Raw genomic sequence first — 104,738 nt, 5'->3', positions numbered from 1 at the left:
TACCATAGATTACTACATAGATTGTACGTCTGGAGTTAACGATTCAATTTTTAAGCAATCGTTGGAACAAAATAAAGACTTCTTAGGAGGGGAGCTTCACCACCTGCCCTTCACAGATCTCGATGCCCTTTGGATATGTGGTAGGGTCCCATGAGTGTACTAAAACCCTGAAGTGGTTTGACTCCATGGCCACATTTGCGCCCGCCACACCCACTCAAAGGTGCCAAAAACACGAAAAAAAAACCTGTTTTCATGTACTTTAAATGTCACCAAAAATCCAATTTTGCTCGGATTTTGATAAAAATTTACATTTTTGTGATCCCAGATACTTGTGTGATCATATCTAGTAGATATCCCAAATTTTTTGAATTTTTGAATTTTTTCGAATAGTTCATCAGCTCGAAAATTTCGAAAATTTCAAAAAAGTTGAGATTGCTATTGAATATTATAAGGCAAGTATCTGGGATCACAAAAATGCAAATTTTATCAAAATCCACGTAAAATTGGATTTTTGGTGGATTTTTGAAGTTGGTAACTTTTGTGGTTTTCATCCCTTTGAGTGGGTGTGGCGGGCGCAAATGTGGCCATGGAGTCAAACCACTTCAGGGTTTTAGTACACTCATAGGACCCTACCACATATCCAAAGGGCATCGAGATCTGTGAAGGGCAGGTGGTGACGCTCTCCTTAGTTACACTTTTAAAAATACATATTTTTTTATATTTTTGCATTTTTTGCAAGTTTCAAAAAATTTATGCATTATTACCTATTTTCATTATTTTCATTATTTTATTATCACTTTACACGATTCTCTCATGCATGTACGTACACATGTGTGTTTTACATATACAAAATTTATGTCATGCAACATTTCATTATAACCTTTATAATGTTATTTAACATACATATATAATGACCGCACACAATTTCTTAAATGACATATTTTATCTAAATAGATCTGCATATTTGTGTACATACGTACGTATATAAATTACATAATGTAATGATAAAAAATTATATACCAATTAAGGTATAATAAGATAATTAAATAAATTACTCTGCATAACAATTATTTACGATTAATAAATATAATTGACAGATACTTTTGCAAATAGACCCAGTTTAATTGTGTTCATTAAATCATAAAAATATATACATATCTGGTAGAAGTATGTAGTTGAAGGAGAATGAAACAAAGACATTTCAGATGTATCTATGTCTTTGATATGCATCTACATATGTATACACTCAAAATAAGGTGGTAATGAATCATTACAATGCGGAATGACTATGTGTCTCTACCACGTCAGTAACGATTTGTCGCAGGAACGGTAATAATAAGTTCAGGGAAATTCAAATTAATTACCAAATATTAAAGAAGTGAATACCATTAAGTATTAAATTTTAATTTCCCTGAATTTATTATTACCGTTCCTGCGATAAATCATAACCGACGTTGTAGAGATACATAGTCATTCCGCCTTGTAATGATTCATTACCACCTTATTTTGAGTGTAGATAACGGATATGCAAAAGAAGTACGGCAGGGACTTCTGAAGGCGAATGCGATTCAAATTTTTTCCGAATCTAACAATGTTGAATATAAGTTAACCTGACCTCAAATCTCACCTTGGACGTTTGTCACACCTCATCCCCACTGACTCAGATCGCCCCAAACCGTCCAGCATCACAACAAGTCGTCTCATATTTTACAATTTTTTATTTTATTTATGACTATTTCGTCACAAACCTACACATTTCTTCCTCACTACTACATAAGTAAGTTCATTCTGCCGCTTCTTCTTTAACGTTCCTTGTCTTACAAGGGAACATACCGAGGTGTCCAACGAGTTAAGGGTCGACACCTATACCAAAATGACCACAACACATGACTTATTAAACAAACTGAAGGAATTTCCGTGTAAAATTCACTTTTCGTCAAGTTGTGACGATATTTGTGACGAGCGCATGACCATCGGGTTGTCAGCGGGAGAGGTCGGCCGCTGAACGATCAGGTCGACCACAGAGAAGTGTCGTCGTCTTCACGTCGTCTTCAGAGATTTCAAGTTCTTTCAAATTTTGAAAACATCTTGAAATTTTGAAAAATATCAAAAATTTCTTCAAAATTTCAAAATTTTCTCAAAATTTTTTCAAACTTTAAAGATGTTTTCAAAATTTGAAAGAATTTGAAATCTCTGAAGACGACGTGAAGACGACGACACTTCTCTGTGGTCGACCTGATCGTTCAGCGGCAGACCTGTCCCGCTGACAACCCGATGGTCATGCGCTCGTCACAAATATCGTCACAACTTGACGAAAAGTGAATTTTACACGGAAATTCCTTCAGTTTGTTTAATAGGTCATGTATTGTGGTCATTTTGGTATAGGTGTCGACCCTTAACTCGTTGGACACCTCGGTATGTTCCCTTGTTAGCGCAAAATTTGTTAGAGGAAATAGTTGCCGTAACCAATTCCTTTGAATTAATTATCACGAATTATCACAAATCTGGTTTCATTGAGTCAATGTTTTGCCATTCAAATTTTATTTTTTGTCAAATAATTTACCGCATGCACATATCGGCTCATCTTTCACACTTCGATCAAATTGCCATGATGGAAATGTAAAATTTAAAAATTTAAATGCGACAATTAAAAGGGAAGGAAAAGACCAAGACCTAAAAAAGGTAAAAAGAGACTTCTCCAGAAGTGAACTTTGGCGGCGAGCTCCCCTTGTTATAGTAAAAAAAAAAGAATTCCCATCTGAATTATTAATTTACAGTAAAATTTACATGGCTGCGAACGAACTTAAGGATGAACTGAGCGAACGAATGTAAATATGTACGAACTTATGAACCAACTACATATGTCATACAATAAATATGTAGTACGGGTAGTGGAATATTCTCCGTTTTTGTAAGCAAATATGGGGAAACAGCACTATAAACTGGGAGAGGAAATTGAGGCCCTCGAAGAAGCACCAAGTGCTCCTCGGGCACTAAATTGTTGAAATAACTATGTAATGCTACACATTGCCCATAGTAATTTCTAATGCTCAAAAATGCTGAATCTGCAAGGTACAAGCAAGCTACAACCTTTATGCTATATCATACACCCAGCATGAAATTACGAATTTTATGCATTGATGTATTAGTATATTTAATGTACATATTTTAATGTGTATCAGATCGCAAAATATGATGAGTTTTGTTGTAAGGACGCCAGTGAAGCAGTAAAATGTACAAATTTACTACTGCGTAATTGTACAAGAGTAGTGTTTCTCACGGGTTCGGGTTCTTACTTCGGGTTTCGGGTTCGGATTCGGGTTCGGGTCCTGCTTCGGATACGAAATTTCAGAACCCGAAATTTTCGGGTTCGTGTTCGGGTCCGAAAAATCTGATCCCAAAATTTCGGGTTCGGGTCGGGTTCGGGTTCCGACTAACAACCCGAAACCCGAATCAACATGAATTTTTTGCCACAACGAACGCGAAAAAGTTAAAAAAGAAATTTAAAGTGTTAACCACTTGCCAAGACGGTTATGCTGCCATGATTCAGTAAACAATTAAAATTTTTAATTGTCGTAACTTCTTTCACAAGTTACTGTCTTCAATTAGTGTTAAGATTTGAATATTAAAATACAATATATTTTTTTTATCAAAAATTTGCTAACTAGTTAGCTTGAGCATACTTTAATATTGGAAACTTGAAACTGAAAATCATTTTCTGTTTTCAACTAATTTACAAATTTCTGAATGTCACGGAAAGCCATTATTAAAAGTCGATTTTTTGAGATTGCCTTATTGTGGTCGAGGAATTAAAATTCAGCACATTTTAAAATGCATTATGTACTTATGCAGAAATGTGCTTAATTATAATTCCTTGGCCATATTTACAGATACATAGTATTGTTGGTTTGAAAGCTTCCAAAGAATTTTTAGCTAAAAATTCAGCCCACCCATTAAAATTAAAATATATTCGGGTTTTCGGGTTCGGGTTTCGGATTTGCTCTGCTAGTTCGGGTTCGGGTTCGGGTCCTTGCAAACGGGTTTCGGGTTTTTCGGGTTCGGGTTGCCCTCGGGTTTCGGATCAGTGGTATCGGGTTCGGGTTCGTGTTTCGGATTTGCAAGAACCCGACACGTGACAAACACTATACAAGAGGTAAAAAACTCCGTCTCACGCCGACTGATCTTATCGCCATACGAAAAATAACATGGGATTCTCATTTTCATTGCCCGTGCCATGAGCTCAGTCAACTACCATTTTCGCCTAACCCAAGGATGACCAAATCGATGCAACCACAACCTAAAAACTCCCCCTCCCTCTATTTGGTCCCATCCACCACTCCGACGCGGCCTAATCGCCAACTCCTTGCAACGACTCTAGTTGTCCTTAAACGACACCATAATTTTGACCATCTTCCCTATAATTTTAGATGCCTAAGCATTGTCGTTCGACGTAGATTATTTAATTAAGTCAAACCTCTAATAATTCTAATGCTGACACGTTCTTTAATTAGTGTCGATACTGCCACACTTATCATAACTTCATTAAATCTGGCAAAATTAGTTTTATGGAGAACGAAACAAAAACATTGGTACACATGTATTTAAGCAAGAGATATGCAAAAGACAGGACATTAGGGACTTGGGGAATGGGTTTTTCCAATTTTTTATAATCTATGTAATAATATCAAATTTGTATTAATTAAACTGCTACTGTGCTGAACCAATCCTAGATACTTCTGAAACAGAAGCAGGAAATTCGTGTACCCCTGTTATATATGGGTATCATGGTTCTAAAATCATGCATATATGTACATATGTATTTACATGAATATATGCCATCTTATACAAATGTACGAAGTTAAACTGGTCGAGGATATCATCCGATTATTGGTAAGCTATTATGTTAGTTAACAGTTGCTTATTGTTGTTGAATCATAAAACTGAGATTTAACATATTTAATTACTTCATAAGATAAAAGTGTGCTATGCTAGGAGAACCATCTTTATAAAATTGTAATGCACGACGAATAACGTAGGTAATTCTACGATGCGACAAGGATAGTGTGCCGATTAGTTAGTCCCTTTAGTCCAATTAGAGACTAACTTCTTACTTAATAACGCTCCCACTTTTAGAACTCGTTAATTAGCCTGACGGGCATATTATTTCAAGCTTGTCTCATTTCGAGTTTGTACGGAATACTTTATTCCCAGCAAATATAACGTATTTTCGATTGGAAAGTGGTTGAACATAGATTTCATTATGCGAGCCACTTCGGCCGTTAAAGTGATTTTGGCGGTATTCATTTGCCTACCGGAGCGGGGCCATTCATTTAGATTTGTTCTTTTGACCATTTAAGTTACATGTTTCATGTTGCTTCTAATTCGTATGTTGTTTCAAGAATTAGCTCACTACTGAATAATTTTAAAAATGATTAATTTAATTTTCCGTTATCCTTAAAACAAACATTTGAAACGGTAGGATTTATCACTGAAGCCAATGTCGTGTTCTAGAATCAATGATGTTTAGCTCAACGTGTTTACCCTGTCATAGAACGTTACCATATACATCGGCTCATATTTCACCATCAGATTTAATATTGCCATACTGGTAATAAGCTGGAGTTTCAATTATGCATATTTGAGTCTAATCAATGAGAAACACCATCGGATAAGGTAAACATATTTCATAAGTAAAATTCAATAAACATTATTCGTTTTTGTAGTGAAAGATGCAAGACGTTTGTTGGAAAGGTAAGTCGAGCAACATTTATATATAGATTTGATTTGGACGAATTACACTTCTTCAAAAACAATCGGAACTACATTGTCCGAACGTTAGTAACAAAATGGTACACAGGCATTTAATGATATTATTTAGAAAAATTCCAAAGGGTCTATGGTGCATCTTAAAAGTATTGAGCATCGGCCAATGTTAATAAATCCAAAAGGCTAAATGGCCGACCTCTCCATAAGCTACAACATGTAAAGTTTCGAAATTAATTGCACGGTCATTTCTTGATGGATTTTCAAAATGGCGCCCGTTTTGGAAACCCTGGACCTTGGGGAGAAATATATATTTTCAGATTTCTCAAATTCGGCCCCACCCCCTCAAAATCCAGGTCACAAGGTCAAAAAACAAGTAACACTTCTTTATCGCATTTTAAAATTTTACGACTGGATTCGACGGACCTGGGGGAAAATTCTTGGCGGAAATAGTCAGGTCATCATATTCAGCGACTAGTAGGCCGCACCCCCTGCTTTGGAGTGATTGTGGGGCTGGTGAAATGTCAAATCAACACACTTAATTTAGTAAAAAAATTTCCCCCACCGTAGTTTCCGAAATTCAACGTCGCCAATACATGTAATCTTACCAAGGCCCCCTATGTGAACGACATTCCATTGTCGTAGACCCCATGGCGACAGGGGGTGTGGTTATCGGGGCTTCTGCCAATACCTTACCAATGCACGCCATGCGACATATCATTTTTCTCAGGCGGGTAAGGAGATTTCAGTGGCGTATTTCAAATTTAAATATGCCACACCCCTGTGGGTGTGGCTATCGGTATCCAAGGGATAAATTTAAACCTGGTCATGTGACATATCAATTTTCTCAGCTCGCCAAGGGGATTTCAGCAATGTAGTTAAAATTTAGTAAACCACACCCCCTGAGGGTGTGGCCGTTGGTATGCAGTGAAGCAACTTAAACCTGGTCGTGCAACATATCAAACTTCTTAGGACGTTAAGCAGACTTCATTGACGTAGTTTATACTTAAAAAGACACACCCCCTGTGGGTGTGGTTATAAGTATCTTGTGAATCTACTTAAACCGGGTCATGGGTCATCTCAGGGCTGTAGCCTAAGCTCGCCAAGGCGACCACGACGGAAAGCTTAATATATGCTAAATCACGCCCCCTGTGGGTGTGGTTGTTGGCTTCCGGCGGATTTTGCGAAACAATGTCATGTGATCTGCAAATTTTCTCACCTCCTCAGGTCGATCAAAGTTACGTAATTCAAACTTAAAAAACCATGCCCAAAATGGGTGTGGTTTGAACACATGTGCAAATCTTGGAAACCAGATAATTCGAATTGTGAAATAATCAGTAGCATCGAATTCATCCCCAAGGTAACCACCCAAGTGCAGAGACGATGACCACAACCCCTACCCTGGTGGTGTGGTTTCCATTTTAAGTTTTCTTGAAAGTGATGACCATGGAGTTATAAAAATGAAGCTTTATTGTGAGTCATCCGAAATGGTTTCGTCAATCTCGAAAAGTCGTTGTCATCAACACACGGGGACGCGGTTCGCGAATTTTAATTATTCCGCAGAATGACGGAGATGCTGCATTAAACATAAAAAAATGGCTTTTCACATCGGTTGATTTTGTAAAACTCGAGCAATCCAGCCCAATTGTAGGTGTGACTTTGAATTACATACTTTGATCCCCGTAACGAGCTTGGAAACTTTACACGCCACGCGTAAAACCACACCCCTACAGGGGGAGTAGTTTCACATGTTTTAATCATTTCGTCGTGGTCACCTTGGCGATATTGATATGCCGCATGGCCCAGTTGAAGCAGATTCCCTGGCTACTGATGGCCACACCCGCAGGGGGTGTGGCTTTTTAAATTTTAAGTATACCACTGAAATCTAGATAACGTCCTAAGAAGATTGATATGTCGCATGACCAGGTTTAGTTAGATTCACTGCATACCAACGACCACACCCATAGGGGGTGAGGTTTACTAAATTTTCACAGTGTCAGTGAAATCCCCCCGGCGAGCTGAGAAAATTGATATGTCACATGACCAGGTTTAGTTAGATTCGCCGAATACTTATAACCACACCCACAGGGGGTGTGTCTTTAAATTTTAACTATACCACCGAAATCTAGCTAACGTCCTAAGAAGATTGATATGTCGCATGACCAGGTTTACGTTGATTCACTGCATACCAACGGACACACCTACAGGGGGTGTGGTTTACTAAATTTTCACTACGTCAGTGATATTCCACCCGGCGAGCTGAGAAAATTGATATGTCACATGACCAGGTTTAGTTAGATTCGCCGAATACTTATAACCACACCCACAGGGGGTGTAGCTTTTTAAATTTTAACTATACCACCGAAATCTAGCTAACGTCCTAAGAAGATTGATATGTCGCATGACCAGGTTTAAGTTGCTTCACTGCATACCAACGGCCACACCCTCAGGGGGTGTGGTTTACTAAATTTTAACTACATTGCTGAAATCCCCTTGGCGAGCTGAGAAAATTGATATGTCACATGACCAGGTTTAAATTTATCCCTTGGATACCGATAGCCACACCCACAGGGGTGTGGCATATTTAAATTTGAAATACGCCACTGAAATCTCCTTACCCGCCTGAGAAAAATGATATGTCGCATGGCGTGCATTGGTAAGGTATTGGCAGAAGCCCCGATAACCACACCCCCTGTCGCCATGGGGTCTACGACAATGGAATGTCGTTCACATAGGGGGCCTTGGTAAGATTACATGTATTGGCGACGTTGAATTTCGGAAACTACGGTGGGGGAAATTTTTTTACTAAATTAAGTGTGTTGATTTGACATTTCACCAGCCCCACAATCACTCCAAAGCAGGGGGTGCGGCCTACTAGTCGCTGAATATGATGACCTGACTATTTCCGCCAAGAATTTTCCCCCAGGTCCGTCGAATCCAGTCGTAAAATTTTAAAATGCGATAAAGAAGTGTTACTTGTTTTTTGACCTTGTGACCTGGATTTTGAGGGGGTGGGGCCGAATTTGAGAAATCTGAAAATATATATTTCTCCCCAAGGTCCAGGGTTTCCAAAACGGGCGCCATTTTGAAAATCCATCAAGAAATGACCGTGCAATTAATTTCGAAACTTTACATGTTGTAGCTTATGGAGAGGTCGGCCATTTCACCTCCCGTTGCTCAGTACTTTCTGGATGAACGATAAAAGGCGAAAGATGCCTGAAGTCATTATGGTTTGATTTTTAAATAGGATACATTTTAACAGTGTGTGGCAGCCAGTCTCATACTTAAAAAACATACAGCAAGAATAAAATTAAAAGGTCCCTCGACAATGTAAGAACACAAAATAATATGTAGAGAAACGATCTATGAAATATAAAGTTGACAAAATACTTTTACTACTAAATACTAAATACTTTTGACACACACACGTGAACACCTTGCAGAGTCAATAATTAAACATCAGAAGATCGCATGCAAATGAGAGCCACCTTGCGCATTTTAATGATAATGCGTCATTTGGTTACCATTTTGACGCAAAATTATACACTTTACAAGATTCATGGGCTTATCAACGCATACATACTTTACTCAAACACGGAACAAAGTTAAATAAACCAGTATTGCTTGCTAGGACAAAACTCAAATATTTTTATTAGTTGTATTTGTATACACCTTTCACTACAACTATATGGGAGGCAATTTAAACCTACCAAATATCGATGCGGATAGGATTATTTACGAGATGTTTACAAAACGTTCATATCCATATACTTCAGGATATATGTATGTATAACAATTCGACACAAAAAGTAGTAATTTTATATACATTTGGTTGACATATAGTGCAAGTTGCACGTATAATTAAGACGCGTTACACCGTTTGCCACACATTTCAGAATATCAAGAACCAGAGGAAAACATCTGTGAATTTTTGAACTCTTGTTTTACGCACTGTAGCTATTACTAACGTAATGGTCCGGAAAAAAATCCGCAAATTTTGAACCCGCTAATTGTCGGGAGACAAGCGCTATAGTTTTTAAATGAATGTGTAAATTAATTAATCAAGCTATTTATGGGGAAAAAGATTGTTTCCGAGTCCACATACACTTTGGACTTGGCAATATTAAACTCTAGTTCACAATTGGTGATGTGATACTACCATGCTACTTCATGTGGCGGTAATATCACCAGGTGTGAAACGGAGTTTAGTAGCACTTCAAACATATAGTCGAATTTTTGAATTTATTATGTAACTGTGGCAACTCATGAGTGATAACATATTAAAATTATTTAAACGGTGTACTATACAACGTATTAACGTATGCATGTATAGGTCGATGTATTAATTTAATATTATATATTTAGAGATATAATAATATCTAATAATAGAATGCATTATATGATAGGAGGCATTTGAATGTACCTCGCATACTCCTGAGAAATTCAGCTTTCCAGCAACAAGAGAATCGTTGAAGTCCGAAACTATTTAATATTGCTTAGATAGGCAACCTTTATGTAGTAGGAAGAAATCTAGTCCCTTAATTGATTAGACTATAGTAAGTAACTTAACCGAAATCCATGGAGGTTTTAAGATAACTAAGATCAGGGGTTTGGACAACTCATAAGCGATAAGGGCTATAAAATTTGGCACGCTCCCGTTGGTAATAGCCATAGATACACAATCAATAAAGAGTTGCAAGTGCATTGCAATATTTTTAATGACCAGACTTTTCATCATGCTATACATCAGAGAAGAAGCTGATATGGATTGAAATGGAACGGATCGTTGCATGCAAACTCATCATGTATAGAAAACATGGGATATGCATAAACACCCAGGCATCATTACCATTTCAACTTGATAACACGATGGGTATTCCTTTCAAGTTTCTTCAATTTGAGCTAGGTTCTCATGTCATTCGGCATAACGACAATAAAATCCTAGAAATTATGGGATTAGAATTAATTAGACGAAAATGCTGATACAAATGTACCCGCAATAGATTTACTTTTTATGTGCCCGAAGCCAAACTAAGTAGAAGTGACATCCAGAGGCTGCAACAATATCCGCTTTTCATGCGAGTCGGCGAACATGAAACCTCTGACTAAAGTAAGTCGATACAAGGATAAACAAAGATTTGTATATAAAGTAATTAAATCTAATTGTTCCAACTTGTCTTTCTCACAGATCGTCTCTCTAGTTCCTTCCCGTTCTCTTCTCCGGCTTCGTCACGTAAGCCAGATCCGCCATGAAAATATTTCTGCTCTTTTCCTTTCTGGGTGTGGCAACCTATTGCTCATACCTAACATGTGAGCAGTGCATCGCAACGAAGGGGTGCATATACGCAAAGACAAGAGACAATGCGACGACCTGCCTGGCTCGGGAGGATATCAGAAAAATCCGGATTTCGAGGAACTACGCAGAATGCGGTAAGTATTCGCCCTTAAGTAAATGATGGGTTCACATTTTACGTACCAGAAGAAAAACCTATTGGCATAGACATAGATAGGCTCTAGCAGCATCCGGTTTTCATGCGAGTGGACCAAGATGAAATACATGACTTGTAAGTCGATACAAAGATAAATACTTGGATTCATATATGAAATAAATAAATTCAATTGCTGCTCTCTCATTAGCTCGCCTTTCTCACAGATCATCTCCTTGCCTTTTTCTCATTCTCGTCTTCAGCTTCATCCGATCCTTTCTCCATCATGCCTCCTGGGTTGCACTTTGCTTCTCCTAAGCATTGACACCAACTCTTAGAAACTGCGGAATGAAATTATGCTTGAAAGGATACCGGATTTATGTCAACTACATGGACATAAATCTTGATTTGCTATAAGTGACTTTGAAGTTAACTATGGAAAAAATTTCCAGAGGTAGAATTACATACGTTCGCTTGAAACCCTTCTCTCCCAAAACGTAACATATATTTATGTCTATGTCGATTGATATATTTGAAGTTTTATGTATTTATATGGATCATGGTAAGTAATGAAATAGATCTTTAGAATAATGAATGACAAGCGTGTCTGTATATGACGGTGTCCGTACCAAATAGGTAAGCTTCGGCAGCCGGATTTTTGATTTTCGAATTTCCATCAAAAATAGTTCATATGGCATGAAATTAGTGTAATAGAGTAAAATGTTTTAAAATTCGCGCCGCGCGCTCAAATTAGTGCATTAGGGAAAATGAAAAAATATGGGTATGCTTATTTTTTGTGGTGAACAAAATAAAATTGGTCCCATTGAGATCTGAGTTGTACACGTAAAAGACTTGCATTGTTAATGTTGAACTGAACGAAAATATGTTCGAGCGCATGAACCAACTCGATTGACGCTAGTTTGGTCCAAATCTGTGAGCATACGTTGGGAGACCTCCATTGTGGGTAAATATTTATTACGTATGTACGTACTCAAAGATCTGGATACGGCCTGATTTGCGGGGGCGATAGGGACCGAGCAGGATTAAGGGGACCACTGGCTGCAGGTAGTGCCTAGAGCGCATCAAACATTTTCCGTGTTAAACAATTTTATGTCTACTTATTATGCGATAAACGTACATATTGAAGAGTATTCGCCATTTTGCGACATAATTTTACTGAGGTATTGCATACTGCCTCTATCTACAGGACGATGACTTAATTTCTTTTAGAGCAATTTTTATTTCAAAAACCATACATATTTCAATGAATAATAGCAGAATCGTAAAAACACGAGCCTTTTGTCAATAAGGGTTTTACATGCTTCAAAAGTCGCACTGATTACAGGTTTCTGCTTTGGTTGGCACTGAATTTGCACGTTGAAGAACAACTTAACTACGCTAATTACTTGCGATCATATTGGCAACAAAGCTTAAAATCAAATTTCCAAAAAGGGTGAAAATAGAATTGTGAAAAAACCAAATTTCAAAATAGTATAAAATAAAATTGCAAAAGGCGCAAAACAAAATTCCAAATATAGTATGAAATAAAACTGCAAAAACCTGAAAATTATATTGCAAACAAGCTGAACCTAAAATTGCTGAAAAGCTAAAATTAAAACTGGTTCAAAAGCCTAAAATCAAATTTGTTAAACAGTTTCAAATAAAGTAGCAAATAAGCTTTAAATAAAATTTGCAAATAAACCTAATATAAAATTAGCCAATAAGTTTAAAATGAAATTTGTCAATAAGCTTAAATCAAAATTTCATACATGTGTTTTGTATGTCGTCGTACTAATTCATAAAAGACCTAAGTGCAGTCGATGCTTAATTCAGAAAAGACCTAAGTGCAGTCGGTGCTGAATTCAGAAACGACCTAAGTGCAGTCGATGTTTTATTCAGAAAAGACCTAAGTGTACAGAAAAAAAGGACGAAAAGACATATGTGCAAGTATGTATTTACGTATGGCGAAATCGCGCGATATCTTAAGAGAATCACTTTGGCAATATATAGCCATAAGTAAATACATGCTTGCACATAGGTCTTTTCGTCCTTTTTTCTGCTCACTTCGGTCTTTTCTGAATAAAACATCGACTGCACTTAGGTCGTTTCTGAATTCAGCACCGACTGCACTTAGGTCTTTTCTGAATTAAGCATCGACTGCACTTAGGTCTTTTATGAATTAGTACGACGATATGTATAAATAAAGGTATAATCAATGAAATAAATTAATCTACTTCATAATTATGTTTTGACTAAAAATATGTAGCGACACATACTTTTGCAAATAGACAGTGTTTAACTCTTGTAGAGTCTAAATTTATAATGCAACCAAAATATCCATCTGTTCCGTGTGATAAAAGTAGTCAAATGAGAAGGAGACCGAAATCTTAATAGCCATGGGTATGCAAAAGATAGTAAACGACGAACTAGCAAATGCGAATGTATGTACATCCAGATTTTTAAGAATCTTTGTGATAATGTTAAATACAAATGAGTCTCAACTGCACCAAATATAAATACCTGTGAAAGAATATCAGGAAACACGTTATAAACTTGCATGGCTATGTAGAACCCATGCATGTACGTAATTTTTATAAAATCCGTTGGATAGTTTGGGTCGGTTCTTGAAAACCGGAAATTGAGTGAAGAATAAACAATTACTATTCGTGTTATAAGCATATGTAATGTCGTGCCTCGGTTATTTAAATATTTATACATAGTGGGGTAGTAAGTTCCCGTACAAGCCTTTCTGGTGATAAATCACAAAGTACCAGAGCTACAGTGTCGGACAGATGTCTACGTCCACATAGTCGCGTCAATTTCATTTTCAAATTGTCACTGAACTACTGAACCAATTTTCATCATTGATATATCAAATTCTCACAAATTTAACGTAATTTCATAAAACATATGAGTTATTTCTGAAAATTCTGGGAAAACTGAGAATCATAGTGCAGAGCGAGAGAGGATGAAATTTGAGCGGACAAAAGTCTACGTCCACTTCACTTTAATTGTCAACAACAAAAATCTCTCCAATTTATAAAATCAGGTAACTTAATAAACCTATCAATAACATATGCCGCATTAATTTTTAAATAATTTTCTTCCAGAAAAATATGATGGCGTCGACACGCAAGGAAATTCCTATCGCTATTCGAGATCTTGTCATTCAGGACTGGAAGGGTGGACAAAAAGGGGGGCTGTCGCAGAGACAAATAGGGACCAAGTATAAATTAGCAAGGACAACCATCCAGACAATCATTAAGAACTTTAGAGCTAATGGTTCAGTCCAAAACAAGGTCAGAAGTGGTCGAAAACCGATTTTGGCTCACCGAGTAGTACGCCACGTGCTCAACAAAGTCAACGTTACACCCTCACTTAGTGCTCCAAAGCTATCTACCGAGATCAAGGAGATGTTCGGCAAACAGGTTAGTCCTATGACCATCCAAAGAACACTGAATAAGGGAAATTTGAAATCCCACAGAGCAGTCCGGAAGCCTCTTATTGTACCGAGGAATGCAACCAAACGAGTTAAGTTTGCCAGAGACCACATTTCCAAGCCACAAACATTCTGGGACATATTTTATGGACTGACGAGTCAAAGTGGGGCAGGGAAAATGGAATTTGTTGACGGAATTATGGACCAATACAAGTACCAGGGAATACTTGACCGTAATATCCAGGAATCTGTTCGAAAACTTGGACTTGGACGACGATTTGCCTTCCAACAAGACAACGATCCGAAACACTCTGCCACGTCCACCATGGAATACTTCAAGAAAAAAAAATTCCGAAGCTAGAATGGCCTCCCCAATCTCCAGACTTGAATCCCATTGAGCATCTGTGGGACCACATTGAAAGAGAAATAAGAAAAAAATCTTTTTCAGGAATTCCGGGCCTAAAATCCAGAATTCGTGAAGTTTGGGAAACCATTTCTGAAGATGTGACCAAGAATTTGGTAAACTCTATGACTCGACGCCTTGAAGCCGTCCTTAAAGCGAACGGAGGCCCAACCAAATATTAAAAATTAATTGTTATAACATTCCTTATAAATTACAGTTTTTTTTGTATGTTTTCTCTGACTGGACGTTGATTTTTGTCCATCCAATTGTTTTCATTTTGAATTAAAATACATCTCTGGCCTAAAATAAATTTTTTAGCGGAAAACTAATAATGTGCTATGAAATTACGTTAAATTTGTGAGAATTTGATATATCAATGATGAAAATTGGTTCAGTAGTTCAGTGACAATTTGAAAATGAAATTGACGCGACTATGTGGACGTAGACATCTGTCCGACACTGTATATGTTAGAAATTTTTGTGGATGAACAATGTATTAATATTGACTAGAAATCATACTTTCATTTACAAGATTTCATCCACGGGCTTGCACGCAAGACATAAGTCGTGAAGGAAACTGCTTGATCGCAGCACGCGCAGTTTTCATGAGCAAAGTATGCAGAATATATTTTTTGCCTTAGGTCACAAAATATTAGCGGGGTAGTTTCGTCCGGATAAACGAAAAGGGCTTGTTACACGGACACGTACAAACGATAATTGCATATAATATATGTATGATTGAGATCTGTTATTCATTTCGTAATCTCTTTACCTTGAGATTGGAATGAAACGTATGTACGTATTTAGATTTGAAAATACGGGACAAATTCCAACCTACTAAATATGGGTTTATTTATGATGTGTTGACAGAAAACTATTATATGGAAATATATATAGAAATATTGAATACTACAAATTATCCTTGGAATAATTCGTTTATTTTCATCTACTGATAGGAAATTATGTACGCATATGTTAAATGCATTATGAGAACAAGGGTGCTTAATAAAATTTTAACCGAAACTGTTTTCCCTCTTGAGGTACTGTATAATAAGGAAATAGAAAATGATAATAGACAAAAATGTATCAAGAAGGAAATATGTTCCTAACTTAGAAACTATTTCGACACTTTTAAGCAGGTAAGGTTTTAAAGTACTAACCAGTCATACAAGAAATCATAAAGTGCAAAAATCATGAGGTTGGCTCATGTTCATTTAAAATATGGGAGTTCATAGTTTTAATGGCAAGAGATATTTATTAAAAAATGTCAATGGGAATTGTTACATTTCCTTTACACACACCAGTTATTTCGTAGCAGTTGTTTGTAACGAGCTGTGTGTGGGAAGAAAACGTGTTTACTCTTGGTATTTTTTGCCATGAAACATGAAATAGTTTATTTTATAGTATTTATAGAAGTTGCATTCAGACCTATGATAGCCTGATATGAATTTTACGACTCCAGCGTATTCCCTAATTGAAGGAGAGAAACAGTTTACAAGTTGGACCAGCGTCACAGCTATCTAATAAGTTCATTCATTCTGGAAGATCATAAATCGGCAAACCACGAGTCGAACAAGCTCCTCGCACTAAATAAGGTTTTTCAAACATCACGGCGAACTTCTCGACATTGCAGACGAGTCGGCGTTCGTGTATCCACTAGGGGCGACTGTTTCAAAACGTTCAACAACTGGGTGAAATCCACCGTAGCCCCGAACGACGGGAAATTCAAATACTTTTCGCCAGACAGAATGCCGGCTGCCAAGCTCAAGGATACTCCGCATTGAGATATTTCTTCGTTAGACTGGTGCACAGTTCGAACAAAAATTGGTTATCATAGATGACTATAATGACGTTATGAAGTACGATCAATTCGACGACGAAATAAAATTTTTCGCACGCATTATTTATGCAATAACTACAGATTACCGATGCTTCCAACTTCTTCCTTTCGATAGTATTTAATTTATACGAATTTTTGGGTAACCCACTTTTCCTACAGCCAAGTCGTGGGGAATACTGCGCTGCGCACTAGTTCCGTGGAGGCCTGTGATACTTGATTTGTAAATAAAAGAATATGATCGAGAGATGTCTTAATTTCACCCACCGCAAATACATACTTGCCCGAATGTTACTTATCTATTCGACAAACATTCATACATTGATATACTAAATTTTACTTAAACATTACTGATTTGATGTACTTCTTATGTTTACATCTGATTTTCCAAACGAAACTACATTTTTCGTCTTGGGAAATATCTGAATTTCTCCGGAAAGTTATATTCCTAAAATAACATCGTACATAACTGTATTGGCTAACTCTCCATTTACCGTGTGAGCCGGATTTTTGGAGAGATGACATGTAGCCATAACGGAGGTCGGTAACAGTTATTAAATATGTATGTTGCCGCGGATTGTACATATCAAGTATTTAAAGGGGTGAAAAAGTCACCTAGCTCACCGACGAAAAACATAATGTACTCTTGTTGGATAACCCGCCAGATACCTAACATGCCGCTTTAAAAATAAATGGAAAAATCTCCTCTTACATAGCTACATATTTGGCCGAAGAAAGCGAAATTTCGTAAATTTCCGTATATGTTATTTGTAAGTAAATATTTGTTTAAAATAATAAAAAAAATGTTTGATAGACATGCTTTTATTACACAAGTGATGAAGGAAATCAATGTCCGAAATGAAATCCATTGATTTTTTAAATACTTTTATCCATGCACCCGTATCCATACCATAAATACGGGTGAACACTAATTGTATCAAGATTAATTGTAAATATACTAATTCAATCAAGTTCCGGTAGACTCTTATTTATCACCTGTAAGAAGTATATTTTTGTACAAATCTCCAACCCTAATTCCAGGACAAAAACATTATTGTTCCTGTCTTTTAGCACTGTTAGTTTACATACCGCAACACTCTTAAAAGTCATGTTACCTTTTCGAAAAGCTAATTTCTTCATAATTCTAAATTTAGTAAACTATACAAAATCCAGGGTAACGTTAACTTGATAAAGAGTACATACAGTTTACTATGCATTTAGTATAGTTTATTAAGTAGCTTCAGGCTACTTTATGCGAAGACTTTGTCCGTCTGTCTGTCTGTCTGTCCGTCCGTCCGTCCGTCCGTCAGCAGGATTACGGGAGAACGGATCGAGATAATCGAAATCGGTTTTCGACATTATACATAGGGGGAGGATCCTATCAACTTTCGGGGTCAACCGGACCACCCCCTTGGAGTCAGGGGGTGTGGTCGGGGCAAAATGAGATTTTTAGTGCAATTTGATCTATAGATGAAATAGAGTGAAATTAAGTGATATCAAGTTGTGCCACACCCCCTCGTCGCCAGGGGGTGTGGTCGGGGCAAAATGAGATTTTTATAAAAATTGAATCTATAGACGAGATACAGTAAAATTAAGTGCTCCCGACTTGTGCCACACCCTTTCGTCGCCAGGGGATGTGTTCGGGGCAAAATGAGATTTTTACAAAAATTGAATTTATTGATGAAATACAGCGAAATCTAGTGTTCCTGAGATGTCGTGGGAGTGGTTGGGGTGAAGTAGTCTGAAGCTACTTCCGTACGCGCGTTTACGACGGTTTATTTAATTTAGAATTTAGAGTGCATTTGCTTTAACATTAAATATTTTGAAGAGTGGAGAAACATACGTGATAACTAATAGATTTCAGAAACCTTCAGATTCTCAATGCTGAGGCCGCCTTTTAAATTTCTTTTCAAAATCAACAATCCACCAATGCCAATCATTTTTAAAAATACGCAAATCATGCTAAAATATGCAATCATTTGTTTTCTTATTAATATGCTTATAGAAGTAATTGAGTAGAAAAAATTCCTCCATACATACCTACAAATACATGACATACATATAAGCGTATATGCAAACATGTACATCAGAGGTCAACGCCGCCGATCATACGCCGCCGCGCCGCCAGACGCCGTATCGCTTTGACGCTCCGCCGCCGCCGCGAAAATCTGGTCGGCGCGCCGGCAGCAATATTCGGCCGCCGATTAACATTTAAATCTGATAAACTTTTTAACTTAGTGTATTTTTTAAGATGTTTTTAAAACTCTTTTAAAAATGGAACAGTTTTTTTAAATATTATTTTTGTTTATCTAATTTTGAAAATTGATATTTTAAAAATTTTCGTATTGAAATTTACCAGATCACATTTACGATACCATCAAATTCAAGTTGACTACTTGACATTCCAGGCAAGAAATAGGGACAAAGACTTACTACCTAGTTTAAACACCTAAAATATGGATGCATCATAAAATTATGTAAGAAATGTTACAACCACTGCGTGAAATGGAAAATCCGTGATCTGTGACACAGGTCAAAATTTGACCGTCAAATATAACATCTTCAATTTTTCTCTAAAACTTGTCTAAAGTGCATGAAGAAACAGTTAATGAAAAGATACATTCTCCAAGAAATATTGCAAATTTTAGATTATTAGCAATGCTAATTTAGCGTGTTTCAGATCCTTCCTATTTAGCGTATATTCGTTTAGTAATTTGTGTAGGCGCCGCTGAAGACATTTGATCACCGCGCCGCGGCGCACCGCCGCCGCCGACCAATATACATTTTCACGCCGCCGCCGCGTAAACCGTCGGCGTTGACCTCTGATGCAAAATCGTTATTTTAGCTGAACCTTCATGTTTTTTGGCAACTTGAAATGTGATTTGCTAGGGGGCAAATTTACCTTAACCTAGGGACAAACTTTGGTATAAACTTAGGATCCTTAACCTACAATGTGATGACGCCAGAGGTCTCGCTCCGATTTTGACGAAACCACGATAATTATGATAATTATTACGTGATAATTATTACCTTAGACAAATAATTGAACACGTGTTTCAGGATTTTTCATAATGCTCAGCTTAAATGAAATTATGACGGACTCCGTGAGCGACAAATTCCATTTTTACCGTGACGTTTTTTTCGCGAGGGAGAAAAATACAGATTCTCGCATACGAATTCCATGATAATTTCGTTTAAGGTTAAAATGCGTTGGCATGAAGTGGTTTCCTCAAATTTTACCCGACCACTTTTAAATTGCTCACGCACCCAAATAGCTCTAACGGTAATTTTCGTGTTCCTGAATGTTCGTGTTTTCGGTTGTGGAAGAATTTTTTAATACATTTTCACCCATAGCAGGATTTTTTTTAAACTGTCAATTTTGAAATTTTAACGCTATTTCAAAAATCAAGGAACATGTTCACTCTAAATAAAGTTGAGTAAAGCTAGTTGAGTAAAATGAAGTTGTTCAAATTTTGTACAAAATTTAAACTTCATAAGTGCAAAATTTGCACAACAAAGTTGTGTAAAGCAGTTTTTAGCCAACCTTGAGCAAAATTTGACTTTTTTGTTGATTAAATATGAAATTAATCAATGTTGGGTAAGAAATGATCACAAAGTTGATTATTTATTACTTAAGCGGTTGAGTAAAATCTACTCTCCCCACTTGGCGTTTTTATCAGCCACGTCATGCTGCCAGTTGGTTACTCGAGTCACAAAAGAAACATCAGTAAATTTATTCCTCTCTTAAAATTTACTAAAAATGGCCCAGCGATTGGAATTATTCAAATAAAAGTTCAATATACTAAGGGCTAAGTTCAATATACAGCTATGAAAGTTCAAAGGTAAGGTGTTTTGATTTAGTTTTTGCACATTTGCTAATATTCTAATAGTTTTAAATTTATTTATTTATTTGTACTTATTTTTATTACAGACAACGATGTAAAAAATAGTGTTTTTAAAGTTGCTGGACAAGTTCGCTGGATCAACGTTTGCTGAAATAATTTCATCAATTGGTCACATTTAAATTAAGGACCGTAGCTACCGAGGTTAGTAAATTAGTAGTAAGAATTTTGACAGATTATGTCTCAAAATTATAATTTTATGTATTTAGTACTTGCGTAAGTAATATATCCAAATATCTTTAAAATTAATGGTTTTACTAATGCAGGATTTATAAAATGTATAATGAGTAAACTTCTAATAAATAAAGAGTACGTTTTAACCAGCTAAAGATTGTATTTTAATCAGCATAAAAAGTAAACTTTGATCAACCAAAGGAGTAAATTTTAATCATTCATTGATCAATTTTCAACTGCTAGTTGAGTAAAAATTCCACAACTGGTTGAGTAAAAATTCCACAACTTGCTGAGCAAAAATTACTCAACCAGGTTGAGTAAATTTTAACCACCGGTTCTGTCATCCCCTTTTTTACCCAAGGTTGGGTAAAATTTTACACAACCTTGTAGAAATTTTCTACAACTTTGTTTAGGTCATCCCGTTTGTACCGCAATCTGGCCCTTCTCACCAGTTTCCGATTGCGAGAAACCTCCTACGAGATAAGTAAGACATTTTCACTAATCACATGGGGAGCGAACAGCAACTGGTGGGCGAACAACATTTCGATGAATTGGAGGACGACGACGATGTTTACGATTTGGTGCAGGGGCCTGCAGAAATCACTAGGTGTGCAACCCAAAAATCCCAACTTCTGGACTCTATGGTAGGTCTCAAGGTTAAGGAGTTTGGGCTGAAGGTCGCAAGATTAAATCGCAGCAACGTTCAGAGTTCTTGCTCTGCTTGCTTGTTCAGAGTTATGCGGCAGAAATTTGCTAATGTAATCCGTCAACTACATAAACATAGATCGTAATATTCGATAACAATATTTGCAGTGTAGTGCTGGAAACAATATTCCAGAAACGTAGAATTTCACATAACGATATATATATTATACGTAGAAAATGATGTAAATTAAATATGTATATTAAAGCTGTATATGACATGCATACCCAACTATACAACCCCCATGGTATAAAAGTTAGCTTACAAGTTACCGCTTGCTACTTAATTATTCGTGCTGCAACATCAATATATTTTGTTTTATGCGGGTTTTTTATAGGGTAACATACATACGTAAGTCAACAGTCGTAAAAATATGACAAGATGTTAACTGGGACATTAAAAAATGTCCAACCCACCTTCAACAACTTGTTCGAGTTGAAAATCAATTCACAGGCGAAAGTTGAACTTTGACCTACTCTTCTTGTTCTGGGTAGTACAATATTTGCAGTAGTAGATAGGCACAAAAAATAGTAAAGAAAAGGAGACGATAAGATCTTCAGAAGTGGGATCCAGCGGATAACGTTCCTCCATGTCAAGACAATGAATCCTCTTTTGAATTATTATTATACATTAAAATTTGCTTCTGCAGATTCGTACACTATGACATTCCAAGTTCGTTCATACATTTCGAAATGGAGCAAGGCACCAGAAAAATATTAATCTGCTTGTTTATTTTAACCTCGAATCAACGTAAGTAATGGTTACCCAGAAAACATATCTATTCTTCGCACTTAACGTATTTGAGTTCGACAGATTGGTCCTGTTCATCAGAGAAATAATTATTAAGTATAACTTGTGTATCTCTCACCTTCACTGACTTTGTTTCTATTACTACATTTTATAGAAACAGAAATCAAGCAAAGTTTAATCAATTTAAGTATCTAATCTCTATGAATTTAAATCGATAAATTCTCGATACTCGTAATTGGCCAAGGTCAAAATTAGGGAACATTATGCATCCCCTCGTTATTCTATTTTAGGGATGATGCGTAAGGATGGTGCGGCATTTATAATTCCACCGCACCCCCACCCCCATCCACACCCAGAAAAAGAAACTACCCTTGTAACAAATGTACTGAACCTGAGTTTAAACACATGGACTTAACAACACAAAGAAAACACTTCGAGTCTGTTCATCAACGACTAGTATTGTTAGATGTGGCGGTGGCGGATGATAATATGCAGAGATGCAAATACTGAATCATTGGCAGCGATGTGTGGTGTTCGAGTCTCAAGCAACGACTACTTTATTAATGGTTCGGGTTTCGTACAACACCCGACACTACATATCCCAGGAAAAAAAGTGATTTGTTTACAAACAGTTTTTGGTTTAATTGCTACTAACTATTATAACTAACAAGCTATTATACTCTTTTTTAAAGAGTTTGATATTTACCATTAATTTACAACTTACACAAATGATTAAAACTAATAACACTACACATTAACAAATACAACCCTGGTTAGTTTGGGTTCATGAAACAAATAACTGACTCTTCTTGGATTTACTTCAACTCGGAGAAAGTTTCTTTACCCAACTTATCTGGTGCATGGACATAATGTAATCACAATTACTACCCTGTTTATAACTTGGCATACATTTTGGTTGGTACTACTCTCCTCCTCTTATTTACTACATATGTAAATACATATCATGGCCAACCCGTGCTTACGCTAAACTACTGCAGTTTCAGTAAAACTACTGTCAGTAAAACTACTGCACACAACTGGTGCATAATAATATTCCGTTGCTGTTAGGAAGTTATTGACTACGTAAAGTTTAATTAAAAATGGGCAGCGTGCACATAGATTTTGAATTATTGCAACAAGTACTGCATTTATTGCAACATAACGTGCACGTAACGTAACGTTTTTCAACCCACTGTTGCACCAACTGTTACTAATGTGCATCAAATTATAAGTAATTTACAATTACAGAGGGTGTTTACAGATTTTGTGGAAAGAGAATTTTATGGGTAAACTGCGAACCCTTTATCCGTTTTGGCGCCAAATTTCGAACACGCAATCCCCAAGATCACGGTCACACATGTACCAAGTTTCAAATTTCTATCTTCAAAAATGAGCGCAAAAAGTGACCTCAAAGTGGAGGAATCGGTGAAAGGGGTTTCCAAACAACAGACAATTTTTATCTCTTCCATTGAAAAAGCGTTGTTCTAAGCATCCAAACCCAAAAAATTCAATCGGACTGGTGTCAGGTTACTTAATGTGTACCGGAGAAAGATACCGAGGTCATTCCGGGGTTTGCCTTTAAATCTTGGGCGTCCGGTTGGGTAAATACGGTCGTATATGAAAATGTCGCATCGTGATGGATGCAAACCTTGTCAGGCTCCCCAAATTGCTTCTTTGCAATTTTGACCTCCAACAACTTATGTAAAACACTGTCCATAAAGTACTTCAAGTTTATTTTTGCATTAGACCCCTCAGGTATCAATGTTCGCACTCCACAGTCCGTCATTGCACCTGCCACCAGGAATCAGTCAGACAACTTTTCCTTCTTTTCAGACCCATGCTTTGAAATCTGCTTTCGGTCGGTTTTGCAGCAAATTGTTTTTGTCCTGTTGAAGTTTTGAAAGCAGCAGAGTGTCCCGTCCAATGTGACGACAAATTCGGAATTTTTATTCCCAACATGACCTTCAAACAGCCTCCGGCTGTTAGTTTTTTTGTTTACCATATGGGTAAATTTAAGTGCGCGGACTTTCGCATTCCTCTGCAAGGCTTTTTTTAAAATTGTGCTATAAAATACGATTAACATGTCCAGGAGACACCTGGGATTGCATTGTGACCTGTCTTTTGGTTGCAGGATTCTGATTGCCATCATGGCGATCATAGTTCTTCAGGGTGGCAAAATTCATCGTTTTGAGGGGTATGCATTTCGTCGCATACGTTGGTCGGATGAAACTAGTTACTGGCGTTTTCTTACAAAATTGATACAATTATATGTGGGGGACACGATAAGATGGGTTCTAAATGTTTGGATTATCGTTTGGGCACTTCTCGCGGCCAAATTAGCTTCGGAAACCGCTTTTACGGTACGTCCACTTTGAGGTAACTTTTGGGGGCCATCTTTGAAGATGGAAATTTGAAACTTTGGGCAGGTTTGGTCGTGACCTTCGAGTTTGTGTGTGCCAAATTTGGTGCAAATTGGATTACGCGTTCAAAAGTAATACATGTAATTGTTTTTCCACAAAATCTGTAAACATCCTGTAACGCTTAATAACGGCAACTGCGATCACCTCGCTACCAACAATTCAAGTGAAATTCTGGCAGGTACAGAACGCTGTATGCCTTGCAATTTAAATTTTGCTGGGCAAAGAATCGCACAACAAAAACACTTTGAAGAAGTGCATACCAAATACAGACCAAATAGTTGTCACTGGTTTCCAAATTAGTGCTGATTGCGAGGATCAAGTTGTGAACTTAATAAAACAGGAAATCCGAAGTCAACAGTAATTAATACATACTCTAAATGAACTTTTTACATTCAGCTTCAAAGTGAACATCGCAATTTTGTTTAAAGGAACTGGATAAGATAAATACAATTTTGCAAATCAGCTTGCTCATTCATACACACATTTAATTGAAAATGTTTTGGACACAAAATTTCAAAGGTAAGCATTTTCTCTTACTTATCGCTAAATTCAATAAGTACAAAGTACAAGAACTGTAGATGTTGTAAATCTACATAAATGGTCGTGGCAACTGCTTATTGGCATTATTCTTAAATAGTTTTCAACACCACACTCAGTCCAAGCTTCAAAATTTACCAGAAACTTAACAGCTTGCAGACCACTACTTTCCTGGTGTTGCTGCTCCTCGGGGGGTCAGTTCCTGCGTCTTATTGCTACAATATTAATTTCATAATTTACATTCGGTACTAAATTTTTTTAAAAATATTATTACGCAGCTCCGCTTCTTTACGTAACTACAAACGTTACACTACTCTCGGCCTGGGAGAAATCGTGAAATGTGGCGACTGCATGAATAGAAGTAAGCTTAACTTACCACTAATATTTTAACATAATTAACTATGGTCTACATGTTTTACTACATGAAATAATTCCCTATTGATTGATTGATTGATTTATTAATTTAATAAAACCCTTTCGGGCAAAACCTGCCCATAGAGTACATAGATTTCATAATTATAAAGAATGTAATTAAGTTATAGAGCGGGTTTCGTTAGTGCCATAATTAGTTAGTGAAAGCAATATAATATATATTTAATATTAAAAATCTTGTGAAATTATTTAAAATTTCATTAAATTATTTAATTAACAATCCATCTTCAGGCATATTCTTCTTAGCCCCTTTCGGTCAGCATCAGTCCGATTAATGTATTATATAGCTTGTTTTATTTTATTTTACGGTATTGTATATTTTGTGCTTATGCCCTAGCTATGTTCACGTTCTGCTCGTTGGATCTACGTGCTGCTTGAGCCTGCATATTTATCATGAAACACATGGCCAAGTTCAGCGACATTACGGCTAATATCCCTGCCAGCAAATAATAATTATTACTATCAGATTTGTTCTCCTCCTTCGCTGCTTCTAACATGATGGAATTGTTTTTGTCAATTTCCTCCACCATTGCCGTAAGCCCCTTGACCATTTCCTCCAGTTAGTATGCACTAACAACAATATACTGAAGGATACCTTTCTGTGTATCGTCGAAACCCTGCTTATCACTGACTTCTTTTGACTTCCCAAAAGCAGCTCTCACACCAGAGATGAACTCCATGACCCCTGTCCAGGTACTTTTTGCCGTTGCAAACCTCACCAGGGCCCCATTTCCCTCCGTGGTTGTAGTAAAGACGATAGCCAATAGAGCTACGACAAGATATTTACCTACGTTAAGTTCATTTTTGACTCGTATCCTATTTCTGACAGTAACGCTAATTTAAATCCTTACTAAAAACAATTCCCTATTGTAATTTTCTATTTATAGATAACGCGTACGTGGTCTGGGATTCTGATGAACAAAACCTTCCCCGTGCTAGCTGCATAAACACCGACACGATTTTTAGAGTAGGTACAATATTATTTCATATTATTACGCTGCTATGCTGCTTGTTATTTTAATCTCAGTTTACTTTTTCTAATAATTTGTTCTAATTAAATTCCAGAATCCGTGCAGACTTGCCCAAGCCGTCATTGTTCAAGAATGGGACTGCGTTTACCTCCTCCTTGCTAAGAAACAGACGCTGCTGTCGCTCCTTCTTGGCCCAGAACAGGCCTCCCTGGTGCAGTGGCTTATCTGTCCATCTGGGGCAGGTCAGCAGTAATAATTTAATTACATTCGTTTAAACACTTACTCTCTTGGGCATAAACACCACAGCAATTCATACCTATGTATGCACACTAAAATTACAATGATATGATTAGCAATTCCAAATTTCTTCATAAATGTATGTATACTGTTACCTGCTCATCAATAAATTATTTGGCCTTAACTTATCATCATGATATGTCTAAGAAACACATTTACTTGACTATTTTTATTTGCATTACATACCTTGAGACTTCATACTATCTAATACTGAGCTATAAATATTCTGTATTGTAATTGTATTTGCATCATCTTCAAAATTTCATATTATTTATACTATTTAAATACATACATTTACCAAGTTAATTTGCATTAATTACATAACTCATATCTTATTTCCATACTGGTTTACTCCACACTGGCACCAATTTCATTTGAATCGTGACATTGTTTTTTATACAATTCTTCATTAATAATTACAATAACTACTAAATAGAGCAAAAATTTTCTTTTTTTCTTTTTTTTAAACAATACCACTGAATTAAACTATGCATTACTAATGTATTCATGTCGAATTATCATGCAAAACGACACATTTAGCAGCCTCCTCTGCAGACCAGAGTAACTAGAGAGGCAAACTTCTCAACTAAGCCACCGATTCAGCACGACTTAATTTGCCTGCTTAAGTATATTGGATAATATAATATCGTGTGTAAACACTTCCATTATGTATTTAAGAAATATGTCGTGTACCGTTACCATAATATATGCACAATATTAAACAAAGCTTTCTCGAAACTGGCATATGATTCTTCGGTAATAATATTATTTACTCGTAGGGACGGACCAATGCTTTGTGCAATTGTTGCTAATATTTTAGTGGGAGTGGGCATGCAACACAGATAACAACCAATTAGTATTGTTATTATTACGAGTACCACCACTACAATAGTTGTTACTGCCGTTGTCCAAGTTGTTATTGCCGTTGTCCAAGTTGTTATTGGGAGGGCATCAATATGCCACGTCGGGAAAAACGGTGGTGGTGGTGGCTGAAATGACTCCACTGGGATAGATAGGTCCAAATGACTGACTGAATTCTTCCATTTGTTATTCACATCATTGGTTGACACGTTTACTGATTCATTATTTGACATTACCAAATCCTCCAATTTGGTAATTATGCCTGGAATTATGTTGGTTGAACCTGCTGTGCCAATGTTACTTCCGATGCAAAGTAACGATGGAGGCGTCCCTCCACGCAGGCCTGTATTGCTTCATTAAATAAGGATTGTAGCGTTTGCTGGACCACTGAGCTTATTAAAAATGCCAATTCGTCGTGAATTACAAGGGTTTGATTAGCTATTTTCCTCACCGAATTCCGAGTTTAAACACATGGACTTAACAACTCAAAGAAAACACTTCGAGTCTGGTCATCAACGACTAGTAGTGACTATAAAGCAACCACTATTGTGTACTAACTGTGACAAATTCTTTTGTGACGGTAGAAACTTCAATAGACATCAATGTATCCTTCCAAAAAATGAACTCGTGAATCCCCAAGACGCGATACTCATTTTTGTCGATCCCAAACTCTTCATACCAAACTCAGCCGATGAAATTGACATTATTCGCGTATTTGAACGTCATAACTTAACTAAGTGACCAATATAAAATGCAACTACGACAACTTCTGCACACATTTATACTGTTTAATCCTTACTAATACGTCTCAATATTTACAACCCTAAGTGCAATGAACCACAACTATATTAATTCTCAATGAATTAATGTCACTACACTCACGTGCTTCTTACTTCATTTTATCCCTGCAAACTGCAACCTCAGCTCTGATGTTGCAAAATTTGCGACCAACTGCCAACGTCTCTCCTTCGCCTATAAATGCAAGGTACACATTTTCATGAATTTCGTATTGACTGCTACCTCGCCAATGTTTATCACTTCCTCTCATGAATCCCTGAAAATGCGAGGCAGCATTTTTACTCTAATTTTTAGGGAAAAAGTACAACACTCGATATTCCCTTTTTACGTCGCGCTTGCATATAAATACAGCTTGGTACAGCTAGTTCAACATCATTACTTTTACATTCTATCCCCCAACTTCACCAAATCCCACAGTACTCTTAGCTTGACAAATTTTGAAAACCGTGCAACTCTTCACCACCGTGGCCGTACTACTCCTGAGGTGATCTTTCGAAATTAGTCGAAATACGTATTAATAACAACAATAACTTAACATTTTAACTACGGCTCAACTACCACACACTTTTAAATCATTAACATTTTGTTCTGCAGCAGCGATTGCTGCCAGTCGTCCCAAGTGCCATATCCGCACAACTCCCTTGGAATAGAGGGAGTGGGGCTCCAGCATCAAGTGCTTGGAACGCAGTAAATAATTAACAATTATGATCTATTTAAAAAAACTATTACGAAGATTCCGTATACGCTTCCAAGTCTTTTCATATTGCAGATGGTTCCTTTGTGGTGTGGGAAGCCGCGTAGCATTGTCACCCCCGCGCCGCCTGCATGGACGCCGACCTCATCCTCACCGTAAGTCACTACTCAACACCGTACAATTACACTTAAAAATTACCATAATGTTGTCTCTTAGCACGAATACATTACTAATACCTAACAACTTGCCTGCTTTATTCAACAGAATTATTGCAGACTTGCGGAGACAATTATGACCCAGAAATGGGATTGTTTAGACATCTTTTCATCTCAAAACAAACCCTGCTGTAACTGATGATTGGACGAGCGTCACTTATTGAGTGGCTCTTATGCCCACTCGGAGGCGGCTATTAGGTACCACAAACAATTTTTAATCTTACGTAGTCACCAATTCGTAGCTTCACAATATATACTACTTATATTTAATTTTACTTATTGCTGACTCAAAACATTTATTTCTTATCATGATTTAAGCACCACCGCCTACCAATACAACTTACTACCTTATTCCTCATTACATATTATTAATAAAATCCTTCTCTTCCACTGAATTCAAACACCCATCTCTTGCTTCATCATATTATTGCACATACGAATTTCCAGTACTTCAAATTCAGGGCCGCACAATTTCCTTCCATCACTACCACCACTGCTAAATGTTACTGCATACACTTATTGCATAAAATTTACTGCATCAAATTACTTCATAAAAATCTCGGTATAAAGTTATTTCATACATTTACTGAATAACATTACAGGTTATAATTGTATACACACATTCATAATCCTCCTAGGTAACTATTAACTAGGTAAAGATAAACCGTGTGATTCGCGTGAACCTGTAAATTTACAAAATGACGCCTCACATCCTCTCTACTTATTTGGCACTCACTTAACAGCTCAAGCTGGCTAAATTATCACAACTGCACACTACATTTCTCTGATTTAATTATTAATCGCTGTTAACTATTCCTCTATAAATAAAATAAGTGGAACAGCTTCTGCATTGCTCCTTCTTGACTTAATTAATGCCCGGTTATTAATTTAATAGTCATTTGTAAGTATCCATTTGTATCCACAACTAATCTACGTAGAAAATACGCCGTATTAATTATGTTTGATTTCTCTTTCAAAGGTCACCTCCTAATAACTCCTATTACGTAATTCCCATTAGCTACAAAAGTTTAATTACTGCGGCTAAAATTATGTATAAAAATAAGGATAATTACACAATAATTAATTCTCACGATCTCAACATTACTGCATACTTTCAGGATAATTACTCCTCCATCGTGCACAACACCTCACTGAGTAAAAATGCGTAAACAGCATAAATTGTGTAAATTCACAAAAATTACAGTTGACGTGCTCTCTGAATATTAGATCAACTATTAATTAAATTATTCTGCCACAATGACAACTTTCACAACAAGGGGCCAGTAAATAGCTCCTCCTAGCTTAACTAATGCCAGATCCTGGTAATATTCTGCCAAGTTTTTACACCAGACTATTATAAATTAAACACGACTTAACATCAACTGGTGAAGGTAAATATATTGAGGATACGAAGACACACACTACTACAAGCTGCACTTTTGCCGGAACTTCATGAACTCATTCTCACTAATCCGAGTCATCAGACCATAATGAACAGGTAGGAATATATCGAGCAGCCTGTGGGTCCGTACGCCACCGACATAGCTCCTCACGTTCCGATGGCTTCACTCGGATCATCTTGCAAAGATCTGAAACCTTGCTTGCACTCTTACCTACACTCTAAATAAAAATGAGTAAAATTTACCCAAGGTTGGGTAAAAAAGAGGATGACACAACTAGAAGGTAAAATTTGTCCAACGTTGTGCAAAATTTATCCAAAGTTGTGCAAAATTTGTCCAATGTTGGGTAAATTTTACCTTTTAGTTGTGTCATCCTCTTTTTTACCCAACCTTGAGTAAATTTTACTCATTTTTATTTAGAGTGTAATTTTTGCATATGTAGTTTACGCACTATTCGTGCATCCAAAATTACTAAGTGTGGCACTATTGGGCGCTTATCTATGCGAAGCAGGAATGTGGCTAAAGTAGACAAGTCATGAGGTCGTTCTTTTCCATCCGTGAAGACATCCGCTATATCTTCATATTCCTATGAGCAAATCAAAAGGCTTTTCATGTCGCCAGTTACATTGTGCCCAACGACTTTATTGTTAGTAATGCACTTGACCACTAGTTTTTGCACCTACAGTGTTTTTGCACATTTGAAAACTATATCCTTCAACAAGCTCAGACTCTGTCACACCACTCATTTGAGTAGCATAGGAACAAATTAAATTATGGTCCCAGCGAATTAGTGCAAATCAAAATTATTTCATTGTCTTCGTCCACAACTGCCACTACTGTGGCAGAAGCAAAATGTTTATCCTCGTCCTGGAATTCTTGATCCCAATAGCTCTTAACAATATCACTGGCCTCCTCATGTACGCTTAATAATGGCGCTTCCTCCAATGGATTGGACCCCCGATATAAATTTACTTTCTTTACACTTAAGTATACATATTGATTCTTAGGAATATTGTCCTCTCTAAAAACTAAGTAACTCCCTCAAATGCCTCGAATGGCGTGACGAGCTGACCCTTAGGTGCATCTTTCAACAGTTCAATTTGCTCTTCCCACTGCTTCATAATCTTTGTGATAAAGTTCTCTGGCATCTAATGCACCAAGTGGAGAAGAAACGTTTCACGATCCTCCATGCTTGACAACTGCCACTGCTCTTCGAGCGCAGTAATAGTTCCCATGATGTTTAAGTTATTATAAATTCTTAATAATTGTAAGGAGAGGTATTTCTTTCAATGCGATAAGTACTCCAAAGCTTGCTTCATGCAGTGCCTACTGACGTCACTCCGTTTCCATGGCTCATAGCACAACAAAGAGAAAAGCTGTCGTGACTCAGACACTATTAACTCCCACTTAACAACTTTCTCCCAGCGTCACTATTCCGAAATGCATGTGGCAAGAGGACTGGTGCAGACCTACATTTGTGTACCTTGCTAATTCGGCAAATGTCAGAAGTGTTGAAAATTTATATATTTTCCTCACAAAAGGAAAAATATATGTTTAGTGCTTCTTTGCAGTTTTACCTCTCATCCATACGACTTATGCTAAAGAAAATAATTATATGTGCACACTTAAAGTAAATGCTGCCATATTTAACAGACAAATATTTCTTGTTTGTATGGAATCAAAAAATAGTTAAACATTGACATGGGTTGTTAGTTAGTTTCATGGTTGTTAAATATGGCAAAATTGCAATCTTCTTAACATTGACACAGATGGATTCATATATGAGACTCGTATAGACAATCGCATGTGAGGACAACATTATGGAAATCCTTTTGAGCGTTCCATAAAAGACTTTCCCTTTCAGTATTAATTATTGTGAGGTGATCTGTTGTGATATGAGGTGATATAATAAAATATCTGCATAAATTGCAGATCCTGATGGATCCTGCCGGATTGCATCATTCGATTGGATTGGGATACAATACAATTACCTTTGATAAGTTTATTACATTGCATTATGAGTGAATTTGAACAAGTTTGCATATCGTCGTACTAATTCATAAAAGACCTAAGTGCAGTCGGTGGTTAATTCAGAAAAGACCTAAGTGCAGTCGGTGTTTAATTCAGAAACGACCGAAGTGCAGTCGATGCTCAATTCAGAAAAGACCTAAGTGCACAGAAAAAAAGTAAAAAAAGACGTATGTGCAAGTATGTGTTTACTTATGGCTAAATCGCGCGATATATATGAAAAATCATTTTGGCAAGATTTAGCCATAACTAAATAAATACTTGCACATAAGTCTTTTTTACTTTTTTTCTGTGCACTTAGGTCTTTTCTGAATTGAGCATCGACTGCACTTAGGTCTTTTATGAATTAGTACGACGATATGTTCATATCTTAACTAACTACATATATATTTTGCAGTTCGATCGCAGTGGGAAGGAACAAAAACCCGGAGCAGAATAAGCGGAATCCGAAAAATCAGGGGCCCAGTAAGTTTGATGATTTTTGAAGTGATTTTTATATGAATGAATATATGATCCCTATGAATTTAAATCATTATCGGTACTAGTAATTGGCTAAGCTCCTATTATAAACCACCATTATTCCCAAGTACATATGTAGAAGTACAATTTATGCCTCTTACTGCTACATTATCTAAGTTGTGAAAAAATTTATCATGTTTTGTTATGACAGGTTCTTAAGTTATATACTCTAATACACAGAATTGCATATGACAATTTTATACAAGTTACATATGAAATCCGGCACGGATTAAAATTATTGTCGCAAGGGAGCAAAAACTATTAATACATGTGTGATTAAACGATTGTATTATTGTGTAAATACATTTTCGTATACAAATCTACATTCAATCAGTCTCGGGCATTACCACATCCTAACGTTTAACATTTATGACCTTTAGTATTCAGTTTTTAGTATCAACATTATAAAGAAACGTGTCTGGAAAAGGTAGGAAGCCAACCCATTCAATTGGTAAGAAAATATTACATACCAAGCCATTGAATAAATAGATTCATTCAATATTATTAAGAATTTAGGAATTTTTAGTTATTGTTAGAATTCTTCCAGCTACCGGATTCCCCAAACGCGACGTCAACAATCGAGAGATCCAGAAATCCGTCGACCACGGATTTTTTGCATAAACTAAAGGACTTCTGTAGCAACTGTCAAGCCTCCTAAAGTAATAATGGCAAAGGTGAACTATAGCAACTGAAATACGACAAAGAAAGATGCTATACTAGAAGAGACCTACAGATGGAGGGACGAAGCGAATGCTGTAAGTGAAATAAACTTTTAAATATTGGAACATTTAAAAACTTACGAAAATCGAGGTACAATTGTATTTTCGTAGTACATCGAAATGGATGAGTTTAAACAAAATTAGATGAACTATTAAATCATAACAATCAGGAGAAGCTTCTTAAGAATATAGTAGCTAGCCCTTAATCCTGCGGCGGAGAGCTCCAACCCCAATGCCAAAACACCAATCAATCTAATCTTTGAATTGACCTCACGAGTGCCGGTAATACGATGGAAATATCGGAACAAGATATGTACATGCTAAGCATTTAAAACCTAGGTTTATTTCGTGGATCGAGAAGTGTAAATTAAGTCACCATAGGAATCTACTCGAATCAGAAATTATTGCAGTTTTGCAATTAAAATCCTTACGCCCAAAACAAAAATTTGTTAAATCAACACCGCCGCTGTAAATATATGACTTAGCCGCATTGGTTAAAATATTGGATCCGAGTTATGAAATGCTATGACCGAGCGGAAAAATTTCATTACCACTCGGAGTCACAATTGTAACCAAGGTGGTTAAGTCATATATTGACACCGTGTAGCCGTAAAATGCGTTTTATTTCACGACTCGTAAATAATTATATGTAAATAGTTATATGTAAGAAATGCATATGTGTGTAATAGGAAAAATGCATATGCGTCTCTGGAGAAAACAGCTTCTCGGGGTGAAGAAGGTGTTTTGCCCAGAGGCGAATTCCAGGTTCTGGAATTATGCATCCACATCTTCTTCGTAGATAGTCTTTGTTCAGCCCTTACATTGATTGCATCCTAAATAAAGCTAGTTTCCTTTTTCTCGTCTTTCACACAAAACTATAACACCGACGTCAATTTATTCAGCATAAATCAATACGCATCGTGACAATACTGCAACATACTGGTGTTGACTTGACTTTTAATTATAGAGCTTTTTTGCACGCTATGACGCAAATGTACCTTGGATACTCGACAGAAATATTATATCGATGAGGTGGATAAGGTCGAATGATTTGCAAAGGAGAATTCATTTACAGGTTGATGAATCAGTAGGTAGATTCATAAAGAGATACACATAAAGAAAACATTTTAAGAGTTCAAATTTTACATATTGACTATGGTAATTTTAAGATTCAATTCTTCCCACATAATTAAATTACAGATTTGTATTCTATTTTTAAATGCAACATTCAGCAATACTCCAGAATTTCAAACAACGATGTAATAAGTAATTTAAAATTCTTTAATTTTCGCGATGTACATGATTTCAAGAGTAATTCGGTAAATGAAATCCCCCGAACACCCTTGCCTAAACGTAATAATCTTATAGCTCATTTATAGAAAATGGCTTTCTGCATGCACTTCAAAATTCAGCTTAATGGCGGGCATACGGAAGCTGAACTACGTGGCCAGGTTTCAAAAACTTTCAACACAGATAACTGTTGAATCTATCAATATGTAATCCTTTGAATTTGGATGGATTTAATAAATTGTTACTCAAGTTAAAACTGCTTAAGGTAAAATATGTTCGAAATTTTTATATATGTACCAATACATACACACATTATAATATTTACACTATAATTATAAACATTTTCCCCAAATATTTTCGTCATATTGGAGTCTGCCGGCCTGCGGCTGGTTAAGTATCTCACATTTTTTGCATACAACTTTATATTGTTTTCCTTCGCAAAATATTAACGGGGTAGATTAATCCAAGGAAACGAAAATACCTTCAGACAATCATATATATGAATGTACAAATGATAAAAATGGCATATATGTACGAGATCAACTATTCATTTTATAATCTCTTTACCTCGAGATTGGAATGAAACGTACCTACTTAAATAGATTTTAAAATACGGGACAAATTGTAACCTACTAAACATGGATACAGATGGGTTTATTTACGAGGTGTTCACCGAAAACTTGTATATGGAAATACGTTAAGGTATAGAAATATTGGACACTACAAATTATCCTTGGCATAATTTGATTATTTCAACAATCGATGCGAAAGGACCGTGTGTAAATCAGTATGTATGAGAACGTTTGTTAGAATGCTCATATTAATGTATAACTGATGCAGGAAATTAATTAAAAAATGAAATCCATTGTTTCTTTTAAATTTATGTGTATCCATGCACCCATATCCATACCATAAATCTGCGTGAACATAAACTAATTGTACCAACTTCCGGCAGAATTTTACCAGATATATCTAAAAAATCATATTTTTCTACAAACCTGTCCCAGGACAAAAAATGATTGGCCCTGACTTTTAGTACGATTGATATATGTAGCTCTACATTTAAAAAATGAAAATGATGTTAATATCTACGTATGCATTGCGTGCTAAGCGGTTTAAACCTGCCCCGCCAGCATGCACAAATTGACTCAAGAAGTTATTCGTGTATGAATTAACTTCTGTAATTTTGGTCCATAAGTAAATAAATGAGCATAATATTCTATCCTTGCCGAAATTAAGTTAAACTTGATCGGTTCCGAATATGTACGTGTGTGTGCACAGTACCAAGAAAACCTTGTCTATTTGCAAAAGTATGTATCAGTCACGACATAATTTAGGGACCTATTAAAATATTATGCTTAACTTACTATACATATGCTCTAATCATATTAAATTAAAATAGTACTCCAGTAAACTAAATCACTAATGAATTGCTAAAGTTTATGCGAACAAAGACGAAATTTTTTTTCTCACAGTTGTAGCGCTGAATTTCGGCATTATTGGACCTTGAGGTGAAGTTGAAGTCTTCAGGTATCGTCGACGTTGGGTGTGTCCTATTTCGTATTCCAGCGACGTAATTGGTGACCATGAACTGTAAAAAATGGTACCAACGTTGTAAATACAAATGCTAAAAATTATGAGTTCACTTACACAAATGCAAGTTTAATTAAATTAAGTGTCTGAAATATTTTTTACCAATACCATAAATGATCTCCGGTCGATACGGAAATTTTTTCTTCAAGAGATGCATACTAACACTTGTATTTGTAGATACCCAGCAATTATAAAAATGCAGCACTGTAATTGTGATAAACTTGAGTAAATTTAATTAAATCTGGCGAAAGTTGGTTGAAATATACACATGTGCTTTCACCTTCTGCGATCCAATTTAATTCTTCTGTCCGAATTTAAATTAACACAAATTTACAAAATATGTGTCCGAATTTACGAAAAGCAAGACACAGTTCACTTTGTTTAATTTACTCTTCCGGGAGAAATTTGGATTAGAACTTAACGAACCAAATTATTTCTAGAAATTTAAAATATGATAGAAAAAATTACAGATTGAAGATTTTCACATAAGACGTTAGAAAATTTTGAGGAATAATACCTTAAAAATAATGGGTCGAAACCCGGCGTAAATATTTCTACATTTTCTTCAGATAAATCAGTTTGTCCAGATGGCTGACGTCGACGTGGTTGTTGCTATGGCAACGAATATTTAATGACGTCTTGTGCCTTGCTAAATTTGCGATAAATTGATGCAAATGTGTATATGTGAATTTCAATTTATTCCACACCAAAGTGAGCATACATATGGATGTATGTATGGCAGTTATGTGTATTCAGTCAACTTGAGTGTAGACATATGTATGTAAATAGGAGCCGTTCAAATATAATGTATATATTATTATGTTGTGGTGCGTATGTGTAGTTTTTTAATGGAGCATAGAAATTTGTTAACAGCGAAATAATGCATTTTTTTATGATTTTACAGAAAACCTTGTTTAATCATACATTTAACTACATCACATTTGGACGGTCCATCAACCGTTCGACTCATCTTAAATGTCAAGGGTTACCAAGACAAAGTCGTGAAGATCCACATTAAGGAGAAGTTTTGTATGTTGGGTGGATGATTGAAATGGTGGGAATAAGCTATACCGGCGGATTTGTGTATCGACCAAATTTTATGGATAAGCAGTAATTGTACATATGTACATACATACGTGTAAATTGTAATGATGGATATTCAGATTATGAATGATTTTATGCATACCTAATACAATTTACTCATTGGAATCATCATTCATTACTTTAATATCATTACATTGAGACGTGTGCGAGACATGGTGGTGTGAGGTTGCTCTCTCTCCGACTCTCTTACTTGACTACAGAAGTGGGCGTATTTAGTTAATTAATTAATTAATTACGAAAAGAATTACTATTTTGGAATTTTGGAAATGTTATCTTGTCGATCATATACTACTAAATTGTGACATTTGAAATTGTTAAACAACTTTGTTACAAAATATTGGACACGAAACTTTGGTGAGAAATTTATCCCATGAAAAGCTACGTTGAATATTTTTACATGAACCTTTGTAATTGTAATAGAACGTTATTGTTATAATTGTTGCACTGTGACGAAGTATTATTGTACGTTGTATTATGTCAATCTCCCCTGGCCGCCGTTCAACCAAACTGCAGTGAATTTTGGGTGTGGCGGGGATAGGGACGCCTTGCCTTCCGCACCTCGACCTAGAGGGGACGCCCAAAGGGTCATCCGTTGGGAACCATCGGGTTTCTGGGGACGCCCGGTCGCACCCATGGAACCTGACATCCATCATTTTTTTTCGATTGCTGGGGGTGGACCATTATCATGATTACTACATTGGGATTCTGACCTCACCGTGCTTGGAATGTGAAACTTGACACCGTCTGCTCATTGTGCTCGTACGACGAATTACTAACGACCGAACTGCTCTCGTATTGTGTATTAAGCACTGTATGTATTTAGCCTGTATTGGGATGCCAAGTGCTACTTGTGGATAATGCCCACAACTGGATACTTACTTTACTTGGTTATGTATTTTTGCTAAATTTGACTTTTACTGAAATTAAGAAGTATTAAGCATTGTATGTATTTAGCCTGTATTGGGATATGCCGAGTGCGACTTGTGGATAATGCCCACAACTGGATACTTACTTTACTTGATTATGTATTTTTGCAAAACGTGATTTGTACTGATATTATGAGCAACTTCACACCACCACAAAACTTTGCTGAGAATATTAATTGCACTTTTGGTATTTTAATGCACACGTCTCCGGTTACGATGTTAGATATTACGTTGTAATGTTATAGCATATTAAGATCTGTAACTGTATGGAACTTGTCATGTAAACTGTAATGGTAATCTTGCTATGTAACTTGAATAGAATGTTAAAACCTGTGAAATTGGTTAGTTATTTTCCTGAATCGAAATTCGTAATATCTGTTGTTTTTGAAAAATTGGAGTTTGATTTGTAACCCGTTTAACTGTTAAATGATGTAAAATTTTTGGTCGTGCTCTATGGGCCGGTTGGCTTGAAAGAGTGGTGAAATAAAGCAATACAATACAAATACAAATACAATATCATTACACTGTACGTTTATGCATTAGGCACACACATATTTATCTATGTCAATATGTATCACACATGATGTATATATGTACAATGTATACTGCCGGTGTGCACATGCAATACATACGTATGTACACTAAAAGCTATAAAGCGTTGTATGTATGTATGTATGCATGTACGTATGTACATATGCAGAAAATGCAACGTTAAGTTAATTTGTTCAATGGGTTAGTGTATCAAATGTGTATACAAATTGTGAATATATGTATCAAAGGTAACTGTAATATTTAATATATGTATAGCCTGTAGAACTTAGGATTAGTAAAGTATATGGCAATGTTGCGAAAACGTTGCAAATTCTGCAAAGTCGCAAAATTTCAAATCATTCTGACATCATCCAGAGATAATGCTGAATTGATTAAACTTAATTGTCTTCCACTCACCTCAACTGCATGCTTTCATTTGTTAAAAACGTTTAAAGCCTGATGCACAAAATTCTGCATTATTTGAACGAGATAAACACCGTTAATATTTTAGACACCCGACCAACTCATCAGAGGTAAATGGTCACAAATTACATACTGGTCATATGTATGGTGCAATTTTAAGTAATTTCAAATTTTATTGCATGACTATACATTTTTATATACTTTGACACGGTATATTGTTATTAATTTGTAGGTTACACAATTAGTAATTACGAATATGTAATTCGAACCAACAAAAATTCACTGATCCTTACTTCTAAAAATTAAAACTATGTATTGTAAGAATTTTTATATTAAATTGGGAACGTTAGCCACTGCTGAATAATTAATTTGGCAAGATAAACTTACAAAATTTTAAATTATTTCTTTAAACAAATGCAGTGTTACCAAGACGAATCGCGTGGAGATCTTCTCATTGTCGTCTCCCCCAGGGGCTGATGGTATGCCCCCTCCTCACCCTCCTACTTATGCAATCAGACTTAAAACCTGGGAAATTGGTTTATTGTAGTTACGCACGTAATGCAGAGTTCTCCAAAGCCTTTGGAAAGGTCAAAGGTCGTCTCGTGTGTTTTTATACCACCCCCATCAAATTGTTGCGCACCATCCGGCTGTGTAGTTCTGCCGATGAGCCCCACAGTGCAAATAGTGACCATTAACATGAACACAATTAGCATCGCCACGAAACAAGCGCCGATTACGAAATTTATGGGCCGTGCCCAGTTATATGTGAAACCGGGTTTGATATCTACTTCCATTGGCTCCTCTTCCTTAATCGGCGTTGGGTCCCACTTAACCAGGAAGTACAATCTACCTGACAAATTGCAAAACAAGACATCGAAGACATTGTCCCTCTGGTAGTCGTACTTCCTCAGTCGAAATCCATCCTCCCGTCGAAGAACCTCAATCAAAAAAATATGTGCTATACCCTCCGCGCCTTTAGGCATATATCCGTGCAGAAAGAATCGTGAATTATTTAATGGGATGTTGTCCTCAAAAAACTTCTCCAACTCGTCCTCGTCCTTATGATAAAACGATTCCATGACGGGGTTGTTGTAGCCAATTTTCTTCAACTTGTCCACGACTTCTATGTCTTTAATGGGTAGCAACCCTGCGGTGCTTCCAAATCCTGCCTCAACTTGCGACGCTGTCTTGCCTGCGGCTCCGGCGGCGGTAGTGTAAAAGCAGTTTACAATTCCCTGGGTGTCGTTAACCGAAGCGGCCCAGTCGCGAGGGTCCCAAGTGCATGAGAGATTGGGGTCCCTGTATCTCAGGGGGCGTTCTAAGGGGGTCGCGAATCTTTCAAAGATCATGATGCTGTTGATATCTGAAAATTTAAAGATATATGTTTTTCATAAATTTGACAAGTTATGTATTGCCGTTTATAAGATAACAAGTATTGTTAAAGGATAAAATGTGATAATTATGTAAAGACAAAGCTTTTTAAATTTTATATCTAAATTTTTCCTGACGAAGGTCACTGTAAACTGAACATTTGTACAATTGTATCTGTATGTATGTGATAGAAAGCTCGCATTAAACTAATTTCAAGAAAATATCCTCCGATTTCGCCAATACTAAAGATATATATTTTTTTAAATATTATATAACTTATTTGATTTTACTACATACATGAAATATGGTAGTAGTCGAGATTGAAAGAAGAGAAACGTATTGGTTATATAATGACTCATGCAGACCGACTTACTTGCTGGATTTGTGTCGTATGTGTGTAAGAGCTGTGAAGCGAATGTGCCAGAATAATCGGGTAAAAGGTAATATATGCAAATATGTGCCGGTATTTGTGCATAAATACGTATGTATATACATACGTAACATATCCAATTATTATAACGAGATAAACCCTTCCGATAACAATTTCTGGAGAGCTATGCTTATCTGCTGCTGGTCAACGTAGCTTATCAGTTGTGTGTCTCATCCCCCAAACCTGAAATGTTCTCCAGCAGCTTACATTCTGCGTAATTATGATATCATACATACGTTTCCGAAAACAATGTAAGGAACGTTCTAAATAAAAAATGTTAACCCACTAATCAGTAGGTACATGGAACCTTTTTTCAAGCTACACCTTTATTGCCTAACGAGCTATATCAAAAAATTAAGACAAAAATAAGGAGTCACATGACATTTATCTTTCCGTTGAATGGCCCCTTTGAAGAAAAATATACGCGGTTAAGTTCAATTTTTGAGCAAATTTTTTCCTGCTTCTTCCTCCACGGGGCGAAAACCAGGGAGGAGTTCGAACTTTGACCCCCAATATTTTCTTCAAAGTGGCCATTCAACGGACTGATACGTGCCATGTGATTCCTAATTTTTGGCTTGATTTTTTGATATAGCTCGTTAGGCAATCCCGGTGTAGCTTGAAAAAAGGTTCCATTGTAAGTTAAGAGTACGACTTATCAAATGTAGAACCCGACACAGGGTGTGTCACGCGATAGTATATTACATATGTAGAACCAAAGTGTTCTGAAATTTTTTTTAGTTCTGATGTCAGATAATTTGTATAATTTCAAATTGAAAATTTAACAAATCTATTGAGTTGCGTACAAGACTCCCTACTTGGTTGGCACTGCCAACCGGGGGGCCATAGTTAAAATCATGTTTCCAAAAATCAGCCAAAAAATGTCACCTGCTTTTTATGATGAAAATACTACTTTAGAATAACATCTAGCATTTTGATTTGATTTTAAGTAAACACACGAAATTTTTCCATTACTTTTCTATTTGACAAGTTGCTTGCTTGCTCCAAATTCAATCTTAAATGAATGGAGCCCCCACACATGGTTAGTCAAACGGATTTCGCTCTTGCTTTGTAAAATCGAAAAATTTCACGTTTTTACTTTATGAAAATAGTAAACATTATTTTAAATTAATATTTTCGTCATAAAAAGCAGTTGTCATTTTTTGGCCGATTTTTGGAAATATGATTTATCTGCCCCCCTCTTCGCCGTTCTGTTCCAGCCAAGTAGGGAAGCCTGGTTGCGTATTTTACCAATTTTTAACATAGCAGTGAATTGATTCCCAATTTGCTTGCCTAGCAAATAAGTTACCTCTCAATGCTAAAATTATCACTCATCAAAAGTATTATATATGCTCCGCATAAAATGATAAGTATTTATGTATAATGATAAGATAAATAAATCCAACTCAAACCGAGCAGTGCAAATCCAACATAAGGTACATATCTGTACCACCAAGTAAAAATAATTGGCAGTAATTAATTAAATATTTGCAACATGAAATTAATCTTCCTTCTACCCACTCTAATCGTGGGGTGTGTCGCGGTACAAAATTCTATCACGATTTACAACTCGACCGATCAGCAAGGTGAGAGTATCACGTTTACCGAAAAATTGGCGGATTTGTCGCCATGGCGTAGCTTTCTGGATTCGGCACAATCATTCTGTGCGACAGGAGTGTGAGTCAAAGAATGACAAATTTTTTCAACCATATTCGTGCATTTGTCAGTTAAAATTTTATTTCGAAGATCATTACAAGTTTGAATTATTAGCAAAAAAACAATTTTCGCAAGTTGTTAAAAACAATTTGACTCGAAATATCATTTGCAAATTTAAGCCAATATTTAGTCCGTAACTGTTTTTCAAATTATGCGGCGATACCAACATGGAAATTTGAAGTGGCAGTTTAAATTCTCCCAAAGCTTCGTATTTGTATTAAAATATTTTAACAATTATTTTTAAAAAATCGGGCAAATGTGATTTTTTGGAAATATTTGACCAAAAATTTACTGTCGGCAAAAAATTAGATACTAAAAATGATTAAATTTATAAGTAGTTCTTCCTTTGCGTAATTTTTTCATTTTTTTAAAATTTGACATATTTTTAAAAATAATTATTAGTTGGATGCTCTACAACCAGCGGAATTTCGAAGTCAGTCAATTCTGGTTTGAAAACAAGTGTGGAAACTATCTCCGTTTCCATCTCGGAAATTCGATCCGATTTCCCGGCTTATCGGACACCGACGCCGCGTCGACCCTTTCATTCTTCAATGGGACGTTTCTATCGCCATGGAGTGGGCTGGAAAAATTGGTCGTGGCGGATTCCGACTCCGCCGTGGGATTCGCGGCGACCTGGATCATGGTGATGGGATCGTCCAACTGGACGCTGTACTCGGCCGAAAATTTCCAGGGGGAGGAGACCTGCATTTTTGAAAAGGATGGTGGAGCTCGTGGGTGGTACGAGTTGGACACGCGGGGCCGACAAGTTAATTCGGTGCGGCGTGGGTGCAACTAAATTTTTAAGAAGGCATGATTTTTGCAAATAAATTGTTTTATTTTGCAATTTTTGCGAAAATAATAGAGAAATTTGCTATTTTTCTCAAATATTTGTCCCCCCTTGGTTATGCTGCATACTTGATTAATTTTTAAATGCACGTATGTAAATGTCATGTCCTAAATTGTTCACTAATTACTTAAATATGTGATTTTATTACTCAATGCTTAAAATGTAAATATTTTCAAATATTGCAGAAATTTCCATATCATTTATGTATATATAGCAAATTTTCATAAATATTCTAATTTTGACATGAATTTGTTATTAAGCTCAACCATGTTATGCAGACATATTTTAGTAACTTTAAATTTCAAAATTAAGATGATCACAAAAAATTAAACTATGTATGTTGTCAAAATTTTTATGTTTATTTCTTGTATTAAAATAAATAAAAGCTTCAAAAGGCATACAATTTTGTTCAGTTTATTTCTACTTAATTACTCTAAATCAATAATTATATTTACGCCTTGTCATAAAATTCCTTGGCATCTTTGCCCGCTTGTACGGTGTCCTTTGCCATTTTCTTGTAGTCCGCATTTTTGGCCTGGTCAGAGATGAAAAAAGCATTAAAAATTAAACGTGGTATGGAAACTTCTTCCCCAAAAGGCAACGGGACAATCTCCATGATGCATAATTATTTTGCATTTTGAACCCAACTTGTGATTTTAAAAAATGTGAACATTTTTTATTTTTAGCGGTATAAGAATTGCATGGTTATCTATAAGTAGTATTAAGCAAAGAACGAGGTACATGAAAAATACGATGCGTGCATAAAAACAGGGCCAAAATATTGAGACAATTAACGCCATCAATAGTAACTTTTGTAAAATCCATGCATTTTGTAAAATCATTTTGCAAACTTGAACCAAATATTTGGAAATACGCATTTGATCGGAGTAGGTTTACACACGTGCATAAATGCATAAATAAATTTTCCTCAGAAATATTTGCAAAATTTGATAAAAGTTGGAAATTTACAAAATCAACGGATTTTACAATGTTTCTAAAGCCTACAGGAATAACTTCATTCATTCGTATTAGGTTAATTCATGCTTTGTTCAGTGTTTACCTCGTGTACAGCTTTCTTCCCAACATCTTTTACAACGTCCCAGAAACCACGCCCAACTTGATGATGCTCCTCCTCGTCGTCGTCACTTTCGTCGCTTTCGGACACCCCGTTATACTCCGGACCTTCAAACGATGAGTCTTTCGACTCTGCGTAACCTTCGTAATCTGCGATACAACGATGTTAACGTTAATTGAAGCAACTCACGGTAAACAGTGTACTTGGTAAATAGACATTCTAAAATTCGAAAATTCTGTAAACTTACATACAAACTGTTAGAAAATTGTGTAAATATTTCTATGAAAAATTGGGTTACTATATAATTTTTGTAAACTTTCTCAAATCAAGAGCGTGAATTGTCTCATGTTGACAAATATACACATGCGATGCTCACGGGGATATTTGTCATAAAAATAAGCAGACCCATGTTTTTGCTCTGTTTCGAAACTGACCCACTCGCTTGGTGTGGTACGTAAATACACGCTAAGAAACCGGGTAACTAAGTTATTACCAGGCTGAGTATCTATGTGAGTATACTGCATGGTGATTAATTTATTATTGAGTGGTAGAAAATTAGTTACCAGCAGGTAATATTTTCAAATTTCGCGAACGGGGTTAGTACCGGTCTGGTAACAAAATGTCTACCCCTCAATAATAAGTTAATTACCATGCGGTAGAGTCACATAGATACTCCGCCTGGTAATAACTTGTTACCGGGTTTCTTAGAGTGTAAATTACTCCCTTCGTAACCTTCCATGTAAGAGTTTGTAATCTCACAAATCTTTCACACGGGTCAAATTTTAAAACTACAAAACTCTGATTTTTGCCTTATTTTTGCAAACACCCAAAAATCTTCCTAATTTTACAAACTATTGCGTTACTCGTATTTACAACATACTCTTACCATCTTCTAATTCTTCCGTGCTGGCGTCCACTTTTGTTTCAATGAAGCACACGAGTAGGAAAATTATCAAGATTCGCATGCGATTCATATCGTTATCTGAATTTCGATAAGTACTTGACTAATTAGTTTGATTAATGGAATCAGAACACACACCTTCAATGAATGAACACAGGCACATCTGCCCATGCACAATTTCACGTACGTGACCGGTACACGTTTTAATTCACAAAATTGTGACACACTTTCATACCTTAATTGTTAATGGGGGAAAACAATTTATGAAACGGATGTACATACATAAACCACGTGATAAATTTTGGTGATGCAATCTTGGTCGAGTTGAATAGATGTTTTATGTAGCATGATTTATGTACGACAAATCAATCCAAATTAATTATTTGTATAGGCATTGTTCCATACACTGTCATTGTTGTCCTTCCGGGTCACAAATGTGTGTACATTGCACGTCTCGCCAGACAAGTCGCTAAATCGGTTAACTTTGTAATGCGTATACATTCTGTAAGGCTTACGAAAGTTTACGAAAAATTGGAAAGGATATGGGAAATATGAACTTCCAAATTATTTAAATACTTATAAGATAAAAAGATTGTATTGTTCGGGTTTCATGGAAAAATTATTATGAATTATGAATAGGAGCAACTCTTAATTTTCAGTAGAAATCAAAATTAAGCACTGAATTTTCAGGTTTTTGAAATGTTAAAGTTTCTCAGGTTGAATTTTACTTGAATTTCGTCTTTATTCACGGCATAAAATCTCATTCTGTAATAAACACAAGGGGATCAAAATTTTAAATATTTTTCGTAAAATGCTTCCTAATAGCCGGTCATTTCTGAGTAGGTGGCGTCCAACTCGCCAATGATTCCTTTGTATTTTTCTTGTTCATTGGTCAACTCTCCTGCAAATTTATGGTCGTAATTAAATATTTTAACATTTCAAAAATTTTATGAATATCAATTAATTTAAATATTTAATTGAGTTAATAAATCAAAATTTCCAACTCACCTTCCACACGATCCACCTCCTTTTGTAGTCTCTGCACCGTATTTTCCGCAAATTGGGCACGAGCCTCAGACTATTAAAAAATATTAATTAATTTTCTAACAAAAAAACTCTGAATTTTGGAAGCGGCGAATTTATTGAAAACTTGTAATGCTGTTTTAGCATGCAAAATCTTAAACGTATTTTAAACCTTCATGAAATTAGGAGACGCCGTTTAAATTCGAGATGTACAAAATTTTCAACAATATGAAAAGTTAAACCATTTGCCTAACAGACATGTATGTAAAGATTTTAAATTTGTGTACATCGCTTACGAAGTTTAAAGAAGTACAAAAATCCCGATAAATTTTTATTAAGTCGGGAAAAATCTAGTAAATGTGTGTTAATTGACGAATGTATTTAAAGTAACGATTAATTGCTAAATTAATTAGGTCAATTAATTAATGATTAATTAATTAAGTGTATGTCCATACCTCCTTCAACTTGGTGGACAAAACTTTAATCTGTTTCTTATAATCAACTTCTCGCTGGTTGGCCTACAAAATTTATTTTTTTAATTAAAATTTTCTAGCAAAAAGTTATTGGAATAAATTATCCTCAGAAATCGTCGTTAACTTGTGTCTCACCTTTTCTTCAGAAACTTCGAGAGATTTCAAGTTGTTTCCGACAACCTTTAATTCCTCCTCTAACTCGAGGATTTTGCTGGAAAAGTAAGAAGAAATACGTCAATTTAAAAAAAATAAGAAATGTGTACCCCTTTAAGTTTGAAAATATGAAGTCATTTTATAAATTTGCAAATTTGGTATTTTCCCATTGACGACATTCCAGCTTTAATTAAAATATTTGCATCATGAATGGATTTCAATATGCATTTCGCAAATTCGTGCAAAAGATCTTTAATTGTTATCCCACTTATTTTAATTTGGTTGCTTAAAAGCAAAAGTTTTCCAAAAATCCCACAAATTTAGCAAAATCTCAAAAGCAAAATTTGTGAGATTTGCGAAAGTTGATGTGAATACGTCCAATATTTTCATACGTTTCTCCGGATGAGACGCGATCCTCAGCCATTTCGACGTCCTGCTCTACCATGACGAGCTTTTTGGCAACTTCATCGTATTTTCGATCCGCCTCTTCTGCCAGACCGGTCGCCTCCTTCACCTTCGCTTCCAAATCCTTCATCCTCTCGTCATCCGTCACTGCACGATTTTCCAACACTTTTCGCATACTGGCATAAAAAAATTAGAAAAAATGATTAATTTACGGATCCATTGTTCTCTGATTTTTTGTAGTTTAAAATTTTGCAGGTGCAAATTCTTTCAAAATATATGGGTACATTCCAGGTTTTGTTTTTTTTGCATGAAATTTACCCCCTTCAATGTTTAAACTTGTTTTTTAATTGTTCTTGCTTGTAAGATAAATTATATAAAATGTGGTGTTGCAATGTTGACACTTTTTCATTTTGTTAATTATTACAGGAGAATTTTAGAAATTAAAAATTGGACGTGTTCCAGCTCAATTTTTTTGCACTGAGCAAAATCTCATTTTTAATATCGACACGTGCATGCATACTTTTACATGCAAAAATTATCAGGGTTTTATCACGTAATTTGAACCGTTCGAATTATTTATCGAATTATTAAGGCTATTAACGAAGCCATCTGTAACTTTGTATAAATTACACAATATAATCCATGCGGTTAGAAAAAATAATTTACAAACTTTTAAAAAATGAAGGGACACCTTTCATCTGAGAGAGTTTACAAAAATTTGCGAGTTAATTGTCCTCAGAAATAGTTGTCAAATTTTATAAAAGCTTGTAAGTTTACGGTTTTAGAAAGTTACCAAGGACTGCGTGAACTAATTCATTGCTATTTAATAATTGTAAAGTTTTAAAATTTCAGTTCGTCCTTTATCAGAATTTTTGCCTAAAACTTTCTCCTCGATTTTTTAATAACCTCGACCATTCTCACTCACCGTTCGGAATCGTCATGCAACTGGGCCGTGGTTTCCAACGAGAGTTCCGTCTTTTTCAAATTTTCCTCCGTTTTTTCGAAAGTTTCCTCAATTCCTTGCACCTTCCTGCCGAGCGAGGCCATCTCCGTTTCCGCGGCTTGCAACGTCTTCTCCTTGGTTTCCAACGTGGTCGTGACCGTTTCCAGGGTTTGTTTCGCTTGGGAAAATTCCTGCTCGACTTGCAGAATTCGCTTCTTCAGAGAATCGACTTCATCCTGCGCGCGGTCCGCGCGCACGTTGGCGTCCCGCGCGGTCTGCTCCATCGCGTCGGCGCGATCCATGGCGTGATCCTTCTCCTGCTTAATAGCCTGCATTTTCTTCTTGATGGCGTCCATTTTTGCGGTTTGGGTTGTTTTTTAGAAGACTGAATATGGAGAGATTTTGAAATTTAGGAAAATTTGAGAAATTTTGAAAACTTATTTTGAAAACTTACCAGGGAAAAATACGGGAGAAAAGAAGCAAGGGTTTTGGAGTGGACGGGACGAGATGACTGCGAGATGATGAAGTCGAATTCTAATAATATTGTTCTGCTCGGAATACTTTCCTTTGGCCGGGTGTGCAACCAGGGTGGTGGAAATTAGGGCAGGTTTACTGAATATGATAATATGTGGGTGGGCTTGTCACAACGTGTGAGATGATTGTGCGAAGTTTTGGATTTTACAGAGTGGTAAAAATGGGAGAAAGTGGGATAAATGGGACAAATTTGACAATATTTTTTTCGTTCGGTTTAGTAGAGGCTCATATTTAAAATGTTATTATCTCGGGAGTAGTTCATTTTTGGGCAATATTAATTTAACCATTGTACCAATTACCAATTGTTGATAAAAGTTATTTATTCTATCACTTTTTATTTTTTGGTCAATCTTATTCTTACCAATCATTTACCGGAATTTATATTTATGTATAATAGGTGTCTATTTATTTTTATGCTTTACAAAATTACACAAATTCATAAAGTACCGTGCAAACTCAAATTGTGCATATTTTCAATATCCCAACATATTTGGAACCCTGTTTAAAAATTTTGCATGGTTTGACGCATCGCAGTCACACAAAGTTATTTATGTAATGGCTCCTCCGCTTTAAGTAACAAAAGCATGGAAAAGACAATTCTCATCTTTTTATGTCTCAAACCCACTTTTACACCTTGTCCCTCACCAACGGAATAATCAATCTTGTCCTCATTTCCGACCGAGAACGAAAATTAGGGGCTGCACCTACATTACGTATTCTAATTTTCTAATAATTATGTACTTACACTTTTAGAAATCCAGTATTAAATTAATACCAAACGTCAAATTTTCTGAAGCGCAAAAATTTGGAGTTTTTGTGTAAAATTTTGAAACAGCTAAATCAATAACATCATCTTAACTTACACTCTTAGAAATCCAGTATTAAAGTAATACAAAGCGGTTGGTCTTGACAAGTAATACGGTGTAGTAATAGCTCGGAATTAAAGTTTCACCATATCCGTACCAAATTTTTACAGATCCGCATAATTGTTTATACCAATCGGTAGCAAATGTACTACCGAGAAATTGGTACCTGGCTGATTACATATGTCAGATTTATATGTAACACTATTTATAGACATAAAACCTGTTCCTAAAAAGTTGAGATAAAAAATTAATCATTAGTTAAGAAACCGTCTGGAACAAAAAACTACACATTTTTCATGCACGACCCCCTTCCCAAAAACAGGCAAAAGCTATTAGCTCCCGTCTCCCCATCAATCATCCTTTTTGTCCCGAACAGAAGTGAGCCAACGACAAGAATTTGGCAGTCGATCGGATACCTCATTACTCACACACTTGTCCATACTGTGCAACTCTGTTGTTTTATTTTTATGTTCCACTTAAACTACTCCACTTGCAAATTGTGTCCGTATTTTTGCACGGAATGAGTATTTATTTAAGAATGCATGTACATAAATATGTAGCGAAATGAATCTTCTCTCCAAAATATTCATTTACTTTTATGTGTACATATTTATGTTCACACTCTTAAAAATAGTGTTACCATTGGCAAAAGTAAATGCATTCTCGATTTAATATTAAGGGTCCGGTCCATTGCATATTGCATACGGGTTCTGAATTTAAATTTGTGTGTCTCATTCTTACATTAAACCTGTTCATCGCTGTGGACCTTTTAAAAAATGACGATTTTATTGCATAAGAAAATCGATAATTTTAAGTAAGTTTGAAAAGATAGAAGCCAGGAGGTCATAATTTTTTTTATGAGAAAATATTTAATTAAGATAGATATATACAATGAAATAGTGTTTTTTTCGCGCTCTAACGATTTTCAAGTTAGATACCTTAAAAGTTGCGTAAAATTGAGTAGATCAAAAATCCGTAATAAAATTGGGGGGGCCCATTGGTGGATTTTGAGATCTGAGATAATATGTGCGAATTTTTTGCAAATTTTGAGTTTTATGTCAAAATCGTTCAAACGTGGTCAAATATCACCGGAAATAATTTTAAAAATTATTTTGCACTAGAATTTGGCCGCTGCCTCGATTTCGGACCCCAAGTCTCTTATATGTTGAACTTTGCAAAATAATTGCATTTTCCGTATTATTAAGATAGTTAAGATAGATATATACAATGAGATCGTGTTTTTTCGCACTCGAACGATTTTCAAGTTTAATAGCTTAAAATTTTCGTAATTTTGTGTACATGAAGAATCTGTAATAATATTGGGGGCGTAGATTGGTGGTTTTCGAGATCTGAGCCAAAATGTGTGAATTATTTGCTAATTTTGGATTTTGACTCAAACTCGTCCAACTTTTGGTCAAAAATGACGGGAAATAATTTTAAAAATTATTTTATACTAGAATTTGGCCGCTGCCTTGATTTTGGACCCCAATTTTCCAATATGTTGAACTTTGCAAAATAATTGCATTTTACATATTAGTATGACACGATCGAATTATGGAATTTTGGTTAGCATTTTAAGCTACACTAAAATGGGGCAAGATATGTACTGCGCAGGTGGAGCTTAGAGTGAAAAAGCAGTGGTGCGCCCCAGTTCTCCCTGTTTTGCGAGTCCCAACATTGCTTTTTCACGAGCTAATCTTCACCCGTACAGTACATATCTTGCTAAATTTTAGTATAATCCATAGGTCCATAGACCTATGGACAATGACAGAGCGGAATCGCTAGATAGATTCCGAATTTTTAACCAATTGGGAATGTTGTTGGTAATTCGAAGTTATGTAAATATGAAACTCTTCGACTGTAATTCGTTTGTAATTATATTGCCTTAAATTTGGGGACCGCATTTGCGACACATTTTGCAACAAAGCTTGAACGATATCGAAATTAGAATATGAGTAAGGAGTTTATGTTCAATATTACAACGGATTTCTGATATGACCTGTTGCCAATTCGGAATTTTGGAATTAATGCAAGGTTTTGTTAGCTACTCGGAATTTTGTTAATGCTGCGGCGACTTGTTTAATTAACAAGCGACAATAACCTGCTGTACAATTCAACCTTAAGTTTTCCCAAATTACATATAATTTCATGAAACTAAAACTTTAATTTAGAACATGTGGTGCAAATTGAGGTTCGAGCGAAATAAATAGTTTGCAAATCGTGGGAGACATATTTTACTATGTAAAAAAATTTACTAGAAAAATTCGGTGCTTCCCTTCCAAACTAAAAAAACATCATTATCTGAAAAATGTACATAATTTTAAATTTTATGTGCATACATATTTACACAAAAATCCATGATTAAAAAAATTAGTACAAATTAAACCAAATGCACAATTTCAAAAATTTGTATAAATTAATACCATTTTCATATTTTCAAAAATTAATACACAGTAAAATAATTTGCATGGTTATAAAAATTAAAAACTTCGAATAATTTCAAAACATTTTACAAATCAAAACAAGTTGGGGGAATGTGTGGCTATTATAAGAATTTAAATTGAGTGGAAAATCGAAAGTTGTTTCGTGACCTTTTAATGAATTTTGAAAAAAATAAGCAGTTACAAACGTATATAACCAGGGGGTGAATCCTCCGTATCGTGGAGTTTCACGCTTTCAAAGGTATCAGTGTCGAAACGGGTTTGTAGACAAATCAATGAATTTGACAGCATCTACATCAATTGTTCTATGGTCTTTCCTATTAATCTCAATAGAATTTATGCACTTAATGTTCTTCAAAACATGTCCTCTTCCCTTAATTAAGGCATTTCGTACAATACCATTTTCAAGTGTACATGATTCGCTGAAATCTGTCACATAAATGCATATGTGGATATATGATTGCAAAAAAGCCACATTGTTATCATGCGTTGAATAAGTGCAAAATACACGATCTTCAGTACTTTTAAGAGGGATAGGGCAACATTTGAACGATTGTAAAACATTATTTTTACCAAATAAAGCAATTCCGAATTTACCCTCATAGATGTGTAAGGTACGAACGTTACTCAATTGATTCCCTTCTCCCACAATATTCACATGGTTACAAATTACGTTACTGATACTGTTATTACTACCATATATGTGTAAAGACTCCAAGCTCAAATCTTTAATTGTACAGAAGTTTCCTGTAATGTTCATTATAATCTGTTGATGGATGGAAGGATTAGCCCCATTAAAAGTAATATTATCCGCTTTAAACTCGTAAGATTTGTTTGTGGCATCTTTAATATTAATATTCACAGTATCGCCTGGTTCAAGGGTGAAAGAACGCTATTGCGCATGTGATTATATAGAATCCTTTTAAATCTGAGTTTACTGTATACAGTAAACTCAGATTTAAAAGGGTCGATCAGCAATATTTCGTGATGTCCCGTCAATCTATATTCGACGTGTCTTTGCGTAAGACACAAAATCAAGACTCCCCAGTACCGAAGCCACCAGTCCTTCTGTTCAACCAGGCTTATTTCATCATCATTAACTAACTTGTCGAACATTGAAATCGTATCTTTCTGCTTAATTATCTGGAAAACTTCCCATGACACCAATCCAAAGGAATACAAATCCGCGGGAATTCCATATTTCGATGATTTCGTTTCTGGGGCCTGATACGTGGCATTCCCTACACCAGCGGTCAGGGTTTTAGTTTTAGTGTGCCCCCCATGGATCTGCCGACACAATCCAAAATCACCCACTTTTACTGGAAATGCGAACTCTTCCCCCGATGTTGAGAATGAAAACATAATATTTTCTGGGCGAAAGTCCCGATGCATGATGTTATTGCTGTGAAGATACTTTAGCCCTTCGTACATGTCTTTAACTATACGCCGGCGAACTGGGTGTAAGTCAGGGTTGTCCATCTCATTATTTCTGTTCAACCAGGCACGCAACGTGTTACCGCATAACTCCATTTGGAGACAGATGGTGGGAATTCGTGTTCTTTTTTGTGCTCGAAAAGATAAAGCATAAAGTTGTTCCAGTACGTCATCATTGTTCTGAAGACATTGAATATTTTGAAGGACCTTGACGTCTTCTTTAGTAAATGGTGTGTCGGTTGCTTTTAGTATTGCGACCAAATTGTCGTGTTTCTTTCCCCTCATTAGTTTGTATTCTCGGGAGACGCGATGTTTCTCGTCTTGGTCGTCCGGCTGGTTTCTAAGCTCGTCGATAAATATGACTTTCACTGCGGAAAGATTGACCTGTCCGCTGACCTAAAATATTATGCGATTAAATTATTTTTTAAGTACGAATTTTCAACTTCATAATTGTAATTATCCAATAATCGTGCCAAATGCTGGGTTGGGAGATCGAGAGAGAAGTCACGTGTAAAATACGTTTCTGGCTTAGGATTTACAAAAAATTAGGCAAAACTTACCGCCTTGAAGACATAACCGAACGATCCAGATCCAAGAAAAGATTCCAACGCGAGATAGTCAAACCAGGATGTAAGCGATTCTGTAGAAACACATTCTTCACCAACTTCCATAGCCTCCATTTTGTTTTATAGAAATATTAGTTCAATACTCTTTTACGTGCAATATGCGTAAACGAGAGTAGTTGAAGAATGAATAAAATTATTACAGGGTGTTAATAAAGTCCGATCCCATTTTTCCTGTAAAAAAGTGAAGGCTAGTATAAAAAAAACTACCCGTGATACTTACAAAAAATGTTCGACATATTTACCTTAGTATTTGGTCTTGTTACCATTTACTTTAACCATGCCCTCAACTCTTTGTTTAAGGCTCTGTGCTAATTTTTCCAATGTGCCTCTGGAAATCGAATTCCATACATCTTGAACTTTTTTTTACTAGCTCTTCCCTCGTCCGGGGTTGTGGCTCTTTGTATACATTTTCCTTAAGTATGGACCACTGGTTCTTCAGGGGATTCAAATCTGGGCCGTTAGCGGCCCACACCCCCTTGCTCCAGACCGTTGAAACTTGCGTCTTGATGAGACTCAAACTCGCTTTTGCTGTATGGGCTATAGCACCATCCTGCATGAAAACTATTTTTCTTTCATTCGGAAATATTTCCTTGTTCCCCATGCTATCGAAATAGATAGGTAATATTTTTTCCATATAATGCTTTGCATTAACTGATTGGCCTTTTGGTATGATATGTAGAGGGGTCACGCAACGTGCACAAAATCCACCCGCTACCATAACTTTAAGCCCGAATTTTGGGATCGCTCTTGATGGTACATCCGATTTGTTTTCTGTCCTGTAACGAACATTTTGTTGGTTCAATTTTGGATATAGTTCAATAATAGATTCGTCAGTCCAAAGGATGTGACTGCGCAATTCTTCACCAAGTCTTTTTTCACTCAAATGGGCACTTTTCTGAAGGAGTTCTTCAAATTTCAGACGGTCATCGATATATTTTTGTGACATGAGAGGTTTTTTTGGTTAGTTTGTAAGCTGTGTGACCCCACTTCGTAGTTTTCACAAATTTTTGCACGGTCACACAGTTAATTTGCTTCTTCTTCTCTTTATAGCGTTTTGAGTCATTTAACTCCCTTGCTCAATTACGTAATGAACTACCGGTTTTCTTGCAAAGTCTGTTTTTAATCATTCTTTTTGTGGTAGGTGACACCTTTCTGGGTCGCCCTGGTCGCTTTTTGTCGTGGACAAAATTTTTATTCTTCCATTTCCAAACAGTTCTGCGGCTGCAGCCCAATTTTTGCACAATTTCTGTAGGTTTAAGCCCCTGCTGATGCAATGTTTGTATCTCAACTCTAAGATGCTCATGACTTACACGTTTAGTTGTTCCTCCCATGGTAAAAATTTGAAATAAATAACTTCACTGGTTCAAAAGTTCCAGCTGAATTTGTAACAACCACGCTCCAAAAAATGCATGGGATCGGACTTTATTAACACCCTTTATAAACTGCGCATTAGATCGCTAACATTTAGCGATGTGGAAGATAACACAACCACGCAGACATGAAAAAGTTGCCTGATACGCTCCGGTATGCCAGATAAGCGTGAAAACCTATTTACTTTGGCACTGGAGCCAACTTAACAATATATTATACATACTATGTGAACTACCAGGAAGCCTGCATATGCCTCAACGTTAGTGGAAATTGTCGGTTTATCAATGCAAATAATGTTAGGCTGTGCTAATAAAGCTTATTTAACACCTCAACTTTGCCCAGTCACAAAATCGCAGATGATGATTTGCATTATCAAACGATATGACTGTGTGCGGTATTGTTTACTAACTCGTTGGAATTGTTTTGATAACGAGCAAAAATAAATCAATGAATGTACATATGTAAGCACCATACCTGCATTTAATTACTAGTGTTCCCGAACATGGGTTTAAGTTTATAACTTAAAAAAATCCTATTTGAAATTTTTGAAAAATTTTTGGTAGAAAAGAGTTTATTATTCTCAATAGAAACATTTCCACTCTTCTTGTAATGGATGTTTAATGTTAAATATCCACCTGCATAGGGGGCTTCAATATGTTGAACAATTATTTATTTTGGCAGAAATGTTTGTTTTACATTTTGTCGTGAAAAAATAAATTGAAAGGCTTTATTTACTTGTTTTTTGCCCAGTTAATAATTTCATCCGTACATATTTATTTTACACCCCACAATAAGTTTCTTTTGATAGTGGTATCGCATTCTTTAGTGCCTCCAGCTCCTCCATAAAATTTAGAATTATCTCTTTTGCCTGATCCTTCCCATAGAGGACGTTTTCATCACCGAGCACCCCAATTCTCAAGTTACCTCCAGCAGTGATAAAAGTAATTGCGAGACCTGGAGATCATTTTTAGAAAACGTATTGCAATTTAAGATGAAACAAATTGTTTAAAAGATTACGGTTCTCTTGAATCCCCGGTTTTAAATGTAAATTTGTATGTCTCAACTTTCTCTTCTTAATTTTGCCACCTGTTAATCCTACTGGATTTGTTTTACAAAATGAAGATTTTGGTTAATCCAAGTTACTATAATTTTCAGGGTGCAAAGTTTGGATGTTAGAATTTTAATTTTTTTTCTTCCATAAGAAAATTTTTAATTTTTACTGATTATTTCTCTCTATTTTCCCATGTAACAAAAAAATAAAATTCTAACCCCATAATTTGGTAAATCTAAAATTATCGTTTTTTTAGATACAATAAGATTGTCATATTCTTCAAAATGCATAAATGAACATGGGAAAACTTGAGACACAAAAATCCAAGTTCAAAACCCTCACACAAGGGAACCTTAATATGTATATACATATTTGGTTAACCTGCATTCCCCGCATACGATCCCACCGTCATCTCGATATGCTTGATATTATACCCGCAAAAATTATCAACTTCTCCCGGCGCGGGTATATTGTAGACGAAAATTTTTTCATCTTGGTGTCTCCCCTGGAAAAACTTCCTTATCCCGGGGCGCGGCAGGCTACCCAGGGCGCGCACGAACACAGCCAACGCTACCGGGCAGGCCGATCTTTTCATGGCGAGGAGACCTTCGTGCGTCTCAAGGAGACGTTTTACTACATTAAGTTCCCCCATGTGGGCCGAGTACCATCCAAACGTGCTGAAATTAATTAACGTAAAGTTTTTGTAGCAAACAAACCCTACTTTAAACGCAGATTGTGTTTACATAGCTTAAACTTCCCGTTGGACATGTTTCCAAATGGGGACAAGGTAACTTTTTGGCGACGTCGGGATGGGTCGTACTGACATACAATGAAACCTTTTTTCAAGCTACACGGGGATTGTGTACCGAGCTATGTCAAAAAAAATCAAGCCAAAAATTCGGAATCACGTGGCGCTCAGCATTCCATTGAATGGCCCTTTTGAAGAAAAATATTTCGGGGCAAAGTCACGTGCCCACCTTGTATTTCGTTCCGTGGAGGAAAAAGGGAGAGAAAAATAACTCAAAAATTGAACTTTGCCTATAATATTTTTCTTCATACGGAAAGATAAGCCCCACGAAATTCCTAATTTTTGGCTCTATTTTTTGATTCAACTCGGTATTTAATCCGTGTATAGTTTGAAAACAGGTTCCATTTTATAATCATCAGCCCTCCATAAAGTTCGAGTTACCTACACATTATTTCCAAGGAGACGTCGTCCCTTCCCCAACACGGAGAGCTGTGGGGTCTGCACCGTTACGCGGGAAATGGATTTTGCCTCATTAGGAAAATACGACTTTCTCACAGCCCCCAACATGGCCGAGTGCAACACCGCAGTTCCCGACATCCCGTGGGCCCCTCCCACCTGACGAATTATGCTGAATGGGATCGATTCACTGGAATGGAAACGGAGTCGGGCAGCTACGGTAGAATAGTGTGCGTTGAAGTCGCACTGGGTCCAACCCTGGTAAAAAAATTACTAACCTTTTGATTAATTGAAGTCTTAAACAATTCGTAGTGAATCATTAGTGGCCGACAGGGTATGCTACCCCGGGTTTTTGGGGTATTGGGGCATTGCGAGTTTTGGTGGGTTTTGGGGTAGCAAATTTGAGCAATACCCACGAGTAGTCGGGGTAGTCGGGGTTTTCGAATTTTACAAAATATGATAACAGGGCATTACTAGCAATTCTATTAATCAATTACTTATTCAAATATAATTAATAAGCAGTTTTGTTGTTAAATTACTGAAAAACTGATTTTTTTCATTAATTTTTGAACTTAATACATGAGACACTGAGTCAGTTTGCCCCCAAAACCCCGACTACCCCGACTACCCCGACTACCCAGGTAAAACCCTTGGATATGGGTTTTCAATATCAAAACCCCGGGGTTTTACTTACCCTGGTGGCCGAAGTAATTACACAAATCAATATTCTTTTAAATATCTAGTTTCACCCTGAAAAAATTGGACTCACCTGCTTATCTTTGATTAGCCAATCATTTTTGCCCAATACTTTCTCCTGGTTGATAATATCGTACGGTGCTCCTAAGATCCTGAGCGCCTCATAACCCGTACCCTTTGTTGGTGCGGGAACAACTTGCTTACAAATTTTGGGAGTTTGCAGACTTGTCATTTTGCGGAGAAGTGAAAGCATGGCGGGCCCGTCGGCAAGGGCGTGGTGAAACCGGAACAAAACGGCAGAAGTGTTTGGTCCATCCATAATCCTCTTAATCACAACGAGCTCCCATAACGGCGCATTTTTCCGGTAGGGTAGAAATGTTAGTTGGGCCTGGAATTTGTGCAGTTCTTCGAGGCTTAATTCTGTTAATTAAATAGTTAAAAATTAGTCCACATTGTTTTTATATGATTGCCCCAGAATTGTGGAAACTCCCGGGAATTTTGACAGAAATGTTTGCCGGGTATCCTACAACCTGGCCGGGTATTGACGCATCCACTAAGATAATAACGGAAATTTGTCGGATTTTTGTTTAATTTTAAAAAAGTTTCAAAATTGAAAACAGTTAAAAAAGGTGTAGGATATTTTCCACATAAAATTGTACAAATCCATCTTAATATGTTCTTTGTAAAAAAATTAAACTAGCGGGATGGGAAAATTACTTTCTGAGAGGTTCTGAATTTCAAGTAAATACATTGAACCTTTGAATTACTCGACGGAGTAAAACGTATACTTGAAAATAGCCGGGTCCGGGCCGGGTACATATCTCCAAAAAGTCCGCGTAGATAATACGGGTAACAACCTGGCGCATCATTAATTTGTTATCATACATCAGCTCAACGTACCCTTTTCGTGGGTACGGATTCCACCATAGGGTAATTCACTCTCAGTCCAGAAAGGATATCCCAACCAGTGCGTTATAGTTCTCCGCAATTCGGGATACATCAACTGTCCCGGATCTTTTTCACATCGGGCTTCCAAAATATTTTTCCGCAACATTTCCCAGATAAGGTCCGAATTTGTAATCCCTTCGAGCACCATGCAACCCACGACCGTGTTCCTTGGACAGATGTACATCTCATCCGCCGCGAACATTCCGTCCAGCGGGGCAAGCATGGAAATCAAGTCGGGTCTAAACTGAAATTGTTTTCACAATTTAAAAAAAGTTCTAATTTTTTAACAAAGTTCTAATTTTTTATGCAAATTTCTCTTACCATGAATGCCAACAATTTTACCGCACTTCTGACCAGGTAAATCGGAACAAATGCCAAAAGCTGGAAGGGAGCGAAAAGCCATAACGGCAGATGGAGAACTACCATGAAGAAATGTAGTATTTTACTCATTGTTGAGGATCCTGAGCGGGTGTGATGTTTTGAAGGTGTTAGTCGTTGCTTAAAGATGTTGCCAATTGACCGTGGATTTTAATACGTATTTCACAAGAACTGTGTTGTGTCCAGATAGCGAGAAACTGACCACTGTAAGTAACTTGGAAACAAATCGTAACCGCTGAAGTCCTCAATTTTTTGGTAAATAAATACGGAGATATTTTATCACCACCGGGAAATAAGTAATGTGCCAAACGACATCGTTACTTTAAGAAAATCAATGCTTAAATAACCCCTCATATTTATATTTGTTGTGATAAATTTGTTCAATCTTTTAAAATAACGACGTCACGTGTGTTTGGTAAATACACAAGGTTTTGACTTTTCTTTTTGTCTCGGTACTCATAACAAAAAAAATGGAGCACTGTAATATATTACCTCCGGGGGTTACGATTTGTCTCAACATTATCTATTTAGAGTGAACGTCCTTCACTGAAAGACCTACATATGTAGAAAAGCCTGTGGGGAACTCGAGACTGGGTTATGACTGAATTATGTGGATGTAAAGAAATCATGAAACTTCGGTATACATATGTCACCTAATAATCGAAATGTATTGTATTGTCAGTTAAGGATACAAGCTACTTTTACAGAATGATATAAAAGTTCTAATGAGGCAAGTTGAGAATATGTGTGGGACTGAGAAACGGAGTGGTCGGAAGAAAGTTCAAACCCGATTGGCAACAAGGCATGGAAGGGACCCATATTTATAAAATTTGCAGAGCAAGGTGACCCAGCAGAATGAAATTTATAAATAGTTTATGTATGTACGAAATTCGACGAAAAATACAAACTGTTCACGATATCAAGTGTGGGATGAGAATACCTAAAATTGAGTTTAACAAAAATTTAGGGATACACTCTTAAAAATGATCAAACCATTTTGAAAAGTAGATGCACTCCAAATCCAATACGATCGAAACTATTTATACAGGGTGTTTAAAATGCCAATGTGGCTACAATGTAAAATTTTTCGATGAGAAAAATTCGTAACTTTCCATTAGTTCCCGAAATTTTGTCTGTAAAATTCAACATTTTAAGAATTTCGTCATCAATGTCCCATCAGGTAATAATTGTAAAAATCTCAACAAAAGATTTTGTAATTAATGGAGATTTAGGGATTTTTCCTATTGACAAATTTTCCATTGTAGCGTGACATTTTAGCCACCCTGTACATAATCCAGAGCAAACTTTATGTACTCTTTATCAAGTTAACGTTACCCAGGATTTTGTATAGTTTACTAAAGATCGAATCCAGAGTGTATTAACTGTTCAAAATGGTAACATTATTTTTAAGAGTGTACCTATCACTAGTGAAATGTACCCCAACGGAGTACCTTGTCTTAGTCTCGAGACGACTTTTTATACATTCAAAACAGAACAATAACAGTAAATTATGTATGAAACTAAACTTATGTACACGATTTGGTCCAGGTACTTATTTGAATAATGATTCGTAAGTCGTATCGACAAAATTGAATGCCAGGGATGGGCAAACCTAAGAGTTTGGACGGATTATAGAAAAATTGTTTAAAAGTATTCTTTGGATTGCTAAGGTGGAGTATATTACATTTGAGATTAATTTGATAGCCTGGTTTGTTAGATTACAGCTTAAAAGGTTTCGGCTTACTAAAAATTGTGGTTTTTAGCAACTCGGCAGACATACATTTGACTAAAAATATGTCTACCGTTTGGCTAAAAAATTTAAATAGTCAGGCGCAAACTTATAAAAAATATAGTTTGACTACTTGTTTGTGGATTACTTAAAATTTGCATTTTCTGCTGGGATTACTGGATTTCGGATTACGAGTTATCCTAGTATTGCCCAACCCTGCTCGAAGCCCTAACCAAACCTGCCCAGCAAGATTAGCTCAGTCGCTCAATTTTTAGTAAGTGTACCTTTGTATAAAGCACTATTTACTTCATAACTGTCAATAAAGGATGTACCTGTACATCTTTATGTTGGAGATGATCTAGATTAAAACTGGATAATTAAATAATGCTTAAGTGATTTTTAAGCCAAATTATCTTTAAGCCATAGGGAAGCAATTGTGTATAATAATATATGTATGTATATACCAAATGAACGTGTTTGTAAAAACGCATAAATTGACGCAAAGGGAGCGTCCATAAATCACGTGATCGATTTTTGGACAATTTTGACCCCCTCCCCCCCCTTGGTGACCGTTGGTGATAATTTCGCTACCCCTCCCCCCCCACCGGTCACGTGACAGGAGTTGATGGTGCTCAAATTAAATTATGTTGTCCGGAATAACAATATTATTCCAGTGTTGTTTAACTCATTAATCAAATTTGAGCTACACAAATGTATAAATAACCATTTAATACGCCATTCCGACATAAGAATTTTAAGTCGAAGCAAGTTTTTAAATATGCAAAATGAAAATCAAATTTATATAACGTGTGTGAGGTATGCCAAGAGAATTTATATATAACTCTCATGACATTTATTGGCATATACAAAACTTTACTCATGTCACGTGACATCTGACCACTTACCCCCCCCCCCCCTCGTGATAATTGGTGACAAATTTCAGACCCCCTCCCCCCCTCTAATCGATCACGTGATTTATGGACGCTCCCTTAAAGTAGACACATAAAATTAAGGTAGTTCATCATCGAAACCAGTTTTGACTAATAGATTACAAACATGTCGTTCTAGGGTGGTTTTATGTATTGACAGTTTGACCATGCTTACAACGCACATGGCCGAGACACATATTTCTCACCGATTTTCTTCAAACCAGGAATAAGGGTGAATCAATATCTAATAGTTAGTGAGCCACTGGAGAACTTTTCAGAATGGCGATGGTTTTACATAAGCCGGCACAACTGGGAATTTTCACCATGGGAAATTATGTAAATATGTATGTACAGCTTTAATACTTTTGCATAGTGAAAGTTCGCGTTTTTGCCAAGTTAAGCCCATTAAATTCTGCACAAGTGCTTGTGTTAAGTTACTTAATTTTTTACTGGTGGTTTTAAGAAGATTGATGACAAACTTGTCTGACCTGTGCATTTATGAAGAGTTTTTACATCAAATTATTCAGCTTTAGGTACTTATAATGTACCAAGTGAACCTCGCGTGCATAATTTAGTCTGCTCGAAGTATGTATGGATTTAGATGAGTAAGATTAAAGGTAGTCGATTGAAACCAGTTTTTAGTAGCAGTGATACAACCACCTCGTTGTAGATCAGTTTTTCTCTACCTTACTCACAATGCGACGGTGTGAGGTGGTTATCGCCGATATCCACCGGACTAATTTTAAATTGTTCACATTCAAAAATAAGTGGACCCGTATTTTTTAGTTTTCCTGAATGGACATGTTTACGCCCTTGGCGGAATTTTCAAAACAAATTTCAGCCAAAATTTGGATTTTTAAAAACGCTGTAACTTTTCGAATTTTAATCCGATTTCAAAAAATAAACCCAATTTGTGTTCATAATTACATCCCTGAAAATATAAAAAGTCATTTAAAAAAATTTCTGAATTTTTATAAACCCAAAAAACGATAATTTTTTGAAAATTAAAAGTTTTTTAAAAATAAATTTTTATATTTTCAGGGATGTAATTCTGAACAAAAAATGGGTTTATTTTTTGAAATCGGGTTGAAATTCGAAAAGTTACAGCGTTTTTAGAAATCCGAATTTTGGCGGAATTTTTTTTTGAAAATTCCGCCAAGGGCGTTAACATGCCCATTCAGGAAAACGAAAAAACACGGGTCCGATTATTTCTGGCCCGGAACAATTTAAAATTAGTCCGGTGGATATCGGCGATAACCACCTCGCACCTCCTCATTGTCAGTCATCCTATTGAATGGAAGCGCTAATAGGTATCGAAATGGGTGGTCACTTAATTTTTGGAAATTAAGGCGTCTTTTCACACACATTGTGCCGCATGATGACCTGGATAAGCAAAAATGTCTGACCACACCCCTTGACTTCAGGGGACATTGTTTTCTTCAAAACACTTAAAACAGCATAACTATTGAGCTAGTATAAATTTTTCAATTTTTTCCCCCATATTTATTAAGTAATAATTTTTTACTAGATTAACTGAGCAAAAGGCTGAGCTGAATCCGGATCTTTCAATTTGCCCAGTGTTGCACGTTCCCTACTTCCTTGGGGGACGTGCAACAGCAATAACGTCATCAGAAAACGCGGACCATTACACCACCCACCCACCCACCCCTCCCTTATCCTTTTAATATTACGTTTAACACGGGTAAAGTTGGGATCCAGAACCATTTACAAATATTTTTACATAATGACGTAACATATGGACGTTCACATGCAGATTTATATATATATCTCTACGTACCAATACATACCTGCCTATGTAGAAAATCAAAAGGCGCAGTGCGACTCGATAGGGGGGCTCTAAGACTATCGACCGTATATTTAAACATTTATCTCATAAGAACTTTGTTCTGTCCAGAAAACGGGTTGATACAAAGTGGTACACTCTAAATCCTTTGGAGACGAGTTTTTGACTTATTTCCCGTTGGTGACAAAACGTCTCCGTAATCGTTACCCAAAAATAGAGCAGTATAGTACCTCCGTGGGAGACGAGTTGTCTCAAAATTATTTACAGTGTTGCACATAGGTCTTTTTTTACTTTTTTTCTGCACACTTAGGTCTTTTCTGAATTAAACATCGACTGCACTTCGGTCTTTTATGAATCAGTACGAAGATAAGTAGTCCTTTATTTTGGGTTACGATTATGGAGGCGTTTTGTCGCCAATGGCAAATACAGTGTCGGACAGATCTCTACGTCCACATAGTCGCATCAATTTCATTTTCAAATTGTCACTGAACTACTGAACCAATTTTCATCATTGATATATCTAATTCTCACAAATTTAACGTAATTTCATAAAACATATGAGTTATTTCTGAAAATTCTGGGAAAACTGAGAATCATAGTGCAGAGCGAGAGAGGATGAAATTTGAGCGGACAAAAGTCTACGTCCACTTCACTTTAATTGTCAACAACAAAAATCTCTCCAATTTATAAAATCAGGTAACTTAATAAATCTATCAATAACATATGCCGCATTAATTTTTAAATAATTTTCTTCCAGAAAAATATGATGGCGTCGACACGCAAGGAAATTCCTATCGCTATTCGAGATCTTGTCATTCAGGACTGGAAGGGTGGACAAAAAGGGGGGCTGTCGCAGAGACAAATAGGGACCAAGTATAAATTAGCAAGGACAACCATCCAGACAATCATTAAGAACTTTAGAGCTAATGGTTCAGTCCAAAACAAGGTCAGAAGTGGTCGAAAACCGATTTTGGCTCACCGAGAAGTACGCCACGTGCTCAACAAAGTCAACGTTACACCCTCACTTAGTGCTCCAAAGCTATCTACCGAGATCAAGGAGATGTTCGACAAACAAGTTAGTCCTAGGGCCATCCAAAGAACACTGAACAAGGGAAATTTGAAATCCCACAGAGCAGTCCGGAAGCCTCTTATTGTACCGAGGAATGCAACCAAACGAGTGAAGTTTGCCAGAGACCACATTTCCAAGCCACAAACATTCTGGGACAGTATTTTATGGACTGACGAGTCAAAGTTCAATGTCTTTGGGTCAGATGGGCGTCGTAGAGTGTGGAGATATCCAAAAGAAGCATTGAATCCAAAAAATCTCAACCCCACAGTTAAGCACGGCGGCGGGTCGGTAATGGTGTGGGGATGCATGGCTTCAAGTGGGGCAGGAAAAATGGAATTTGTTGACGGAATTATGGACCAATACAAGTACCAGGGAATACTTGACCGTAATATCCAGGAATCTGTTCGAAAACTTGGACTTGGACGACGATTTGTCTTCCAACAAGACAACGATCCGAAACACTCTGCCAAGTCCACCATGGAATACTTCAAGAAAAAAAATTTCGAAGCTAGAATGGCCTCCCCAATCTCCAGACTTGAATCCCATTGAGCATCTGTGGGACACATTGAAAGAGAAATAAGAAAAAAATCTTTTTCAGGAATTCCGGGCCTAAAATCCAGAATTCGTGAAGTTTGGGAAACCATTTCTGAAGATGTGACCAAGAATTTGGTAAACTCTATGACTCGACGCCTTGAAGCCGTCCTTAAAGCGAACGGAGGCCCAACCAAATATTAAAAATTAATTGTTATAACATTCCTTATAAATTACAGTTTTTTTTGTATGTTTTCTCTGACTGGACGTTGATTTTTGTCCATCCAATTGTTTTCATTTTGAATTAAAATACATCTCTGGCCTAAAATAAATTTTTTAGCGGAAAACTAATAATGTGCTATGAAATTACGTTAAATTTGTGAGAATTTGATATATCAATGATGAAAATTGGTTCAGTAGTTCAGTGACAATTTGAAAATGAAATTGACGCGACTATGTGGACGTAGACATCTGTCCGACACTGTAAGCATTAAGAAGAACTCGTGTACCAAACACACGTGGCGTCGCTATAAAAATAATTAACAAAAATCGTATATTGATAAAAATGTGAATTCTTTTAAATAAGTTTTTGACTTATTTTTCTAATCTGTAATCATTACCCAAAAACAGAGCACTATAAATATTTAGTACCTCCGCGGGTGACGGGTTGCCTCAAAATTATTCAGAATAAACGAACTAATAAAAGCGACCCTATGGTTGTACATTGATCGCTTAATAATTTATCGTGTTGTATTTATCATCCGTTAAGGGTGCAAGTTATTTATATGAGTGCAAATGAGGCAAATTGAGAATATTAATGGGACTGACGAAGGGAGTGGTCACAAGAAAGTACAAACCCGATTGGCAACAAGGCATGGAAGGGACTCATATTTATAAACTTTTCCCAGCAAGGTGATCCAGCCGGATGAAAAGTATTAATAGTTTACTCGTGAAAAACACAAAAACATGTTGACGAGAACAATTGTGGGACGAGATTACTTAGAATATAGTTTAACAAAAATTTGGCGGCGCACTCTTAAAAATAATGTTACATTTCAAAAAGTAAATGCAGTCTGAATTTTATATCTGTGTACCCCACCATGGAAATGTACCCAGACGGAGTACCTTGTCTTAGCGTCGAGACGACTTTTTCATTCAAAACATGACAATAACAATAAATTATGTATGAATGTAGCCTAACTTTTTTATACACGATTTGGTCCAGGTACTTATTTGCATAATGCACATGTCGTATCGACAAAGTTGAATGGGAATTGTAGTCTTTTGCTCAAGTAATTTTTACAAATGTCAAAAATTGTAATCGCAGACATACTTGACAAGCGTGTATCTGTGGAATGATGTAAATGCGAACTTTGCAGGATGACGAAACTACTTATAGCCAGGGATGGGCAATCCCAAGAGTTTCCAAAAAACAAATTTTCTGTAATCCATCCATGGATTACATAAATTATTAATTATTATTTAGTAGTTTTCATTAGGTTACATACGTTGATCACTTAACCTGCAGCAGATTACATTTCGGATTAATTTGATTTGTATCATATTGGTTTGTTGGATTACAGGCTAAAAGGTTTAGAATTACAAAAATAGCGGCAAAATTTCCTTAAGGTATGGCTAAAAATATTTAAAAAGTAACGCCCACACTTATACAAAATATTGTTTGAATTCGGTTAAACAATATTCAGCGGTTACATCTCAAATTTCAACGTAGAACTCGATAAAGGGCCGTTCATAAAGCATGTGATCGAAAACTCCAAACCCCCCGGGTGTGACCTATTCGTACCATGTTATAAATAACATGGGAAGGATAGGATCGAATCAATCACATGCTTTCTGCACAGCCCCTTCCTCATCAGAACAACCTGCACGTTTTAATCAGTTCCTTACTCTAGTAACTTTTATCACTTTCGCTTATTTTATTTATTTTGACTTAACTAGCTAAAAAATCCCAGCGTAGCTTGAAAAAAGATTTCGTGGTGAGTTCAAACGAGACAATATATTGGATTCCTCAGCAGAAGAAATGAACAGTAATTACGTACTGGCAACGAGGGATTGGAAGGGGGTCATATTTATAACATTTAGAGGACAAGGTAACCCAGCAAGGTGAACAATTAGTATTTTATTTATGTATGCATGTATGCCTCTCAACCCAAAAAAACATTAATGTTGTTGGGCACACTCTAAATAAAAATAAGTAAACTTTCCTCATTCTTATGCATATATGTAAAGTGTAGAACAAGTACTGCTAACAATTTGTCGGCATTGAGCTCAAGGAAAATTTATCTCAATCTCGCCAACGATGCGGAACGAGACATATTTCTAGGAAAAACACGACGGTAAAAAAATAAACTTGTTGGCTTTACATAAATCACAAAAGTTGTATCCATAAATTAGTCATGTTACTCTCGTGTTGCATAAGGAAATTTTTTTTGGAATCAAATTGATCTTTAAATCAACTTTTTATTTATTTGTGCATCAATAATGCAGTCTCAATAATAAGGTAAAGGCGACAAAAGTTACAGATGTATGTACCTCAGACCATACTTTTGTAGGGAAAAACCGATTTCGATCTCGGGAAAACCGACAGCATGGTTCAAAAGTTGGGTATTTCCATTTGGAAATACAGAAATACATTAGGCTGAAAAAATGATGTATTGAATTCCAGCATTTTAATTTCAATCAGGTTCAATTTTTCCCTATAGGGAAAAATTTCGCTATAAATAAAAAAATTTATAAAAATTTATAAAAATTTCGGGGGTGTGGGTCTATAGACACACACCCCCTGCGGGTGAAGTTCGCTAATTTCGAATAATCCGTTGGGCTTGCCTCATTGGGCTGAGAAAAATGATATATTGCACGCCATGATTTAATTAAGTTAATTTTGGTGTGTAGAACCACACCCCCTGGGGGTGTGGTTACAAAATTTCAAACAGTATATCACGCCTAACCTTATTTGACTAAAATATTCATGTTGACCATATCAGCACGGGTTTTGGATAAATAATTAACTGTTGAAAATTTTTGGAGTGCAGTTATGCCCTTTTCTTCTTTTTGTTCTGCATTTAGGCGTTTTAAAAATTAACTATTGCCTGCACTTCGGATTAGGCCTATACAAAATTGAAGGACTATTGCACTTTGGCCTTTTTAAAATTAAACGTTGACTGCACTTGAGCCTTTTTAAAATTGTTACGACGATATGTACGTATATACGTACGAAATTACAATTCACCAAGTGAACTATGTTTGCATAATTAGACTCGAAGTAGACACATTTAATGTGTCTACTCGGAATCAAAATTTATGTAAGTGCATAGCACATGTTTACATAAATTTAGGCATTCCATCAGACCCAGTTTTGAGAAGAAAGGATACACAGACAAATGTAAATAAAGGGTGTTAATAAAGTCCGATCCCATGCATTTTTTGGAGCGTGGTTGTTACAAATTCAGCTGGAACTTTTGAACCAGTGAAGTTATTTATTTCAAATTTTTACCATGGGAGGAACAACTAAACGTGTAAGTCATGAGCATCTTAGAGTTGAGATACAAACATTGCATCAGCAGGGGCTTAAACCTACAGAAATTGTGCAAAAATTGGGCTGCAGCCGCAGAACTGTTTGGAAATGGAAGAATAAAAATTTTGTCCACGACAAAAAGCGACCAGGGCGACCCAGAAAGGTGTCACCTACCACAAAAAGAATGATTAAAAACAGACTTTGCAAGAAAACCGGTAGTTCATTACGTAATTGAGCAAGGGAGTTAAATGACTCAAAACGCTATAAAGAGAAGAAGAAGCAAATTAACTGTGTGACCGTGCAAAAATTTGTGAAAACTACGAAGTGGGGTCACACAGCTTACAAACTAACCAAAAAAACCTCTCATGTCACAAAAATATATCGATGACCGTCTGAAATTTGAAGAACTCCTTCAGAAAAGTGCCCATTTGAGTGAAAAAAGACTTGGTGAAGAATTGCGCAGTCACATCCTTTGGACTGACGAATCTATTATTGAACTATATCCAAAATTGAACCAACAAAATGTTCGTTACAGGACAGAAAACAAATCGGATGTACCATCAAGAGCGATCCCAAAATTCGGGCTTAAAGTTATGGTAGCGGGTGGATTTTGTGCACGTTGCGTGACCCCTCTACATATCATACCAAAAGGCCAATCAGTTAATGCAAAGCATTATATGGAAAAAATATTACCTATCTATTTCGATAGCATGGGGAACAAGGAAATATTTCCGAATGAAAGAAAAATAGTTTTCATGCAGGATGGTGCTATAGCCCATACAGCAAAAGCGAGTTTGAGTCTCATCAAGACGCAAGTTTCAACGGTCTGGAGCAAGGGGGTGTGGGCCGCTAACGGCCCAGATTTGAATCCCCTGAAGAACCAGTGGTCCATACTTAAGGAAAATGTATACAAAGAGCCACAACCCCGGACGAGGGAAGAGCTAGTAAAAAAAAGTTCAAGATGTATGGAATTCGATTTCCAGAGGCACATTGGAAAAATTAGCACAGAGCCTTAAACAAAGAGTTGAGGGCATGGTTAAAGTAAATGGTAACAAGACCAAATACTAAGGTAAATATGTCGAACATTTTTTGTAAGTATCACGGGTAGTTTTTTTTATACTAGCCTTCACTTTTTTACAGGAAAAATGGGATCGGACTTTATTAACACCCTGTAGTTGTTGAGATCAGTTTAGTCAATGGTTTGCCGTGCTCGAGCATGGCAAACCATCTCAGAGCATGAAATGATTTATGTCATTTATGATGCAAATGATTTATGCAAATGAGTTAAATATGAATGCCTGATTTTTATGTACCGTGGTATATATATAAATATGTAGAATGCAATTTTCTTATTTTCGTACTGGAAATAAACTTTGCTTTTGATTAAAAATTACAAAATCAGAGGTGTATGTACATATTTAAATATTTTTTCCTACGAATTGTGGAAGAGGGGGGATAAATGTGTGGGGAATGAAGGGTGTCTGAATCGCGATTAAAATTTACAAGCTGCAAATTTTTTCAATAAAAACTATTTGTTTATTAATTATATAAATAACAGGGTTCTGTAAGTATGTAAATACAAACATTTCGAAATTTTCAAACATATGTAATTTAGAAAAATATATTCATGTGCATATTTATGCAGAATAACTCGTGATAAAACTCGTTTAGTTAAATTAAGGTTAGCTATTACACCCAGGGTTAGGAAAAACCCGGGGTTTTACCTCGAAAACAACTACCCCGGGGTTTTACTGGGTTTTACTGGGTTTTGGGGTTTTACTGGGTTTTACTGGGTTTTACTCAATGTTTGGGGTGAACTGTACAAAATTGCAATGTTACACTAATTTATTAAATTAATGTATTTTTTCAAGATTTACCATAAAACTTTAATGAAAAATGCCAGGAACACCCCAAAACCACTAATATGATCAAACTCCAAGTGAAGCTGTAAATTGGGATTTCTGATCATAAATGCAAACTTGAAAAAAATATAGAAATTCACAGAATTAATCAGAGTGCATAATTCGAGTTAAATAAGTACATGCAAATTGATTCTATTCATTTATCTATTTGAATTTTAGATAACACCTAGTAAAACCCGAGTCAAACCCAGTAAAACCCCAGTAAAACCCCTTTAACATAGTAAAACCCGCTGGGTTTTACTGATTTGCGACCCAGTAAAACCCAGTAAAACCCCAAAACCCCAACCCAGTAAAACCCGGGGTCGGAATACCCTGATTACACCATAAGGTAAATATAATAACGAGAGAAGCAATATTCCTCATACTCTTGTAATACATGTGTGCGTACGTATGTATGCATATTTATTACTCCCGCATGAAAATTTTCCGACATTTTCTTCATAAATTATATGGCGAATCCTGTACAAATTGTGTGCCTAAAATTGGCCGATTTTCAGGAAGAATTGTTTCTGCATAAAACGGGATAAAGAAATATTTGTGAAACATCTTCTCCAGCTAAGAGACAAACTTAAACAGGGGTCTAAAATTGCGTCTTATTTTAGAATCAAATTAGCATCTCCTCTTGTTAATCTACAAAATTTTGATATTGTAGGAGGGTTCGTTTTTGACTATATGCAAACCGTTTTGCTTGGAGTTGTTCGCACTTTCGCTTTTGCATGGACAGAGTCAAAAAACCACTCTGAACCATTTTATATTGGCACAAAAGCGCACGAAATTAATCAACGAATTGCTAAATGTAAAATTCCACATGAGTGTAGACGAAATATGAGAGAAATTAAGGAAATGACGTATTGGAAAGCCAGTGAGTGGAAAACTTGGATGATAATTGCAATTCCATTATTGCGAGGCATTTTGCCAAATTGTTACTTGAAACACTTCGGCAAGTTAATTGTTTCTATTTCAACCCTATCCAGGATAATGTAACATTAGAGAAAATTAACGAAGCTGAGAAATTAGTTAAATAATTTTGTTTATTGACTCCTAGTTTATATGACAAGAGCTACTGTAGTTTTAACATCCACTTACTAACTCACGCTGCTGATTGCGTGCGACGCTGGGGACCCTTGTGGAGCTACTCATTGTTTCAGTTCGAAAACTATAATGGGGTGCTGACAAATAGCTATTGCGGTACCAGAGAAGTAGGGTCACAAATAATTAGTAGAATTATATGTGCACAAAAAGTTTGCTCTCTTGGGGAAGTCAATTTCCAAAATAGCATAGCTAAAGATTTTCATTTTTCAATGATGGAAAATAAGAAATACTCCAGGAAGTCCTGTCCCCTTGATAATTGCACTCTTTTGGGAGCAAAAAAAATATACAATTTTAGTACAACTGAGAGAAAGAAACTAGAGAAATTAGGGTACATGCACAGTGAAGGTTTTAGTTACAAATCATGTATAATATATGGTAAATTTTTAAATTCCAGTAATAGTGATACAATCAAACGGGTGAACTCTATTGTTAAAATTAACGGTAAATTGTATGTGATTTTTAAACTACTTAATTTGTTTGGTGTTCCAAACGCGATTTTGCTCGTGAAAAAGTGTGTTGTAGCCGAGTGTAAAGATTCACCAAAGTCGAATAAAATTATATCAGTTAGCAATAATGTTAGGTTCGAATTGTCAACTGATGTAGAGCGTATGAAATTTGTATGTCAATATGATGAAAATGGGAATTTATATATAGTTACCGAACTTATGAATACAATTGAACTGGAATAAATAAATATGCCAATGTACCTTGTTACGCACAATAAGCACATAATTCAGTCATAATTTGCCAAATAATTTTATGCATATAAGATATGACACGAAAATTATGCATGATTAGGTCGGATTTTTCATGCAGAAAATGTTCGGCATAAATATTATAGGGATTGTGCATAATTATCCTTGGTTTTTTATGCAGAACATGTTCGACATAAATCTCATGCCAGTTATTCATAATTCGGCATATAGTTTCCTGCACAATCAACTGTGCAGGGAAGTTGTGCCGGTTTATGCAGGATTCGCCATACCATTTTCATACGGGCTGTATCTTTCCCAATTCATTGCATTTATCTTACAAGTACAATACGTAACAGACTGATAAATACACCATATTATTATATTTACTGACTAGTAAATTAAACAAGATACAATCGTTAGCACGTGCTCCTAAGCATAAAACAAAATGCTAAACCAAGTCAATAATTAGACCACAATTATTGGATGAAATTAATTTATAAATAAGATAATGCCGAAAACCCCTCCCCAAATTGGATAAATGAATGAATGAATGAATGAATCAATCAATCAATCGATCAGAAAAAAAATCTGTTTGCTGTGTTTCCCGAGGCCGATATCCCAGTTCCGAAATGCTGGACAGATACGCTTATAACCGCGGGAACTAACGTCTAACGATCAGCCATATAAGTCTAGCGGTTTTTACCACATTGTGGAAAGTGGAGAAGGCAGCCTTAGATATGTCGTTTACTCCACACGGCACACCCAGTTTTACTTATGCAGCATGATTTATGTACACACCATAATTTACACACCTAATGATGCACGCACACCTCCACATATAACTTGTCCAGGAATAAATGGTTCCGCGTAAAGTGTACGTACACTGCGCAATTTGTGTAGATTCCCATTTTTCATTTTTATTTTTTGAAACGTAATTACATGGGCTTTCAGGGGATACAAAGCATTTTTGGTTAAAATAGTGAAATTTGGTAGCAATCGCCATGAAAGTGAAAACCTTGCGAATCGAGTTTTTCACAAGTGCAAAATCGTCGCGTTTCGTTATACGAACAATTCGTGGCAGTACTTCAAAACGGAAGCATGTCACGAAACGATAAACAATCTTTATATTTCGATGTATGAGGATCGCAAAAAGTGAAATTAAAAAAACATTTCAGATCCACTCTCGCCATAGCCACCCATCAAATCTTGAAAGACATTAAACAACTCTTCAGCAATAACTCTTCCACGTCAAATCGTGACCCTGCTCGGCTACTGCAAATTTCAAAAAGTTTGTTCCACAACATTAAAGTTCATGAACCGGGGATTACAGAAAAAAATAAACAAAGTCTCATAAAGTACGTTAAAGACCAAAAAATCACAATTCAAAAATGTTACAAAAAATTATATCAACAAATGTCATTAGAAATTGTCATAAGTTATGATGAAACCCACGTCGTCCCTGATCCCTCAAAGACTTCGGAAAGCACATTTTTTCACACAGGCAGCCTTGCCAGTGTAGATTATCAACAAAACTTGCACTTAAAAACTAAATTCCCCGTAAAATTCCAAGTTAATCTAGCGACGGATAACATTGAGAAAGATACCCTTGAAACCGCTGACCCTACAAATCTGCTTATTTGTGAGAAATCTAAAAGTTTTGGGTCTTGTGCAAAAGAAGATACTCTAACCTTCACTCCAAGGCGAAAAAGCTGAAAGAACACCAAAAAATCAGGCAGGGCATTTCGCAATCGGGTTGAAAATTGGTAATTTGAGGGTTTGTGCGGAAAGTCGGATTGGTGGTAAACAATGAAGTAAGAAAAATTCTTCGAAGCAAAAACTAACATGTCTGGTTCCTACCTACAATTTACGAAAATCTTTATAAATATCATTAATCAGGTCGTAATGTACAGGTCATTATGCGCGGAACCATTTATTCCTGGACACACCTTATTTCTCAAAAAAAGTCCCCCTTCAAGAAACTACTGCCCACCCTTTTTAAATCTGGGGCAGACTTGACCCTTTTGAAATCTTCGTCGTATGACTTTTTCTTCTCAGCCGAAATCGAGACTGTGGTACAATTTCTCAAGAAATTAACCAAGTTTGCCTCTCATGTTACTTTTCTGGAGACAAAAACAGGAATTGTACATCGAAACGCTTCCAGAAATCCTGGAAAAGTTCAAAATAAGGGTTACAAACTGAGGAAAAGTTAAGCAGGAGATAAATACGAGCAGATGCGCGTTATTGATCAATTCTTTCGAATTGATCAATGCGGAGTTAACAAAAGGTAATCCGAAAATTGTTGGCGAATGCTAGAACCGAAAATGGCGAATAAATAGAAAATTATGTGCAGCATTTATTTACATATGCGCAAGTTATCATTTATGTATTTTCAATGTTTTCTTATTTTTGTATGGGAAATAAAAAGGGAAATTTCCGTTCGTTTGAAAATTGCAAATTTATTATTGTATTTAAATATTTTTTATTATTCACAAACTTAATGACACATTAATGCGTCCAAAATTTAATTTAACATGTCCCTGATAATGGGACGTCCATTTATGTCGGGCACAAAATACCGACTTTTACCTAATACCCTATCCCCCCGTTGTCACGCTTCACAGCTCATTTTGAAATATGGTGTGTCCCATATTAAGTTGGAAGATGACATATGACGTGTGGAATTCGACCTGGTTAAAAGATTTTTATAAAACCTTCGGGGGAGTGTAGGTGGGAATTATACCAACCAGTTTTTGTCCCGGGAGATTTTTTTTACTCCATTCTTGGCCACCAATCCGACTCTCCGCAACAACCCTCGAATTTGCGATTTTCACTCGCTTTCCAAATGTTTTTGCTGAGTTTTCGCCGTTAACATTCGAATGTTTCCTGCTTTTTCGCCTTGAGGCGAAGGTTAGAGTGTCTTCTTTTGCACAAGGCCCAAATCTTTTCGAATTCTCACAAATAGGGATATTTGGAGGGTTTTCTGTTTTAAGGGTATCTTTCCCAATGTAAACCCTGCCATGATTAACTAGGAATTTTAAAAGAATTAAGTTGTCATGAACAACTTCCGTCGATAATCCACATTGGCTGGTCTGCCTGCCTGAAATGATGTGTTTTCCGAAGTCTCTAAGGGACCGGGGTCGACGTAGGTCTCGTGTTTGTTAACCATAATTTTAATGACATTCATCGACACATTTTTTGGCAAAATCTTTGGACAGTAATTTTTTGGTCTTTATCGTACTTCTGGAAACTTTGTATATTTTTTTCTGTACTCCTCAATTTATGAACTTTCAGGCTGCGCAACAAACTTTTTAAAATTTTCAGCTTCCAAGTGGCGGGGAAAATTTACAGGGAAGAGTTGTTGGTGATGAGTATTTTGATGGGTTTCACATTTTGATGAGTGGCTGTGACGAGAGGTGGGCCAGAATGTTTTCCGAATTTCACCTTTTGTCATCCTTATACTTCGAAATATATAGGGTGATTGTCGTTTTGAGACATCTTTCGGTTTTGAAGTACTGCGACGTCTTTTTCGGGTCACGTCAGGTGACAATTTAAAGCCAGTGAAAATCACTAATTCGGGGGTTGCTGGAAATTCGGAAATTCTGATTGGTGGCCAAGAATGGAGTAAAAAAAATCTCCCGGGACAAAAACTGGTTGGTATGATTCGAACCTACACTATCCCGAAGGCTTTATACAAATCTTTTAACCATGTCGAATTCCACAGGTCATATGTCATCTTCCAACTTAATATGGGACATATGACGCAAATGGGGCTATCACGCAGAAGTTATACCTTCAACAAATACAACTTCATATATATAAAGGGTGTTGATTTATTCCGGTAACCTTTTTACTGCAAAAAGAAAATGCATGTTTTGCAAAAGTACTTGTGCGACCAAAGCCAATCTTTTTTCAGAGATACCTTAGTATGTGGTCTTTCACCATGCACTTCAATTATGCCCTTAACCCATTGTTTTTCACACCATGTTCATTTTTCCAAGGTTGATTTTGGAATGAAGTTCCAAAACTCGGTTTTTGTCCAACCATCAATAAGATTAAGAGCTTCTACGTCCTCTACAGTGTGGTCTTTCCCACAAATTTGAATAGCATTACTGCACTTAATAACCCTCAAAATATGCTTTGTTCCTTCGATCAACCCATTGCAAAAAGTAGCACCATTAATTGTACATGATTGACTAAAGTGTGACACATAAAGGCATAGTGAGCCATATTGTTGGACAAATGCATACAAATTATCAGCCCCTGGTTCAATGTTATACACATGATTTTTCGCCTCCTCGCAAACAGAGACATTATAACAATTGAACGATGTTAAAACATTATTATTCCCACGAATAATGATTCCAAACCTGACGCAGCGTCCGGGGCCTTCGGGGTGACAAATTTCAATATTACTCAATTGATTTTCATCTCCTATAACATCCACAAAGTCACAAATTACGTTACTGACAACATTATTATTACCTTTTATACCTAAAAATTCCAATGTCAAATTATTAATTGTACAATGATTTCCACCAATAACAATCCTCACATTTTGATGACTCAAAGCATTAACCCCATTAAAGGTTAAATTATCCTCTACAAAATGGTAAGACTTGACAATATCCTCCATAATATTAATATTTATGATATCACCTGCCACTAATTGCCCTTGGATGAAGGAAAATTCCTCATGTGATTCAACAGTAACTTGACGAGAGTCGATCAAAAATATATCACCATGTCCTTTAATTCTATCTTGAACGCGTCTCTTGGTAAGATTAATGATAATATTAGTCCAATTTCGGAACCACCAATCTGTTCCCTTAATTAGACTAGTTTCTGCATCATGCACCAGCCTGTGGAACATTGATCTCGTATCTTTCTGCTTAATTTGCTGGAGAATTTCCCACGACACTAAACCAAACGAGTACAAGTCTGCGGGGATACTGTAATCAGAAAAATTAGTTTCTGGAGCTCGATACGTGACACTTCCTACGAAACAGGTTAGTGTTTTGGTGACAGTGTGTTCCCCATGGACGTTTCGGCATAGCCCGAAATCTCCCACTTTAACGGGAAATGCGAATTCTTCTCCAGTTTGTGAGAAGGAAAACATAATATTTTCTGGGCGAAAGTCGCGATGCATGATTTTATTGTTGTGCAGGTATTTTAGCCCTTCATACATATCCATAACTATTTTCTTTCGAATTGGGTGCAATTCTGGGTTGTCAATCTCATTATTTCTGGTCAACCAGTGACGCAACGTCTTACCGCATAACTCCATTTGAATGCAGAGGGTAGGAATTTGTTTCTTTCGTTGTGCTCGAAACGATAGCGAGTGCAGTTGGTCAAGGACGTCGTCATTGTTCTGAAGACATCTAATATTTCGCAGGACGTTGACATCTTCTTCGGTGAAAGGTGTGTCGGTTGCTTTTAATATTTCGACCAAATTGTCGTGTTTCTTTCCTCTCATTAGTTTGTACTCCCGGGAGAGGCGAAGGTTATCTTCTCCGTAGTCTAACTGGTTGCCGATGGCGTCGATAAATATGACTTTCACGGCGGAAAGGTTGGTCTGCCCACTTATCTGAAATATAATGCAAAAAGGTTGAAGGTATATTTAAATAATAGCAACAAGTGGAAGTTACATACTACTCTTGTTTTATTTACCACACGATCTTCAACGTCATCACTTTCATTACTAATAGCATTGCAGTGGTGACGTCGAGGGTCGTATCGTAAATAAACGGACTGTAACTATCCTATCTTACTATCCTTAAATGGTTTCTCCATCGCCATATCTTATCAATACATATGGGGATTATACCCGAGCAACTGGATAGCCACTGTCATACGGTATAAAGTAAGAGGATATGCAATAGATCTGGTGGATGATCTGAGCAGTGGGCTCCTCCATTAGGAGGAGCCAATACTCCAGGGATGCAGGATTTAGTGTACTCTCTTATATATCGCGCCGCAATTATATTACGTAGCCGAATAATTGTATTATTTAACACTAGTTTATTCTTATTTTGAACTTCAAATTATTCAATTCGTGTCGAGAATTTAGGTAACGTAAATACTCTATTTATCGCTGGGGCTAAAATCCGAAACGGAGGGTCCCGGCTACAATTGGAGTCCGGCTATATAGATAATTAGAGACCCGGCTAAATTTTGTTCCGCTTTAATTTGAGACATTACGAAGATTTACCATCGGTAAAGCATTCACTCTAAATATAAATTCAAGTTATCGTCCTTAAAAGAGGTTTAGCCGTTTTTACATTTTTTGTCGTGCTTATACATATGAATTCTCTTTAAAATGAAATTTATATTTTTGTAAATTTTGACCCTATTCTTTAATTAACCAAATTAGAATAATGTAGAATTTTTGTTAGACAGATTATCAACAGGGCCACGGTGGACAATAAAAGCTATATTTGGAGACCGGCTATAATTAGAATAGGGATATAAATAGAGTATTTATGGTAATTGATTACTTAAAGCCAAAATAAAAATGAACAATTTTTAAATAATATAATAATTCGGCTAATATAGTCGAGGAGCGATGAATACGAAGACCTGCATCTCTGGCCACATTTTTCTTCACATTTACATATTTACATAATCCCCCCCCCCCTATCCGGGGAGGATACAGGGCAAACATGTTAAACTTCACTATTCAATAATTGTCCTCACAAATTCCGAGTCACAATGATCCGTAATTCCGCGTCTAAAATTTTGCTTGGCTCAATATGTATAAAAATCAAAAAATTCAATATTACCCCCTTAAAAACGTAACCGAACGACCCACATCCAAGAAAAGATTCCAATGAGAGATAATCAAACCAGGATGTAAGTGATTCAACACAAGAGTCGTGATCCATTGGGTCAGTATCGCCCATTTTCTAGGAAGGAATATTATTTCAAAAATGAGTGAACGTTAAACAAACTTGAACACGAGTAATTGTCGAATAGACGAAATTGTTATAAACTGCGCAGTAAATTTGCATCTTTACATATGATACTTTACGTTAGCAACACGAGCGAGTTCTTCACTTTATACATAGTGTGTTCACATAAATGTCCAGTTTGTCCACGTTTTAGTCGCGAACCTATTTGCCACTAGAAAATAACAACAAAGAACAGCGCCCTATTCTCCAACACGACATATGTCTTCCGTATAAGCCCGTGGAGGAAATTTTGAAAAAAAGGTATGATTTCCAAACAATATTAATACTTTGTTCATTCATTAAAAATTCGAAGAAATAGCTTCAATATTTTGTGATATACATATCACCTCAAATTCTTGCACTAGCAATCCTGGTCCGACTATGTATTATTTGCAATGTGACTTCATCTTCACGTCTCGGCATGCTATTTATTATTCATGTGCTGTCTACAGAATTCCTTCTTGCTTGGGGTCGTTCATAAATTTTGTAAGGCCAGCGGGGATAGATCTAATGATCCATGTGACTACCTGACACATGTTATAACGGGAAGAGGGGTCTAGAAAATCGCGATTTCTGCGTCACATTCTTTATGAACGTCCCCTTATTTCGTGGGTCTATATCCGATGAATATTAGTGCGATAATTATACGACACATATCCTGGCGTGTTCACAAATGCATGTATTAAACAAGCAAATGCGAGAATTTTTGCAAGTATGTAAGGGTGTGTAAATGCAGGGTAAAAAATAAAAATCAGTCATGTATGTATCACGTGTATATATATGTTTACACGATGTGTAGTACACATATCCATGGGCTATACTTTAATTACTATACATAAGAAGTGCAAGAAGTCCAAGATTTTTAATGACGTACAAGTTTAATCGATTCAATTTTTTTTGTATTCACGAACAACATTTCGGAAGTATTGAAAACATTGTTAGATGTGAAATCGATAGCATCCATAAATTGTACACAAGTTTCATATTAAATATATATTAATTACATAAAATGTAAAGGGTGTTAATAAAGTCCGATCCCATGCATTTTTTGGAGCGTGGTTGTTACAAATTCAGCTGGAACTTTTGAACCAGTGAAGTTATTTATTTCAAATTTTTACCATGGGAGGAACAACTAAACGTGTAAGTCATGAGCATCTTAGAGTTGAGATACAAACATTGCATCAGCAGGGGCTTAAACCTACAGAAATTGTGCAAAAATTGGGCTGCAGCCGCAGAACTGTTTGGAAATGGAAGAATAAAAATTTTGTCCACGACAAAAAGCGACCAGGGCGACCCAGAAAGGTGTCACCTACCACAAAAAGAATGATTAAAAACAGACTTTGCAAGAAAACCGGTAGTTCATTACGTAATTGAGCAAGGGAGTTAAATGACTCAAAACGCTATAAAGAGAAGAAGAAGCAAATTAACTGTGTGACCGTGCAAAAATTTGTGAAAACTACGAAGTGGGGTCACACAGCTTACAAACTAACCAAAAAAACCTCTCATGTCACAAAAATATATCGATGACCGTCTGAAATTTGAAGAACTCCTTCAGAAAAGTGCCCATTTGAGTGAAAAAAGACTTGGTGAAGAATTGCGCAGTCACATCCTTTGGACTGACGAATCTATTATTGAACTATATCCAAAATTGAACCAACAAAATGTTCGTTACAGGACAGAAAACAAATCGGATGTACCATCAAGAGCGATCCCAAAATTCGGGCTTAAAGTTATGGTAGCGGGTGGATTTTGTGCACGTTGCGTGACCCCTCTACATATCATACCAAAAGGCCAATCAGTTAATGCAAAGCATTATATGGAAAAAATATTACCTATCTATTTCGATAGCATGGGGAACAAGGAAATATTTCCGAATGAAAGAAAAATAGTTTTCATGCAGGATGGTGCTATAGCCCATACAGCAAAAGCGAGTTTGAGTCTCATCAAGACGCAAGTTTCAACGGTCTGGAGCAAGGGGGTGTGGGCCGCTAACGGCCCAGATTTGAATCCCCTGAAGAACCAGTGGTCCATACTTAAGGAAAATGTATACAAAGAGCCACAACCCCGGACGAGGGAAGAGCTAGTAAAAAAAAGTTCAAGATGTATGGAATTCGATTTCCAGAGGCACATTGGAAAAATTAGCACAGAGCCTTAAACAAAGAGTTGAGGGCATGGTTAAAGTAAATGGTAACAAGACCAAATACTAAGGTAAATATGTCGAACATTTTTTGTAAGTATCACGGGTAGTTTTTTTTATACTAGCCTTCACTTTTTTACAGGAAAAATGGGATCGGACTTTATTAACACCCTGTAGGTGTATGTATATATTTTTACAACCTTATTACAAAAATTACAAGACTAATTATCCAAATTAAGCTACAGAGTTATATCAAAAACCAAAAATTAGGAATCACATGAAACTTATCTTTCCGTTGAATGGCCCGTCTCAAGGAAAATATTGGCTGTAAAGTTTACGCGCCTGCCCTGTTTTTCGTCTCGTGGAAGAAAGAGCCGGAGAAAATTAACTCGAAAATTGAACTTTGCCGTCAATATTTTTCTAGAAAGGGGCCATTCAACGGAATGGTAAGCGTCACGTGGTTCCTAATTTTTGGCTTTATTTTTCCGATATAACTCGCTACAGAAACGCAGTTTAGCTTGACAAAATGCTATACTGTTAAAGTATTTCAAACCATAATTGGTTCCATGGACTAACGATTTCCTAAGTCAGCTTTTTTAATTGTAAATGGATTGTTAAATTTTATCATTTGCAAATTAAACGGCTAAATCGTTGGACAAAATCTCCCATACTTTGCAGGACCATGCTACATATGTAAATGATCTTGAGCAGCATTGTTGTTGGGAAGGATTTTAAACCATTATTGCTCGGCTTATAACAAATAATATACCTACACACTTTTCTATGAAAGATTAAACCTTATTACGAAGATTATTAATTCCAAGAAAATTTGTTTTAAATTTTATGATATCATTGTGAAACAAACTACTTATACGTCAAATATAAGTTCTACTCGGAAATATGAATACCTTGAACACGACGAGCGATCGGTAACACTCCCAAGAAAAAAAAATCTGCCAGAAAATACTACACATATACAAGCATATTTTTTCCCAGGAATACTCTCTTGTACCAGGAATAAGTGACATCTAGAGGAAAATCCAAATAATTAACTGTTCTGAAAATGTAAGGGGCCGGCCATACATAAATTACGTAACGCAAGAGGGGGATGGGGATCTAAGGTTCCAATGATATGGTGTACATGTTACCCATGTTAACGGGGGGGCCTAAAAAACCTAGATTCTTGCGTTACGTAATTTACGGACGGCCCCTAAGCTGCTGGATGATACTATTCTTTTAGCTTGAATTTGTAGCAGTTCCAGTTTAAGTGCTAGGAAATACAGAACACAGTTTTGCTATGCTCATTTAGGTTTTTCTCCAATTACCAATGAGGTTAACAACAGCTAAGTTCTCTGTTTTATGGTATTTTCCATTAATCTGAATGACATTATTGCACCTAATGTCTTTCAAAGCATGACTGTTTCCATCTACGAAAGAATTCCGTAAGTTCGCGTTCTTAATTGCACATGATTCGCTAAATTTTGACAAGTAAATACATATTGGGCCGTATCGTTGGACAAAAGCTTTCATGTCACAAATCTCTGGGTCAATGTTTTGCATATGTTTTTCCATCAGTTTAGCATGGATATTGCCACAATGGACATTTTGTAAAATATGATTTCCTCCGTTTATATAAACGCCGTAACTATCACCGTAAAATATTTGGTCATTATCTGGGTGTAAATACTTTACATTGGTCAATTGATTTCCATTTCCCATAATATTCACATTGTCACAAATTACGTTACTGACAACATTATTATTACCTTTTATACCTAAAAATTCCAACGTCAAATTATTAATTGTACAATGATTTCCACCAATAACAATCCTCACATTTTGATGACTCAAAGCATTAACCCCATTAAAGGTTAAATTATCCTCTACAAAATGGTAAGACTTGACAATATCCTCCATAATATTAATATTTATGATATCACCTGCCACTAATTGCCCTTTGATGAAGGAAAATTCCTCATGTGATTCAACAGTAACTTCAGATTGACGAGAGTCGATCAAAAATATATCACCATGTCCCTGAATTCTATCTTGCACTCGTCTTTTGGTAAGGTTTATAATATTATAGGCCCAATTTCGAAACCACCAATCTGAACTCTGAATTAGGTCGGTTTCTGCATCATGCACCAGCCTGTGGAACATGGACCTCATATCTTTCTGCCTAATTTGTTGCAGAACTTCCCACGATACTAAACCAAACGAGTATAAATCTGCGGGAATGCTGTAATCCGTATAACTAGTTTCCGGAGCACTGTATGTGACACTTCCCACCAAGGCGGTTAATGTGTTAGTGATAGTGTCTTCACTATGGACCTTTCTGCATAGCCCGAAATCTCCCACTTTAACAGGAAATGCGAACTCCTGTCCTATTGATGAGAATGAAAACATAATATTTTCTGGGCGAAAGTCCCGATGCATGATTTTATTGTTGTGAATGTATTTTAGCCCATCGCACATGTCGATAACAATACGCTTTCGAATTAGGTGCAGTTCTGGGCTGTCAACGTCATTATTAATATTTAACCAGTGACGCAACGTCTTACCGCATAACTCCATTTGGATGCAGAGGGTAGGAATTTGTTTTTTTCGTTGTGCTCGAAAAGATAAGGTATGTAGTTGTTCCAAAACGTCTTCATTGTCCTGGAGGCATTGAATATTTTGCAGGATATTAACATCTTGTTTAGTGAATGATTTGTCCGTTGCCTTTAATATTTCGACCAAATTGTTGTTTCTTTCCAGCCATGAGTTCATATTCGCGGTAGAGTCGACTTTTATTGGCTTCGTCGTCAGGCTGATTTCCGCGTGTGTCGATAAATATGACCTTCACGGCGGAAAGGTTGACTCGTCCACTGACCTAAAACGAAATGCTTTATGTGAATGGATAACAGCTAAATTATTTAATTGTCGTTGATGCGGCGAGGCATAATAATAATAGTGATTTGTATACGGAAAAACAGTATATGATTGGGACAATGCAATCGGGGCAAAATAAATTCCTAGATAATCTATAACTATTCTAGTTTACTGTAAAAATTACCAGAACGTTCAATTGTTAGTCAGAGTTTTATAATATGCATGAAAAGTTATGAAAAGTTATGAATGTGATGGTACAATTGCCCCATAATGTCCAGTTTAAGTCCAATAAGGCCAAGTTTTAAGTCCAAGTCAAGTCTACGCATATGTTCACTACGGCAGGAGATCACCAGAAAATCAGTTATCACGAGAAGATATTTCTGACGTTGATAAGCGCCCGCCGTAACAGTCGTGGTAAAGTCTCAATTAATATTAATACACTTAGGATACAAATAATTTTCTAGCTCAATATGTTGAAAAACGTAGCCTTACCGCCTTGAAAACATAGCCAAAGGTCCCAGATCCGAGAAAAGATTCCAAAGTGAGATAATCAAACCAGGATGTAAACGATTGCGCAGAAACTTCGTGATCCATTGGGGACAAATTGTTTTTGTTGAATTTTAGTGCGAGTAAGTAGCGAATGAGTGGAATTATTATGAGTGGAGTGGAGTTATTACTATAAGTCTAACAAGGTAGGCACCAAGTGTGTAGTTTGATAGTAACTTCAGATAAGCGAAACAACCTGGCAGGGCAGTAGTGAAGGCCGTGATCCAATGTCACACTTATGTATTTATATAATCGTCCAGTATTTCAGCATATGTTGAAACAATTATTGGAAATGATTAATTGTGCTCCCATCATGCAAATAATATTTCCCTGTGATACATTTCTCCATGGTTTATTGTATCACTAAACTTTGCGCAGTGAGGCACTGTCAGTCTCAGTGACAAATAGATATCGTTGTACTTATTCATAAATAACCTAAGTGCAGTCGATGCTTAATTCAGAAAAGACCTAAGCGTACAGAAAAAAAGTTAAAAAAAAGACCATTGTATGTGCAAGTACCCCGGGTGGAAATCGTATGTCGAATTTGACATAATTCGACACAACTACCCGGACCAATGGTTTATGCAGAAATCGTATGAACGATTCTGCATAAAACTTCTGACAAGTATATTCTGCAGAAAGGTTTTGCACAATTATGCATAATTTTTTCTGCATAAAATCTAGCCAATTCTCTGCATAAAAGCCAGCCAAATTTATGCATAAAATCCCTTTAATTTTTCACCTGGGATGTATTTACTTATGGATAAATCGCGCGATATATGAAGACTCGTTTTGGCGAGATATAGGCATAAGTAAATATATACTTGCAAATAGGTCTTTTTTTTACGTTTTTTCTGTACACTTAGGTCTTTTCTGAATTAAGCATCGACTGCACTTAGGTCATTTCTCAATTAAGCATCGACTGCACCTAGGTCTTTTATGAATTAGTACGACGATATCACGAAATGATGGTTTGTCTTATTAAATGATATCATTGTGTACGAGCCTGTTTAATCGTTATGCAGTTGGAATTGATTTTATTAAACAAGCGAAACAAATTATGTTTGGTTAACCGTACATTACATATATATTTTAAGTACCATACAGTAGACTAGATAAACGGACAAACTAATTGTTTTTGTATTGACACCGTGTGAGTAATGACTATGTATGTACAGGGTAAATAGTTTAAATGTCACGCTACGACGGAAAATATTTCAATTGGAAAAGTCCCTAAATCTCCTTTAGTTACAAGATTTACGATTGAGATTTTTATCAAGTATCAACAAAAGTGGTGGAACTTTGATGCCAAAATTCTTAAAATGTTTAATTTCTGAGACAGAATTTACATAACTAATGGGAATTTACGAATGTTTCCCACTGAAAAATTTTCCATTCTAGCGTGACAATTAAACCACCCTGTACTCGGCTGCCACTGCCTGCCTAACCACGCCACTAGGTATCGGTCTCAAATTGTCGTACGAGAGGCAAGGCGACTTGCATTAACGTAGTTCCTCAGAATTTTTAAATTTCTGTAAAATTTCAACGGTACGCAAAAAAACAATGCATTTCTACATATATACTTGCACTCTTAGAAATCTAGTATTAAAATAATACCGAGCGGTATTCATATATGACTCTACCAAAGTGGTATTGATAAGTAATACGGTGTAGTAATAACTCGGTATTAACGTTCTACCAGATCGGTATGAAATTTTTACGGACCGGTATAATTCTAATACGAAGTGGTAGCAATTTTAATACCTAGAAATCAACACCCCTAATCACTATACCAGATTTCTAACAGTGCGAAACTCTTCATTTTTAACTTACATACAATGAATAAAAATGATGATCTCCAAATGTAGGGTCACAGAGTTTGACCAAACTCAAACAAAGCGGTCGCAAAGTTAATTAGTATGAAATTTGCAAATGGCACTTTCTGCCAATATGCGCAGGTTTAGAGGAAGTATGTATTTAGATCTTAAGAGTAAAGTCACATTGCATTTTTTAAGCTTGTTTGACAATGCGGTTCGAATCTTGTACTATAATTTACATAATTGTCACTAAGCACCGTGTTTGACTATGATTCAATGACATTTCAACATCCCCCTCCCCTCAAAATTATTCATAGAGGAGAAAAATCTACGTATTTATGTACACTATGTTTTGCAATTTTCAAACAAACGGAAATTACCAAACTTTATTTACCGTATACATAAAAATGAGAAAACATGTGAAAATGATGTTCTTGATTTTTTGTTCATTTAGCATTTTCTCTCTTCACACTCGCCAGCAATTTTCGGATTACTTTCAGTAATTCCATCGGCTCGTATGGAAGATCAGAATTATTATCATTTCGAGTGATTTTGTCCGACTCGGGAGGAAGAAGAGCTTCAATCCTTGCCTGCAACAGGGTCACAAAGGGAACCCAAAATTTTGGCAGGGCTCCGACTTCTTCTTGCACATCTTCTCCATCATCAGAGTCCGACTCGTCTTCGTGAAAATTTGCATAGCGTGAGAGGGCCTTCACCAAATCGCCGTATTTCTTGGCATCCCCTACAATTAGACAAAAACACTAATTTCTCTTGCTGTTTTTTTAAATTAGCCCGATCGAAATCCGTACCACTGAGGGAACGTTCATAGATTACGTCATCAAGACATTTCCGGGCTTTTAAACAACCACTCAATCCTTCAATGTCCTAAATACTCATGTTAAGGTTAACACGAGCAAGATAAGCGACCAAAAACCACCCACCCACCTTTCTGACGATGTATTATAAGGACGTCCCCTTGTACAAATACCGAGGTTAAGGGGCCGTTCATAAATTATGTCACGCCAAAATCGCGATTTTCTCGTTTCCCGCCCTCTTTAAAATGTCGCATATTTAGAAATGATACCACTTGAGCCGTTGACGCCATAGGGAACGTCCACATATTTGGTCACCAAAAAAGTGGGTGAGCGGTTTTGGATCGTCTATCTTACTCGTGTCAGGTTTAACCTGTGTATGATGGTTATGAAAGTGTGGTTTAGAAACCCGATATTTTCTGATTAAGTACATAATATATGAATGTCCCCTCTCTCATTACGTAATTTATGCACATCCCCACGTGACTTTTTATGCAATGAAAAGTACAAACATGCAGAACGCATCCTTACCTAAAATCCCCTTGATGTCTGCCCCCACTCGCTCCACAACTTCGAAATACCTGACAAAAAAGGCACACTCGTCGAGATCCTCGTACTCCTCCGCATCTTCTTCCCAGTTTTCCAATAAATTTGTGCAGCTGTAGAGATCCGTCACGAGTCGGACCCAAACCACACCCACCTTGTTTGGATGCATGTTACTCGAACAGAAAACTTGCTTGATGAAAATACCCGATAATGATTTATTAAATTTAAACAGATTGTACCCCAGAACCTCCGCAATTATAAAGATATTCCCCAACACACTCATTTCCTCATAGATGTCGGAAAATGTCTCCCCGTCTTGTAACACTTTGAACTTTTCAACCATTCCGGTAAACGTGGCAACGTTTAATTCTTGTCGATCTTGGTCTCGCGAACAGTCAACATCTAGAATATAAAAGGAAAAGTTGTGAACTTTCTGCAGGAATTCGGTCCCATTTTCGATTCCTGCCATGTTGAAGTAGTCTTGCCAAGCGGGCTTCAAAATTGTCCAGGAAACCCCGGATTTCACCAGAACGGGGAACAGTGCCGTAAAATCGGACTTTTCTTTACAAACTTTGAGCAGTTTTTCCAAAAGGAGAGTGTCTTCGAGTTGGAGAAATTTGTGCAGGAGATTTTCGAAGTGGTCCATCTTACGAAATAAATCTACTTCATATTCCTCCACTACTAGGATTTCCTGGGATACGAGAGCGTTAGCAGCGTGCAAAAGTTGGGCGTCATTTTTTCCCACATTTTTTGTACTTGGTGAGAAACAGGTAACTCCTAAATCTCCAAAATGCTTTGGACTTGGACCAGCCCGGATGCTCGAAAATGTCCTCACCCACGAAGGAAAGGAACGTGTCCCCCTGATAACCCAAAGGTTTGTGAAGGTTATCTCGTGTCAGGTCGAATTCAAGCCCAGCATTGCTCTCTATTACGTGGTTTTGTTCATTTTGCAAAAAATTGGCAAACCCTTCCTCCACTGGGGGATCCACGCTTGCGAATAATCTTAATTTAATCAATTTGCTCGAATCATCGCTCCTTGAATTTCTGGGGGACGATTTGTTCCTCCCGTGAAACAAGGTAACCCCATTGTCCCGAAGGGTGGGGCCGAGAAATCTGGACATGATGTCAAGGTCGACCGCCTTATTGGTGTGGGGCACTGGTAAAACTTTGGCCGATTTGTCGCTGCCCTTCCATTCTTGAATTATTTGGGAAAAACTAGGAACTATATTTTTGACCGTGGGGGCCGTTGGGATTTGAGAGTAAGAGTCGTCCAATTCTGTGAGGAATAATAAGTAGATGGTTTAAACCGGAAGTACGCATACATGATAAATTTAGATTTGTTAAGATTTTCACAGTTTGTGGAGATGATTTTTTGAAGTTCAATGATGGAAACAAATTATTAGAGCCCTAGCCGACCCGGAGGGACTGAAAACGGGAAAATGCCAGATTTCTAAATGATGGGAAAATATCGAAGTGCGACTACCTTAATTCTTTTATTTACAACCCGAATCAAGCGTTTTAACAAAGACTACTAAAACATCCCATGTTTAAAGTAATTTTATATTTAAACTAATTGAGCGGAACCGCTCGATTCGTGTTGTTGACAAAAAATTACAAATATTTTGGTGGCGATATTTACCATCATTCGGAAACTCGCCACCCTTTTGGCGAGTTTCCCCCCCCCCCCTCCCTCGGGCAAGGCGTTGGGTACTTATAAACCTGAATATTTGTACTCTGGCACATATAATAATAAGCTACAGAAACTGCAAATTTTAAGTTTTTTGCGTTCCCCTAAAGAGATATCAATTTGTCTGATTTCGTATTCGCAGAAAATTGAGCCACCGTACTACATGCGAAATTGGAAATTGAAAACATCACGAAAAAATTTGTCGGCGTTAACCTCTGCCTTGAAGCTCCCGTGTTAATTATGTTATTCTTACCCATTTCCAAATTGTAGATTAAACAGGATCTCGCACCCCGACAAGATTTCGTCATGATTCTGGTCAAGGTGCGGATAGTAGGCGAGGTATGTCGGCGTCCATCCGGCTTGTGTCGTCATGTCGGCCGACATGTCGAATTCTTCCTCCCTTCCCTCATGCCGGAAGCGGAGGTTGCCTCCGGTGTAGTGAGATGGGAGTTGGACGATGAGATGACCAAAGGGGACTCGCTTTTTGGGCGGTAAAGATTCGTCACCAACTTCGTGAGGGCGTGTAACAAGCAAATCGTGCAGGTTGGTGGGAAATTTGGTGCCGGCTTTCTGGAAAATGGCTTTTTGTAAAGAAATCGATATCCTGCCTCGGCGGTTCGCAAAACCAAATTCCCGAGGGATCGGGGATACCAGCGATGCCTCGAATCTAGACCATTCCTTAGTGTTCATTATCTGCGAAAAAATAGGCACAATAAATAAAACATAATTACCATGTTCATGTAGATCTTTACATGTCTCGCAAATTTAGCGTCGTAACGTATATATGTATTAATCTGCGAGACTCTTATTGGGCAAAAAATATGATTTTTCTCGCAAATTTAGCCATAGCGTAAATAATTACGGAATTGTTTTTTATTCGCCACCTCATCTGCAGCGAGGGATATTACAGAAACCCAGGAACAAAATCTATATTATAAGCTGGAAATGTTTGTCTGCAACGGAAGTTAAAGTAATTTTCCGTGACGGAAGTAAAAGGGGATAAAGTTTCACTTCCCTCACAACAGGCATTTCCAGCGAATTATATAGAGGTAATAAAGAAACAATTCGGTGGAATTATGAACAATCCGACTTAATTTTCGCGAAAATCAAATAAAGTCTCGCCCGGCGGGAGACGGGCTGATATGCTAGTATATTAAATTCGGAATTTGCTCACAACAAATTTTCTAAAAATTAGCTACACGAGCTGAATCTTATTTGCCAAATAAGACGTTGTCGCAAATACACTAAATACTTAAATTACATTCACCTTGTGTTAAAGCTCTACTTCATTTTCATAGAGTGTTTTGTCTCACTTAACCCGTGCTCAATGTATTTAAATGTAATTACTAAAATGGCATCAACTTCATGAGTATTGAGATAAATGGGACTTTTGATATTTTAATGTAAAGCTAATTTTTGGTACTACAAAAGCTTGGTGTTTTGAAAAATTAGAAAATTCATTTGCTATTTTTGCACACTAAATTTCTTCAAAGATGAATTTTCTAATTTTTCAAAACACCAAGGTTTTGTAGTACCAAAAATTAGCTTTACATTAAAATATCAAAAGTCCCATTTATCTCAATACTCATGAAGTTGATGCCATTTTAGAAATTAAATTTAATAACATTAAACACGGGTTGAGTGAGATTGCGCGCGAACGCGTCATCCACAACAGTCTTAAGCATTATACATTATTGAAAATATAATTAATTAATTACCTCAAATTGCGCGGCTGCTAATTCCTCCACCATCACTTCATCCTCTTGTAGCGGAAATTTGATCAGTTTTCCAGTCTGTATATGAATAAATCATTAAAACTAAAATTTTGCCATCTCAAATATCTATGTGTATATCAACATAGGTAAATAAGTTAGGACTTTAAGAGTGAAATGAAATGAAACATGAATTAAATTAATCACAATTACCTCGATAACTCTGAGTCCAGTCGCCGGTTCATGACATGGTTCAGTTTGCATGACAAATTCCCCGGATCTCCCGGCACCCGACACTTGGTCGAGATAGTGCGATAATTTTATTTGAATTGGGTCAACCAATTCCACTTTTATAATTTTAGAAGGTGGTTGATCAATTTCGCAGGACGCCGACGAGGCTGCAGACGACGACGACTCCGACAACCAAACCCGCCTTCTAATTCTACTGACATTATTATATTCCATCTAAATAATAAAATAATACGTGAATAAGAGTATTTATTTAAAGAGGAATTTTCTGATGACATGGTTAAAGGAAGAAATTGAATTTATTTCCCAAACTTTCGACACTATTTATTTAATTCATTGTAAGTATGTATGAATGCTAATTATTTACTTCTGTAACAAATTAACTTGATCGCAATGCAATTGTAATTTGCAATTAACTATTTGGCTTCCATTGAGTCTGAGCTCAGCAATGAATTACTGTTTGCTGAAAATTTGAATGCCAATAATAATTAAAATCTGGATTTGTTTTTAACAATCGAGAAATTCAATTTGTTTTTTGATTATTTAATTTGCAGATGCCAATTGCTTATGTTTTGTTAATGTGTTAATCAACGCCCTAATCTGTAATTACAGTTGTTTAATGCATAAATTTACCTTCATGATCAATGATTAGGTAAAGAAACGGAATTAGTTTGTAATTATGTAATTAATTACTGATTACGCAAATAATTTGAAATGTCATTAATTACCTAACTGATTGAGTATTTGATTATAGATTATTTGTTCTCGTCGACTCATAATAAGTAATTAGTAATTAATTACATGCTCAAGTACTGACGCAACACTTATGCTAATACAACAGTTAGGAAGATAGTTCATGGTACCAAACGTAAACAAATAAATAATTACCTTAAATTTCTGGTATAAAGTGTATGGAAATTGCCCAGCTGGAGAAGAAAACAGTGTAAAAAATAAACCAACCAAGTAAACATCAGCTGCGAAAACATACGGCCGGCTCATACTCGAATTTTAGCTTCCCGTCTGCATGCTCCTCGTGTTCAGGGTACACAATAAATATGTTTTTTTTAATCTAGTGGTTATATGACATCAGATGAAAGATTCATTCATAAATATGTACATATGTATATCCGTCAAGCTAGACAACAGACCCCTTGCATATTGGATTATTCCCATTTCCTTTGTATTTATGTATCAGGCATAAGCTATTTTTTCGCCAACATCCTGTCATCGCGTATGTGTACATATGCAAATATTTACAAATATGTACCTACCTATGTACAGGGTGGTTAAAGTGTCACGCTACAATGGAAAATTTGTCGATGGGAAAAATCCATAAATTTCCATTAGTTACCGAAATTTTGTATCTAAAATGCAACATTTTAAGAATTTTGTCATCAGTTTTGATAATAATTTATAAAAATATCAATCCCAAATCTTGTAACTAATGGAGATTTAGGGATTTTTCCCATCGAAAAATTTTCCATTGTAGCGTGACATTTTAACCACCCTGTATGTGCACTCCATATGTACGCATATATCCATTAGCTTTTAATATGCAGTTTTGTTAAACTGCATATTATTCCCATGCTAAAGTTTAAAATAATGCAACCTAAATAATTTCCAAAATCTATGAATTTATTAAATTTGCAACAAATTATTATTTCACAAATTAAAGCACTGAGTGATGTATATACTTGAATATTTGCATATTTTACATAGGTCGATAAATTTGTATTAATACAACTTTTAATATTATTCCATTCGTTTTTAAATAAATTGCTCTTTACTGAATTTTTCAACATTCAGATAAAAACGCTCCGTTTTTTGCAACTTTGAAAACCGTCAATTCCGCGGTTCAGATTAGCTGGATAGAATGCTAAATGTTCCAAATTTACTACAAGCAACAAGGCCTGTGTATCCCTTTTTAGAGAGCCATATGTTTGACAAATTTACATAATTTCCACAGTAGACATTTAATTACTTATTTCAAAGGAGTAGTAACAGATCTACAATATAATATCATGGATAGCGATATTGGGTGAATAGTTCAGACGAGGCTTTGCAAATGTAACCTGGGTATTAACGAGTCAACGTTTAATTGTGTCCATCAGTGCAGGCTAACTCATTACAGTGTTGTTAAAATTGCATTATTCAATGCAAAAAGTCATAGCTGACAAGGAATAAAAATGTTATTAATGGATATTATTAATTCAACGTCAAACTCTTGTTGCTTGTTTTTAATATTAAGATTAGCTTTTTGTACATAATGAACTGCAAAATAGTTAATACTAACTATCATTTGTTGAAAGTGTAAGGGAGCGTCCATAAATCACGTGATCGATTTTTGGACAATTTTGACCCCCTCCCCCCCCTTGGTGACCGTTGGTGATAATTTCGCTACCCCTCCCCCCCCCACCGGTCACGTGACAGGAGTTGATGGTGCTCAAATTAAATTATGTTGTCCGGAATAACAATATTATTCCAGTGTTGTTTAACTCATTAATCAAATTTGAGCTACACAAATGTATAAATAACCATTTAATACGCCATTCCGACATAAGAATTTTAAGTCGAAGCAAGTTTTTAAATATGCAAAATGAAAATCAAATTTATATAACGTGTGTGAGGTATGCCAAGAGAATTTATATATAACTCTCATGACATTTATTGGCATATACAAAACTTTACTCATGTCACGTGACATCTGACCACTTACCCCCCCCCCCCTCGTGATAATTGGTGACAAATTTCAGACCCCCTCCCCCCCTCTAATCGATCACGTGATTTATGGACGCTCCCTAATAACTTTATGATAGCTTCCCAAAAACACATGCCACCCAATTTGATGAAGCCTAACCTCTTGAAACACAAATCCTAATGATCCCAATCCCAAAAGAATTGTCCACGTTAAGAATATCATTTGTAGAGTGTCCATCCCAATCAATAGTTTTCTAAGAGCCTCGCCTTCCAACACTTTATGCACCTTCGATTTTCGACCGCCTAGATTGCCAGTTTTTGTCTTTAAAAATCTCCAACTCCTAAACATGCCCTCCCAGTATTCAGTCAATCCACAGGCCATCAGTCTCCTATGAATTTTAACCATTTCCCCCATTAACCTCGTATCATACTGGAAACTCGCGTGCTTTATATCCCCTAACGTTACAAAGTCGCAATACAACCGATCACCCCTTTGAAATTCGTGGTCACTGGAGTTGGTCGCTAGCATTTTTATAATCTTCGACATCTCGACATTTCCAGCAGGTGATTCCATGAAGTGCATTCCCGCACGTGTTTCCCCTACATTCAGCCATGAAGAATTGACAAGTGCAACGTCAAAAAACGTTGAATTGAGCTTGCTTAGTATTCCATACTTTATAAATGCTTCCCTGACATCGGGTAATGTTTCAATTGGAAGAAATCCAGAATATTGTAATCTATCAATAAGAAATATAAACCCTGCGTTCACAAGATCTCCGATATGTCGAAATTTTACTGGAGGTTGCGGGGAAATGAGACTTCCAGTTATAAATGTTTCGTACAAGGCTAAAAGAACTAAACTGATTAATCCCACCGTTATGTTTATCCTGTTAAAATTTCTGATTGGTTGTCGCACAAACATGGAGAGTTGAAGGAACACCTGCAACACGAGACTTCTCCAGGTCTTTATTCCACAAGCAATCCAGGAAGTTAGCGCTATTAGGGATAAACAAAAGGCAACCGACATCCAAACGAATTTTCCATATGGGGTGAACCACACGGTCCAGTTGGTGGTTGGGACGTGCCTTTTGCAGTAGGATAAACTATTTTGAGCATCCATATATTCCACGAGGTGTATCACACTCCGCAGATCACCAGGTATGTGAAGAACTGCATATATTATTTCATTAGCCCGATGATGCTCGCTGGAATGAATTATTGTCAAGTTCAAAACATTGGCTTGATTGTCGATAATTGAATCGGCCGCGACACAAGGTGGTTTGTCGAAACTCCAAAATTTTAAATCTGGCCAAAAACTTTTACGAGCGTTTACAACGTACACAATTTTTTGATAGAACGGAGCCGGAAATTTGTTCAGGCGTAGGGGCAAAGTGATAAGTTGGAGGGCAGAAGGCAATCCTACAATAACGTAGGATTCACCTAGGACTATAAATTGCAGTATATTTGGTCGTCCTCGTATGACAAGGTATACCTCACATCTGACCTCGTATAATACAGGGTGAGGATTGAAACGAGGATAAGCCAGGTGCAAAATTAACATGGAGTAGGGAGAGAACATTTGGACCTTATAAAGGATGGTTGAGTAAGAGTTTCTGGGGCAGGCATTAGCCTTATTCCAAAACTTAATCTCATCACACCCCCTCAAATTCTTCATATCGACACAAACCTAGCCACTAATGACTCACTCAGACAAGTTACATACCTACATAGATGATCGGCCAAAATGTTGAGTTGAACCTCAAATTCAATTGATGCTGAGCTAAATTTGGGGAATAATTCGAAACTTTATGTAACCCATTTAATCTTACATACGTGGTCATTCTACAACCCAAAAATTTTAAATGTTATGATCCTAGATGTTGTGAACATTCCAACGACATATCAAAATTTAGGAAATATTCACATAACGCCTTTCCAGGTCATGTATACACTTATTTATGGTGCGAACATTAAAGGTAGAGTACAATTTTTGAGTACTTGTCAACCATCATCGCTCATCCGTGACTTCGCAGGGTGATGGTTTGACATAAGTTTTGCGATTAATTGACCCTAACATTTAAGGTGAGAAATTTATCTTAAGTTTCCCATCACCTTAACCCCAACGAGAACGGGTGAAGGTTACCAAGTGCTCAAAGATTGTACTCTTCTTTTAATTCTGTAGAAATTGGCAAATCGTGTATCTACCTTTTCTGAACGACCCATACCCTAGTTTAACTCAACAAATCCCTGCAATTCTATGTATGTATGTATACACTCAAAATAAAAATTTGTCAAATCAACACCGCCGGTGTCAATATATGAGTTAACCGTCTTGGTTACAATTGTGATTCCGAGTGGTAATGAAATTTTTCCGTCTGGTCATAACATTGTAACTACGGGTATCAAAATCATCATAACTGGGAATCAACATTTTAACCATGGCGGTTAAGTCATATATTGGCACCGACGGTGTTGATTTGACAAATTTTTGTTTTGAGTATATGTTTGTAAACTTGAGCTACATATATACAAATATATGATAAAAACAATTTTTATCAGAGGACTTTGTGACCAACTAGATAAATGTGAACTTAGCAAAATGTCAACTGCCCCAGAAGCCGTCATCTAACATCGAAAGGTTTATAAAATATCGAATAAAATGCTCCCGTAGAAGAATTGTAGTCTTCGGCGAAAATGTTTATTGCATAAAAATACGAGGAGAATCGGTTTTGCTTAGGATTAACCGGGTGCGTCGAGTTTGAATAGATTTCCCAAGAAACCATAATCCTACTGAGGAATTTTGGAGCGTTGTAGAACTGCACGAAATCAGAAACCATTGAATTTGGGGAGTATTGTTTTGTGTAAAAATGAACGTCCCTAGCGCGCACTTGTGAAAGGAGGGATAAGACGTATGCACAACGGTAAAAATTCCGGACCATTTTGGATTTTGGGGAAAAGTTGAAATATATTTATCTTGCAGAGGATAAGGGATTTGCCAGAATGGGATTAGTTATTTGGGTAGACTACGTCGAAATTGGATATGGCCGATTTACATAAGTAAATATATGTATAACTGGTCGAGGACAAGGTCAGAAGAGAAACTTTCTATGTGAGAATCTCGGATTATCAAGCTTCGAAAATCCCAAAAAGTGTCACTCTCCAAAGACTGTTCTCTTTGCTTGATACATATCTTGCAGCTTTTTCCCCTCAAGACTTGCCAGGACACACAGTAAAATGTAATATTGAATTCTGAATCTTTTAGTTTTTTCAAGTTACGTCAAAAACACATAATTCTACCTCCCGCACGATGACCACATGCTTGTAATATACGAGAATTAATTCATTTTCCTATAGTTTATCATGCTCGCTAGGTGGTCGCTAGGTAAAAACAAAATTTAGCTTTAGCGGTTTCATACATATATATAATATTCTCCTCATACGTGGTTATGAGGACATGTCTTCATACATATGTATGTATGTGTTCATTAATTTATACACGATTTACTTGGAAATCTCATTATGATATCGTTCTCAGAAAAATTGCGGAAACTAAGCAACTTCAAGTTTAATATAATTCGATGCATACCTATGTATGAATACTTGATATATGTACCTGGGTATATCAGGCTGAGGAACATAATTATACGCACGGAAACTTTTGCACCCAGGATACGTATGAATAGAACGGTCGTCTTTCACTAAAGCATGAATAAAATGAATCCTGTACCACAAATAATGCAAAAACTTGAGAACTATATTTCTCATTAATTAATTGAACTTCATTTTTGTACATATATAATAGCTTACAGTTTGGCATAGATGTGCAAAGTATAGATGTCGATCTCCAGGGATTGGTTACGTATTTAAGTAATGCATGCATGAATTTCTAGAATTTTTTTCCTACGTCGGTTTACATAGGTAACAAACCTAAGTAATACAGAGGGTGTCCGCAGTTTATATGAACAGTATGAATTATCTTATAACTTCTGAACACGATGACTGTGAATTACTTTAGCGATCTCAATGTGTTCTCCATTCTTCCTAGCAACAAGTCTGAGTCTTGGTTTCCAACTTCCAAACACATTTTGACACGTTTCAGGGGAGACAAGATCCCATTCTTGATTTAGAACTTTCCAAAGCCCAACCAAAGTTCATGACTTCCTCTTGAAAATGCTTTGTTTCAGGCATCCAAACCCGAAAAAATCCATCTGACCCGTGTCAGATTACTGAATATGGACCTCGGAATAAGATGTCAAGGTCATTCCGGTTCTTTCTTATAAATCTTGGGCGTAATGCTGAGTTAACCAAGCAGTATGTGAAGATGCCGCATCGTTATGGATGCAAACTTTGTAAAGCTCCTCAAATTGCTTCGTTCGAATTTTGACCTCCAAAAACGTCTGCAAAGCACTCTCCATAAAGTGCTTCGAGTTAATTTTTGCATTAAACCCAACAGGTATCAATTCTAGCACTCCATGGTCCGTCATTGCACCAACCACCAGAAATCAGTCAGACAGCTTTTCCTTCTTTTCAGACCCATAGTTTGAAACCTGCTTCTGGTCGTTTCTGAAGCGAATTATTTTTATCCTGTTATAGTTTTGAAGGTAGCAGAGTGCCCCGGTCAATGTGACGACAAATCCGGAGTTTGTACTTCCAACATGACCTTCAAACAGCCTTCAACTGCTGGTTTTTTGTTTACAACATTGGATAGTTTTAGTGTTCCGAATTTCGCCTTCCTAAGGACTCCTTTTTCAAAGTTGTGATTTATAACACGATTAACGTGTTCAAGAGGCATCTGGGATTGTGTTGTGACCTTTGCTTGGTCGGAGGATTCTCATTGAGAGGGAGGCAGTCATTTTGCTTGAGGGTGAGAGAATTCGTCGTTTTGAGGGGTATGCATTTTTAAATGTACATTGGTCGGATTTAACTAATTACCATCGTTTTCTTGCAAAATTGATAAAGGGATATATGGGGGACACGATAAGATGGGTTTCAGATTTTTGGATAATCGTTTGGGCACTTTCCGCGGCCAAATTAGCTTCGGAAACCGGTTTTACGCCTCCCCCTACTTCGGGGTCACTTTTTGGGGCCAGCTTTGCAGATAGAAATTTGAAACTTTGCACAGCTGTAGTCATGACCTTCGAGTCAGTGTTTGCCAAATTTGGCGCCAATTGGATCATCCGTTCGCATGTTACCCGTGTAAATCTAGTGTTCATATAATCTACGGACATCCTGTATAATTTGGTAACATTTTCCAGTACATACATACATATGTATTCACAATTCCAAGATAAAAGCTTGCGTTATAAAATATTGCGTTAGTAAACACTGAAATTCTGCTTTTTATTGATTACAAAGCATTGCACTCTAAAAAATAATGTTACTTTGTTAAAAGGAAATGCACACTGAATTCCACATACACGAAATCAGCAGTATGTACTAGTTACATCTCCTTGATTAGGTATAGTTCACTTAAAATTTGTATTGAATTATAACTGCATTTATGTACGTTTCAAGAAGGTAACATTATTTTAAGTGTTGCAGTGAATTTGTTTGGATTTTATTAGACATCATTCATATTTCCAATTTCATTTTGTGCCCTTATTTTCGGATTATTGTAAGGTCTAACCGATATTCGCTTCCAATAATATGTGATCAACTCTTGGATAAAAACTCCCGTTGAGATAAGGAGACAGCCTGCGAGGGCGTAGAACGCGCCGGAAATATGTTTCAAAGTGAGGTCGTCACTCTCGCCAGCGTAGGAATGTTCTAATTTGTCGGTTTGATTCGTTTCCCGCCACCAGGCGAGCTTCGGGAGACGAACGTTGTAGTACATGTCTTGCGCCTCCCATAAATCGGCGAGGTGAAAAGGGCGCGTCCAGCGCATCCGGCGATCAAAACCTTCCTTGTAGATGGAGCCCCCTTGGAAAACGATGGGTACGAAGATCTAGGGGAATATGAATGGAGTGATCAGAGAGCGGATATGTATTTATATTTTTTTAAATCTTTGAAATATAGGGTGGTTTAAATGTCACGGTACAACGGAAAATTTTTCAATGGGAAAAGTTTCTAAATTTCCAAGATTTGAGATTGAGATTTTTATAAAAACTGATGGAAGCCTTATGCCAAAATTCTTAAAATGTTGAATTTCAGAGACAAAATTTCAGTAACTAATGGAAATCTACGACTTTTTCCCATCGAAAAATTTTCCATCGTAGCGTGAGATTTTAACCACCCTGTACATATTTTCGAAAAGACTGCTAAAAAATTACGATATATGTAAATAGGTATCCATGTAATCATGAAGAACACTGTGTAACTAAAATTTTCATTAACTACAAAAGCGGGTTTTAAAAAAATCCAGCTGATTCAAGCCCAACCCACAGTGAGACTATATTCAGCCCCAGCAAAGGTGTTGATCATACATAATTGATGGGGTGTCACAACAAAAACATTATTCTTCGGATTTTGCTTAATTTCATTAATTTTAGATATTTAGAACTTAGCTTACACTCGGACAAAAATTATTTTCTAACGCAGTGAAAATGATAGAGAGGTTACAAAATATTACATTGTACGTCGTTTCCGGTGCGAAAATGAGTTTCCTTACGTCCGAGTCCGACAAATTTCTCGCTTTCAGATAAATTGTGGAGAACGCGAAGGCAATGCAGGCATATTTTTTCGCCACGGCTCGTTCCAAACATTCCAATCCATTCCCATTGATGATTTCCATTCTCTCCAAGAGCTTGACGTAGACCTTGTCCGTCGAGGCTTTCAGCGTGTTGTAAGCAGAGTCGCCATGCTTAATGAAACCGACTTCGTAGTCGGAAGCCACCAATTGTTCGAAAGTTTGAGGAACTTCTTCCAAAATGGGGAAGGCAAGGAGGCTGACCATTTTTGATCTGAAAAACATGAACAAATTGAAGTGATTCCAATTAGTAATTTTACTTGTGTTCGTTTGGAACAACAGAGACGAAAAAATCTGAGAGGTTATCTGACGGATACTAGTCTCTAAAAATTTAAGGACTTTTATCTCTATTTTTCAACCATCAGAAGTGTTATCAGGCTTAGATTTCAAGCATTTTTCCGCATTTTTTGCACTTCATTGACAGCAATTGCAAAAAAACAAGAAAAATGTAGACGCCGCCTAGCGGCTCACCTTTCTTCGCACACTTAATTATAGGAAATATACGCTAGGTGGCGCCTATTTACATAGTATGTATGTCCTGCATTTCTTACACGAAATTATGCCAGCATGAAAAGAATTTCGTGTGTTAAATTCTTGCAGTTTCTTGCATTTTAAAAATTACTAACTGAAAATTTAACCTTCCCGCTGAACCTCTTACCGATAAACCGTCGTAATAATCAAGGCGAAAAACAGCCACAACGTGACAAAACACCTCAGCGGTGTGAACCTCGGCAGAACCGCGTCTTGATCGAGGTAGCTCGCCACCATGAAAAATACTTGGTACTGAATTCCCCAACTTTCCTGGCTTACAATCCCCCGCCGCGCGAAACTCATTGCGTCCCGGTCATCAATTCCTAAAGTTGAGGTAGCTCGCGTCGAAAAAAGAGTCCGAGAAGGAGGCAACTTTTACTAAAAAAAAGTGAAAATATATTTTTTGAAAAATAAAATTTCACTTTTATGTGTATTCCAATAAAAAAAGTTGAACAAATCACTTCAAAAAATTACTGCAAATTGTTTTTGTTATTTACACACAATTTAAAAAACTCAAGCATGAATTCAAAAAGTTTGCTCTTTCTTACAAAATAAAAAAAAATCTTTCAAAATTAGGGATAAATTTAAAAATTAAAGGTCTGACCCGAATTTTTTTTCATCAGTTACCTCGTTTTGGCGTTCTCGATGAGTCAAGTCCGACATCGGCGCTGCCAGAAACAAGGTCTCCTATAGTGCCTAAAATAAATATGGCAGTTAGGAAACGAACTTGTTTCATCAACATAGAAACTTTCAAAATTTGTTCTATATTTAACACGTTACTTTGGATATTTTAAAACTATTTTCCCACAATATTGTTCTTACCGATCCAAGTTCCATTTTCCAACTGGAGTCCTGTCCCCCCACCCCCAATGGCGGTAAAAGCGTTGTACGTAAAGTTAAATTTCAGCATGAGAAAGTCATCTAGCAGCGTTTTAAACATTCCTCTCAGAGCATTGTTAGCCCCTTCGCGGGGCGGTCGTACTTCGATCCGCGACGCGATCGCGGGACACGAAATCTTTAACAGGAATCCCTTTAGGTTAAGCACGTAGTCGGGAAAATAGTTGAATTTTGTGGGCGAGAAATGGACCGGCATGTCGAGAAGCATGGGCCGACCTGCGTCACAGAAAAAGCAGACCGATCGGATCACCAGATTTCCC

The 104,738-nt window shown here is 36.5% G+C and overlaps 8 protein-coding genes and 1 long non-coding RNA gene across 15 annotated transcripts; 1 reads left to right on the top strand and 8 right to left on the bottom strand.

Moving 5' to 3' along the window:
- Positions 1–22,930: 22,930 nt before the first annotated feature.
- Positions 22,931–31,300, bottom strand: LOC118436877. The gene is made up of 2 exons (XR_004835755.1): positions 26,819–31,300; positions 22,931–26,725 (listed from the first exon to the last, which is right to left on the bottom strand). It is a non-coding gene; the product is annotated as an uncharacterized LOC118436877 (long non-coding RNA).
- A 7,829-nt stretch (positions 31,301–39,129) lies between these two features.
- On the bottom strand, positions 39,130–42,287 carry LOC110854559. 2 transcript variants are annotated; one of them, XM_035855533.1, is made up of 2 exons: positions 41,900–42,287; positions 39,130–41,518 (listed from the first exon to the last, which is right to left on the bottom strand). In XM_035855533.1, exon 2 carries the CDS (start codon positions 41,502–41,504, stop codon positions 40,674–40,676), a length of 831 nt encoding a protein of 276 aa, XP_035711426.1. In that variant the 5' UTR covers positions 41,505–41,518; positions 41,900–42,287; the 3' UTR covers positions 39,130–40,673. The 2 variants fall into 2 exon arrangements, with proteins under 2 accessions (XP_035711426.1, XP_035711425.1); XM_035855532.1 differs by having other exon boundaries at positions 41,824–41,952.
- Positions 42,288–42,885: 598 nt separating this feature from the next.
- Positions 42,886–44,826, top strand: LOC110854670. The gene is made up of 2 exons (XM_022103133.2): positions 42,886–43,630; positions 44,072–44,826. The coding sequence occupies exons 1-2, from the start codon at positions 43,449–43,451 to the stop codon at positions 44,463–44,465; spliced, it is 576 nt and encodes a 191-aa protein (XP_021958825.1). The 5' UTR covers positions 42,886–43,448; the 3' UTR covers positions 44,466–44,826.
- A 123-nt stretch (positions 44,827–44,949) lies between these two features.
- On the bottom strand, positions 44,950–46,832 carry LOC110854669. The gene is made up of 3 exons (XM_022103131.2): positions 46,478–46,832; positions 45,577–45,740; positions 44,950–45,051 (listed from the first exon to the last, which is right to left on the bottom strand). Exons 1-3 carry the CDS (start codon positions 46,563–46,565, stop codon positions 44,968–44,970), a joined length of 336 nt encoding a protein of 111 aa, XP_021958823.2. The 5' UTR covers positions 46,566–46,832; the 3' UTR covers positions 44,950–44,967.
- A 362-nt stretch (positions 46,833–47,194) lies between these two features.
- Positions 47,195–50,101, bottom strand: LOC110854433 (tropomyosin). 2 transcript variants are annotated; one of them, XM_022102871.2, is made up of 7 exons: positions 49,944–50,101; positions 49,472–49,874; positions 48,534–48,722; positions 48,124–48,199; positions 47,971–48,033; positions 47,501–47,570; positions 47,311–47,393 (listed from the first exon to the last, which is right to left on the bottom strand). In XM_022102871.2, exons 2-7 carry the CDS (start codon positions 49,843–49,845, stop codon positions 47,311–47,313), a joined length of 855 nt encoding a protein of 284 aa, XP_021958563.1. In that variant the 5' UTR covers positions 49,846–49,874; positions 49,944–50,101. The 2 variants fall into 2 exon arrangements, with proteins under 2 accessions (XP_035711221.1, XP_021958563.1); XM_035855328.1 differs by lacking the exon at positions 49,944–50,101 and having other exon boundaries at positions 47,195–47,393; positions 49,472–49,845.
- A 3,196-nt stretch (positions 50,102–53,297) lies between these two features.
- LOC110854778 (cyclin-dependent kinase-like 1) lies at positions 53,298–55,494 on the bottom strand. The gene is made up of 2 exons (XM_022103224.2): positions 55,325–55,494; positions 53,298–55,160 (listed from the first exon to the last, which is right to left on the bottom strand). Exons 1-2 carry the CDS (start codon positions 55,442–55,444, stop codon positions 54,189–54,191), a joined length of 1,092 nt encoding a protein of 363 aa, XP_021958916.1. The 5' UTR covers positions 55,445–55,494; the 3' UTR covers positions 53,298–54,188.
- Positions 55,495–57,314: 1,820 nt separating this feature from the next.
- Positions 57,315–63,205, bottom strand: LOC110854517. Of its 5 annotated transcripts, none has more exons than XM_022102951.2 (7): positions 61,531–63,205; positions 60,982–61,252; positions 60,613–60,904; positions 59,786–60,132; positions 59,006–59,274; positions 58,194–58,489; positions 57,315–57,715 (listed from the first exon to the last, which is right to left on the bottom strand). In XM_022102951.2, the coding sequence occupies exons 2-7, from the start codon at positions 61,108–61,110 to the stop codon at positions 57,540–57,542; spliced, it is 1,509 nt and encodes a 502-aa protein (XP_021958643.1). In that variant the 5' UTR covers positions 61,111–61,252; positions 61,531–63,205; the 3' UTR covers positions 57,315–57,539. The 5 variants fall into 5 exon arrangements, with proteins under 5 accessions (XP_021958643.1, XP_021958642.1, XP_021958644.1 ...); XM_022102950.2 differs by having other exon boundaries at positions 60,982–61,242; XM_022102952.2 differs by having other exon boundaries at positions 61,598–63,205.
- Positions 63,206–77,460: 14,255 nt separating this feature from the next.
- LOC118436766 (serine/threonine-protein kinase atg1-like) lies at positions 77,461–81,334 on the bottom strand. The gene is made up of 2 exons (XM_035855361.1): positions 81,124–81,334; positions 77,461–79,928 (listed from the first exon to the last, which is right to left on the bottom strand). The coding sequence occupies exons 1-2, from the start codon at positions 81,241–81,243 to the stop codon at positions 78,330–78,332; spliced, it is 1,719 nt and encodes a 572-aa protein (XP_035711254.1). The 5' UTR covers positions 81,244–81,334; the 3' UTR covers positions 77,461–78,329.
- A 7,678-nt stretch (positions 81,335–89,012) lies between these two features.
- Positions 89,013–94,655, bottom strand: LOC110854777. The gene is made up of 6 exons (XM_022103223.2): positions 94,557–94,655; positions 93,633–93,884; positions 93,426–93,500; positions 91,961–92,400; positions 90,006–91,296; positions 89,013–89,404 (listed from the first exon to the last, which is right to left on the bottom strand). Exons 2-5 carry the CDS (start codon positions 93,882–93,884, stop codon positions 91,236–91,238), a joined length of 828 nt encoding a protein of 275 aa, XP_021958915.2. The 5' UTR covers positions 94,557–94,655; the 3' UTR covers positions 89,013–89,404; positions 90,006–91,235.
- Positions 94,656–104,738: the final 10,083 nt, after the last annotated feature.

Source organism: Folsomia candida, unplaced genomic scaffold, assembly GCF_002217175.1.
Source record: "Folsomia candida strain VU population unplaced genomic scaffold, ASM221717v1 Fcan01_Sc010, whole genome shotgun sequence".
Lineage (NCBI taxonomy): Eukaryota > Metazoa > Arthropoda > Collembola > Entomobryomorpha > Isotomidae > Folsomia > Folsomia candida.
Note: the sequence above shows the minus strand (reverse complement) of the source record. Positions and strands in the feature narration are given on the sequence as shown.

What these genes read in the sequence shown, in the direction of transcription:
- LOC110854559 (XM_035855533.1), bottom strand. Translation starts at nt 41,504, where the DNA reads ATGATCTTTGAAAGATTCGCGACCCCCTTAGAACGCCCCCTGAGATAC.
- LOC110854670 (XM_022103133.2), top strand. Translation starts at nt 43,449, where the DNA reads ATGAAATTAATCTTCCTTCTACCCACTCTAATCGTGGGGTGTGTCGCG. An exon ending in TCATTCTGTGCGACAGGAGT is followed by an intron (nt 43,631 to 44,071) that starts GTGAGTCAAAGA and finishes AATAATTATTAG; the next exon opens with TTGGATGCTCTACAACCAGC.
- LOC110854669 (XM_022103131.2), bottom strand. Translation starts at nt 46,565, where the DNA reads ATGAATCGCATGCGAATCTTGATAATTTTCCTACTCGTGTGCTTCATT. An exon ending in CACGGAAGAATTAGAAGATG is followed by an intron (nt 45,741 to 46,477) that starts GTAAGAGTATGT and finishes GTTGTATCGCAG; the next exon opens with ATTACGAAGGTTACGCAGAG. An exon ending in GGAAGAAAGCTGTACACGAG is followed by an intron (nt 45,052 to 45,576) that starts GTAAACACTGAA and finishes ATCTCTGACCAG; the next exon opens with GCCAAAAATGCGGACTACAA.
- LOC110854433 (XM_022102871.2), bottom strand. Translation starts at nt 49,845, where the DNA reads ATGGACGCCATCAAGAAGAAAATGCAGGCTATTAAGCAGGAGAAGGAT. An exon ending in CGCGTCTCATCCGGAGAAAC is followed by an intron (nt 48,200 to 48,533) that starts GTATGAAAATAT and finishes TTACTTTTCCAG; the next exon opens with CAAAATCCTCGAGTTAGAGG. An exon ending in TCGAAGTTTCTGAAGAAAAG is followed by an intron (nt 48,034 to 48,123) that starts GTGAGACACAAG and finishes TAAATTTTGTAG; the next exon opens with GCCAACCAGCGAGAAGTTGA.
- LOC110854778 (XM_022103224.2), bottom strand. Translation starts at nt 55,444, where the DNA reads ATGGAGGCTATGGAAGTTGGTGAAGAATGTGTTTCTACAGAATCGCTT. An exon ending in TCGGTTATGTCTTCAAGGCG is followed by an intron (nt 55,161 to 55,324) that starts GTAAGTTTTGCC and finishes ATAATATTTTAG; the next exon opens with GTCAGCGGACAGGTCAATCT.
- LOC110854517 (XM_022102951.2), bottom strand. Translation starts at nt 61,110, where the DNA reads ATGAGTAAAATACTACATTTCTTCATGGTAGTTCTCCATCTGCCGTTA. An exon ending in TAAAATTGTTGGCATTCATG is followed by an intron (nt 60,905 to 60,981) that starts GTAAGAGAAATT and finishes AAACAATTTCAG; the next exon opens with TTTAGACCCGACTTGATTTC. An exon ending in GGCTAATCAAAGATAAGCAG is followed by an intron (nt 59,275 to 59,785) that starts GTGAGTCCAATT and finishes TTTTTTTACCAG; the next exon opens with GGTTGGACCCAGTGCGACTT.
- LOC118436766 (XM_035855361.1), bottom strand. Translation starts at nt 81,243, where the DNA reads ATGGGCGATACTGACCCAATGGATCACGACTCTTGTGTTGAATCACTT. An exon ending in TCGGTTACGTTTTTAAGGGG is followed by an intron (nt 79,929 to 81,123) that starts GTAATATTGAAT and finishes ATTATATTTCAG; the next exon opens with ATAAGTGGGCAGACCAACCT.
- LOC110854777 (XM_022103223.2), bottom strand. Translation starts at nt 93,884, where the DNA reads ATGGAATATAATAATGTCAGTAGAATTAGAAGGCGGGTTTGGTTGTCG. An exon ending in TAGCAGCCGCGCAATTTGAG is followed by an intron (nt 92,401 to 93,425) that starts GTAATTAATTAA and finishes ATTTTTTCGCAG; the next exon opens with ATAATGAACACTAAGGAATG. An exon ending in AATCTACAATTTGGAAATGG is followed by an intron (nt 91,297 to 91,960) that starts GTAAGAATAACA and finishes TATTCCTCACAG; the next exon opens with AATTGGACGACTCTTACTCT.